Genomic DNA, 136,759 nt, shown 5'->3' with positions numbered 1-136,759 from the left:
CAGCTGGAACCTCTACTGCAGTATCCAGAGGATCCCCCACTACCTCCACCTCCAATGATGATCTTTGCTCCTGAAGACCCACCACTGGATCCCCCACTGCAGCAGCCAGAGGATCCTCCGCCTCCTCCACCCCCAATTATGCTCTTTGATCCTGAAGACCAACCACTGGATCCTCCGCCCATGCCATAGCTGGAACCTCCACTGCAGCATCCAGAAGATCCCCCACTACCTCCACCTCCAATGATGCTCTTTGCTCCTGAAGACCCACCACTGGATCCCCCACTGCAGCAGCCAGATGAGCCTCCACCTCCTCCACCGCCTGAGCTAATAATGATCTTCTGGCCTGATCCCCCACTGCCACCGCTGTATCCTCCTCCCATGCCGTAGCCTGAGGAGCCCCCACTGCAGCATCCAGAGGATCCTCCACCTCCTCCACCTCCAATGATGCTCTTTGATCCTGAAGACCCACCACTGGATCCGCCTCCCATGCCATAGCTGGATCCTCCACTGCAGCATCCAGAAGAACCTCCACTACCTCCACCTCCAATGATGATCTTGCCTCCTGAAGACCCACCACTGGATCCCCCACTGCAGCAGCCAGATGATCCTCCACCTCCTCCACCCCCAATTATGCTCTTTGATCCTGAAGACCAACCACTGGATCCTCCGCCCATGCCATAGCTGGAACCTCCACTGCAGCATCCAGAGGATCCCCCACTACCTCCACCTCCAACAATGATCTTTGCTCCTGAAGACCCACCACTGGATCCCCCACTGCAGCAGCCAGATGAGCCTCCACCTCCTCCACCGCCTGAGCTAATAATGATCTTCTGGCCTGATCCCCCACTGCCACCGCTGTATCCTCCTCCCATGCCGTAGCCTGAGGAGCCCCCGCTGCAGCAGGATCCACCTCCTCCACCGCCAGAGCTGACAATGATCTTGCCAGAGCCCCCGCTGCCCCCACCGTAGCTGCCTGAGCCTGAGCCCCCACAGCACGAGGAGCCCTGCGACTGGTAGCTGGAGGAGCTGCCCCCATGGCAGCAGGAACCCCCGCTGTGGCATCCGCCGGACTGGGAGGACGTTTCATGGCAGCCTCCGGAGGTCTGTCTGGAGCACATCTTGTAGTAGTCACCCTGCAAAAAACAGTGCTGTCAGAAAGGAGCTTCTTGGAAATGCTGCTGAACCTTCACAGCAAACAAAAAATGGAGGAAATACCCTGTCTGCCCTGTATTCTGCAGTCCTACAAGAACGGCAGCTTCATAAACTCCCTCACCCTTGTCTGACAGCAGGAAAGACCTGCAATGAAAAGTTCCCAGGGACTGGTTTGCGGATCACAACAGTCACAGAAAAACTCTGCGCGCAGGAAGGTTGCGAGTACTTCCAGAGATTTTTTACATGTGCTCTGTCACGCTCAGAGCTGGCAGTCTAAAAACTTCAGTCCCACTGTAGATTGTTCTGGATGTATATACCGCTAAAACTCACAAAAGTTGAAAACTCAGCCATATCTGTGAGCCCTGAGAATATCAGCCACAACTCCCTTCTGTAAGGAAGGCAGTCCAGTTGGCACATCAAATTGGTTTTTGGAGAACCCAGTCCAACGTTGAGTCGGCGTGGTTCCCCCGTTCAAATCATGCTCGAAGACCAATTGGTCGTCTGACCACTCTACATAGGGGTTCAAAAAGTTTCCGTATCAACGGGCTTACCTTCAGTGCAACTGGAAATGCTTGCAGGGCTCGGTGGCAGGTGAATGAGGAGCGTTGGGGTAGGTGAGCTTTTATATTGCGCTCATTGTGCTCCTAAGGGAAGTGAGACACCCTAAGGAATGCTGATAGATTTATTAATGAGCCTGGCTTTAGCTACCTCCTTCTTTGACTCACTTGCAGCAGATAGGTGATGTGAAGGAGATGTATCAATTATGTTCTATATCGCAGTTGCTAATTCTACTTAATGATTCATTTCCGGGAGCCTTGCTCTGAAATGTTGGGGGAAAATGGGCGCTGGGGGTCTATTTTGGGTGCTCCCCAGCCCATTTCTGCTCAGCTGCAGCTTCTCGGGTACTCAGCAGAGAGTGGAGACAGAACAGATGCTGCAGGATGGAGACTGGAGCTGCTTGGGGTTAGAACGTGATGGAAGGACAATGGTAAAGGGTGCGCTGGAGCAGAGTCCCAGCGGGTTTTGGGGGAAAAAGGGTTTCCTCAAGGACTGGCGAGATGGGGAGCTGGATGGGGAGCAGGAGTACATCTGACTCACTGGGAAAGGCAACCATGTGCTCAACAGACGAGAGGTACCACCAGCGCAGATTCATTTCAGAGGGCCCTGTGAGGATGGCAAGGACATGAGGGACATTTCCCCTCACGCTTTTGGGAGTCCAAGGTGGACGCTGCTGTTGATTGAGCAGACAGGTCTGTGCTCAGGTCTGGCTTCCCAGGGGTCCTGATCACCAGGCTGCAGTTGGGAAAGTCTTGAGATCTTTCTATCTGCAAAGGTGCATTTGAAGGCCATCAAGACCCTACCCATGAACTCTAGGATATTGAACATTTCCTCTGTCTTAGCAGGACCTATTTTTTGAGGGTCCTGCTTCACTGGCCAGCCCAACCATACCTTAGGCTGGGGAGGCACCTGGGTTTTTTTCCTTGCTGGAGAATGACAGTTCGTCAGCACAGTTATCGCAGTGCTGGCTGCTGTGTTTTGCAGCAGCTTCATCCTGTCACTGCGTCATGCATGCTCGGAGGCTGACAACAGCGTCCACCCTCATGGGAGATTGAGTAGAGGAAAGCATAATTGGAAGGGTTTAGCTGAGAGGATGCATGACAGCAGCAGCAGGCTGCCCAGCCCTGTCATGATGAACGTATTTTTGAGCATGCATGCAACTCCATTGGTATGGGGACACAACCATCAGCACCAGGAATGTGGGTGCAGGGGGCTTCCTTCATTTTGGTTTGGACTCCCTCCAGTGGCTTAAGCTCTACTCTCATCACGGAGGGGAAATCTAATTGTCACTGCAATTCTGGCTCGCACCCATGAAGTGTGGGCGTTGTGCTACTGAGCATCACAACACCTTGATCCATTCCATGCATTTAACCTGCAGGGACTTGCACAAAGGGGCACCTAGGATTTGCAGCTCACCAGGACCCAGGGTGTGAGGAAAAGCTGTGGAGGCTTTCAGCAGGGGTGGTGAGAGCTGCTCCTGCGAGCACTGGTGTACAGAGAGCCCAAGGCTGGACCCCACAGGGACTGGAAACACTGAACCCATAGCACATGTGCATGTGTGGTGCTTGCCCCATGTGGAGGAAGAGCGTGGCTGGAGCCACAGCTGCTGCAGGGGTTGGTGTTGCCACAGTCCCCCCAAGTTAAAGAGCAGCTTTAATACCCACGTTCGGTAAAGGCCAGGGTGGATGCAGAAAGCTTCATGGTGGTGGCTGCCACAAATCTGGGCCACATTGCCTGTTTTCTGATGCTCTGTCTGGGCTCTTTTCTGCCCTGCAGTCAGTCACCCACAGGATGGGCTGGCAGGTCATGTTGCCTTTCAGTCTCATCACCGCAAAGACCTCAATGGATGGTGCCTTGGTGTGCATTGCTATGAGAGAGAGAAAAATTGGGGCCAGATCCTACAATCCTTTTCCCCAGCAGCTTCCTTCATGCGCAGCAATGCTAACGTTGATAGCATGGGACATGAAGATACTGCTGGTGTAAGAGGAACTCTCCAATTTTTCTGCAAAAGGCAAAATCCAGACAGTCATGACCGCTCAAGCATTTGCATGGCCATTGATCCCTTTTATTCCTAATTTTGTTTCCTGGCTACCAGCTGTGTATGTGAGACGGACAAAAACCCCTTTTAGCTTAAAATTTACTGAATGCAAGACTGTAATCACACGTGTCTCGAAGAGGACTTGCTGCTGACTTCAGCACAAATTTTGCTGAATGTTGCCTACCAAAATTAATTGTTCTCTCCTGATAGAGCTAGAGAAATGGAGTACCTAAAAACCTAACTGCATTTCCAAAGGATGCTGCTGTCTGCACTGAAAATCCCTGCAGTGAAATCCAGAGCTTGTGGTCTGCTTCCTTCTCTGGGAAGTGGAAACCGAGGTGGAGTTATTCCCCAGGTTAAAGTCACAGCCTTGGTGGACATTACTTGCAAGAGGGACACAGATCTTCTACTTAAGCAAGATCTGTTGACACTCATCTGCTCCACCACTGCAAGCTGCAGATATCACAGCTGAATGTATTTGATGTATTATTCACTTTTTCAAAGTAAGCAGGGAAATGACAAAGGACAAAAGCAGCTTTGAAAAACCAGTTCTTTCTGCACACCGTAATTTTTATTTCCCTTCATTGATGGGTGGGAAGAGCCATGTGAGAGTTCAGAGCGCAGGGATACAGCATCAAGGAAAGAAAAAGGAAGAGGACATGTTGGGGATGAAACAGGCAAACTTGGGAGACAGAGGCAGGGCTGTTCTTGATGAGATCTGGAGCCGCCTGTGGCTGTTACTTCTGGTGGCTGGGGGACCAGTGGCAGGCCTGCTTGGTCTGATGGGACTCGATGTGGGGAATGACAAGAGGGCATTTCTGCTGTGTGGACTGGCAGGAGCCTCCGCTGCCCCCTCCAGAGCTGATGATGATTGTGTGGCCTGAGGAACCGCCACTGCCACCACTGGATCCTCCACTGCAGCATCCAGAGGATCCCCCACTACCTCCACCTCCAATGATGATCTTTGCTCCTGAAGACCCACCACTGGATCCCCCACTGCAGCAGCCAGAAGAACCCCCACTACCTCCACCTCCAATGATGCTCTTTGATCCTGAAGACCCACCACTGGATCCTCCGCCCATGCCATAGCTGGAACCTCCACTGCAGTATCCAGAGGATCCCCCACTACCTCCACCTCCAATGATGATCTTTGATCCTGAAGACCCACCACTGGATCCCCCACTGCAGCAGCCAGAGGATCCTCCGCCTCCTCCACCCCCAATTATGCTCTTTGATCCTGAAGACCAACCACTGGATCCTCCGCCCATGCCATAGCTGGAACCTCCACTGCAGCATCCAGAGGATCCCCCACTACCTCCACCTCCAACGATGCTCTTTGCTCCTGAAGACCCACCACTGGATCCCCCACTGCAGCAGCCAGATGAGCCTCCACCTCCTCCACCGCCTGAGCTAATAATGATCTTCTGGCCTGATCCCCCACTGCCACTGCTGTATCCTCCTCCCATGCCGTAGCCTGAGGAGCCCCCGCTGCAGCATCCAGAGGATCCTCCACTGCTTCCACCTCCACCTCCAATGATGCTCTTTGATCCTGAAGACCAACCACTGGATCCTCCTCCCATGCCATAGCTGGATCCTCCACTGCAGCATCCAGAAGAACCCCCACTACCTCCACCTCCAATGATGATCTTTGCTCCTGAAGACCCACCACTGGATCCTCCGCCCATGCCATAGCTGGAACCTCCACTGCAGCATCCAGAAGATCCCCCACTACCTCCACCTCCAACGATGCTCTTTGATCCTGAAGACCCACCACTGGATCCCCCACTGCAGCAGCCAGATGAGCCTCCACCTCCTCCACCGCCTGAGCTAATAATGATCTTCTGGCCTGATCCCCCACTGCCACCGCTGTATCCTCCTCCCATGCCGTAGCCTGAGGAGCCCCCGCTGCAGCATCCAGAGGATCCTCCGCCTCCTCCACCTCCAATGATGCTCTTTGATCCTGAAGACCCACCACTGGATCCTCCGCCCATGCCATAGCTGGAACCTCCACTGCAGCATCCAGAAGAACCTCCACTACCTCCACCTCCAATGATGCTCTTTGATCCTGAAGACCCACCACTGGATCCCCCACTGCAGCAGCCAGATGATCCTCCGCCTCCTCCACCCCCAATTATGCTCTTTGATCCTGAAGACCCACCACTGGATCCTCCGCCCATGCCATAGCTGGAACCTCCACTGCAGCACCCAGAGGATCCCCCACTACCTCCACCTCCAACGATGCTCTTTGCTCCTGAAGACCCACCACTGGATCCCCCACTGCAGCAGCCAGATGAGCCTCCACCTCCTCCACCGCCTGAGCTAATAATGATCTTCTGGCCTGATCCCCCACTGCCACCGCTGTATCCTCCTCCCATGCCGTAGCCTGAGGAGCCCCCGCTGCAGCAGGATCCACCTCCTCCACCGCCAGAGCTGACAATGATCTTGCTGGAGCCCCCGCTGCCCCCACCATAGCTGCCTGAGCCTGAGCCCCCACAGCACGAGGAGCCCTGCGACTGGTAGCTGGAGGAGCTGCCCCCATGGCAGCAGGAACCCCCGCTGTGGCATCCACCGGACTGGGAGGACGTTTCATGGCAGCCTCCGGAGGTCTGTCTGGAGCACATCTTGGAGTAGTCACCCTGCAAGACACAGCATGCTTTTTACTCAAGAGCAGCCGCTGCCATCACGGGAATTTCCCCCAGCCAGAAGGACCCCTGTACAGCCCAACGACCTTGGCAAACAGTGTCCTGAACCAGTCAACTTCCCTTCTTCTAAGCACTTTGTGCTCCATGGGTCCCAGCCACAGATAGAGCCTTTTGCTAACAGAAGATTACCAGATTGCTCAAGTTAATCAACCCGTCATTTAAAGTCTTTTATCCCATAATTGTTCCATCTCCATCTCTATACTGATGAAACACCCGACTTTCAGTAGCATGAGATGATCCTGCTTCTGCTGACATTCACAGGAGACTTAAATTCACCCAAACCACCACCCATCAGGCATACTTTACCAATGCGTTCATGTTTTACAAGCATGAAAGTAAGAGAAGAATCGGTCCCTTTGGCAGAAATGGACTTACCCTTCTTGGCTCCAACAACGCGTACAACAGAGCAGAGCTGAGCGAATGAAGCACTGTGAGATCCAGCAGCTTTTATACCATTTCTAGTTTTCCTAGGTGGGAAGTGATGCATCCAAAGGAATGGTGATAGGTTTATTGACTAAACAAACTGTCCTCCTTCAGCCCACTTGTCCTGACTCATTCAATCGGATCAATGCCTCTCTAGTGCATCACTTCCTAGGCTGCTTGCAGTTTGGCCGCAGGTACCACGCCATGAGCCCAGCTCCCGCAGTTGACTTTCAAGGTAGGATTGTGGGACTCCAGCTAGCACCCTCCACTCAAGCTGGGAGATGCTGCTGGGGTGGTGACTGGCAGCAGAAGGGGCTCTGGAGACTTGTGTTTATTGTGTGTTATGGACTATGGAGATGCCCAGGGGAAGGGACAGGGCTGCACTGGGTAGGACTGCTGTTGCTGGAGCAGCAAAGGAATCTCACATGCCTGGACTTTGCCACTACACCAGTGATGTGCTGATCGTGATTTTTGTTTGAATGCACCACTATGGACAGCACAGAGATCAGGGAGGCTTTACACTGCCTCTGGGAGGAGGGGTGATGCCTATTTCAGAAAGGAGAAAGGAGTTGAAGTGCTGTGGGTAGATGGTAACAGATCACAGAATCATCATAGAATGGTTTGGGCTGGAAGAGACCTTAAAGACAATCTAGTTTCAATCCCCCGCCATGGGCAGGGACACCCTCCACCAGCCCAGGTTGCCCAAAGCCCCATCCAACCTGGCCTTGAACACTGCCAGGGAGCCAGGGGCAGCCACAGCTTCTCTGGGCAACCTGTGCCAGGGCCTCACCACCCTTTTACTATGATAAAGAATTTCTTTTTTATATCTAATCTACATCTACTCTCTCTTAATTTAAAGCCATCCTCCCTTGTCCCGTCACTCCCTGCCCTTGTCACCAGCCCCTCTCCAGCTTTCCTGTAGCCCCTTTAGGGACTGGAAAGGGCTCTAAGGTCTCCCCGGAGCCTTCTCTTCTCCAGGCTGAACAAGCCCAACTCTCTCAGCTTGTCTCCATAGCAGAGGTGCTCCAGCCCTCGCATCATCTCTGTGGCCTCCAACAGCTCCATGTCCTTCTTGTGCTGGGGACCCCCGAGCTGGACACAGCACTGCAGGGGGGTCTCAGCAGAGCGGAGCAGAGGGGCAGAATCCCCTCCCTCGACCTGCTGGTCACGCTGCTGGACACGCAGCCCAGGACACGGTTGGCTTTCTGGGCTGCAAGTGCACATTGCTGGGTCATGTTGAGTTTCTTGTCCCCCGACACCCCCAAGTCCTTCTCCTCAGGGCTGCTCTCAATCCAGCATCCACCCTGTGTAACAGCATCTTGATAGATATTAATCAAAAAGATGAATTCATCCCAGTTTGGGAGATGGCTCTGGTGTTTCTGAAGAAGCAACAAGTTCTGAAGATGCTCTGTGCTCCTGTTGTCACCCTGAGAGCCTCTGAAACTTGGCTCCCAGCTTTCTTGGTCCTGGGCCATTTCTGGGTGCAGGGATGTTCAACAGCAACGCTCCCATCTCCATGAAGTGGGACCCCAAGCTTTCTTTTAGCACTGCGCAGGCAACAACAGTGTTCCTGCTGGAATTTTAGCACCCTATGACTTTCCATAATAAAATCCCAGGCAACTCAGCTGTTCCAGTGGCATCACTGGCTGGAGGAGCTTGTCTGGACGCGTTTTCAGAATGCTTGCCTCCCTGGGATCCCCAAGGGGGAGAGGACAGAGGGTAGAGGGACACATAACTGTGAAGCTCTTTTACCTGCTATAGATGTGGGTGACTCCTGTCTCTTTTGGGACACTTCCAGGCATCTGTCATCTGCCTCACATAGAATAGTTCAGGCAGAGAAGGTTTATTTTCCTTTCCCTGCTAATTGCCAGAATATACCACATCAAAGAAATCACTTCCCATAGGGAAACTCCCTCTGAAGAGTCATACCTGGAGCTGTGTTTTATTCCTGTGGGAATGAGGACATTCCTAGTTACTCCAGGTTCAGCATCTCAGCCCTTGGAATGAGCCTTCTTGAGTCCTGCCCTGACATTGGTTCTACTAGGGGTTCAGAGCTGAAGTAAGGGTTGGTCAGACTCCTCATTTCTCTTCCACAGCTGCTTGGTGAAGCTGTGAGCACCAAGAGCTCCTACAACATGCATGTGCAAGGACCTCAGCGTCACACCTGTAACAGTACCTTGTAATCCTTTGTACTAGAGTTTTTACATCTTTTTCTCTCCTAAACCATTTAAAACTTCCTTGAGCATTGCATGACATTTTGATGAGGTGGAGAGACTGCAACATTTAACTTTTTGTGGTACCTTATCTGATGGGCAAAAGTAAGGATCATGAGTAGCAACAGACATTAAAATATGATCTAAGAATATTTAGCGAAGCCAGCACCTCTTCTACAGATGTGTTTTCAATGCACTTGTGCTCTGCAGCTTTATTACAACAGCATTGGCTCAGAATAAAAACATAATGATGGAACTAATGCAGATGTCGTGCTATAAAGCAAAATCCAACCACTCGGACACTGAAGCTCTCTAGGACCGCAAGTTTTATTGTCTTGTGCAAGCACTAGAATGTTGAGGCAGATAACAGACATATGAAATAATCCTGGCTGGAAGTTATTGATACATAACACCAGAGGTTCTGGTCAACTGGAGAGCTGAACAGAAAAATCCCAAGGAAGAGGATAAAGGAATAATGCAAATATTCTTAAATTTAATAGAGAAAGAAATGTCAGGCATGTTTGTATCTTGGGCTTTCTTGATCTGAGAGTCCCTTCTGCAGACACTACTTGTGTTTTGTCTGCGGTGGCCAGGAGATTGGCTGGGTCTGCTGTTGAATGGACATACCTCCAGAACTGGATGAACCACCTCCACCACCACCTCCTCCAAAAGAGGATGATCCCTGGCTCTGGTGGCCTGAGCCTCCTCCCCCAATGATGCAGATGGATCCTTGACCCTGGTGGCCTGAACCACCACCACCTCCCCCTTGTCCTCCTATGCTGCCACCTCCAATACAAATGGGGCCTTGGCTCTGGTGGCCAGAACCACCTCCCCCTCCACCACCACCAATGCAGATGGGGCCTTGGCCCTGGTGGCCTGAACCGCCTCCTCCTCCTCCCATGCTGCCACCTCCAATGCAGATGGGGCCTTGACTCTGGTGGCCAGAGCCACCTCCACCACCACCACCACCACCACTTCCTCCACCAATACAGATGGGACCTTGGCCCTGGTGGCCAGAACCACCACCTCCTCCTCCTCCACCTCCACCAATACAGATGGGACCTTGGCCCTGGTGACCAGAACCACCACCCCCACCTCCTCCTCCTCCACCTCCACCAATACAGATGGGACCTTGGCCCTGGTGGCCAGAACCACCACCTCCACCTCCTCCACCAATACAGATGGGACCTTGGCTTTGGTGGCCAGAACCACCACCTCCACCTCCTCCACCAATACAGATAGGACCTTGGCCCTGGTGGCCAGAGCCGCCGCCGCCACCCCCACCTCCTCCTCCTCCACCTCCACCAATACAGATGGGACCTTGGCCCTGGTGGCCAGAACCACCACCCCCACCTCCTCCTCCTCCACCTCCACCAATACAGATGGGACCTTGGCTTTGGTGGCCAGAACCACCACCTCCACCTCCTCCAATACAGATGGGACCTTGGCCCTGGTGGCCAGAACCACCACCCCCACCTCCTCCTCCTCCACCTCCACCAATACAGATGGGACCTTGGCTTTGGTGGCCAGAACCACCACCTCCACCTCCTCCACCAATACAGATGGGACCTTGGCCCTGGTGGCCAGAGCTGCCACCGCCACCCCCACCTCCTCCTCCTCCACCTCCACCAATACAGATGGGACCTTGGCCCTGGTGGCCAGAACCACCACCCCCACCTCCTCCTCCTCCACCTCCACCAATACAGATGGGACCTTGGCTTTGGTGCCCTGAACCACCTCCACCTCCTCCTCCCATACTACCACCTCCAATGCAGATGGGGCCTTGACTTTGGTGGCCTGAACCACCACCACCTCCACCTCCACCACCACCTCCTCCTCCTCCTCCAATAATGCAGATATGTCCTTGTCCCTGGTGGCCTGACCCACCACCACCTCCTCCGCCTCCGCTGCTGCAACTGATGGAACCTTGGCTCTGGTAGCCTGAACCTCCTCCACCTCCTCCTCCAAAGGAGGAGGATGATATGTGGGTCTGGTAAATAGCACCGCCGCCACCGCTGCCTCCTCCTCCTCCGTGGCAGGATGATCCTTGCGTCTGGTATACTAGCGATCCTCCTTCACCACTACTGTGGCAGGATCCTCCTCCACCACCTCCGTGGCATGAACCTCCTCCGCCACCACTGCTGTGGCATCCACCAGACTGCTCAGAGATCCCTTGACCATCCCCCTTCTGCTGATGGGAACCCATCATCCCAGGCGTTGGGGAGTCCTCCAAGAGAGATTAAAAACAACCTTAGCAAATCCAGGGCAGGAAAGCTTGTGTTATTGTGCCCCCCATCCCCTTCCAAAGACAGGCCCATACATGAAAATGTCTTCTGCTCCCTTCCCGCCCCCCCCCCCCCCTTCACCTCTGATAGCTAATGTTAAAAGGTATTGTCAACCTCAGGAATTTATAAATTAAAATGATTACCAGGAAGGACCTGGGAAGTTTTCAGCTCATTCCATATCCCTCGATCAGTTTTTCTGTTAGGACCTCCTCTATCCATATATAACTGGTCTTTTTGTCTAGGACAGGTGCAACCGTAATCATTCCTTAATAATTCCTTCCTGCAGCAAGCTGTCAGAGTGGCATGCCACTGCAAGTGGTACACAAGGTCGTGGTACACCAGAATTACCCTTATCCAAATGTGGTTTGGGAATTTTGAAAGGGTGCTCGGTGATAAGTATCAATATTCCATGTCACACAAGAAACAAAGAACACGGCTCATCACTTACATAACAATAACGTCATTAAAAATTAGAAGAAAGAGGAACAGCCAGCGGAAAAGATATTAGCAATGCAAAAAAAAAAAAAAAAAAAAAGAAAAAGAAATAAAAAAGCAGCTGCCCAAAGCTTCAGCAGAACGCTCTAGGCCACCACTTGCAAGGGCTTGATGGGTGCCTGTAACCAAGGCTGAAACCTACAGGGATGCTGTGAAGTCTGAGCACTTCTTTGGCACTTAACCCCCATCACAGCCCACATCCTTGTCTGCTGGCAGTAGTAATTTACATTCCTCTGACGGGCAAGTGACAGCTTTACTAATGAAAAGGATCTGCAGGTCAGCGGGCTGAGGTGTCCAAACATGCCAGAGGAGAGAACGGTTCCTCCAAGAAAAAAGATGGTCAAAAGAGAACCCTTTCCAATTTAGACAAAATGAGAATAGACCCCCATTTTGTATTTCAGATCCTTTGTTTCCCACTCTTTGCTAAATAGCTGCAAAAACTCTTTTTTCCTGCCCTTTTTCTTAAGATTATATTCCAAGAGTATTTAGGAGCTGCCTGTATATAGTGGTACCACATGGTGTTTGGCCCAGAGAAATCAAAGGAGCTCCAAAGACCATGTTTTCTATGTCCCAGCTCTCCCACTTTTCTGTGTGATTAAGTAATCCCACAGACTGAATCATTAGGAAAAAAAAAAAAAAAAGACTCTAAATAAGGAGGAATATTTGGACTATGAGACCCAAAAGCCATATTTACTCCCATCTTTTCTAGTTTAGCATTCCAGGGCTAATCAGCCGAGTTTTAGTTTTCATCAGTAGCATGAAATATCTTACCGTGTCCCACGGCACGAACCAGTGGAAAGAAGTCAAATGGAGTGAGGAAACCTTGTATGTGAGAACTTTTATATAGTATCTAGTCCTCCTCTTGGAAAGAAACAATGATTGATTTATTTACTAGCCAAACCCAACCACCACTACCCACTTACTTGGCATAATCTTGGGCTTGTCACTTCTGATTGATATCTGCCTTCCACCACCTCTTTTGTTTTCAGCTATATTAAAGTCATTGGATGACTCCACCTACTACAAGTAAAGCGAAGAAATGGGGAAAAGCAGGCATGCTTTTGGATTTTCAGAAAAAAACCCAAGCGATTTACTTTCACATCTGCCCTACAAGGGCTGTCTAACATTCCAGAAAGGAAATGTGAAGTGGGAAAGAGGAACTTTTGTCTTTACAGACATCGATAATTTATCTCTCATTCTAGAAAATGTTTCTGAACACCCAGACGTGGCTCTGGCATGTCATTATGTTGTGTTGTAACTGGCAGATTGGTAGGAGTGTATTATATGTTTCTAATGACACCCACGTTATTGCCAGGGGCTGTAGGGACACACATTGGACTCTGGTCCAATGAGTTTAAGCTCCCCAAAAGACAACACATGCTTATAGAGCCAGAGGCTGAAGTGGTGCAAATCTGGGAGGCTCCAGGTGATTTACAGCCTTGGAGGATTTGACCTACAGAGAAATGGAGGAAAGAAACCCAAACAGCCAAAGCAGCAGTGAAGTGGTCTTCATGTAGACTTGCAGTGGTGTAAGAGCACCTGGGTTACGACTGTGACCTTTTTATTTTTAACCACGCTGGCCTGCAGAGACCTCAGCACTAGAGTAGAGGGGATGGTTGTCCTCCCTGACAGTTATGGCAGTAAGCTGGCGGCACTGCGAGAGCACGGCCACCACGTCCTGTCACATCATGGGAGTCATCCACAGCCGTGCAGGCACTGGAAGAGCCGTCTTTGCCCTTAGGGTGGTGAACTGTCGTAACTTCATTGGTACTTCCCAGTGTTTTTGCTTAGACTGTGCCTGACATAGCCAGGGGACATGGCCAGCTTACATAATTCTAGTTATAAAGAAAGTCCAAAAGGTTTTTCATGGTAGTTGCATACACAACAGCAGTGAGAGATTCTTGGATGCTCTGGGTATCGACTGCATTGTCATAGGCAGAGTGAACATGACAGAAAAGGAGCAGTTTTGAAAAAAAAATCAGGACAATACTGGAAGTCGTATATCTGGTGGGCAGATAAATATGCAACAAGCTCTCTTTAGACCTCTCAGGAGCATATAATAATAGGGAAAGCCCCTCTTGCTGAGAGAGTATCGTTTATTGCAGGCTACACAGAGTATTTTGCTACATTTACTCATGGGTTAAGAGATAAAAGGGGTCATCTTTGCGATTTTCCTCTTGTAGCACCTCATCCCTGTAAGGGCCACGGGGGAATTCACTCCGGATGTACAGTTGGCTCACACTTTTCATGTCTGTCTTCTACCAAACTGGAATTAAAACAAACAGCAGCAGCAAGTTCCTCCAATAAAACCCTTCAGCTCCAGGCAAGCTTTTTAGTGGCAGTGCTGGAAGGATCTTTCACTCAGATATAGCTGATTGAGGCAACTGCAGCTTGCTTTATTATTTCAGAGCCACGCTTCATGACAGAGAGCCGTAGGCTGTGCCACCTGTAGTCTCTGCTAAGTGCCTCCTTCCTTGCTTTGCCCATGTGTGTTTCCTGCCCTGGAGCACGAGATCTGCTCAGCCTTATCTCATCTTTGCACTCGTGCCTCTCAGATGATGCTCCATCAACGGTGTCCGTCGGCCTCCACGAACCTCCCCCCGCCGCATGGCCACCCTCCTGGGAGGAAGGAGGCATTGGCGTTGGTGATGGAGGACGAGGGACCCTCTTCCCAGTGCGCAGTGCTCTGTTGAAGGCGCTCATCTGAAAGGGATTTCATGGGACATCTGCAGGGTTTTGCCTCTAAGAGGTCCAAAAAGATATTTCCATTGTCTATTAGAAAAACTTTTGGAAGTTTATCAGCCAGCCTGAGCTTTCAAACAGTTGTAAAAACATACAATTTGCAAAGCCATATTCTGGGTAAAACCCAAGAACCCCTAACTATTCATATCACTTGTGTGTTTGCTCTTTCTTTTATCCCAACAAGGAGTAACTGTATGATGTGTAAAATAAGGAAATTGGACAGCAGGCTGAAACCTTGTCCAGGAACCAAGAAGAGTGACTGAGGCAAAATATACCCTTATAATTATCGATTTTTAGAAAAGCCTTGCCCAAACACAGTTCTATGCTGCTGGTCATCCCAGCAGATGCAGTACCTCGGTACCTGGTGTCCCTTGTATCGTTCCTAAGGGGTCCTGCACAAGGTACTCATAGACATACGGCTGCTTGAGAATATGTGGATGAGTATCCAACTGGATAGAGCCAAATAAAATTAAATAAAATAAAAATCACCTCCCTCTCTCATCTGTTCTTTCACTGAGTTTTGGTGTAGCATTTCCTACAACACGACTGCTATATTCACATCTAGAAACACCCAGCTGAGACCATACATGTCCTAACGTGATGGAGACACAATCACAAATAATGTCGAAGCCCCTCTGTGGTGTGCCTGGACCGGGGAGGTAAGTAGGGCAGGGAATATAGATGTCAAGGGATTCACTGTTTATCTGAAAACCAAATTAAGGGCTGTGGTTGTAGCATATACTTAGCATATCTAGAACAGCTTGTTTATCTCTGCTATTAAGATCAAGGGCAGTCAGGATGCAGTAGTAAGAGGTTTAGCATGTTCTGGCACATAAAAAGATGCGTCCTGGGATTTTAGGTGCGTGTGCTGGGGAGCGGGGCGTAACAAAGCTTGATTTGGTTGCTCTAAATGAGGCTTGTTAGCTTGGCTGGATAGGTCAGAGCAACACGGAGGTGCTGGCACATGCTGTCACTTTGTGAAAGGACTCATTGCAAGCAGAAAACCAGTACTATTTGCAAACTGTTAAAGAGACAGCAAGAAAATCAGAGTTCGACACCATATTCCTGCATTTCAACAGCAAAGTTAAATGCTCACATTAACCGAAATTAGCTTTACAGCTAGTCTCAGTTCCCGCTGAGCTAACTGAGGTCTTTCATCTGTTAATTATAAAAGTGTTTTGCTTCCAACCAACAGCTCCTTCGCACTATTGAAGGTCCCTTTACCCAGGCATATAAATGGGAGCTTCGGTACCAAAGACTGGAAATCAGAGAAAGCAGAAATATGTTCCCACTCTCTCACATGCGAGAGTGACTTGGGAAAGTCTCAAACCTGGGACTTAAACCAGAGCTTTAAAATCTCTGCCTAATGCCTCATCCCCACAAAAAGTCCTCCTTAATGAAGGAAAATCACATTGCAGAGGTAGGGTTCCACAGCATTTTGGGGGCAGAGATCTCTTTTCTTTAAATGATTTAGTGCAGAGACCCCAAAGAACGCTGTGTGCACTGAATATTTTTGTTCACTACGAAGTGCAGTTTGTAGCTACCAAAGCTGTATCAGTAGGGTGGAGTATAATTGCCACAGAGGCATACGTGTTCTCATGATGCGTTTGCTCGATACCTCATGATTATATCCTCTGCGTGGGTTATGAAAGAGGTGTGATCCTCACATCCGTCCCCATTGTAGGAGATGGCCACGCTTCTGCCGGATGATGGGTAGAAGATGGGCTGGATGACGTAGTGACCAAGGCACACTGGAGATCTACCCAGTTTCTGAAGCCCTCAGATTATTTTCTGTTTAATTCTCTATTCCAGCTGTGCTTTTTGCACATCATGGGTTGGTGGGTAAGGATGGGGAGGTAAAGGCAATGTGGCTTCTGTTTCTTGATGTAAGTCATCTCCCCCTAAGACTTCAGTTTCTCCCTTATTAGGTTAATATGGCAAAACATTTAATAAAATGGCCTAATACACAAAATACCTGTGATGTCCACCTGTGATCCCCATATGACATACACTGAGGCACTGTGGGGTTCATGGGCAACCTTGTGCCGGCGAGGTGGACTCAGCAGCACAACCTGGGCAACTCTCAGAGCTATGGGAGCATGACATCTCCCTTGTGCCCCCATCTGCTCCGAGCCTTTGGGGACTGGGCTCAGTGGTCCTTGAGAAGGGCAGTGGTTCACAAAGAACATTCAGAACAGCTTGATCTCTTCATCAGCTCACTGCCACCAAAGCAAGACCTACCCACTCTCCCCCGACAGGCAGCCTGCCCTTGCTGCCAGACGACTTGGTGATGCAAGACTTGCTGCTGGGTATGTCAGACACCCAAGACAGCAGGAGCAACGTGTGTTGTCGATGGCCGACAGTCCCCGGCGGTGGCCAGGATCGATGCCATGCTTTGTTCAGGGTGGTGGCCCTGGCTCTGGTGCAGTCAGCACCTTCGTCCTGAGGACATGGATCCACCTCTACTGAGCAGAAATCGCTTTTCTTCTTACCACAGTATCGCTTCCTTTTCATGCCTCTTGTCTCACTCCCCATCTCCTCAGACAAGGCACAGCCTGCCTCTCTACTGACTTCACCCTCGGGGTCAGATGAGTGCAGAAACTGGAAAAGAAGGATTATTTTTAATCTGGAAGTGTTTCTGCCTCTGCTCCTTGGGTTCTGCTGCTATTTTGGGGACCAAAGCTGTCAATCCTTTCCTCAGTTCCAGCTCTTCCCCCAGGTATGTCCACTGAGAAATTGCCCTTCTGCCCTTATCACAATACTTAACCATCTATGATCTTGGCTAGGGCTCTTTCTGTGAGTATTTCTCCTAATTTCAACATGTGGCGTGATTTGTATCTCTCTGCCAAGGAATGTGGACACAGTGATGGTGAGGTTTGTAACAAGAAAAACTTTCCCCAATAATTAATATATAATGGCTTTGGCAGTTGAACAGTCAGTTGTCCAGCTGTAGGTTCTTTTCCTGGTTTCACTTTTATCTGGCCCTTGCTGCTTGCCACATACATTAAAGCTGTGGGCACACCCTGTTTTCAATTTTCTTCTTTCCCCTGTCTTGGTTCCTCATTCTTCCGAAGCTCATTGGGAAATTAGCAGTGCTACAATGGGAATTTGGGAGATGTGAAATAAGATGACTTGGGCCTGCCCTACCAATAGCCCAGCACTGCAGCTTTGCGATGATATGAAGCAAAGCCCGCACTAACACAACTTTGTCGGGCTTTAAATCACAGCATATCACAGAGGCTACATCAAAGAAACGTCCTTGAGATCAAAATGTTTCCAAATTCTCTGTGTAATACCTAACAATATTTAGCGGTGGGCATGGTTGGATGCTACACTGCACCTGGAGTCTGCTGGATACCGAAAAGCCGATCACCTCAAATGGTTTTTAGCTCTCTAGATTACGTATCAAAGTGGTATACTTTGCCTCATACCTGTATCAAACTTAGATTACAGGATAAATGCTCTACCAAACAAAAGAGGGAAGATTTTTTGTCTGTTATCTCACTTATTTCGATCAATGTTTGTTGTGATAAGAAACATCAGTGTGGGGAAACAGAAATGATTAAATTTAAGTAAATGAAATGTCTAACATTTCTGAAAAAGTGGAAGAACATTTTGGAAAAAAAAATATATATGTGTGTCTTTACTGTTTTCTCTGGCATACCTTGACCTAGAGACAAGTCTTACCAAGTAAGACAGCAACAGGCAGATAAAGCAAAAAGGAGGAGAAGTCAAAATTGAGCAACAGCCCTGCTACATTAGATACGCAGATTTCTTATCACACCCACAGTCTCACCACTGAGAGGTTTTGTAATGATAGCAATGATTGGAGCATGAAGGGGAACGTGACAAAAGGCACCGCGGTGCTGCCGGCACGGTGCCCACCGACACGACGGTTGCCCTTCCCCTCCACGTCTCTGGTGCCGGCAGCCATGGGGTGAGATAGACCCAGGCACGAGCTTCACGGCAGAGAGCGATGAGGAAAGCAATGGCGCATCCTGTGCGAGAGCCTGCGTCACGGGAAGCACCCGGTTTCTGAGAGCTCGTTCTTGGTTTGCTTGCGCACGCGCAGCACCCAGAAGAGCCTGGGCATAAAGCAGCCTAAATCCCACAGAAAAAAAGCCACTACCTTCCTTCAAACGTCAATCTTTGGCCCATATTGTTTGTATAATTCCAGTTCCGGTCAAATGAGCCCATTATCTCTTGTGTTGGACTTCCCACATGCTAGATGGTAACCAGAGAGAGAGCCCCAAGACCATCACCACCCTGTTAGGTGGGAGATGACCATTTCCTTCTGTTTACAGATGGGGAATGTGATACAGAAGGGACCACCAGCCCGCACCCACCCCAGAGTCCTGCGGGGTGGCTGAACCCAGAGACATCACCTCTGGAGCCAGACTTCCTGCCTTGATAAGGGAAAACGCGGTTTGCCAGGCAATTACGAGATATTCAGGTTGGAGATGACTAATTCATTCATCTCAGGGATGTGGCTCAGACACCTGTGTTTTTGGAAATGGGACACATGACAGGACACTCATGGGAAGTATCTGGCATCTGCCCACTGTCCAACCCACTGGCATTGGGTGCAAGCAATATTTTAAAGTCCTTTGGCTTTATTGAAGCTATTCCTGGGTTGTGGCAGCGTAAGAAGAGCCAGATCTTTCATTTCTTCACAGCTTATTTACACAGCAGACTATCCTCATAGAAGGTAATTCCGCTGTCTTCCAGTGAGCCCAAGCAGGCAGATCATGCCCTCAACTCAACATTTCAAGATCTTCTGAAAGGGAACAGCACCCACTGCAAACAGGGGCAAGAAACCCACATGTGTTTTTCTTTTTTCACTATCTGCAGCGCTAAATATTGGAGTAAGTCTTTATCTCATCCTACTTTGCACCAAGCCTTTTATCTTCACGTGCAGGAGCTTTGCAGAGCCCATGCACAGCATCCCATGGGACTGGGTTACAACGGAGACTCAGGTGGTAATGAGGTGATGGCCACTGCCTTGGCACCTCATTCCCCAGCAGAAACTCTTCAGCAGTGGGCATTTTTCTCATTCTCTCCTCTCCAGCAAGGAATAGGAGCATTTCTGAGATGCCAGGAGAGCTTGCTGGAAGAACACATCATTTGTCACCTAGGCATCAAAATGTGTCATGGCCAACCTCATTTTAGTGTCCAGTATGGATCCATGGTTACAGTGGCTGTGTGCAGGACAAACTCCTTGGGAAGATGGAGCTGCTCATCACCTGGCAAGTCTAACTGCATAGCTTCCTATTTTTATGATCCACCCAGCTGTTTAGTGGGTCATCTGCCCAGTTTTTACCTATGACACTGAGGCAGCTTCCTTCCCATATTATTCAGCTGGTTTGCACCAGCCCATTAAAATTACAGTCATCAAATGGAAAGTCTTAATTGCTCCATTCATTATCATCAGTGGTCATATCCAACAGTTAATTTATTTGCCTGGGAACTCCCCACAGGCTTCACAAGAGAACTTTTAGACTAAATCAAGATTAGCTGGTCTGACAGTAAGGTGAGGATGGTTGGAGTAAGGAATGCTACCCACACAGGAGACCCCTTCCCAATGACCCCAGCTCATGGCACCATTTGGGCATTTACTGACCATGCAGCTATCCTGAATTAGGGTCCATCAGAACCAAAATCAGTTTTATGTTGACAAGTTTGGAGCAGGGAGAAGCCTCATGGCTCTGGCACATCATGATTTTTAAGGATTATGGAGAATTTCCCTTTCACCAACAGTTGGTTCTCAATTCCTTACATGGGGATGTCAGTAGAGGACAGTAAAACCATGACCTGTTTTATAGGTCAGAGTAGGACACATCAGAAACATCAGGTTCTGCATGGGGTAGGGACACCTGAAGGAGGTCTCCTTACAACTCATATTTCAGAGGGAGAGCCCTCCCCAGATTTTCCTCCTAGAATTACGCATACAGCACAGCTGTATGGCAGTTCAGGTCAGCCCTCCTCACTCTTCTCAGCCTCATCCTATCAGCACCACCCAGAGAAAGCTAAAGGGAGTTGGAGAAGGAGAAATGCAGTCTCTTCAGAAAGAGACTTGATATACACAACCAAGTGCAGCAATGAAAGAGGATTTTTCTCCTTTCAAAGCCTCCAGCTGCTGGTAACAGCCCCACAGGATATGAGCAGGGCGATGATAAGGCAGGCACATGCACAAACTGATGGTGCGGACAGCCGTGTATAAACTCCCAGAAACTCAAGTTAAATAGCATGTCTCTCAGGAGTGGAAAGGAGCTGGTACATTTGGATCAGGGATCTTGCAAAGTCTGTGACCTCCACAGCTGAGGAAGATTTAGAATGTGGCCTTTGCAGCTGAAACACTCTGCTTCTCACAGCAACCTGATATCAACATTTACCAGGTTTACAACTTCTTTCATTTTAAAGCTGGCCTATTTCTCCACCATTCCACTTAGTCATGGGCAAGCCAGTACCAGCACATAGGAGTCCTTAACATCGCATACCTGCTTTTCCACATCTGCACTGCTGGCAAGCGTTCATCACTTTATCACTGACTTTACAGCCAGAAGTGTCATCAGTGCAGCAACTTGCAATTTCAACAGTAAGGCACACCATTCCCATGCTGCTTTGCCTTCCCACGCCCACATTCATTCTTTAACTGCAGAATGACCTTATGCAACACCTCAGCTTCTCCCATCAAAGTGAAGAACAAAAGCTGGCAAAGCTACAGGTGAAACATACCCTCTTTTACTGATACAGGTCAGGAGCTGAGCCCTGCAGAGGTCCCTGGAGAACACCAGACCTTCCCCAAGTGTTGTGCAAACAGCTCATCTGCCTGTCTCACCCCTCACTGGTTTGCACCCACAGCAGTATCTGGGCTGGGGATCAGCTGAGCTCTGGTTATGCATCAGCTAATTACAAGAAGCACCTGCAGCTCTACCAGGAATGAGGGGTGGTGAGTCAGGAGGGAACACATTCCTCCAGCTCAGCACCTGCACTGCCACAGGATGGTGCTCTAGGACAATCTAGCTCATTCTTTTTGCTTTGAAGATGGCTTTATATACCACTTTTCTCAAAACCCAGGACCTTTCCAGTCCCACAGAGACAAGAAGTTCCCACACCTCCCAGAGTGATTAGGAATTTAAACAAATTACATGAGCAGATGAAGAGACTTTCTCTGAAAGCTATTCTCAGCCACCTTTTACCATTTCTCCCAAACCTAACAAAACTAATAGATGCCTTCTAAAGAATAGTAGTCCTGCTCAAAAACCCCTGCTTATTTTTAGTATATGTATCACAACAGGAATAAAGCAAACCCTGCCATTAACTCAGACAGCTTCTAGCATGCTCTAATTTTCTAAAATATTTGAGCAGAACCACCACCCTACCCCACCATATTAAAATTTGGTTTCAGATTTTCATTCAGCTTCTGAAGTAGTGGAAGCTGTAAACAGGTTTCCATATTAGAGAGAAACTAGCAACAGAACTATCCCTAACCCCAGTGCACTAAAGATTTGTCAGGGCTTATTTCTACACTACCTGATGTGCTCAACAAGCTACTAAAACTAGACCACAACACCACCAACAAAAAAACCCCTACATAAAGTATCTGTCCATGAAAAAGAAGCCCCTCAAGAAGAAAATTCAACATCAGCAAATGAAGCCACTCCCTACCTATATACTGACATACAAAAAAACCCCCCAGCTACTGGTCTACCCCATGCCCCCTTTATGTCTGCTTGGAGCCAGATTGCCCTCAGCTGCCCCATGCTTGTTAGCCAATGACCCAGGCACCCACTAAATATAAATGTTCCCCCTTGAACCTTTGCTTTTTCCTCTCTTTTTTCTGATGGAGGAGGTCTTTTGAGGGAGCTATTGGTGTAGGTGCTAGTTGCTAGTAGGGTGCTTTGTTTGAGCTGGTAGAGATGCCTGAAGTTTATGGATGTGAGAGCTTGCTTCAAATGCAGTAGAAAGCTCTTTCCTGCTCAAAAGCTGGGTGAAAAATGTGTTCAAGGTAGTTTTAACCTGTTTTATGTGCTGTTATGGAAGCCTGAGCCTGACTGATGCTATCTGTAGCTGGAGTAGTCTTGGGGCTGCTCTAGCTCTTGTTTTTTCCCTACGGGCTGTTTCTGTAGCTTCTCAAGGAAAGACTTTGCAAGTCTTGGCTTGCAACATCATGTCTGATACCTGGGCTATAGACTGCAGGGAGAAAGTCTGAGAGGCTTCTACCTGCTTTTGAACTCTTCTGTGACACCAAAGCATCTCCCTAATGTTTAAAGAACAACATCTTAACCTTTTGCTTACTCTTCCCTGTCACCAGTCCTCAGGATTTTGGGTGCTCAACAGCTGTGCACCACTGGGCAGCTGCTCAGTGCTGAAGTGTGTCCTTGGCCTGGCCCTTTTTGAGGAGGGAAGGAGCTGCTGTATGTTCTTCAGAACAAAACACAGCTTGGCCAGCTGCAAGAGAGGAGCTGGTGGCTGGCTTCGTTGCTGCTGGAGATCCTGTAAAAATCAGAATTGTGTAAGCTGGTAGTGTCCAGAGGAGGGCACAGTTCAGCTGCGTCAACCAGGTTGTGACTGCGGATGTGTTGGGATAGCTGGGATGCTCTCCGGGCTGTTGGAAATCCTGAGCCTTATTTCTAGGTCAAAATAAGATACGTGTCCACCAGGTGACAGCTGTGAGCATGTCGGGGAGGTGCTCCAGTGTAAATTACTGTCTGCAGGAAGCTGGGCTTTTAAAATAATGAACAGCCTGATAATGCACTGAAATATATGTGGCTGCTGTGCTTTGTAATGTTAGCTAACACAAAGATAGCTCTAAGTAGAATATAAAGAAGAGTTTGAACAGTAGTAATAAACTTCGAATGCCGCATGTGCAACTGTAGTAAATGAAAGGCTTTGAGCAGGTGCTGGCTGATTTTGGTTAGTTGCTGGTGATGATGAGGGCAGATGGGCTGCAGAGCTGCTGCTGGGGTCAGGGAATGCAGCTCTGGGGGACATGCGGGGAACTGCCTTCCTGTGGATGTCTCCTCTGATCCCTTCTGATGCAATGGATGGTTTTAGTCATGCACAGAAAGCTTCTTCCATCACGTGAGGGCTGGGAGAGGAGCCTGTGGGTCTGCTCTCCTATGAATTGTTGGCTGCTGTGTGCTAGAATTGGCTTTGGGTGCTTTACTGCTGACGTTGGAGGCAGGATGTTTTTTACGGTATAGGGGTAAACCCACCAGCTACTGTGCTTCTGAATTGCACCAGAAATAGGAGACTAAAGAGCAAGTCCCTAGCTGTGAAATGGTCCTGGTAGAGATGATGGCTCTGTTCATTAAATCACACTTCTGTCCTCCTCTTTGCAGCCCTTCTCTTGCTCTTCCTGCTAAGTTTTGAACTGTAGGTATGTGGTAAGCCAAAGCTGATCAGGAGAGAACAAGTTCACTCTGTGAAGTCAGCTTCAGTCTGCAAATGCTTGAGGTCCTGCTGACTCTTGTTGAGAACTTGGTGTGTCCTCTGAGAAGCCCCAGAGCTGTCAGGTGGCTCCCCCGCTCCTGTGGGACGGTGGCTGGGGACAAGTTCACTGAGTAAGACTTATATCTGGGATGGGACAAAGGTTTCTAATGTGGTCCTAAGCTCTCCCATCTGAAACAGGAGAGATCTTGCTCTTAATTACTTTCACAATATTTTTATTGGAGTTCTCATTTGAAGTATTCTTTGTGATGCTGCTGGGTTGAAACTACTGGTTATCAGCTACTGGTAAAAGCACTCTCATTTTGAAATATTTTAATTATAAAATCTTTAGTTATAGAGGACCTAATGGATCATTGTCAAGGGCAAATTTTGTGTTAGGTGACTGAGTTGCTCTTTGCTTTCAGCCTACCAAGGGCAGGACTGGGTGGCTGGTGCAGACCTGGCTGAGCTCCTTGGGGCAGGATGGCCTTGCTGCTGGACTGGTGGGCTGTGGTGCTTGCAGCGTAGCTCCGACCTAATGTTCCCTGTCTCCTTAGGCTGGGATAACTTGACTGCATGACATTTTGAATCTAACCACATTGATGCATCTGTCTGTTTCTGTAGACAGTTCTGAAAGCGTGATAGAGGTTTCTGAATGGCAGAGACACTTTAAATGCCTTCCTCGTTTCTCACTCTTTTTGTTTTTATTTAGGAATAATAAAAATGTGGCAGTTGCCACCCAGCTTGTTGAAAGAGCAGGCAGCTGTATTGCACAGATGCATTTAAATACAAATCACGCGTGTTTTCTTTGCAATACTATTGTCCAGAAGTGGTGGAGCTCAGTGGACTTGGGCAAATGGGAAGTGTTTGCAGGCAGGTGATGTAGAGAGCATGAGGAACTGAGGCAACGAGCTCTTAAACTGGGATGTTCCCCAGATGAACATGCAGTATTGAAACTTTTGACTGCCTAGGACCTCTTAAAGCCTGGGTGTAGCACAAAGGTATGGGTGCAAACCCATGAAGGCAGTTGCAGAAAGGCTCCTTTGTTCATGTTGCTGCTGTAACCTCAGTCTGCTGATGTGCCGCATTCACAGGCTGTAGTGTAGCAGCCAGGAGAGGGAATGGGAGAGCGTTCCCCTTGCTGGGTATCACCAAACAGCTTCACCCTCCTTTGAACGCGACCACATTAGAGGCATACCCTTTGGCTACTTGGTGGAGACCACAACTTTATTACTTCTCTCCTAGTAGGCAGATCTGGAGCAGGCGTAAGTCATCCTCGCCTCTGCTGACTCCAGGGAAGTTGTGCCGCTTCAGAGCTGCTGTCTCTAATTTTTTTTTTTTTTTGGCTCCAAGACAGTCTACCTGCTTTATTTTTGGCTTCAAACCTTTTGTTCTTTTAAAAGATGCTTCCCTGTTGTGCAAATCAAACTGAATTTGGAGTCCTGTAGCCTGCCTAACCTTGTCACAACTGACATATTCGGGAGTATCAATTTGAATGCACGTCATGGCTGGTAGAAAAAAAACAAAACAAAACAACTGCAAATCTAACAATTTCTGCTTTGTTCTGATACTAATGCTTTACTCTGAGTGTTTGTGGCGCGGTGGATCCTTGATAGCTTGGGAGTTTTGCTGAGTCCTCAGCCGCTGTGCTGTGAAGGAGCGTGTGTCTGCCTGAGGCTTGCCTTGCTGTGGCTCCCTCGTGCTCCCCAAATCCATTTGCCACATGAAGGAGCACAAGGGATTGCTGGGGTACAGTTTACAAATGCACAAAGAATGATCTGGGGTAAATTTAATGGGGATTTATTGGTGGATGGGGTCATAACACCTCAATTTGTGACCGGCTTAATGGTCCTACCGCATGCAGCAGTGTGGTCTAGGGGTTAGAGCGCTGCCCCGACAATTCCAGTGTTTGCTGGTAGCTTATTGATTCACTGTGTTAGTCATCTTACAGCTGCCTCAGCTTTTCTATAAGTTGTTTTGAGATCCACTGTGGGGAGCTGAGTATTTGTTACCAGCAGAGGTGGAAGCATTGCTTGTCTTTCCATGGCTACTGCACAACTAGGGATTGTCAGCTCTGAGTCAAGTGTGAATAGGGATGGAGGGGGAAAAAAAACCCAAACAACCCAAACCCAAAATAGAAAGCAGGTAGTTTGATGCAGTAGAGGTTTTATTATGTGAGATGTTGGTTATATACCACAGAGAATAAAGTAATGCAGACTACAGAACAAGTACTCTCTGGTTTCCAGCTGGTACATCAGAGGTGGAAATTTAAGTAGTAAGTGCTTCCAGAAGAATTGCTTCACACAGTAGACCCCTTGACTTGAAAGTCAAGTCCTGTTTTCCACTATTTTACATTTACTTGTCTTATTTCTGTTAGTTGCATATAGAACAAAGCACAAAATTAAAACCCAGTTTCTTTATAAAATCTTCTCTGGAACAAAGTGGAAAGCAGAAAAAAAATGTGTATTCTTAGCAAGATTAGCGTGGAAGGACCTAGTTTTCATTGGCTCTGGGCTAGCTGAGGTCACTTTGACGATACAATGTCATCCATGTGAGTGATTACGCTCATGGTAAAGCTCACATATCCTTTACACTGGCAGTCATGGAAAAACTGTCTTCATGCAGTCGAGATCTGAGCCTGCTGTAGATGATAGGAGACTGTAGGTACGAAGCTATGAGACCTCTAAATCTAATGCAGACTATAACATGGGGAGGATTAAATAGGGGCTGGTTTGTAAAGGTGTCAGGTTGTCCACAAGCCCCAGTGATTGCAGCAGAAGAGTTGTGCCTGTGAACTCAGCTATAGGTGTGCATCTTGCTCTTCATCACCTTGTTCTGTGGGCACCTCCGTGGAGCTTATTGCTGCCCGCAGTTGTAGTGGTAGCTATTGGACCACTGGTAGGAATAAGGATGAGAGCTGTGTTGGTACATGTGAGCTGGAGCGCATATCTGAGGGTATCCCGTAATGCCTGGCTGTCCACAGTGTGACACGCAGAGATGTTCCCTGCCCTGCACGTGGGGCTGAGGGAACACCATGGTGCATGGATCAGGAGACCTGGGCCTACAGGAGGAAGAGTGGCCTTCCACAATGTGTGTCTCAACACACCGTGATGAACATGGTGCGGAGCACTTGGGGCTGCTTTGCATGGTCTTCCTCACAGTGCACAGCTTGGCGCCTTTAGAAGCACATGGAGTGCATGACACGCACTTCACCGCACTGGGGTTGTGGCACTGCGTGAAGACCGGTGTGACGTGCTTCACCCCACCTGGAACGTAGCACTGCTGCTTGTATTGGTACCCATAATAAGCCATTGTTGTGGGATGGAGATGAACCTAAAAATAAAAATCAAAGTAGGGAAGAAAGATAAATGAATTCCCTGGAGGTCACTGCTTGTATCTGACAAGTTGCCTTTCTGCTGTTTGAGCTTGCTGCTCTCTCAGCCCTCCTCTCCGGAGCAGGAACTGCACAGCATTGCATTTAACTAATGACCTCTTGCATAGCTTTGGATGTCATGCGAAGCAGGTAGCTATTATCCCTGGAAGAAGGGGAGTTTCAGGCAGAGCGAAGTGACCTGCCTGCTTCAGCTGGTGAGGCAATGGCGTATCTGGGATTAGTGCTGAGGTTCTCATCTTTTTGCGGCAAGGGCTATCATTTATTAGCTTTCCAGACGCTTCAGTTGAAACTGGAATTGCTTTCTGCTGGCGCTAGGTAAAGCAAAAGAAAGTATTGCCCTTCTTCATGCTAATTTAAATTGCAGAACAGAGGATCGTTATCTTTGTAATTGGCAGGGTGATGTGGCAGAGCTCTGTTTTTAAAAGCCTAGTGTTCATTAAGGACAGAGTGACTTCTGAAAGTCTGGCTGAAGCTGACAGTGTCCCATATGAGTAGAAAAAGTCAAATGTAATTCTCTGCATCTCAGGATGCAGCTGTGCAGTTGCTGGCTACTCTGTACTATGCTGTCTCTTGCTCTTTCTCTCATGAGTTTGCTCCAGTAGAAGCTGGGCACCAAAGGGCTGCAAGAATCACAGGAGGTGCCTGCTCACATCTGTACCTCACTGCCTGAGTTGGTGGAGGTGGAGCACTGCTCCTGGCATGTAGATGGCCTGCCTTGAAGGTAGGAGGGTGCAGGGTCTGTCCCAGCTGCTGGGAAGAGGCATTCCCTAGCCGTGGGATGTCAGACCTGTCTCTGCCGTGCTTGGAAGACAGGAGGTGTCCATTCCAAAGATGTGATTGAGCACGGAGAAGTGCTGAGACCTTGGATTTCCTAATTAAAATTTAAAATGTGGCTGCAAATCAGCTTTACTCAGCATTAGCAAGTGGCACTCCGGCGTCCGCGCTTTGCAATTCGGTGGGAGTTGCTTTTGCAGATATACAGGGCTACACTAAGAACAAGCTCTCAAGGGTCAGGTCCCAGCTAATCAACATGATTTGTTTATAAAAATGCCAGCTGACAATTAACTGCAGGCACAGGAGAAATCCCAGGCAGGACTGGATCAGGGTTTTCTTGTTACGTTTTGAAAGTGGGAAGGTAATATTAGCTCTTGCAAAGAAGAATCCCCCCAAAAAGTGTATATAAAAGGGGTCTTGAATATGCAGAAGCCAAGCTTTCCTTCAGTTATTCCAGATAAAAATTAGCCTCTGTGGTATAATAGAAGCAATCTAGATCAGTCTCTGATTAGGATGGTAAAGGTCAGCTGCCAACAGAAATAGTTACTTGAACTACTAAAATAAGTGGCTTCTAATACAGGAAAAACTAGAATTCACTTTTTTCAAAGCAACTTAAAGATACAGGTACCTAAATGATCAGATCAAAGTGGAAACATCACATCCCAAATTGGGTGAGGTTCTGTAAATCTCAAGCTCAACCATAAAAGCCTGTACCTGTCTATGCCTGTAAAAAAAAAAAAAAAAAAATACCCAAGAAAGATCCTTTAAAAGAAATGATCCTCTTAATTCGCAGTGTCAGAGTATTTCTGCAGGATCTAGATTCAAGTTCAAAGTACCAACAAAAGGATATTTTGCTAGTTAGAAATAGAAATAAGCAAATAACTTACCGAGCTCGCAGCGGAGAGTAAGAACTGGATTGAAAGCTTGGAAATGCGTGTTTTTATATGGTGTTTTAGACTGCATGGAAATCCTGAGCCACTGTGTATCAAATCCTAATTAGATACAGGAGTAAATTTGTTCATATGCAACTTTTTCATTGGCTGTAATTATTTTACTCACTTGTGATTATTAGTATATCGTTATCCCCAAATACCACGAAATGCGCCTCACACCCTGCGGGTTCTTTTCATTTTAAAACTTTATGGGAGAGGTATAAAATGCCTTTCATTCCATTGAACCTCATTCCTTATGTAAAGAAATCTATCCCTCTCCTCTAAAAGCTGCTTTTAGCAGACTGACAGTCAGGAAGCAGCAAGGGGGAGTGGGCAATGATCATCCTTACCCCATTTTTCCCTTTTGTTCGCTTAAATGCAGGTAGGCAGCTGGGGGCATTGAGGAATCTGGCTTTGCGAAGGGAGGCTGGGAGAGATCAACCCAAAGCTTGGCACTCAGCTACTCATTGTATGTCAGATCTAGTGCTCTTCAAACTTAATAAGAGTCATTCCCTGATTTTATTAGGCTTTGCATTTGGTTGCTTTTTATGGCTGGAAACAAGGCCAGTGTGCAGCTGACACTGCCTTTTGGTGGGGCGTAAAACTCTCAGGGCTGCGTCCAGGACTCATCCTGTGGCAAACTGAAATCTACTTGGAAACTGGCATAGCTAACTTGCAAGGAATTGTGACTTTGCCAAGGATTTAAAAGCTGGCTGTGGGGGCAGGGCTTTATACAGGCACTCTGATTTGATTAGCAGTTGTGTTGGTGACATCTGGTTGGGTTCCTTGGGTGAGAAACAAGGAATTACCAAGCCGGGCTAGATTATGGCATGCCATCCCAGTGTTAGCAAAAGGGGGAGTACTTTTCTAATGGCGCCATTATCTTACTCCTGGACCATCCCAACAGCTGCTGGTTTGCACCTAGACCTCAGCTGTGCCTGCGCATAAGCTGCCTGTACATGGGCCTTGTGCTTGTCCATCAGAAGGTAAACTGCTCCCTACACGTGATGTAATTAGTAGCCCTTGACGTCTTGAGACGCATCCTTTAAATTGGGTATGTGCTGGTGTTCATTGTAATGAAGTCCAGCTTGAAGAGCTTTGTTCATGTAAAACATTAATGAGCATTTGTAAGGAGTTTTAAGAGGTCCTGTTATGAAGATGGCATTTAATAGCCTCTGTCAGTGCTATTCTTGTTTCATGTATGGATAAACATAGGTCTGCACAAGCACGGTATCTGGAAGGACCGCCTAAATTTATTAGTAGAGCAAAGCTGAGGTGTGGGGTAAGAATGGGTCGTGCCATGAGTCATGACTGTGGTTAAATCAGGTACAATGTTCTTGTCATTTTTGCCTTTTTCTAGCTCAGAGTATCTCTTTACAAAGAAGCCAGCTGATTTTAGTGGTTTAGCTCCCTGATTTTACATAACTACTAAATATAATACAAATTTGTATATTATAAAGAGGAATATAGTTATAACCCTGAATGCTGACTGTTGTTGCAACCCCTTTTTTGGGACAAAATAATGGTTACGGGCGCCAAGGCAAGTGCTTCATCTTGATATCACATATTGAGCAATAGCCAATGCCATAATCTTCAAGGGAAAATACTTTTCCCAGTGGGCATGCAGATAAACTTATCTAACTGGACATTGCATTAACTCAGAGGTAATGCTCAGAGGCAGGAGCCTTTATTAGCAATCCCATCTCTGCATTTACCTTGGTGTAGTACCAGAGTGTAGCAGATCATTGCTCTTCATCTTTTCATTGCATAGCTCATAAAACAGCATGGAGAGCTTCAACCGCTGGGTAATAACCCTTGGCAATGGAAAAACGGGTAGTTCTTCTCTGGTTTTCAACCTTCCTGGTGAATCTATGGCTCATGGCTTAATGCATGAACTATCACATGGGGCAATGAGAAGTATCAGGAGCAGCTGATAAGATTGAGAGGCCCTTGTAGTGGTGCTCTGTGTAGTGGAGGATCTGTCTGGGTGGGAAATTTCCCATTTGCTGGAAGCTGTTACAAAACTTCGTGACGCCAAGTGCAGCGTGTGGCTTTTTCAAAGCACGTTGTCTCTGAAGCTGTTTACATCTCTCAAATTCAAAACACCTCATGGAAGGCTAAGTTATGGGAAAGCGTGTCGTTCTCTGCAGAGTAATGTGGTGGTGCTGGGTGGTTTGAGGCTGGGCCAGTGGTAAGTGATAGGGTTTGGTTAAGTGTATAGGGCAACAGTTTTGGAGCTGTTCTGTGTAGCGGAGAGCAGGCATCAAGGCTGGTTTTGGGATTTTTGCAGCATATCTTAAAGCCCGTCCTGTTTTTTTATTAGCTGGGCATCAAGCTGCATGGCTGGTCGTTCAGTAGTAGCATAGCTCTGGAGTTTTACTCATGGGATATCTAAAGCCTTGTTCATACAAAAGCTTTTTGCCTTTGAGAGAAACAAAGCATGAAATGTAACAGTGAAATGCAGCCTTTTAATGCAAAGGAAAAGTGGAGTGCACAACTGCTGTCTGAAGTAAAGCAAATTAAGATTAAACACAATTGCAGGGTTTCAGTAGGTTTTATTTCTAAAAATTACATGCTACTTGTTCCACACTTGCGTAGTCACAAACAAGTTCAGCTCCACCTGCAACTACTGTCTCTTCACAGCCTTTATGGTATTGCTAACTTTAAGATAAAGTGGGGAAAAAACCCAGCGGCTTCTCCTGCCTGTATGCTTTGTTATGAAATTAAGTGTGCTAAGCCTCTCGAGTCTTATTTAGCTGTAGTATGGTAGTTATAATGCAGTTGAGCTGATCACACGTACCTGGTTTGAGGAGGAGAAACCAAGAAAAATGGGCAAAGCTCTGAGCCTCAAATGGCTTTTATATTTTTTCCTCGTCAGCCTGGTGGATAGGACACCTTTTTGGGTGCAGAGTCCTAATTAGCCAAAGCCAATGTGTAATTTATGTAATTATTTCTAAGGTTCCTGCCTCACCTGCTGTGGTGTGCGCACTAAACCACACATATTTTTTGAGTTTTAAACTTTATAAATCTATTTGTGGTGTTTCACTGGTCTTGAGGATGGATTTGTTTCTTGATATCTGTCCGTTTCTTTTGAACAATATGATCAAAGGGATGTCTCCAGAGCTTCCTGCTCTTGTGGTGAGCTCTAGCTTGGTCCTTTAAGGTTTTTTACATCTTTCCTGCATATCCTTACTATTAAAGAGGGGACTATTCAAGTCTTTTGAAGAATCTTAACATTTCAGTTAAATACAGAATAAATGTGTCCTTTCAGCACTTTGAGTGCTTGAAGGTGTTGATGACTTGTCTGCAGCTTGGGTGTTTTTTTCTGTCTTCTGATGGATACAAAGATGATGATTTTTGTGTTTGGTATCTCCAGTTTTTAAGGCGCTGGATTTTGATTCTTAAGCTTTTTTAAACTGATAGATTGAGCTGGACACGTGCGCTGTTTTGCTGCATTACATCCTTATGGACATGCTCTTTAGGTACTGAGTTTTGGCTATGGTTTACTGGTTGACTCATCACTTTTATTTCCTTGTCTTCTCTGGCAGTGCTTGAGCTGGCAGTTGTAATACTCTCGTTAAAAATAAATACATATGACAACATCAGTTGTGTAGAACGCTAATGAGCTTTTATGATGTGCTTTGAAAATGCTTTCAGAAAGCATTGGCATGCCAACTGTCAGTGTTATTAACCTTTATGTTCAGATAAATGGACCTTGCTGTGACACTAACCCCAAGCAGTCTGTGGCAGAGGAGGAAACAAATCCCAGCAGTGTGCATTCCTCTCACATTGGATTGAAAGTTATTAATACATTTCTAAAGTAAGACTTAACATTTAGTTTTATCTTCAGCTGGCTAACTTGAAAATAGTAATTAGGTGTTTAATTTCAGTGTTTTTGAGGAATTACTTTAGGGATAAATTGCTACCCAGTCTAAGCTGAGATAAAGAAATATGTTGCAATTCACATGGTTATCTTCAATTACGGGAAAGGCAGAGCCAGTTTTCTAAAGGAATCACAAATATCTTATGTCATACTCAAACATTATGACACTATGAAGATAAATCTCAGTATGCAATTAAAGTAATAAAGCACCCCAGTCATTTCCCATTGTTGTGGAAATCTTGATTGAGGTTTCTACTCCACAGTAGAATATAATGCAATGGGGTCTAGTCCTGCCCCTCAAAGTAATTTTGCTGCCAATCTGATGATATGCAAGATTTTTTCCCTGAGATTCCTTGGAAGGGCGGAATTTTGTTCTGCAGTGTTACCGCATCCAGCTCTAACTCCACCAAAGGGAAGTTTTTCCTTGCAAGAACATGCTGCTGCTGGGAGACAGGGAGAAGGCTTTGAGGCGAGGTTTACTATAACGGGACAGCCCAAACAAGTCCTCTCTATTACTTACAGAAGTATAAGAATAACTTTGTTTTTAAGTAAAATGAAGCGTAAATCGGAATGGACAAGTTGCTACCCCCGATGGCCCGGTGGGAGGGTCTGTATGGCTCATGCCATTGCCATCCTTGGCATCTTCTGCTGACTACTGCCGAGTGTCAGAAAGCCTCCTCATGCTGCTGTTTAACGTGGATGATAGCCCCACACTGGCAGTTGCAATTTATCAGCAATTGGGATTCCAAAAGGCATCTTCTACTCATTGTTCTATAGGTGCAACGTGTTATTATTATAATGGCTTTAGGTGCCCTTTTATTGAAGAAGCGACTCACTGGAAAAAATGCCTGACAAGGTCTTGCCTGTGCCACACCCTATTTATTGTCTTTTTGCCATTCCCCTAATTAGGTCATGATTTATCGCTTCGCAGTATGGGACATTTAATTTCATGTAAAATATGGCCATACCCTTTTTTCTTTTTTTATTGTTAAAGCTTGCATGTTTAAAGAAACGCATACTTGGTGTCTAATTGGAAGAGCTGCCCTGACTTATTTGGATATATAACTCTATAAAATTCAGGATTTGTGCAGTGTGCCAGAGCTTTGACCAGACTTTGTATTAGCCTAATTTCATTACAGAACTGTGAACCTGGCTACCCCCAGGCGAAGAACACAGGGTTATCCCTCGCTTTTGCAACTCTTCCTGGGCTGAGTCAAGACCATTTTCTTCCAAGCAAATGGCGCTTTACCACCTGCCCAGGAACAAGCCCATTCATGGAGGACATCAAGCGTGAACCTTATAAACATTTTGTCTTTCTCCCACATGCAGAGTATCCCCTCTATATAAAGTTTTGAAATAGCAGAGACTGGAAGGCAGGTAAAGTACAGGTTATGGGGTAGAAGGACAAACTAATAATTACAAAGAGTGATTTATTTAAAACAATTGACATTCATTAACAAAGTTAAGTCGTGAAAGAAATGTGTTTAGTAATTGATTAGGATGTTATGCACGTAGGTGATTCATGCTTTGGGCAGTCTAAGGGCAAGTATAAAAGTGCTCAGCATCAGATCTTGTATGACCATTTCTCTTGTCTTATTTCTCTTGTGAAGTAGGTAAGTTTCATCAGAATTCCTCTTTCTAACAAAGCCTTCGTTTGTAGTTTTAAGTCAGGGTGAATTGTGCAAATATTCTGATATCAGTCTGAAGTTTTCTTTATATAAATTAATAAATTTGTGATTTGTGACTGTTCAGCTATTGGCTTTGGCAAATGCAGATCTGGATGATGAACTCCAATTGACTTTTCATGAAAACTCATTTCCAGATGTTATGGTGTTCAATACAAGATTTACAGCTGTCTTCTAGGAACTGAGCTATGAAAATTCTGCCTTTCCCTCTAGCCTGTTGGTAGTCTTTTATTATGTTTGATTGTGAAACTTATAAAAACTTGTGCCTTATTTTTTATATTATTTCCTTGTGCTTCAGATTAACCATCCCTGAAAAATGGTGCATTCCTTAAGCCCGTGCACTGATGGCAGTGCTTCCCCGTGTGGGGTGGCCGCACCACAGCCCATTGCTGACACCGTCAACGAGCCCTGTGTTCGGCAGTGTCCTGACTCCAGGGTGGTGATCTACCCTCCGCCGGTGGTTGTGACCTTCCCTGGACCAATCCTCAGCACCTTCCCGCAGCAGAGCGTCGTGGGATCTGCAGGAGCCCCTGAAGTTGGAACTGGCTTTAGTGCTGCCCATGCTCCTGGGGGTTCACATGTTTATGGTGGTGCCAGATGGGGACGGGGATACCCGATTGGAAGCTGTAGACCATGCTAAACCTAGTGAGAGTTGCTACCGAAAGAAGATGTCCAGGAGATGACAAGCAGGATGTTGATATGTGGCTGAGCTCCAGGGCACAGCATTTAGGAAAGGTTGAGCATTTGAGGCTGCCATTAAATACATCTGCAGATGCTCAGATCTTCTGAAAAATCCATTTACATCCTTCTTAGATTACCCTTTCTGATTTTCTAATGCCTTCCTATCTTTCTAAGTGCTCTATCTATAGACTGTATCGCTAATTCCTCGGGGGCTTGTAGGTATCATTGTGGCAATGCAAAGGGATCTGGTATGGCATCTATTTTACATCCCTTTGTAGGCTCTTTCTGTGGCTTCTGATGCATAAAAAAGGGTCGTGGAGTCAACTAGCCTTGCTCTGTTTGTGCTGTTTGCGTCTTGCTATGATCAGGGTTGAGTAGCAACACAGAGCTGCAATAGCGAAGCAACATCGGTTATTACATGAATCATCTTGCATCAAACCACAGGTTGCGGGCAATTTGTAATCTGTACTATATAATCCTGCCTCTGTATGATCTGCTTCTTTCTCATTAAACGTGGCATTGCAACATGTTATTGGCCTCTACGCGTGTGTGCGTGTGTTCCCCTCTGCTCCTCCTAATTCAGGTGCTTTTGTCCTGCTGCACCAAACTGATCTTATCGGTTTGCTTCAGGACAATGATATTCTTCAGAGATTTGGCAGCGAGTTATGTGTGCACCTCCTTTCCACAGCAACCTCTGTGCTGTACCTGTCCCTTCATGAAATTGCTGCCCGTATCTTTGCTTTCGTCGTCCTTGGTCTTGCTCAGCTCTGTGGAGCTTTTTTGCTCAATTTTGGCTTTTCTGACACTTGTGTTACCTGGTGTCCTCAGGCTCAACCTCCCCATCAGTGACACAATGCATCAGGGCAGAGGTGCGTGCAGAGTCAGGATTACTAAGAAGAATCTGAAGCCAAGTGTTGCGTAAGAGCAGCTATTTATGCATGTAAAAATGAAATTTCTGGATTTACCGCTCTGGTCACTGTTTTACAACATTGTAACCTACGCATGTGAAAATGAATGGTGATGTTCACGCATGGAATGTTGAATTTCTTCAGGAATATATAGACAATAAACATTTTACAAGCTTTCCACGCTGGTGTATGTGTTTGAAATGTTATGTAGCGTATTAATGCTTTGTTACAGAAACAGTATAACTCAATATTGCAAGCTGAGGTGAGAATGCTGGATTATTTCATAGCAGTCACTCTTTGGAGAATTATTATCCTTATGTGTAAGGAAAACAAAGTTGACCAGGCATTGTAATAGCGTGTAATTGGCTGTTTGTGAGCCTTAGACGAGGTGATTAAACCAGATTCTCACCAACCACATAAATCCTTCCCTACAAAAGAGAAATCCCCCAAACCTCAAAAGCCAGATGAAGGAATCTTTATTGCTATGCTAATGGCGCATTTGAAAATGAACTGAAGTTTATTTCTGAGGCCTCTCGAGTTGCACTTTCCCTGTAATAAGTTGAGACTTGCTGTTACCACAAAACACCAAGTGTCAGTAAAATTAGGAAATTTTGCCAGTGGATTTCTACGGAACTATTTACAATACATTTTTTATTCACCTTGGTATAAAAGCAACTCATGTGAAATGCTCTGAGGCTTTCAGAGGACTAAAGATATCAAGTGTCTTACTAACGAACTACCAATGTCTTTTTAAGCTAGTAGAAGCATTTGTTAATGTCTCTTAGGTTCATTATTGCCTTATGGGATAAGAATATTCCTCTAAATATGGTGAATTTTGAAATGCTTCTTGTTTTCTTTTGTTGCTTCCAGCAAGGCCATTTTTCCCTCCTCTTAAAAGATTGTGTTCTAATATTGGACTCTAAGAAATATTTTGAAAAATGTTCTAGTCCAGTTTATGCAATAGTCAGGGGTCCAATTTCTCATCTGGGAGAAGTTTACTCTTTAAAAATGGTTCTCACTCTTGCAGTGAATCTTTGTGCTGGAGGCGTGCCCTGCAGCGTGCCTCATGTGTGGGTTCTTTACAAGGTGCATTTAAATTGGTAATTTCCCACATGCATGCAGTAAATACATCCTGCTTCAGACTGGCATTCAGAAGTTTAAATAAAATTACAGGAGTTGGTTTTCTGTTAGCTAAATTAGCCATCTGTCATCTATTATGATAATATCTCATAGGCAGGCACAAAGTTCCTCTAATCATCCAACTTTTCTTAAGCCTTAGGGCATAAAACCCTATGAAATAGGGAAAATGCACTTCACACACCACTGAACAGGTGTATGAGAAACCCAGAGCTCCCTGAGATGTTAAGATGGATCCATGGGAAATGGCCATCAGTGCTATTGACTGATGTTTGGAGGGTCAGGGAATGGTCTGGATCCCAATTCTGCAATGATCTGGAACTTCCTGAATCATCTTGATGTTCTCAAATGAATGATCCAGTCTCTGCTTGGTAACTAAAGGCTGAGAGCCCTGTGGTAGGGGGACCTGGGGTGAGAAATTGTTTTCCCTCCCTGTGTGGTGGTTGGACTCCAGTGTTTGCATAAGGCTGACCTACAGCGGGGCAGGAGATCCCAGCTGTGCCCTGGATCCCTGGAGCAGGGGGAGAGCAAGGGAGGGCAGCAGCGAGGTGCATCGGGGCACCCCCAGTCGTGCGTGCAGAGCTGGAGTTGCAACTAGAGCAGCAGCATCTTCAAAGCAAAGAGGGAAGTGAGGTGGTGCCCAGGCAGGTCCGAGGCAGTGCGATGGAGGGAGGTGACGGGTCTGGGAAGGATGGGGTTGTCCATGTTCCCCAGGCGTCGGGTGGTGATTGCATCCGCTGTCGGAAGTGATAGTGCCTCTGGTAACGAACTGAGTGGGATGTGGTGAAGGGAAGAATCATCATAAATACTGCTGCATTGGCCAATGTGAACAAGGACCTGATGTTAAGGTGGGGTAAAAGGACCCCCGGCAGGCTGAGAGTCTCACCCATATCTTTGGCTTTCCGTGTTTTATTCTGTGTCTCTTCCTGTGCATCTCTGGTAAGCCCTTCTACACTGTACGTGCAAGTGGGAAAAGCCTTGTGTGCCAGAAGGCATCCAAGGGAGATAAGCTGAATTTATTGTGGTGGGACACTCTACAATTTCTTAATGTTTTCCCTGGGGAATCCAGCCTTTTATGCTGCTGTGACAGCAGCTAGCAGAAGGATTACAAAAGATGTCTTAATAGCTTTGCCTGTTTCAAAGGGTTGTACTGATTTACTGCTGACATGCCCTGCTAGGAGGCTAGGGTGGAGGTTGCCGTCCTTACCCTCCTTCTGGGGCGTCCTGATCTGGCTTTGTCTTGCCCAAACTAGGACACAAAGAGGTGAGCTCCAAGCAATGAGGCAGCAGACTGGACCCATCTCTTGGCTGTGGTTGCTCCTTCCCAGACAAGGAAATGCATCTGTGGGGCTCATCTTCTGCTATGGTCCAGTTCAAGGTCAAATGGTTTAAGTGAAAGCAATGACATGGATGTAAAGAAATGGACTTTGGACTGGAGGAATAGCATTTACAGCTCGGGCACTATTCTGTTAACTATTGCTGGTTTTCTGCCTATGAAAGTGCTTCTCCAATCTGCTCCACAAGTTGTTTTCTTGATTCTTTCCTCCACTTTGCTGTGTCAGCTGAGGAATGCAGAAATGCCACCATAAAAAGAGAAGGGGTAGCCATGGAGGGTATCTCCTCTTGACAATCAGCCCAGACGTGCCCCCTCACAGTCACTTCCGCGGCAAGATTTTTGACTCCTGGTGATGTCTTTGATGTATAACTGGGCTTGCATGGGCTTTTATCTAGGCTATGCTTGTTAAACCACCTTGTTCCGTGCCAGATTATAATCTTTAATGTTATAAATCTAAATCAAGACTACTCAATCTCCTACGGTGACATGGTAGAGGCTGAGAGGAACTCCCTGAATAACCTGGCTGTTCAGTTTGCAAAGGAGATGATCTCTCCAGCAGATGGTCATGACTTGGTTGCCTTTGGTCTTTTCTCTTAGGTGTCATTAACCTTGAGTGTCTTTGCTATCTTTCCTTGGCAGACCATGAGGCTTCCACTCAATCTCTTGCTTTTGAAAGTTATTTTTCAAGCACAAAACCCAACTTGCTCCAGGAGAGTGTGTGTGTGTGTGTGTCTGGTAATAGAGACAGGTGATGCTCTTTCCTGGAGAAGTATTGGTGTATACCCAGGGCCACATGTTAGTTAAAATAAGGTAGAACTTAGTCTGGGAAATGAGTTGGGGCTGGAGCATTTCAGATGGACATGTGGTGATACTCTCTAACATCTGCAGTCTAGACCTCCCCCTTATTGTATGGTTGGTTAGAGTGGCAGTGCTGCTGGTCCCTTTACAGTGGTGTATGAGCACAAACAAAAGGAGAAGACTGGACATCTGATACCATTAAGCAGAGTTATTTTAATGAAAATGAGAAACAATGAGTAACAGAAGGAATAAGTCTGTAGTTTTACAAAAGGGTCTTCAGCAAGCAGAGTGTGTCCGATGCCAGATGATGCTTTCTCCTTGTGGAAATGGTGGAGTTTGACAGTCCAGACATGCTTCTTGCTTGTAGATTTGCTTGTAAGTCATGTTCACTGCCAGGTGAGGCACAGCATGGATATAGAACAGGAACTCCTCTACTAGATGTCATCTTTGGTGAAGTTTATAGCTGAGCAAAGTGGACTTGTTCATGGTGGTTGCAGAAACTCTTATTACTATGGCAATACAAAGTGGCTGTGAATTAACTTAAAAGGCACTTTACTCACACCTGAAAGTCTTGCTTTACTCCATCAACACGCTGTAAAGATGCCTCAGTACTTGCTGTAATTCAAGTTGCCCTTTAGAGTAATAGTTGAAGAAACAGGAGGTATTAGAGAGGGTTACGTATGGGGTAGTCTTACACAGCCTTGCTCCCACATGTCCCACTGAACTCAGCCAGAGGCATGGGTGCTTGGCGTTTCTCAGCATCATAACACTAGCCATGAATCCGTGTCCTTCATTTCATTTCTTGGTTGCTATTTTTGCTGCTTTGGCATGGATAGCAGTTTCAATAGCTGTATCTGTTGCCAAAACGAGAAGAGAAGGGGTAGCCATACCCAAATCCATACGAGTCCCCAAACCCATAACAGCCCCCGTAACCAATCAAGCCTCTGTTCCCATACAGGCTCCCAAAGCTTCTGTAGCCGTATGGGCTTCCATATCGGTACTGGTCTCGGAAGTAGCCATATGGGCTCCCAAATCGGTAGCCATTCAGGCCCCCAAAACCATAGAGATCTTCATAGCCAAATGGTGAATAGGACCCATCGTCACAGAAGTCCCTGTAGAAGGTCATCGTTCGTTGATGCAGGTAAACCTGAAACACACATCCAGAAGCGAGGTGAGTTTATGCACCGCTGACAGCAGGAGGAGAAGCTCAAAGCCCGGACCGAGTGGAGGAAATGCAACTCGCTCCCTCCTGCAGGTCTTTTTCATCCATCTTGTTTATTTTTCTAATTTCCTGAATCCCAAAAAACTTTTCTATTTTTTTTAAATAGCTGACTATACATAGAAAATATGTTTTTTTACTGAGAACTGAAGTTTCCCACCCTAGAAGTTAGAGAAATTTGAATAAATTAAAGAAAAATATGCCAGTTCAGGTACTGATGCTTATTCACATGAGACCAGCAGCCTATCACATGTATCCCCTTATCTCCTGTAGTGCTGCGTACCACTCAACACAGGATAAACTCAAAGAATGCAATGAAATGGAGGAATTTCATTCCAGGATGTCTACTTAAAGTAGTAAATGTTTCATAAAGTTTTTATCTAGGGATTTGAATTCCCAACATCTAATGAAAATAATCTGGAACTAGAAATTACTTACGACTTCAAAATTGCAGCACTAAACTTCAAATTTTCAGTGCTTTAAAGCCTACTATTAAATAAGCACAGGAAGAGCAAAAAAGTTTCAGTGGAAGAAATTCTTCATGTTGCAGAGAATTTTATGTTTGCGATTAGCTCCAAAGTGACAAAAAAATTGCTTACAGAATGTATGTACATATACATAGATACATGCTACGTGTCATATAAATGTACACACTAGTGCCTTTTTTATATATATATGTCCATGTCCACACACACAAATATTTATATAAACATATAAACATGCAAATATACGTATATCAGAAGGAGTAGGGTCAGTATTGACCTACCTGGTTCACCGAGGGAAGTAGCTCGAGAGAAGTGAATAAAATTTTGGCGTTGTAGGTCCATATATATACCCTCTTAAACTTTGGTGTTAGTTATACAACAAATCTTGTTGCATGCATTATTCCTTCAATTGATGTAATTGGAGTCAGTGATTTTCATATTTTCAAAGTCTGATGTTATGACACACGTGTAATACCTTCAGAATTTCTTTCATCTTAAAATAAGAAGAAATGGGCTCAGCACATTTCTAGTAAAATTGCATGGAATTCTTTGTAGTTGGATGGATAGGAATAATTTTGGGAGATGTTTAGACCATTACCGGTTGCGCAATCTGCTTGTAGGTACTCAATTCACTTGGCTTTTGCATCTGTGGTGCAACGCGTAGGGGAGAAAAGGTGTAGGCTTGTCTTTGGTGTGCCGAAGTAGGCGCTTCTATTCAGCATCATCATGACCTGTATGTACTGCCTGGTAATATTGATGGGGATCTCTTGCCAGCAGCTTTGCTTGATTTTTCTTTTCTTTTTTTTTTTTTTTTTTTGGTCTCAGGTTCTACAACAGTGATTTTTGAAGAAATTTTTCAGCCGCCCTATGAATGTTCCCAAATATTTCTTCCTATTTTAGAAGAGGTTTTCTGATAGTTTTTGATTTTCATGAAACATATAATGCATTACCTTATTAGGACTTAGAAACAAGAGACCTTGATGTGTCTTGCAAGTGATCGTATTATTAAATCTGGGGGTGTCTTTCGGTGACAAACTATTAATATTTAAATACTGCAACACTTTGCAAATTGAAAACATTAATGAGTGTTTATGAAGTGCTTTGGTATTCAAAACTCTGAGGAAGCCTCAACATCCTGCTTGCTCATTATTACCCTTATTTTATATTCAAATTAATGCCAGAAATTAGGTGAAGGTCATGCAAGGAGTTCTGCAGTGAACTCCAGCATTCCTCGTTATTGCACCACATTTGATACATGTGGTTGATTCCTTGTGAAGCAAATATTAGCATGGTTCCTTGGAAAATAGCACTTAGTACAGCTCACAAAAATCCTTATCATTTATTATTTTGCAGACCAAGTTTGTACTTGTATTCTCCACTTTGTTCTGCTGAACTCGTGGTCAAGCCCTCTAGTGAACTAAACTGCAAACAATGCCGTAGTTGTATTTCTGTTGAAAACATTCTTTCTGCTCATGCAGCAGCATGACTTTTATCCACCATGAACACTTTGGAGGAATGCAATTAAGATTTATTTGTAGTTCGTGCTGGTCCTGTTTCCTGAGCTTGCTACGTAGTTTAATATAAAATACCTAAATATATGTTTACTTTTCCTTTAAATAGGAAGTCTGTGCTATGGTGCATCAGAGTTTCTGGTGAACAACAGATATTTTCAAACATGTTGGAAGGTTTTCCTTTTTTACTGAAAATTTCTATCCCTCCAATGACTTTGGGAACTTATAAATGCTTTTATATTGTATGAAAATAAACTTAAGTTTTGACAGTGAAGACAATAAAATGGTATCAGGAATGCAGTTGGCCCAGAAAATTTTAAGATGAAAGAAACCTGTAATATATGTGACATATGGGAGGCTGGGAACACACTAATAGTCCCAAACAATGAAGAGAATTATATTAATTGAAGATATGACGTGTACAGGCAAATTTGTTTTCCAACCAATAAGGCTACAAACCTTTTGAATACACAAGGCGTCTTAGATAAGCCAGGCGGGCAAAGAAACAGTATAAAAAGGGCTCAGAGCTCTGTGCTCCTCATCAGCTCTTTTGCCTTCCTCCTCCTGGTGAACTAGGTAAGCCTCTTCTCCATTTAGCCTCTTCATAAGGATTAGAAATTTTGGTTTAATAATTTATGTTAGGATTGTGGCTTCCCTGAAATTGAAGATTTCTCTGTACCTTGTACCTGTGCTTCCTGCATTGCAGGAACCGATGGGCTCAAGTTTTAAAGCTGGGGCTGCAACTTTCCTGGTCCTCTTGGTACCTGGGGTATCTGGCTCCCTGATAAGGATTCCTGGTTATTAGGTGGTGGATTCTTGAAAAATCTTCTGTTTTATTTTAAGGGAGGTCTTCAGGTCGGTTTGGCAAGACAGCAGATGTTCTCACACGTGCTAACGCTCTGTGGTTTCTGGTGTGTGCTGTCAGCATTTCCAGATGCCAGTCCAAAATTGGTGTAAATTACTGAAGTGGGACTTGGAGCAGTGGACCCAAAAGATGAAGTGTGTTATCGTGGAAAACATCAGGCACTTTGAGCTTTCTTGAAGGATTTGGGAATGTAGAGCTCTATGAAAAGCTGATAAACCTAAAAGAAATTTAGGATTGTTAACTCCTAACAATATTCTCTGAGAAAAAATCCTGAAACAGCAGCAAGGAAGTTTTGATCTGTTACAGGTATATTCCATAGTCAGTGCTTTCACCAACTTCAGTAAGTGAGAAAATAAATAAAATGGTTTAAAAACAGTGGGTAAATGAGATAATAACAGGCTGTAATAAGGAGCTGAAGAACTTGGTCATAATTTTGCTTCTGTCCTTGGTCTCACGGGGCCAGTGAAGAAGTCTTTGGGCTCTGAGACTGTTACTAACACTGGAAGTATTTATTACTTTTGCTTTCCTCCCTCCTGCTGCGTTTCAGGTTTGCCTCCATCACAGAAAGATGACTTTCCTCCAAGGCCAGTGCGAGGATGACTGCTATTCTCCCTGCAATTACGGGAGTCTGTACAGCTACCGTGGCTACGACTGCGGGAGCCCCAGTGGCTACCGGGGCTATGGCAGCCTCTACGGCTACCGGGGCCTCTACGGCTTTGGGGACCGGTACGGCTATGGGGGTCTGTACGGTTACCGGGGCATTTATGGCTCTGGGGACTGCTACGGCTATGGGGGTCTGTATGGCGGCTATAGGGGCTTCTATGGCTCTGGGGACTGCTATGGCTACCCAGGCTTTTACTCTGGCCGCTATGGCTACCCCTTCGGTTCACGATACGGCCAGAGGTTCGGCTACGGGAGCTGCTACCCCTGCTAAACCCAGCGGGAACGTCCCTGAAATGAAGATCAACGCAGACCTGGCAAGCACGGATTGACGGCGAATCTCGGCAGCAGCGGTCCCGGATGTGCAGAGCCCTGGTGACAGCAGCCACCCTCCACGAAGTCTTTGAGCACTCTGCGCTGCTGTTGAAGTGCTTGCGATGGTTTATCGTTATTCTGCTCTGTGTCTGTTTGCTCTCTTGGCACCCAAACTCTCCTCTTGAGAGCTGAGCTTGCTTCTCCTTGATACTGCAGTTCTTCGTAAACTGACTTTTATGTTTGTAAGCGACCATGTACAAAACATAAACTGAATGAATGGTGTAGGCAGGGTGTAATGTGTCTTTGGGAATGTAGTCTTTCAGTTCTGTATGCCTTTAAGAGTATATCTGTCTTTCGCTCATATTAAAAATTGTGCTTCATGAGTACTGTATCTCTGGTTTTATTATTCACTTGCATTTCTTAAATATCTTGAAATCAATAGCATCACACAGATTGGGTGGCAAAGTTATTAACTTTGTGTACTCAGATATTTGCTTGTAGAGACTTGCCCTCCTCAAGCTGAGAAACATGGACTTTTCTAGCTATGAGAAACTTCAGCTGTATCTCAGGTTATGCATGTTTCTACAACTCCAGGCTTTCGCTCGGTATATTCCAAAAAAAGGGTTCATTTAAAATATTTCAGCGCTGCTGTTGGGCTAATGTGATGTGATTAGGACATGACCCATCACTGGCTGTGGTCTGATATTGAAGAGGTCACAGGTAACTGCAAACGTGCGGACTCATCAGATTTTTAATTTTGAAATAAGTTTGTGGTTTGTATATTATCATAGAATCATTAAACAGCTCAGGTTAGAAGGGAGCTGGCAAGATCAGGGTTCAAAGATTTGGGGTTCCCTGATGGAGAAGTGGGACGAATTTGCCCTTTGCACTGTAAATAATTTGGTAGGAGAAATGTATATCCACTGGCCAGCACCTCTGAGGCACGGCAGCAGGGCGATGTCTCTCACTTCAGGGAAGGGTACTTAGAGCCCATGTTTTGGAAGGAAGCAGAGTCACGACTGATTTTTACTGATTTTTTTTTTTTTTTTAAATTTTCTCCCACTGAATGTTATGGGCAGAGGCTGTAGAACTTCTTGGCTGTACAACCGAGAGGCTGAAGCTGCATGAGGAGGAAGATGATGGTACTTTCTCACTGCTTCCCTGGCCAGGGCCAGCTGGCAGTCAAGAGCTGCCAAAACGCCCTGGGGAGATTGAGTACTGTTTCACTTGTGGTTTTTTGTTTTCTTTTTAAGGACTATTTGCCTCTCTTTTTCTCAACTTTTCTTTGTCTTCTAGATTTTAGTGCCCGGATTTAGTGAATTATTGTAACTGCACCTGTAGAAATGGATTGTCTTCTACGCAGTGTCTGTGTGGAAGATCAAGGCAGTGGTTTTGGTTTTCAAGGCCAGCAGCGCTGTCTCCCATAACATCCTCATAGGCAAGCTTAGGAAGTGTGGGTTGGATGAGTGGCCGGTGAGGTTGGTAGAGAACTGGCGGAATGGCAGAGCCCAGAGGGTTGTGATCAGCGGTGCAGAGTCTCGTTGGAGGCCTGTAATGAGTGGTGTGCCCCAGGGATCAGTGCTGGGTCCGGTCTTGTTCAACATATTCCTCAATGACCTGGACAGGAGACAGAGCACACCCTCAGCAAGTTTGCTGATGATACCAAACTGGGAGGAGTGGCTGACACAGCAGGAGGCTGCGCTGCCATTCAGCGAGACCTGGACAGGCTGGAGAGCTGGGTGGAGAGGAACCCAATGAAATTCAACACGGGCAAGTGTAGGGTCCTGCACCCAGGGAGGAATAACCCCATGCAAGAGGTTAGGGGTTGACCTGCTGGGAAGCAGCGCTGCAGAGAAGGACTTGGGAGTCCTGGTGGACAACAAGCTCTCCATGACCAGCAGTGTGCCTGTGTGGCCAAGAAGGCCAATGGTGTCCTGGGGTGCACTGAGAAGAGCATGGCCAGCAGGTCGAGGGAGGTTCTCCTGCCCCTCTGCTCTGGCCTGGTGAGGCCACATCTGGAGTTGTGTGCCCAGTGCTGGGCTCCCCAGTTCCAGACGGACAGGGAAGTACTGGCGAGAGTCCAGCGGAGGGCTGCGAGGATGATGAGGGGATTTGAAAATCTCTCATATGAGGAAAGGCTGCGAGAGCTGGGGCTGGTTAATCTGGAGAAGAGAAGACTGAGAGGGGATCCGATCAACACTTATCAATATCTAAAGGGTGGGTGTCAAGAGGATGGGGCCAGGCTCTTCTCAGTGGTGCCCAGTGACAGGGCAAGGGGCAACGGGCACAAACTGGAACACGGGAAGTTCCATCTGAACATGAAGAAAAACTTCTTCACTTTGAGGGCGACAGAGCACTGGGACAGGCTGCCCAGAGAGGTTGTGGAGTCTCCTTCTCTGGAGAGATTCAAAACCTGGAGATATTAAAATCCTGTGCAACCTGCTTTAGCAAGGGGGTTGGACTTGATGATCTCCAGAGGTCCCTTCCAACCCCTACCAATCTGTGATCAAGACAGAAAAAGCCACCACTTCCTTCTTGACACTTTTCCCATTGCTTTTTAATATAGGTTTTTATTTTTTCTTATGTTCCACTGACTGGTAATGAAATTTGTTAAATTAGAATGTGATGAGAAATTGTGACTCTGGAACAAAAAAATTTGAATTTGGTTTCCAAAAATAGGACAATATTCTGCTCCCTTGAACATTTTTATATACTCCTTATAGAGGCCTGAGACTAATTCTTTTCCATTTAAAAACATTATTATAAAGATTATACAGCCCTATTATCATGACATACGTTAACCTTAAATCTGGTAATGGTTTCAATTAAGCAAAGGAAAGGGAGAAATTATGGCGTTTCTCAAATTTCTGAGGGGTAGAAGGGAAGAAGAGAGTTTATATACTGGGACCAGCTGCTCTGAACGTGGAGGGGCATGAAGCCAGCACTAGGGACAGAAAGTCCCTTCAGGATGCTGCCACTCTCAGTATATTCATGTAAACTAGGGACAGATGAAAGAAGACGACTGGAACTCCAGGGGTTTTTTTTATGCAGAAAAATTTTAATGCAGTAAGAAAAGGAGTTGGCACAGATACAGAAAGATTATAGTTTGGGGATACTGGAAAGAGCTACAGAAGATGAGTCATTGCACTATGCTATACAGAACATTCCTTTTTGTTGAAGCTGTGTTGTTCATCCTTGAGGTACTTGTAAATCCAGATCAAAGGAGAGACAGCCGTAATACTTCTCCATTACACCGTACTGCAGCAGCTTACTGGAAGCAGTTATTGAAAATGCAGATGACACAAAACCTAATTTTGCAGAAGTCCTTTAACACCGCTGCAGCAAATGTAAGAAGCTTCGAACGAACTGCAGCTCGTTGTTCCCGTTGCTGAAGGGGTGTATAGGGGTTTAAGTGCAGGAGAATATCGAGAGAGAGCTCATAGTTGGGAAAGATGTGAAGAAGCAGACAGAAAGAAAAACAAAAATACAGACACCAAGAAGTTTTAGAGAGTGGCCAAGCTCCCCATTCTCAGTAACTTCAGTTGCTGTCACAGGGGCTCAGCACTTCTGCAAACGTTGCTGCTGAGATTAGCCGTTCCTCTTTGCTTGCCGGGTCAGGGTTGATTCTCGTTGCAGGGATATTGCCACTGGGTTTAGCAGCAAGGGTAGCAGCACCCGTAGCTATAACTGCGGCAGCAGGGGTAGTAGTAGTATCGGGTTGTGCACCTGGACCCGTAGCTGCAGCAGTCTCCGCAGCTGTACCTGCGCCGGTAGCTGCAGAGAGTCCGGTAATGGCAGGGGTTGCAGTAGTTGTAGCTCCGGGAGCAGCAGACGGTCCTGTAGCAGGGTGAGCAGCACACGCTGTAGCACGGGTAACTGTAACAGCAAGACATCTTGGTGTGGTGGAGGGAGGCAGGCAAACCTGAAACAAAGCAATGGGTAAAGGATAGGCTCAGCTTGCAGGGAGCAGCAGCAGAGGTGGCTTAGTGGCATGAGTTGGAAAGAAATACTGAACAAATAGTCTTTGGATGTGATTTTGGCTTCCATTTTATCCAGCCCATTTCTGTGCTCCCTCCTTGTTAGATTCAACCGTGAAACACGGTTTCTATTCTTTAACTTCCCCTCTGAAAAGTGAATATAATAGCCTGTGTTTTTGGACTTTGGATATAGGAGGTTCAGCTTGCAGACATACATCCAAACGTATGCGAGCATCAAAGATCCCAGCACAGGCAGCTGGGGTCAATCCTGACAGCTAGTCTGCAGCTCAGGATATGCACGCGTAGGTGTCCCAATATCTGACCTGAATCCCACACAGCATTTTCAGAAGTTCTCAGAAGCATTCTTGCACAACACGACAAGTACGTTAAAGTCAGCCTCCTTGCCTGGGTTTAATCTCGGCACGTAAACTACTCCTTTTCCCGTGTAACGTTGGTTCGTATGCTTTGTTAGTGCCAGTTCTAGCAAGGATACTGAAAATACTCTGAAGAGCTGAGGTTTAAATCCTCTATTGCTGCAGATCACAGCTGCTTCAGTGACTTCAGAGAGACTAAAGCAATTCATACGACCTCTCCATATTCATTATTGCAACATCTTTCCATTAAAAACGCCATTTCTGCCTTGCCTAATATACAATTCTGCCCATGAACCAAAATTTCAGTGTTAAGTATCACCAAGTAAAGAAAGAAAATTTCTGTTCCATTTAAAAAACCAACAGAAGTACAGTTATTGCCTTCTCTTATGTGAAGGCAAAACTTATTACCAGGCTTCACATCTTAGCAATGACATCTGAATGTTCATTCATCAATATCCCCACTTTTTCTACTACAGATTAAAAGCATGCAGGACAAAATACTTCTACCATTGCTACGAATCAAGGAATGCTAGTAAAGAACTTATTCCCAAGTTAAAGGAGTCTCTGTGAGAATGGGATCTGAACTTACCAAGTTCACCGAGGAGAGTAAACCAAGAGGAGCGATGTGAGGAGTGTGGGGTTGTGAGCACTTTTATACGGTTTCTTAGACCTGTGGAAGTCAGTGCAATTCTCCATGTGCTTCCATTGCCTGTTAGTCACAAAATAAATTTCGGAAGTACATCACTAGTCCAATTGCTATAATTGTTTTCCTCCACATTTATGACAATTTTCAAATTCCTCTGGTAGCGCATTGTGATTACAACCTGTGAGATTCTTTCATCTTAAAACTTTCCAGGATAAACGGATTTCTCGGAATTCACCCAAAGGACAACTGGGAATGAAACTGGAGGATACACAGACCAGTTCCAGCTATGCTGGCTGCCTAGCTGGGGAGTCCATAGACTGTTTCTTTATGTTATGCCCCTACGAGGGAGTTAGATTCTGCACATTGTGGGGGTGACGTAAAATACCCGAGGAGGAAAGAGGCATTATACTATGTGCTCAAGGCTTTTACCAACCATTTAGATTCATTTCCGTCGCATTTAATGACAGGCGTTCCATTGATTCCTTTAGGTTCTTCTGCTGTCTATAATTTGGCATACGCACTATGAGAAGTTCAGGCCAAAGCACAGGATCAATTAAATGAGCATCTGAGCAATGTGCCCAAGACTTACGGTCTGTTTTTTTTTTCTTTTTCTCTCTCTTGATGAAATTATTAGAAAATCTTGCTCGAATCAATGTCTCATGATATCACACACACATATATGATATATATATATCTATGTATGAGATACATATATGCATAAATAATAATGGACAAATTTCACTGCAGGATCTGGTAGTGCAGAACTAATCTGGGTTTTCTGTTGATCTATCAAAGGGAGTGGAGAAGAGAAAAGGGGGAGAACAGTCTTTTAGGAAGTCTGTGGAAGCCAGTAGGATGGAGACCACACGCTCCTGACTGCTGGGAAGCACTTGCTGGGGAGGGAAGCTGGAAACTCTACTAGCAGCGAGTGTCCTACAAATTCCCTTGGTTTGCAATGGGCTGTAGCAGAATAAAAAGGCTGTGAGTTGCCCACTGCAGAAGGGATTTTTCTGAGCCGGGAAAGGAGAAATCACTTCTCTGATTTTTCATGGTGGTGTTATCCAGTGAGATACGGCTGTATCTCCGCCAGTTTACGCTGCGTGAGGATGACAACTGTAATGACTTAGATTTAATAACGAGAAACATTGCTTAGCCCAGGGGTTCCCTTCCCCATTCTGCTGTTTATTATACAACATCGAGGCACCTTTCAGTAACAAACCATTAATATTTAAATAATACAAACATTGCTAAAGTAAGTCTTTAATGACTGTTTTGGAAGAGCATTGATACCATAAATTGTGATGAGGCTCAGCACTTCTAGAATGTCTGTTATTATCCTCATTTAATATGCAAATGAGGAATGGCTCACTGCAGTGAAGGTCATACAAGGAGGTATTTGTTGAGGAGGAAAAAAAAAAAACCCAAAAGAAAAAGAAGGCTCTTGACTTTATGTGTTGTGCTCTGCTTCCTATGGGGAGCCACTGTTAGATGAGGTTGAAAACCAGCATCAATGAGATTTGCCGTAAAATAATATTTACAATTTTAACTTTTAAATATTCTGCTAACATCAGTGTTATAGAACTTCATTTACATTTGCTTTGGTGATATTCTGAAAGAATTTTTTTATGCTATGAGCAGATGCAATGGCAAGGTATAGGCTATGTGATTAATTTTTCCTCCTTCCTTTTTGTGTATGTATGTAATAGTTACACAAATGAATGCTGAACTTTTATAAATTTCCTGGTTTTCATTAGTGAACCAGACCGAAAGGAAATATTAAATGTATAAAATAAAAGTATTTTAGAAGAGGAGAAAATATCTACTTTCATTCAAATACAAAACTCAGTTTTACAGGCACAAGTAGGAGGCAAAGAAAAGTGGCACAAAATATTTTTCCCTCCTCTGCTACTTTAGCAGTAAGAATTTTTATTCTGCGAGGAAGAGAGCGTGCACTATGTTTTATTTTTAAATGTATATTAGCTATATATAAGTGTAGAGAACTTTTTTTTTTTCCTGTAGGAAATGCTGACATAATTCAGGTTACACACAAATTTAATTTGATAAAATATCCCAAATATATGAATTTTGATTCTCAGTAATTTCCAGTCTGAGTATCTGTCATTCTCTTGTCCATTCAGATATCTCAATTTGATAATTGAAACTGAGGATGACCCAAAAAGTTTTAAGATGAAAGAAGCCCGAAACCTTTGCATAGTCATGTGGAGATGAGAACAGGCTTATGATCCTTGACATTGAAGAAACCAATTATATTAATTGAAGTTGTGACGTGTGCAAAAAAATTTAGTTTTGCTGCTGTTTGCGCAGGTCAAAAGATCGTAATTTCTGAGTGACCAAGCAACCTGAGGCCAGGTCCCTCACCAACAGCTGAGAAGCACTGAAACAGCCATTAATTGTCCTGGAAAGTTAAACACGTGCATGAGATTTTTCAAAGTTACCTAACTGCTCAAAATTAATAGAATATTTGGATATCCCACATGTTGAAAATCAGAAATTGAGTTTGGGAAGTGTGAATTCACTGATGCCTGCACTTCTGTACAAAAGTAGTGCAGGAAAGTCCTTTAAATAGACTTCAAGATACACAGCAGTGTTCAGTCAGTAACTGGAAATGTAATTTATTAAAAAATCTTGTTAGTTATAGAAAGATGGAGTCAAATTCACTCGGGAAAATATATTAAGACATTTAGTTAAGAGCCCTGACTCACGAGAACATTACAGGTTTAAGTGTGTTAATCCCTATAAGATTTCAATTGCTTTTTTTGGTCTTCATTTGTCAAATGATTTTTCCTACATTATTCCTTCATTTGATGTATTTTTGCAGCTGTACTGTGGTAGGGTTTATATCAGATTTTCTTCAGATGTGATCCACTTTTCCCTATTTCTTCTGACAACATGCTATGACTGACAATATTTATTCAAAAAATTCTAGTAATATAATTTTTTCAAAATAATGAAGGGTATTTCATATAAGTTTAAATTATTTTTTTATTATATACAAAATTTAAAACTGAACATTTTGAACAAGTGAAAAATAGACTACTAATTGAAAGGCAAAACATTTCCAATTTCTTTGTGTTGCTCTGAAATAGGAAAGTCTATGATATACTGCATCAATTGATAACTTCTCTTAAACTTTTAAAAAAAATTTATGCATAAACCAGATCTACTTTTAAATAAAAAATGTATGCCTTCAGATCCTGAATTTGCACTTCATGACCAGTTGAGGGAAACATCGATTTACATTTTTAGACTGTTATATCGGATGAGAATATTTTCAGTAAAAGGACATTAATATAACAGTTCAGCACAGTGAACATGAGAAGCCATTGTTAGTAGGTAATTTGTCTGAAATAATTTTCCAGAAGTACCCAGAGCGTTACTGTAGATCAGAATGGTGAATTTTCAAAGCAGTATGTGATGGATGTTCTTGGCGGCTCACCCAGGGACTCATGGGCTTGTTTTCTTCTGATTTCTCTTTTGCAGCCTCCTCTGCCAACATCTTGAATAACCTGTTGAATAAGCGTCTAGGTTCTGCTTCATTTCTATGCTCCGCTTTTACGTGGATGCAAATTCACATGAACCTCACTTCTGCTGGGAATTGGTCGCACCTGGCACTTACGGGATGAGGCAAGAAACCCTACAGCTATCCCTTCCCTGATGGTCTACCCACCATGGAAATGAAGTCCATAATTCTACCTCCTACATGCAGACCTGCGTTTGCTGGAGAGCTCAAGCTCCTGCAGACTGGGAGGAGAAACATTTCCTGTTGGGAATCACTTCCAAAACTCCATCTTCTTGTGGCTCCTGGAACCGTCCCAGTAGTTTCATCCCTTTGTCATCGAGCTGACAGTCACTTTTACTTTAAGCAATTCTTATCCCTCCCTGTCACGTGCCCTCCTGTTAATTATGGGGAAGAAGAGACTACCCTTCGAAGCCTCGCCTTATCTGCAATCTGCATGCATTTCGTGTCTCAGTGCATTTTGGATCCTCAATTATAGCGTAACTTGGGCTGGAATGTAGTCAGCAAGTACTGATTTAATTTTCTTAAATCTTCACATTTCTAAGCTAGTATTTTGGAAATAAGCAGTGTTTTGGCGTGTTTAGTGCCAGAGGGGCAGAGTTAAGGCACTGCAGATGTGAGTTTTCAGGAGTGTCTTGGAGGAGACAGATGTTGAAGCGTTCAATATGTCTTCAGCCAACTCAGGCTCTACAGGATGCTTAAAATTGCAGATCTGAAAAGTTAGTGCCTCCTTTTTTTTGCCCTGTGTCAGGTAAATAATTAGTAAAGTCAAATATAAAAGAAAAAAAAAAACCCAACCCATAAAAAACAGAAAGCAGTGCTGTGATGCAAGATCTTTTAATAAGAGTAAGAAGCGCTGTAAACAGCAGTTACAGCTTGTAGTAGTACAGAACAGGAGTATCCAGAGATTCATACATTCTTTAAACAAAGAGTTACTACATTTCTCAGCAGATGCTTTTGGGACTATGGTGGTTTTTGGTGAAGAGCAGAGCCGTCAGCGCAGCATACAGCAAGACGAGGCATCTGCTCTGGTCAGCATCTCCTGTTGCAAAGCTACACATCAAAATGCACAGTATATCCACCGACAAAGGCTATGAAGGAAGAGTTGACCCTTAAAGCAGATTATTTGAAAGAGCAGCAGACATCGAAGAGAGATGCTAAGCACTCAGGACCATTCCTGACCGCAGTCGATGCCACGGGAGCTTAGCAAAGGTAAAATACATACAGGAGCTATAAATCACTATTTTGCCTTTTGTTTCCTATCTGGTCGTTATATGGCTGGATTTAGCAGGGGTAGCAGGGGTAGCAGCTCCCATAGCTGTATCTACGGATGTAGCGAGAAGAGGAGGGGTAGCAGTAGCGGGAGCTGTAGGAGGGGTAGCAGTCCCGATAACTGCTCAGACCCCCGTAGCCCCGGTAGCTGCAGGGGCTCCCGCAGTCGTAGGTCCGGTAGCTGTACACGGTCCCGTAGTTGCAGGGAGAGTAGCAGGCATCCTCACACTGGTTCTGGTAGTAGTAAGTCATCTTGGTGCGATGGAGGGAGGCAAGTCTGAAACACAGCAGGGGAGAAGAAGATAAGGTCTGCCCCAGACACCAGCAGCTTGCTGCTTCTAGAAAAGCCTGTGCAAGCATGGGAAAGAGGGAGAGGAGGGAAGGGCAAACATAGGAACCAACAGTTCAAGGCTACAACCTGGCTCCTTCTTGCCCAGCTCACTCCTTTCTGTTTTCCCCCCCTTCTTTCCTCCATAAAAATACTTTATGCTGCTTTTCTTGTTGCCATTGCTTAGTACTGGCAGTCTGGATTCAGAGAGTATTTTAGAGAGGATATTGTTAGGATTAGGTTGTCTGTATCAGTGTCTGATGTTTAAAAATCATAAGTAAACAGACACTAGTTCAGGAATGAATTCTGCCAATTTTTGCTGTCGAGACAAGACACCACAGAAGAAATCCTCCCCTTGTGCAAGTCAGCAGTGCTCTGCTGAATAGAGCAGCTTGTTTGTTTGGATCCATGTCCATGCCTTAATTGCCAGCTGAATATATACTTGCTTTTTGTTCGAAATAATTAAAAAGATGTAATGCATTGTCTGTTTCAAAATAAAGAAGCCTGAAATGCTTCAGTATATCATAAAATAAGGTAATTTCTCATACTGCATGGCTAGATGAGCCAATCTTTTAAGCTTATGTGGGCATCTCGATATCACATTTTTAACAAAAAAGGATCGTACTTGCATGGCTGTGAAATCACAGCCTTTGCTTTTAAAGTATAAATGCCATCTGTATAGCAATATAGCAAAAATGCAGCATCTACACAATAAAGACATTATAGTAAGTCTGACTTACCAAGTTCAGTGAGAATGTAAGTCCGGAGATGTGAATAGAGAGCCTTGAATTTCTGTCCCTTTTATATATTTATCTGACCAAGCCCACTGTGCTTTAAACTCATATTCATCACAAAACAAATTTACTTATGCACGTCATTCCTTCAGTTGATGTAATTGTTTTTCTTGGTTTGTGATTATTAGTCAGTTCTTGGCTTCCAAAAGCATGACATTGCATTGCAGTTTTCTTTCATGTTCAGACTTCCTGGGTCAATTATATTTGTAGAATTAGTGTGGTGAAATCTGAGTTATAACAGGAAAGGGAAGGAAGAATATTGAGAGCAGAACTGATTGACATTCACAATCCCAGTTTTGGAGGAATGGACAAATTTCAGTATATGAAGCCTGCAATGACTCTGGATTGGTTTGAGGAAGAAAGAATTTCATTCTTTTTGTGGAAATAATAATCCCTAGAAAGCATTTCTTGTTTGCTTGTTTTTATTTAAAAATTGTATTTTTAGGTCAGAATATTTGCATTATTTGTATTTATCATTTTGTTTGTATTATTTCCAGCTCAAAAGCAGAAGTACAAGAGAGGTGTTCGGATTAGAGGGTAAGTCTGGTCTGTACCTTGCTGCAATCACATATGCATGGATGTGTTAAATGTACACTGTGATCTGCCTCAGAAAAGTCATTCCGTAGAAAATCCGATTTACTTGCTTGCTATGCTCTATGAATTACTTTAACCAAACATCAACAGCCACCTCCTAAGTCTACATAGAAGGAAACTGGAGTCCTTTTTGGTGAAAGAACAGTGGAAGTAATTTTGAAAATGGTACGGAGTCGGTGACAAGACCTTATGAGAACCGTAAAGCAGGTGGCAATCAGTAATCTAAAAATCTAAAAATAATAATCTAAAAATCTAAAATCTAAAGGCTTTCAAGCAGAAATAATGATATTTGAAATTTCCAGGCTTTGCACCATATATGAAATAAACTTACAAACTCAGTCTTCTGGAAAGCCAGCCCAAGTGAGGCAAGTTTAACTGGATGCAAAAATATCTGCTTACTGATTGTTTACACGTAGATCAGATTGACTCAAGGGTTCATTACAAGGAACAAGATAAAACAAAGAGGAACATATCACTGTAATAACTGTAGTTTTCCTGAGAACTCACCCAAATGCTAAATATGGTGTAACGTGACATCTTCATGTTGTTGAGGTGTTTAAATTAATGTTGTTAATGACGGTGAATAACGCTGAGCCCTGTGAATGTGACCTGGTAAGCAGCAACATCCCGGTCTTCCCTGGTGACCTTCAGCTCAAAACACTGCTGTTTACTCGCATCTAAAGGAAGGATAATAACAGGCATGTCAGATGTTCTGGGCCTTTCTCTAAATTTTGAATATCAAAGCCTTCATTAATACTTATTAAAGATTTACATGTACAAAGAGATTTATTATTTAAATATTAATACTACGTTACTGGAAAACGCCCCAGCGTTATGTAACACAGTTTCTAAAAACGTATATCAGGTTATCCTGTTTCTACGCTTTATTAAGGTTGTAATTTATAGCTTCAGAATTGGGTCTCTGAAAATTTTTTCTCTAAAAATACATCATGTACATACCATTTTAATGCTTATAGGCCAATTTTCTAGCTGAATCAATCAGCACAGCAATATCCTACTGCGTGACGGCATCAAACCAAAGAAATGGTCTTTCCCCTTTTGCTAGTCACAGAAAATGTTGGAAGGGATTGGTACGAATGTGCTGTTTCATGTGTCATTAAAGTTATGAAATACATGAAAAGGAGAGAAGCTACCATTTCCACAGGTATTTCAGAGAAAAAATGTACAACAAAGTAGATGGACCAACACACACGGCGAGGTTGGTCTTCCAAAAATGACGTGTTTGGTAATTCGTATGTCCTTGCATACTCTGTTGACTTGTTGCTGTATGGAAGAAGTGAATTCAGCACGATGATACCAAGGTTTAATTGCCCTATATAGTTCTGAGATGAAAGAAACCTGGAGGGTGTAGCCTGCATGTCACAGTGCTGGACCAATAATCAGAAACCCTGGGGAGAACCGGTATATCAATGAGAAGGAGTCATGAGGGAAGCAGGATGTGTTTGGTAATTGGAGCTGACCCGGGGTGCAGACATGCCTTTCCCGCGCTGGGCGGGACCGGGCGCTCTATAAAAACCCGCGCTGCTGAGAATAATGCATTCGCTTCTCCTGCCTTATCCTCCTTGCAGAAGTGGGTAAGTCGGAATAGATTTAGAAAACCTAGTGAATAATGAAAAGGTGTATTTGAAACTATTTCCCCCTCTTTCCCCCTCCCTCCCAGTTACTAATCTACAAATGTAGATTAATGCATTGGGAATTAAGGTTGTGATTTGATGAGAATTATTTATATGTAATATATTCTTTTCTCCCTGGATTTCCATTAATATTTGAGTGTCTGAAACTGTATCAGTTCTGTGTGTATCCTTCTTTTCCCTTAAAGTCTTTATCTCAGTATGGCTATGAAGGATTTTCCGCTTTATTTCCTGACGGCTCCCTTTTGACACAGGCGTCGCGGTTCACAATCGCATCTCCCATCACGATCCATGGGTGCAGCCAATGGGGCTGTGCAGGAAAGCTCAGAAAGGCCGGTTGGGAGGAGGATTAGGGGGAAGACCTGACACTAAAGATCAGGATAGAACAACAGATGAGCACAGAGGGTGTTGGACAGAGTGCCTGGGTTTGCTGTCTCTCTCTCCCCTCCCTGCATACTCGCAACATTTATTTGAGATTTACTTGCTGTTGGGAGCATTGCCTTACAGCTTTTTTTTTCCCCTGCTGTGTTTCAGACTTGCCTCCCTCCATCGCACCAAGATGACTTACTACTACCAGAACCAGTGTGAGGATGCCTGCTACTCTCCCTGCAACTACGGGACTGTGTACAGCTACCGGACCTACGACTGCGGGAGCCCCTGCAGCTACCGGGGCTACGGGGGTCTGAGCAGTTATCGGGACTGCTACCCCTCCTACAGCTCCCGCTACTGCTACCCCTCCTCTTCTCGCTACATCCGTAGATACAGCTATGGGAGCTGCTACCCCTGCTACCCCTGCTAAATCCAGAAGGATTTAATAGGAATCAAGGACTGAGAATTAATTACCGAATTCATGGCTGCTGTTAGGGGGAGGGTTTGCAGAAAGTCTGAGTCCAGGACTGCGACTGAAAGCTGTAGTATTTTGGAGAGCTCAGTGTTTCTGTAACACTTCTTCAATGTTCTTCCAAAATGTTTTGTCTTCTTTTTTCCCTACCAACTTCTTAACCCTACACAGGTTTGGAGGTGTAAAGGAAGCTGGGCTTAACATGGGTTAACATGGCTAAACAACTTCTTAACTCATTGATAGCTCTTTCCCAGCTAACATTACTGTAATCTAGAGTGCACCTGTGCTAGCCTTCCTATGGATATGTTTCTGACTTAACTGCTTCTGAAGCTAAACCAAAGAAACCGTAATGATCTGATCTGGTTTGTTTCATTGGACTTAAAGCAAGTGGAAAAGTTTGAAAATGGAAACTGATAGTTAAATGCTACAGCTGTAGCAGCAAAAATGGTACCAATGAAACCGGGAGATTTTCTGCAGATATAACTTAATGTCTGTACACATTCTTTCTGCTTCTGCTTTCTGTGTTATTTTAGATTGTGATTGTGAGATTTATTCTTATTAAAAATGTTATAGCATCATTACATGTCCCTGTTTTTCTTTTTCTGACTTGGATGTACACAGATTTTTGTCTCCTACTTGATGTTTTATGGAGACATACTGCACCCTGTAGCTTTTATGAATGTCAGTTGAACCTGAGCACTCATTTTGCAAATAATAACCCAGTAGTATCTCAGAAAATGAAGTCACCCTTTCTAGAATTTCCTAGGAAGCATTTGGAAATATTCTTTTAAATTTGTCTTAACATCACAGTGCATGTGCGGACATTGAACATAACAGCATCGCATCTTAGCGATTTGTAAATGCACAGACTGCCTGCAGGCAAACCCATTTTAACTGAGGAGTAATCCAAGAATTTGGAAGAAAATCCCTCTTTCTCAAGCACTCTTGTGCTGGCAGTGTCTGGGACACTTTCAGGATTTAGAGACTTGATCTGTTACAGAGCAGAAAATTGCACACTTTTCGTTTGCATTATTAAGTGCTGCTAAGGACAAGTGTTTGCAAGTGTTACTGCAAGGCTCCATTTGAATGACAATGAAATGGCATGAAGTTCCCAGGCTGCACAACCCCACAGTTGTTATTAGGGTGAGATCCCGTGACGCAAGGCTGAAGTGACTCTATTATTCATGACTGAAGTACCTAACTGGCAGCGGTAGTAACCTCTTAATAGTACGATGCTGTAACACAGTCTACACATAAAACAGCCGGCGAAGTGCTTTGAAAGCCCTGTTAAACTCTAGAACCCTTATTGTGAATGTGATTGCTGTTCTTTGAACACACACAGAGGCACTTTGAGGGCATTCTCACAAGAGGAACACAGCTCTGTTGTGTTACAATACAAAATAAGAGTACAAAATTCATTGAAAACATTTGCAAGTAAAGCTGTGGGTTGCACTTCCAGCAACTTTTGGGATGGAGGTTTCTCTTGGCTTCAGAGGAGCTTTGTTCGTAGGAAAGTGACTTGGTCAGTCTGACAAATGTCCCCTGCAGAAGCACAGTGCAAATTGCTCTTCAACCTGTATATTGACATTACGGTCCATAAATTTATCTGGAACTGGTCATAATTTCAATTGTTCATTAGCTAAATCTATGAAATAAAATCTGGAAAGTTATGAATAAATTACTGAGTAAAAACAGGAACGTATTAAGTGTTTCAGAGTGCACAAGTAAGAGACAATGTTAGCTTAAAATAATTGGTAATATCTCGGTAGTTCTACAGACTTAGCTGCTTTAACAAGGGACCTAGTTAAAAGAAAAAGTTAGAAATTTGTGGAATGCCACACAGATATATGTTTCTTCCACTCCAGGAAATCTTAAGATAAAACTAGAAAGAAATCCAAATTTCTGGATGAGAAGGCAAAGTAACTCATTGTAGGGTCTATCACGGTTGTTTGTATAGAGCCACATTTGAATGAAACATTCGAAGGCTATAAAATCACATTCTGACTAAAGCATATATTGAAATGTCTCAACATGTACTTTTGAAATGACTGTTATTCAATAACCAAGCACCTAACAAGAGCAGTAAGCTTTTAATAGAGTAATAACACACTAAAAATATATAAAATAGTTATGAGCGTCTGAGAAGTCCTTTGAACTTCTCAGACTATCCAGCATGGAAAAATGTGAAGTTATTATCTAGTCCTGCTTGAGAAAAGGACCACAAAGTAACAAATAAATGCACTGATATTTTTTTCCATCAAAAGCCGTACCTTGCAATGTGGCTAATAGCTTGTTTGTATCTCTCGTGTGCTACAACACAAGGTTGTCTATGACAAGCTGTTGAACCTCTCACAAGCCCTGTTCACTAACCCACGTGTCATTTGATATTTAACCCTGTGGCTTGAGAGTCATTATCGAAATGTCCCTAGCCAATCTGGAAAAATCAGAAGAGCAAACTCATACGAAAGAGCTAAAAGCCAAGTTATTGATGCAATGCGGATTCTTTAATGTGGAAGGAAAATACAATGGACAGTGACAGCAGGAAACAAAACAACACAGAAACAATGAATTGGAAACACAAAAATCATAAGGTGGCAGCAAGGCACAACCCAGGGCTACAGCCCAAAGATTCCCCCTTCCTATTGCAGGGTGGGAGTCTCAGAGCTGGGCAGAGCAGGGGAGACTCGTCTGAGGACGAGTACAGCTTCGTTGTACCGCAGATAGGGGGGAGCTTTTGGAGACGGTACTGGACACCCTAAAGCCTCCAGCAGAAGATCTGCAAGGATACTCTGTGCAAATAAGCAAGGACCAGCAAGTTCAAGCAGCTGTTTCCCACAGCCTAAAGAGTGGTTGAAAGCTTTGTTCTGCTTCTGGTGCTAGAAGTCAAGAGGTGCAACCTGTGGAGAGCCGGGGCAGGTGCAGCACTGAACTCCATGGATATTTGGGGTTTAGCAGGGCCCGCAGTTGCCACTGAGGTACCTGTGGCCTCGGGCCCAGCCGCCATATCCACAACCCCCAAAGGCTCCGTAGCCCCCATAAAGCCCATAGCCTCCATAGCCCCCAAGGCCTCCATAGCCCCCAAGGCCTCCAAAACCACCACGGCCTCCATAACTGCCACCGTAGCTCCCTGCAACACTGGGCACTCCCGCCGAGCCAACAACGCTGTGCTGCGGGAAGTTGCTGAGGATGGGCCCGGGGAAGGTGATCACCGAGGCCGGGGGCTGGATCACCACCGTGGAGTCGGGGCACTGCCGCACGCAGGGCTCGTTGACGGTGTCAGCCAGAGGGGCCGGGGCGGCCACCCCACCGGAAGGGACGCACAGGCTGGAGCAGGACATCTTTCAGGCAGGCAGAGAGTCCTGGAAAATGCGCCAGGGTTTAGGCAAAGGTGCGAAGAAGGGGCTGTATGAAGGGAGGCGGGGAGAGATCCCCAAGAGGCTTCCAAGAGCTGGACTTACCCTGTTGATCAGGAGAGTCAAGCAGAGGAAGCTGGATAGAGGGCTGTGAAGCCCTCAGCTCTTTTATACATGTCCCAGGCTGCCCGAGGCATCGGCCGAGGGGGCGGTGGCGGAAACCCCGGGGAATCATCAAATCCAGCGTACAAGCTTCATGACACAGATAACGATGTGAGACAATTATATGCCTCCTCTTTGGGGACATTGTCATACAAACGTGTCCTGGAGAGTATAGGCGTGATGGAAGGGCTAGACCGTGACATGCCATTACATGAAACACAAGGTGCTGCTGATGTAGCTGACCTGGCGGTACCAATAAACGCCAATCTGTCCCTAATCCCCCCACTTTACTTACATGCCAGAGTCCTGAGCACACTGCAGAAGTGCTTTGCAATCCTACGTACAGACATCACGCCTGTCATTACATTCCTTTAACAGGCTGGTAAACCGAGGCACAGGGTTGTTGTCAAAGTCAGAAGCCATCATACGTGCTCAGGGTGGCTCCTAAGTGCCCACCATCTCCAAGTCCTTGCAAAGGGACTAGGGACATCCCTAAGCCTTGACCATACCCTTGCTGGGTATCTGGGACTTGCAGTTCCCCTTGATGAAACTGCAAAGCGCAGGCTGCCTGACATGCCCATGCCTGCAGAGAATGTGGGCACGTGCAGCCTGCCTCGCTGCAGCTGCTCAAGCTGGCAGTCCTGGCACAGCCCTTGCTGCCCAGCTGAGTAATCAAGTCCCTGCAGAGAGGGCTTAGGGAGGACCATGTTGGCTTAGGGAGGCCAACAGTACTTCACTGAGGGCGGGGGTGGCTTCATGGCACCCAGCGTGGGCTGGTGCTGGTAATCCCAGGCTGCGAGGCGTGTGCTGGCGCCAGGCATCGCCCTGCAGCCTCAGGGCAATGTTTTCTGCAAAGGCTGCTGCAGCAGGGCTGTGGCAAGGCATAAAAGCTGTGGCGGCCCGAGGCTTCCCTCACTTCACGTCCAAACCGCCTTGACTCGCCAGTCTCTGTAAGCTCCCAGCCCTGTTACTGGCACTGGCCTGCAGAGCACAGAGGCCCAGCAGGAGCCAGCCTGGATGCTGTTGGTGCTATTGAGTTGGGGATGAGAAAGGTCCCTGCCACCTGTCTGAGCAAGGGCCTTACTTCAACGCAGCATAGCCAGGACCACGAGGAAACACTGAAGACCTCCTTGGTGGTCATGGGGATGGATCTAGTGCTGGAGAACAGCAGGATGGGTGACTTTGGGCCAGGTTCAAGTGGTGGTGGGACAATGAAGGAGTGCAGGGCTGGCGTGTGACAACAAGATGGAGGGCTCATAGAGATGGCACAGGGAGGTGGTGGGGAGAAGTGTCCTGGGGCCCTCAAATGGCTTGGAGCACTGTGGAGTCCTGTCCATGCCAGCACATACACATGACCGAAGCTCTGCCTTGTCTTGCAGCTTTACCTGCTGAACCAAAGGATGTCCTGCTCCAGCCTGTGCGTCCCTTCCGGTGGGGTGGCCGCCCCGGCCCCTCTGGCTGACACCGTCAACGAGCCCTGCGTGCGGCAGTGCCCCGACTCCACGGTGGTGATCCAGCCCCCGGCCTCGGTGATCACCTTCCCCGGGCCCATCCTCAGCAACTTCCCGCAGCACAGCGTTGTTGGCTCGGCGGGAGCGCCCAGCGTTGCAGGGAGCTACGGTGGCAGTTATGGAGGCCGTGGTGGTTTTGGAGGCCTTGGGGGCTATGGAGGCCTTGGGGGCTATGGAGGCTATGGGCTTTATGGGGGCTACGGAGCCTTTGGGGGTTGTGGATATGGCGGCTGGGCCCGAGGCCACAGGTACCTCAGTGGCAGCTGTGGGCCCTGCTAAACCTCACACTGGGTCCGGTCATTGATGAAGAAGAGCTCCGGAGAATCCCCTGGCACATCCCGACACGGCCACCGAAGGAAAGACATCCCTTTGGCATTGCTGGGCTCCAGCGCTTGGCTACCTCGTGCCTGCTTGGGGCCCAGCTCTGCCTTCCTCCTGCCCCGCTTCAGCATCCCTTCAGCACTCATTGCCCCTGATGACAGAGACCCGCACTGGGTGCCTGACCCCGCGGCACGGCTGATGCTCGCTGTCGCTCTGCCCGCTGCCAGGAGACGTGGGCTGCCCCCGACCAGCACTCTGCTCTTCTCCCATCTCCCTCCTCCCCTCAAACTGCAATAAAAGCTGTGTTGCACTGCAATGTCGACCCTTGGGTTGTCTTGATTCTTCCTCCATACCCAAATACCCCGACTGGCAGGCTGGGATCCCTAGTCCATCCCAGCCAGCTCTCACACAGGACGTTGTCAGGGGCTACTGCGGGAGCTGCCTCGCTCCCTCCTGTCTGCCCTTGGCAGCACGTCCCTCCACCAGATGGTCGTCTGCGGCCACGACCGTGCTCGTCCCCTTCTACAACAGCTTCTCCCTCTTGGGCCTCCCTGTCTTCTCCCCACTTTGGGCTCCTGCACCCTGCAGCCCTAAAAGAGCTGTTGGGCCCCACACTGAGTTTCCTGCCCGCTCTGCCCATTCCCCACGGGCTGCCTACAGCCCCAGGGCTGCGGGGATTGCGATGCCAACAAAGTCACTCCAACGGCAAAGGCCCAGGTCAGAGCCTCTTGGGAGGCCATGGGTCAATAGGGGAGAGGGTGAGCAACCCCCAGCACATCCCCAGCTGCCATGCTTCCATCCCCACCACATTCCTGCACCCCTGCACCTTCTCTCGTTTTTCCTCCTGCGCTGAGGCAGAAGCCCTTCCTGGCATTCCCTCTGTCACACACCCACCGCATGGGGACACAGCTCTGCCCAGGAATGAGCCCACGGGCCAGTGCTCTCGACCAGACTTTGCCGGCCCTTTGGTGTTCTTCCTCGCACAGCAGCCCACAAAGAAGCCCACGCTGCCACACCGCCCCAGAGCACGCAGACGCAGCAGCCATGGTCACCAAAATGCCCTTCCACCACTGTGCCCTCAGCAGACATGCAGAGGACACCACGGGAGCCAGGACCTGGTGGATGGCTGAGAGTCAGTGCAGGGGGACCTGGCCAGATGCGGGGATGGGCAGAGATTGAATCATTCTGGAGGGGAAGAGAAGACCTGCAAACTTCCCTTCAGGCAATGGTAAAAACCAATCCCTTGTCTTGCCATTTGGCTGCCTGTTTTCCCACCCTCTGTGTTCACAATTGCGGATGACCCATCTTTCCTCGAGCTCCCCAGCAGTGACCAACATGCTGCCACACTGCCTTTCTGATACCTCTGGCCGGAACCGTCCCTGTCCAAGACCACCTTGCAGTGCCCAGATCACGCAGTCAGAAGATGCTTGGGGAAGGGAGGGACCTGAGGAAGGCAGGCAATCCAACCTCCTGCTCCAAGAGCGTTGTGCTTCATGTGCCTGGATGGCTACCCGTGGCCATTTCATGGCTCTGAAAGGAAACTTGGGAAGACCTGGCTGTGTCTCTGTCTCACCCCTTCCCAGTGGCCCCCACCTCGAGCTGGGCAGGGGGACATGGCCAGCGGCCCTGTCCATGCAGCACTCATCTCCCCGTGTCCCTGCACCTCCAAATGGGACTAGCAAGAAGCCAATGAAAGGGGGTAATGGCAGGCATGCTGGTTTTGCAGAGGATTTGGACGAGCTTCTGCCGGGCACCTAGGGCACTTTCACGTAACCAAAGAGGGCTTTGGGAAGGTATGGTGTTTATTGCTGACGGGAGACCAGAGGAAGCTCAGTGGGATGTGCTCTGCAAGACCCAGCTGGGACTGTCATCATCACTTGTATCCCACTGAGCAAACTGCCCAAATGCTCCAAGGGCACCACCCTGGGAGATTCAAGCAGTGCAGACCAACCCGCCCGGAGGCTTGGGGGAAGTTGGAAAGAAGAGGGAAGGATGAGGAAAAACCATGGGTCAGCATTGCGATGCAACACAGCTTTTATTGCAGTTTGAGGGGAGGAGGGAGATGGGAGAAGAGCAGAGTGCTGGTCGGGGGCAGCCCACGTCTCCTGGCAGCGGGCAGAGCGACAGCGAGCATCAGCCGTGCCGCAGGGACAGGCACCCAGTGCGGGTCTCTGTCATCAGGGGCAACGAGTGCTGAAGGGATGCTGAAGCGGGGCAGGAGGAAGGCAGAGCTGGGCCCCAAGCAGGCACGAGGTAGCCAAGCGCTGGAGCCCAGCAATGCCAAAGGGATGTCTTTCCTTCGGTGGCCGTGTCGGGATGTGCCAGGGGATTCTCCGGAGCTCTTCTTCATCAATGACCGGACCCAGTGTGAGGTTTAGCAGGGCCCACAGCTGCCACTGAGGTACCTGTGGCCTCGGGCCCAGCCGCCATATCCACAACCCCCAAAGGCTCCGTAGCCCCCATAAAGCCCATAGCCTCCATAGCCCCCAAGGCCTCCATAGCCCCCAAGGCCTCCATAGCCCCCAAAGCCTCCATAACTGCCACCGTAGCCCCCTGCAACGCTGGGCGCTCCCGCCGAGCCAACAACGCTGTGCTGCGGGAAGTTGCTGAGGATGGGCCCGGGGAAGGTGATCACCGAGGCCGGGGGCTGGATCACCACCGTGGAGTCGGGGCACTGCCGCACGCAGGGCTCGTTGACGGTGTTAGCCAGAGGGGCCGGGGCGGCCACCCCACAGGAAGGGACGCACAGGCTGGAGCAGGACATCCTTTGGTTCAGCAGGTAAAGCTGCAAGACAAGGCAGAGCTCTGGCTCAGTGCAAGGCCTGATCCCAAATCCCTCCTGCCTCTCCTTCACTTGGGACCTGTGTCCCAGGACGTGCTCTGCATCATCTCAGGCAGTCAGAGCAAAAACACGTTGCAGAGGTGAAATGCTGCTATAAACCCTTGCTCCCTCATGCTCCATGCGCCTGACTTGCCCACAGGAGTCAGGAAAACCTCCCTCTTCCAAAGCAGGTGGAAAATCCCCGAGCTCCCAAAGGACCTGAGCGCATTGGTGTCCTCAGGGCTTCGTACCAACAAGTCCAAATTTCCATCCTTTCCATAGCTCTGAAACAGCCCCATCGCATCCTACCTATGCGCTATGAAAGCGTGGTGGAGAAGACAGCAGGAGATCCCGTGAGAAAGCCACTGCTGAGGAAGGATAGAGGGACATAAGACTTGGACTTACCACGATGATCAGGAGAGTCAAGCGGAGGAAGCTGGATAGAGGGCTGTGAAGCCCTCAGCTCTTTTATACATGTCCCAGACCGCCCGGGGCATTGGCCGAGGGGGCGGTGACAAAAACCCCAGGTAATTATGAATTCAAGTGGACAAGCTTCATGACACAGATAGTGAGGCGAGACAATTATATGCCTTCTCAGTGGGGACACTGGCGTGCAAATGTGCCCTGGAGAAGAAAGAGGTGATGGGAGGGACAGACCGTGACACATCATTACATGAAAGGCATAGCACTGCTGTAGCTGAACTCGCGGCACCAATAAACCCTGATCTGTCCCTAATCCCCCCACTTTGCTTACGCAGAGGAATCTTGGGCATCTTTCACAAGATTGCTGTGCTCAACTACGCCACACTCAGCAGCAGCCAAGCCGCGCACCCAGAGCCAGCGGTGCCCAGCGTGCCTGTGCCTGTGCCTGTGCTTGTGGGGAGCGTGGCCACGTGCCGCCTGGCTGCCTTTGCAGCTTGGCCAGCCTCTCCTGGCACAGCCCTCAATGCCCACCTGAGTTATCGAGTCCCTGCAGAGAGGGCTCAGGGAGGACCGAGGTCATACACATGAGTCTGAAGGAGCTGACGGTGACTTGGTACAGTTGCTGCTCTCCTGCTCTTCCATACACATCCCCCCTCTCAGAGGTCTCCTCTGCTCTATCCCACTGTCATGTCCATCAACCTCTCTACCAGCCTCCCTGTGCATTTGGGGTTCTGCCACACAAGGCACTCATCTCCTCTACTCTTTGCATTGCTGTCAAAATGGACCTAAAAATTCAAATATCCTCCAGAGTCTTGGAGGTCAGCAATTGATAGTGATGTCTGTGAACCCCAAGACTGTGAGATACGCAGCTGTTGCTGGCATTTGGGAATCACACCGTTTGTGTGGAATTGTTTCTATTTTTACCCAACCTCCCGGTACGTCTGTTTACCAGCCCGTAACAGAGAGGTAATGACAGGTATAATGGCTGTGCCACTTCGGCAAGATTCTCAGGTCTCTTCTACAAAGGCAAAATGGGGGATTAGGGACAGATCGGGATTTATTGACCGTGAGTTCAGCTACAACAACGCATTGTCTTACATGTAATGATGTGTCACGGTCTAGCCCTTCCATCACCCCTATAATCTCCAGGACACGTTTGTATGACAATGTCCCCAAAGAGGAGGCATATAATTGCCTCGACTCACATGAAATCAGTATCATGAAGCTTGTACGCTGGATTTGATGATTCCCCGGGGTTTCCACCACCGCCCCCTCGGCCGATGCCTCGGGCAGCCTGGGACATGTATAAAAGAGCTGAGGGCTTCACAGCCCTCTATCCCGCTTCCTCTGCTTGACTCTCCTGATCAACAGGGTAAGTCCAGCTCTTGGAAGCCTCTTGGGGATCTCTCCCCGCCTCCCTTCATACAGCCCCTTCTTCGCACCTTTGCCTAATCCCTGGTGCATTTTCCAGGACTCTCTGCCTGCCTGAAAGATGTCCTGCTCCAGCCTGTGCGTCCCTTCCGGTGGGGTGGCCGCCCCGGCCCCTCTGGCTGACACCGTCAACGAGCCCTGCGTGCGGCAGTGCCCCGACTCCACGGTGGTGATCCAGCCCCCGGCCTCGGTGATCACCTTCCCCGGGCCCATCCTCAGCAACTTCCCGCAGCACAGCGTTGTTGGCTCGGCGGGAGCGCCCAGCGTTGCAGGGAGCTACGGTGGCAGTTATGGAGGCCGTGGTGGTTTTGGAGGCCTTGGGGGCTATGGAGGCCTTGGGGGCTATGGAGGCTATGGGCTTTATGGGGGCTACGGAGCCTTTGGGGGTTGTGGATATGGCGGCTGGGCCCGAGGCCACAGGTACCTCAGTGGCAGCTGTGGGCCCTGCTAAACCTCACACTGGGTCCGGTCATTGATGAAGAAGAGCTCCGGAGAATCCCCTGGCACATCCCGACACGGCCACCGAAGGAAAGACATCCCTTTGGCATTGCTGGGCTCCAGCGCTTGGCTACCTCGTGCCTGCTTGGGGCCCAGCTCTGCCTTCCTCCTGCCCCGCTTCAGCATCCCTTCAGCACTCATTGCCCCTGATGACAGAGACCCGCACTGGGTGCCTGACCCCGCGGCACGGCTGATGCTCGCTGTCGCTCTGCCCGCTGCCAGGAGACGTGGGCTGCCCCCGACCAGCACTCTGCTCTTCTCCCATCTCCCTCCTCCCCTCAAACTGCAATAAAAGCTGTGTTGCACTGCAATGTCGACCCTTGGGTTGTCTTGATTCTTCCTCCATACCCAAATACCCCGACTGGCAGGCTGGGATCCCTAGTCCATCCCAGCCAGCTCTCACACAGGATGTTGTCAGGGGCTACTGCGGGAGCTGCCTCGCTCCCTCCTGTCTGCCCTTGGCAGCACGTCCCTCCACCAGATGGTCGTCTGCGGCCACGACCGTGCTCGTCCCCTTCTACAACAGCTTCTCCCTCTTGGGCCTCCCTGTCTTCTCCCCACTTTGGGCTCCTGCACCCTGCAGCCCTAAAAGAGCTGTTGGGCCCCACACTGAGTTTCCTGCCCGCTCTGCCCATTCCCCACGGGCTGCCTACAGCCCCAGGGCTGCGGGGATTGCGATGCCAACAAAGTCACTCCAACGGCAAAGGCCCAGGTCAGAGCCTCTTGGGAGGCCATGGGTCAATAGGGGAGAGGGTGAGCAACCCCCAGCACATCCCCAGCTGCCATGCTTCCATCCCCACCACATTCCTGCACCCCTGCACCTTCTCTCGTTTTTCCTCCTGCGCTGAGGCAGAAGCCCTTCCTGGCATTCCCTCTGTCACACACCCACCGCATGGGGACACAGCTCTGCCCAGGAATGAGCCCACGGGCCAGTGCTCTCGACCAGACTTTGCCGGCCCTTTGGTGTTCTTCCTCGCACAGCAGCCCACAAAGAAGCCCACGCTGCCACACCGCCCCAGAGCACGCAGACGCAGCAGCCATGGTCACCAAAATCCCCTTCCACCACTGTGCCCTCAGCAGACATGCAGAGGACACCACGGGAGCCAGGACCTGGTGGATGGCTGAGAGTCAGTGCAGGGGGACCTGGCCAGATGCGGGGATGGGCAGAGATCGAATCATTCTGGAGGGGAAGAGAAGACCTGCAAACTTCCCTTCAGGCAATGGTAAAAACCAATCCCTTGTCTTGCCATTTGGCTGCCTGTTTTCCCACCCTCTGTGTTCACAATTGCGGATGACCCATCTTTCCTCGAGCTCCCCAGCAGTGACCAACATGCTGCCACACTGCCTTTCTGATACCTCTGGCCAGAACCGTCCCTGTCCAAGACCACCTTGCAGTGCCCAGATCACGCAGTCAGAAGATGCTTGGGGAAGGGAGGGACCTGAGGAAGGCAGGCAATCCAACCTCCTGCTCCAAGAGCGTTGTGCTTCATGTGCCTGGATGGCTACCCGTGGCCATTTCATGGCTCTGAAAGGAAACTTGGGAAGACCTGGCTGTGTCTCTGTCTCACCCCTTCCCAGTGGCCCCCACCTCGAGCTGGGCAGGGGGACATGGCCAGCGGCCCTGTCCATGCAGCACTCATCTCCCCGTGTCCCTGCACCTCCAAATGGGACTAGCAAGAAGCCAACGAAAGGGGGTAATGGCAGGCATGCTGGTTTTGCAGAGGATTTGGACGAGCTTCTGCCGGGCACCTAGGGCACTTTCACGTAACCAAAGAGGGCTTTGGGAAGGTATGGTGTTTATTGCTGACGGGAGACCAGAGGAAGCTCAGTGGGATGTGCTCTGCAAGACCCAGCTGGGACTGTCATCATCACTTGTATCCCACTGAGCAAACTGCCCAAATGCTCCAAGGGCACCACCCTGGGAGATTCAAGCAGTGCAGACCAACCCGCCCGGAGGCTTGGGGGAAGTTGGAAAGAAGAGGGAAGGATGAGGAAAAACCATGGGTCAGCATTGCGATGCAACACAGCTTTTATTGCAGTTTGAGGGGAGGAGGGAGATGGGAGAAGAGCAGAGTGCTGGTCGAGGGCAGCCCACGTCTCCTGGCAGCGGGCAGAGCGACAGCGAGCATCAGCCGTGCCGCGGGATCAGGCACCCAGTGCGGGTCTCTGTCATCAGGGGCAATGAGTGCTGAAGGGATGCTGAAGCGGGGCAGGAGGAAGGCAGAGCTGGGCCCCAAGCAGGCACGAGGTAGCCAAGCGCTGGAGCCCAGCAATGCCAAAGGGATGTCTTTCCTTCGGTGGCCGTGTCGGGATGTGCCAGGGGATTCTCCGGAGCTCTTCTTCATCAATGACCGGACCCAGTGTGAGGTTTAGCAGGGCCCACAGCTGCCACTGAGGTACCTGTGGCCTCGGGCCCAGCCGCCATATCCACAACCCCCAAAGGCTCCGTAGCCCCCATAAAGCCCATAGCCTCCATAGCCCCCAAGGCCTCCATAGCCCCCAAGGCCTCCATAGCCCCCAAAGCCTCCATAACTGCCACCGTAGCTCCCTGCAACGCTGGGCACTCCCGCCGAGCCAACAACGCTGTGCTGCGGGAAGTTGCTGAGGATGGGCCCGGGGAAGGTGATCACCGAGGCCGGGGGCTGGATCACCACCGTGGAGTCGGGGCACTGCCGCACGCAGGGCTCGTTGACGGTGTTAGCCAGAGGGGCCGGGGCGGCCACCCCACAGGAAGGGACGCACAGGCTGGAGCAGGACATCCTTTGGTTCAGCAGGTAAAGCTGCAAGACAAGGCAGAGCTCTGGCTCAGTGCAAGGCCTGATCCCAAATCCCTCCTGCCTCTCCTTCACTTGGGACCTGTGTCCCAGGACGTGCTCTGCATCATCTCAGGCAGTCAGAGCAAAAACACGTTGCAGAGGTGAAATGCTGCTATAAACCCTTGCTCCCTCATGCTCCATGCGCCTGACTTGCCCACAGGAGTCAGGAAAACCTCCCTCTTCCAAAGCAGGTGGAAAATCCCCGAGCTCCCAAAGGACCTGAGCGCATTGGTGTCCTCAGGGCTTCGTACCAACAAGTCCAAATTTCCATCCTTTCCATAGCTCTGAAACAGCCCCATCGCATCCTACCTATGCGCTATGAAAGCGTGGTGGAGAAGACAGCAGGAGATCCCGTGAGAAAGCCACTGCTGAGGAAGGATAGAGGGACATAAGACTTGGACTTACCACGATGATCAGGAGAGTCAAGCGGAGGAAGCTGGATAGAGGGCTGTGAAGCCCTCAGCTCTTTTATACATGTCCCAGACCGCCCGGGGCATTGGCCGAGGGGGCGGTGACAAAAACCCCAGGTAATTATGAATTCAAGTGGACAAGCTTCATGACACAGATAGTGAGGCGAGACAATTATATGCCTTCTCAGTGGGGACACTGGCGTGCAAATGTGCCCTGGAGAAGAAAGAGGTGATGGGAGGGACAGACCGTGACACATCATTACATGAAAGGCATAGCGCTGCTGTAGCTGAACTCGCGGCACCAATAAACCCTGATCTGTCCCTAATCCCCCCACTTTGCTTACGCAGAGGAATCTTGGGCATCTTTCACAAGATTGCTGTGCTCAACTACGCCACACTCAGCAGCAGCCAAGCCGCGCACCCAGAGCCAGCGGTGCCCAGCGTGCCTGTGCCTGTGCCTGTGCTTGTGGGGAGCGTGGCCACGTGCCGCCTGGCTGCCTTTGCAGCTTGGCCAGCCTCTCCTGGCACAGCCCTCAATGCCCACCTGAGTTATCGAGTCCCTGCAGAGAGGGCTCAGGGAGGACCGAGGTCATACACATGAGTCTGAAGGAGCTGACGGTGACTTGGTACAGTTGCTGCTCTCCTGCTCTTCCATACACATCCCCCCTCTCAGAGGTCTCCTCTGCTCTATCCCACTGTCATGTCCATCAACCTCTCTACCAGCCTCCCTGTGCATTTGGGGTTCTGCCACACAAGGCACTCATCTCCTCTACTCTTTGCATTGCTGTCAAAATGGACCTAAAAATTCAAATATCCTCCGGAGTCTTGGAGGTCAGCAATTGATAGTGATGTCTGTGAACCCCAAGACTGTGAGATACGCAGCTGTTGCTGGCATTTGGGAATCACACCGTTTGTGTGGAATTGTTTCTGTTTTTACCCAACCTCCCGGTACGTCTGTTTACCAGCCCGTAACAGAGAGGTAATGACAGGTATAATGGCTGTGCCACTTCGGCAAGATTCTCAGGTCTCTTCTACAAAGGCAAAATGGGGGATTAGGGACAGATCGGGATTTATTGACCGTGAGTTCAGCTACAACAACGCATTGTCTTACATGTAATGATGTGTCACGGTCTAGCCCTTCCATCACCCCTATAATCTCCAGGACACGTTTGTATGACAATGTCCCCAAAGAGGAGGCATATAATTGCCTCGACTCACATGAAATCAGTATCATGAAGCTTGTACGCTGGATTTGATGATTCCCCGGGGTTTCCACCACCGCCCCCTCGGCCGATGCCTCGGGCAGCCTGGGACATGTATAAAAGAGCTGAGGGCTTCACAGCCCTCTATCCCGCTTCCTCTGCTTGACTCTCCTGATCAACAGGGTAAGTCCAGCTCTTGGAAGCCTCTTGGGGATCTCTCCCCGCCTCCCTTCATACAGCCCCTTCTTCGCACCTTTGCCTAATCCCTGGTGCATTTTCCAGGACTCTCTGCCTGCCTGAAAGATGTCCTGCTCCAGCCTGTGCGTCCCTTCTGGTGGGGTGGCCGCCCCGGCCCCTCTGGCTGACACCGTCAACGAGCCCTGCGTGCGGCAGTGCCCCGACTCCACGGTGGTGATCCAGCCCCCGGCCTCGGTGATCACCTTCCCCGGGCCCATCCTCAGCAACTTCCCACAGCACAGCGTTGTTGGCTCGGCGGGAGCGCCCAGCGTTGCAGGGGGCTACGGTGGCAGTTATGGAGGCCGTGGTGGTTTTGGAGGCCTTGGGGGCTATGGAGGCCTTGGGGGCTATGGAGGCTATGGGCTTTATGGGGGCTACGGAGCCTTTGGGGGTTGTGGATATGGCGGCTGGGCCCGAGGCCACAGGTACCTCAGTGGCAGCTGTGGGCCCTGCTAAACCTCACACTGGGTCCGGTCATTGATGAAGAAGAGCTCCGGAGAATCCCCTGGCACATCCCGACACGGCCACCGAAGGAAAGACATCCCTTTGGCATTGCTGGGCTCCAGCGCTTGGCTACCTCGTGCCTGCTTGGGGCCCAGCTCTGCCTTCCTCCTGCCCCGCTTCAGCATCCCTTCAGCACTCATTGCCCCTGATGACAGAGACCCGCACTGGGTGCCTGACCCCGCGGCACGGCTGATGCTCGCTGTCGCTCTGCCCGCTGCCAGGAGACGTGGGCTGCCCCCGACCAGCACTCTGCTCTTCTCCCATCTCCCTCCTCCCCTCAAACTGCAATAAAAGCTGTGTTGCACTGCAATGTCGACCCTTGGGTTTTCTTGATTCTTCCTCCATACCCAAATACCCCGACTGGCAGGCTGGGATCCTGTGTTGCGTTTTGTGTGGCAACGTTTTGGTAGTGGGAGGGGCTACAGGGGTGGCTTCTGTGAGAAGTTGCTAGAAGCTTCCCCTGTGTCTGATAGAGCCAATGCCAGCCGGCTCCAAGATGGATCCGCCCCTGGCCAAGGCCAAGCCAATCAGCGCCTCTGTGATAACATATTTAAGAAGGAAAACAAAGGAGTTAAAGGAAACTTTTGCAACCGGAGGGAGGATTGAGAAGATGTAAGAAGCTCTGCAGACACCAAGGTCAGTGAGGAAGGAGGGGGAGGAGGCGCTCCAGACACCAGAGCAAAGATCCCCCTGCAGCCCGTGGTGTAAACCATGGTGAGGCAGGCTGTCCCCTGCAGCCCATGGAGGAAGGATGAGGGGGTGTAGAGATTCCACCTGCAGCCCGTGGAGGACCCCACGCTGGAGCAAGTGGAGGCACCTGAAGGAGGCTGTGGCCCGTGGGAAGCCCACGCTGGAGCAAGTTCCAGGCCGGACCGGTAGACCCGTGAAGAGGGGAGCCCACGCCAGGGCAGGTTTGCTGGCAGGACTTGTGACCCTGTGGGAGGGACCCCACGCTGGAGAAGTCTGCTCCTGAAGGTCTGCACCCTGTGGGAGAGACTACGCTGGAGCAGTTCGTGAAGGACTGTAGCCCATGGGAGAGACTCCATGTTGGAGCAGGGGAATGTTGAGAGGAGTCCTCCCTCTGAGGACAAAGAAGCGGCAGAGACAATGTGTGCTGAACTGACCGCAACCCCCATTCCCTGCCCCCTTGTGCTGCTGAGGGGGGAGGAGGTTGAAGCCGGGAGCGAAGTTGAGCCCGGGAAGATGGGAGGGGTGGGGGGAGGTGTTTTAAGACTTGATTGTATTTTCTCATTGCTCTACTCTGTTTTGCCTAGTAATAAATGAGATGAATCTCCTCTCTACATTCAGTCTGTTTTGCTCCTGACGGTAGTTAGCGAGTGATCTCTTCCTGTCCTTATCTCGACCCAAGCCTTTTGTTATACTTCTCCTCTCCCATCCCGCTGGGGGAGGGGTGAGTGAGCGGCCGCGGGGCACCCAGCTACCGGCTGGGCCTAAACCACGACAGATCCCTAGTCCATCCCAGCCAGCTCTCACACAGGACGTTGTCAGGGGCTACTGCGGGAGCTGCCTCGCTCCCTCCTGTCTGCCCTTGGCAGCACGTCCCTCCACCAGATGGTCGTCTGCGGCCACGACCGTGCTCGTCCCCTTCTACAACAGCTTCTCCCTCTTGGGCCTCCCTGTCTTCTCCCCACTTTGGGCTCCTGCACCCTGCAGCCCTAAAAGAGCTGTTGGGCCCCACACTGAGTTTCCTGCCCGCTCTGCCCATTCCCCACGGGCTGCCTACAGCCCCAGGGCTGCGGGGATTGCGATGCCAACAAAGTCACTCCAACGGCAAAGGCCCAGGTCAGAGCCTCTTGGGAGGCCATGGGTCAATAGGGGAGAGGGTGAGCAACCCCCAGCACATCCCCAGCTGCCATGCTTCCATCCCCACCACATTCCTGCACCCCTGCACCTTCTCTCGTTTTTCCTCCTGCGCTGAGGCAGAAGCCCTTCCTGGCATTCCCTCTGTCACACACCCACCGCATGGGGACACAGCTCTGCCCAGGAATGAGCCCACGGGCCAGTGCTCTCGACCAGACTTTGCCGGCCCTTTGGTGTTCTTCCTCGCACAGCAGCCCACAAAGAAGCCCACGCTGCCACACCGCCCCAGAGCACGCAGACGCAGCAGCCATGGTCACCAAAATGCCCTTCCACCACTGTGCCCTCAGCAGACATGCAGAGGACACCACGGGAGCCAGGACCTGGTGGATGGCTGAGAGTCAGTGCAGGGGGACCTGGCCAGATGCGGGGATGGGCAGAGATTGAATCATTCTGGAGGGGAAGAGAAGACCTGCAAACTTCCCTTCAGGCAATGGTAAAAACCAATCCCTTGTCTTGCCATTTGGCTGCCTGTTTTCCCACCCTCTGTGTTCACAATTGCGGATGACCCATCTTTCCTCGAGCTCCCCAGCAGTGACCAACATGCTGCCACACTGCCCTTCTGATACCTCTGGCCAGAACCGTCCCTGTCCAAGACCACCTTGCAGTGCCCAGATCACGCAGTCAGAAGATGCTTGGGGAAGGGAGGGACCTGAGGAAGGCAGGCAATCCAACCTCCTGCTCCAAGAGCGTTGTGCTTCATGTGCCTGGATGGCTACCCGTGGCCATTTCATGGCTCTGAAAGGAAACTTGGGAAGACCTGGCTGTGTCTCTGTCTCACCCCTTCCCAGTGGCCCCCACCTCGAGCTGGGCAGGGGGACATGGCCAGCGGCCCTGTCCATGCAGCGCTCGTCTCCCCGTGTCCCTGCACCTCCAAATGGGACTAGCAAGAAGCCAACGAAAGGGGGTAATGGCAGGCATGCTGGTTTTGCAGAGGATTTGGACGAGCTTCTGCCGGGCACCTAGGGCACTTTCACGTAACCAAAGAGGGCTTTGGGAAGGTATGGTGTTTATTGCTGACGGGAGACCAGAGGAAGCTCAGTGGGATGTGCTCTGCAAGACCCAGCTGGGACTGTCATCATCACTTGTATCCCACTGAGCAAACTGCCCAAATGCTCCAAGGGCACCACCCTGGGAGATTCAAGCAGTGCAGACCAACCCGCCCAGAGGCTTGGGGGAAGTTGGAAAGAAGAGGGAAGGATGAGGAAAAACCATGGGTCAGCATTGCGATGCAACACAGCTTTTATTGCAGTTTGAGGGGAGGAGGGAGATGGGAGAAGAGCAGAGTGCTGGTCAGGGGCAGCCCACGTCTCCTGGCAGCGGGCAGAGCGACAGCGAGCATCAGCCGTGCCGCAGGGACAGGCACCCAGTGCGGGTCTCTGTCATCAGGGGCAATGAGTGCTGAAGGGATGCTGAAGCGGGGCAGGAGGAAGGCAGAGCTGAGCCCCAAGCAGGCACGAGGTAGCCAAGCGCTGGAGCCCAGCAATGCCAAAGGGATGTCTTTCCTTCGGTGGCCGTGTCGGGATGTGCCAGGGGATTCTCCGGAGCTCTTCTTCATCAATGACCGGACCCAGTGTGAGGTTTAGCAGGGCCCACAGCTGCCACTGAGGTACCTGTGGCCTCGGGCCCAGCCGCCATATCCACAACCCCCAAAGGCTCCGTAGCCCCCATAAAGCCCATAGCCTCCATAGCCCCCAAGGCCTCCATAGCCCCCAAGGCCTCCAAAACCACCACGGCCTCCATAACTGCCACCGTAGCTCCCTGCAACGCTGGGCGCTCCCGCCGAGCCAACAACGCTGTGCTGCGGGAAGTTGCTGAGGATGGGCCCGGGGAAGGTGATCACCGAGGCCGGGGGCTGGATCACCACCGTGGAGTCGGGGCACTGCCGCACGCAGGGCTCGTTGACGGTGTCAGCCAGAGGGGCCGGGGCGGCCACCCCACCGGAAGGGACGCACAGGCTGGAGCAGGACATCTTTCAGGCAGGCAGAGAGTCCTGGAAAATGCACCAGGGATTAGGCAAAGGTGCGAAGAAGGGGCTGTATGAAGGGAGGCAGGGAGAGATCCCCAAGAGGCTTCCAAGAGCTGGACTTACCCTGTTGATCAGGAGAGTCAAGCAGAGGAAGCGGGATAGAGGGCTGTGAAGCCCTCAGCTCTTTTATACATGTCCCAGGCTGCCCGAGGCATCGGCCGAGGGGGCGGTGGTGGAAACCCCGGGGAATCATCAAATCCAGCGTACAAGCTTCATGATACTGATTTCATGTGAGTCGAGGCAATTACATGCCTCCTCTTTGGGGACATTGTCATACAAACGTGTCCTGGAGATTATAGGGGTGATGGAAGGGCTAGACCGTGACACATCATTACATGTAAGACAATGCGTTGTTGTAGCTGAACTCACGGTCAATAAATCCCGATCTGTCCCTAATCCCCCATTTTGCCTTTGTAGAAGAGACCTGAGAATCTTGCCGAAGTGGCACAGCCATTATACCTGTCATTACCTCTCTGTTACGGGCTGGTAAACAGACGTACCGGGAGGTTGGGTAAAAATAGAAACAATTCCACACAAACGGTGTGATTCCCAAATGCCAGCAACAGCTGCGTATCTCACAGTCTTGGGGTTCACAGACATCACTATCAATTGCTGACCTCCAAGACTCCGGAGGATATTTGAATTTTTAGGTCCATTTTGACAGCAATGCAAAGAGTAGAGGAGATGAGTGCCTTGTGTGGCAGAACCCCAAATGCACAGGGAGGCTGGTAGAGAGGTTGATGGACATGACAGTGGGATAGAGCAGAGGAGACCTCTGAGAGGGGGGATGTGTATGGAAGAGCAGGAGAGCAGCAACTGTACCAAGTCACCGTCAGCTCCTTCAGACTCATGTGTATGACCTCGGTCCTCCCTGAGCCCTCTCTGCAGGGACTCGATAACTCAGGTGGGCATTGAGGGCTGTGCCAGGAGAGGCTGGCCAAGCTGCAAAGGCAGCCAGGCGGCACGTGGCCACGCTCCCCACAAGCACAGGCACAGGCACAGGCACAGGCACGCTGGGCACCGCTGGCTCTGGGTGCGCGGCTTGGCTGCTGCTGAGTGTGGCGTAGTTGAGCACAGCAATCTTGTGAAAGATGCCCAAGATTCCTCTGCGTAAGCAAAGTGGGGGGATTAGGGACAGATCAGGGTTTATTGGTGCCGCGAGTTCAGCTACAGCAGTGCTATGCCTTTCATGTAATGATGTGTCACGGTCTGTCCCTCCCATCACCTCTTTCTTCTCCAGGGCACATTTGCACGCCAGTGTCCCCACTGAGAAGGCATATAATTGTCTCGCCTCACTATCTGTGTCATGAAGCTTGTCCACTTGAATTCATAATTACCTGGGGTTTTTGTCACCGCCCCCTCGGCCGATGCCCCGGGCAGCCTGGGACATGTATAAAAGAGCTGAGGGCTTCACAGCCCTCTATCCAGCTTCCTCCGCTTGACTCTCCTGATCATCGTGGTAAGTCCAAGTCTTATGTCCCTCTATCCTTCCTCAGCAGTGGCTTTCTCACGGGATCTCCTGCTGTCTTCTCCACCACGCTTTCATAGCGCATAGGTAGGATGCGATGGGGCTGTTTCAGAGCTATGGAAAGGATGGAAATTTGGACTTGTTGGTACGAAGCCCTGAGGACACCAATGCGCTCAGGTCCTTTGGGAGCTCGGGGATTTTCCACCTGCTTTGGAAGAGGGAGGTTTTCCTGACTCCTGTGGGCAAGTCAGGCGCATGGAGCATGAGGGAGCAAGGGTTTATAGCAGCATTTCACCTCTGCAACGTGTTTTTGCTCTGACTGCCTGAGATGATGCAGAGCACGTCCTGGGACACAGGTCCCAAGTGAAGGAGAGGCAGGAGGGATTTGGGATCAGGCCTTGCACTGAGCCAGAGCTCTGCCTTGTCTTGCAGCTTTACCTGCTGAACCAAAGGATGTCCTGCTCCAGCCTGTGCGTCCCTTCCTGTGGGGTGGCCGCCCCGGCCCCTCTGGCTAACACCGTCAACGAGCCCTGCGTGCGGCAGTGCCCCGACTCCACGGTGGTGATCCAGCCCCCGGCCTCGGTGATCACCTTCCCCGGGCCCATCCTCAGCAACTTCCCGCAGCACAGCGTTGTTGGCTCGGCGGGAGCGCCCAGCGTTGCAGGGGGCTACGGTGGCAGTTATGGAGGCTTTGGGGGCTATGGAGGCCTTGGGGGCTATGGAGGCCTTGGGGGCTATGGAGGCTATGGGCTTTATGGGGGCTACGGAGCCTTTGGGGGTTGTGGATATGGCGGCTGGGCCCGAGGCCACAGGTACCTCAGTGGCAGCTGTGGGCCCTGCTAAACCTCACACTGGGTCCGGTCATTGATGAAGAAGAGCTCCGGAGAATCCCCTGGCACATCCCGACACGGCCACCGAAGGAAAGACATCCCTTTGGCATTGCTGGGCTCCAGCGCTTGGCTACCTCGTGCCTGCTTGGGGCCCAGCTCTGCCTTCCTCCTGCCCCGCTTCAGCATCCCTTCAGCGCTCATTGCCCCTGATGACAGAGACCCGCACTAGGTGCCTGTCCCTGCGGCACGGCTGATGCTCGCTGTCGCTCTGCCCACTGCCAGGAGACGTGGGCTGCCCCCGACCAGCACTCTGCTCTTCTCCCATCTCCCTCCTCCCCTCAAACTGCAATAAAAGCTGTGTTGCATCGCAATGCTGACCCATGGTTTTTCCTCATCCTTCCCTCTTCTTTCCAACTTCCCCCAAGCCTCTGGGCGGGTTGGTCTGCACTGCTTGAATCTCCCAGGGTGGTGCCCTTGGAGCATTTGGGCAGTTTGCTCAGTGGGATACAAGTGATGATGACAGTCCCAGCTGGGTCTTGCAGAGCACATCCCACTGAGCTTCCTCTGGTCTCCCGTCAGCAATAAACACCATACCTTCCCAAAGCCCTCTTTGGTTACGTGAAAGTGCCCTAGGTGCCCGGCAGAAGCTCGTCCAAATCCTCTGCAAAACCAGCATGCCTGCCATTACCCCCTTTCGTTGGCTTCTTGCTAGTCCCATTTGGAGGTGCAGGGACACGGGGAGACGAGCGCTGCATGGACAGGGCCGCTGGCCATGTCCCCCTGCCCAGCTCGAGGTGGGGGCCACTGGGAAGGGGTGAGACAGAGACACAGCCAGGTCTTCCCAAGTTTCCTTTCAGAGCCATGAAATGGCCACGGGTAGCCATCCAGGCACATGAAGCACAACGCTCTTGGAGCAGGAGGTTGGATTGCCTGCCTTCCTCAGGTCCCTCCCTTCCCCAAGCATCTTCTGACTGCGTGATCTGGGCACTGCAAGGTGGTCTTGGACAGGGACGGTTCCGGCCAGAGGTATCAGAAGGGCAGTGTGGCAGCATGTTGGTCACTGCTGGGGAGCTCGAGGAAAGATGGGTCATCCGCAATTGTGAACACAGAGGGTGGGAAAACAGGCAGCCAAATGGCAAGACAAGGGATTGGTTTTTACCATTGCCTGAAGGGAAGTTTGCAGGTCTTCTCTTCCCCTCCAGAATGATTCGATCTCTGCCCATCCCCGCATCTGGCCAGGTCCCCCTGCACTGACTCTCAGCCATCCACCAGGTCCTGGCTCCCGTGGTGTCCTCTGCATGTCTGCTGAGGGCACAGTGGTGGAAGGGGATTTTGGTGACCATGGCTGCTGCGTCTGCGTGCTCTGGGGCGGTGTGGCAGCGTGGGCTTCTTTGTGGGCTGCTGTGCGAGGAAGAACACCAAAGGGCCGGCAAAGTCTGGTCGAGAGCACTGGCCCGTGGGCTCATTCCTGGGCAGAGCTGTGTCCCCATGCGGTGGGTGTGTGACAGAGGGAATGCCAGGAAGGGCTTCTGCCTCAGCGCAGGAGGAAAAACGAGAGAAGGTGCAGGGGTGCAGGAATGTGGTGGGGATGGAAGCATGGCAGCTGGGGATGTGCTGGGGGTTGCTCACCCTCTCCCCTATTGACCCATGGCCTCCCAAGAGGCTCTGACCTGGGCCTTTGCCGTTGGAGTGACTTTGTTGGCATCGCAATCCCCGCAGCCCTGGGGCTGTAGGCAGCCCGTGGGGAATGGGCAGAGCGGGCAGGAAACTCAGTGTGGGGCCCAACAGCTCTTTAAGGGCTGCAGGGTGCAGGAGCCCAAAGTGGGGAGAAGACAGGGAGGCCCAAGAGGGAGAAGCTGTTGTAGAAGGGGACGAGCACGGTCGTGGCCGCAGACGACCATCTGGTGGAGGGACGTGCTGCCAAGGGCAGACAGGAGGGAGCGAGGCAGCTCCCGCAGTAGCCCCTGACAACATCCTGTGTGAGAGCTGGCTGGGATGGACTAGGGATCCCAGCCTGCCAGTCGGGGTATTTGGGTATGGAGGAAGAATCAAGACAACCCAAGGGTCGACATTGCAGTGCAACACAGCTTTTATTGCAGTTTGAGGGGAGGAGGGAGATGGGAGAAGAGCAGAGTGCTGGTCGGGGGCAGCCCACGTCTCCTGGCAGCGGGCAGAGCGACAGCGAGCATCAGCCGTGCCGCAGGGACAGGCACCCAGTGCGGGTCTCTGTCATCAGGGGCAATGAGTGCTGAAGGGATGCTGAAGCGGGGCAGGAGGAAGGCAGAGCTGGGCCCCAAGCAGGCACGAGGTAGCCAAGCGCTGGAGCCCAGCAATGCCAAAGGGATGTCTTTCCTTCGGTGGCCGTGTCGGGATGTGCCAGGGGATTCTCCGGAGCTCTTCTTCATCAATGACCGGACCCAGTGTGAGGTTTAGCAGGGCCCACAGCTGCCACTGAGGTACCTGTGGCCTCGGGCCCAGCCGCCATATCCACAACCCCCAAAGGCTCCGTAGCCCCCATAAAGCCCATAGCCTCCATAGCCCCCAAGGCCTCCATAGCCCCCAAGGCCTCCAAAACCGCCACGGCCTCCATAACTGCCACCGTAGCTCCCTGCAACGCTGGGCGCTCCCGCCGAGCCAACAACGCTGTGCTGCGGGAAGTTGCTGAGGATGGGCCCGGGGAAGGTGATCACCGAGGCCGGGGGCTGGATCACCACCGTGGAGTCGGGGCACTGCCGCACGCAGGGCTCGTTGACGGTGTCAGCCAGAGGGGCCGGGGCGGCCACCCCACCGGAAGGGACGCACAGGCTGGAGCAGGACATCTTTCAGGCAGGCAGAGAGTCCTGGAAAATGCACCAGGGATTAGGCAAAGGTGCGAAGAAGGGGCTGTATGAAGGGAGGCGGGGAGAGATCCCCAAGAGGCTTCCAAGAGCTGGACTTACCCTGTTGATCAGGAGAGTCAAGCAGAGGAAGCGGGATAGAGGGCTGTGAAGCCCTCAGCTCTTTTATACATGTCCCAGGCTGCCCGAGGCATCGGCCGAGGGGGCGGTGGTGGAAACCCCGGGGAATCATCAAATCCAGCGTACAAGCTTCATGATACTGATTTCATGTGAGTCGAGGCAATTACATGCCTCCTCTTTGGGGACATTGTCATACAAACGTGTCCTGGAGATTATAGGGGTGATGGAAGGGCTAGACCGTGACACATCATTACATGTAAGACAATGCATTGTTGTAGCTGAACTCACGGTCAATAAATCCCGATCTGTCCCTAATCCCCCATTTTGCCTTTGTAGAAGAGACCTGAGAATCTTGCCGAAGTGGCACAGCCATTATACCTGTCATTACCTCTCTGTTACGGGCTGGTAAACAGACGTACCGGGAGGTTGGGTAAAAATAGAAACAATTCCACACAAACGGTGTGATTCCCAAATGCCAGCAACAGCTGCGTATCTCACAGTCTTGGGGTTCACAGACATCACTATCAATTGCTGACCTCCAAGACTCCGGAGGATATTTGAATTTTTAGGTCCATTTTGACAGCAATGCAAAGAGTAGAGGAGATGAGTGCCTTGTGTGGCAGAACCCCAAATGCACAGGGAGGCTGGTAGAGAGGTTGATGGACATGACAGTGGGATAGAGCAGAGGAGACCTCTGAGAGGGGGGATGTGTATGGAAGAGCAGGAGAGCAGCAACTGTACCAAGTCACCGTCAGCTCCTTCAGACTCATGTGTATGACCTCGGTCCTCCCTGAGCCCTCTCTGCAGGGACTCGATAACTCAGGTGGGCATTGAGGGCTGTGCCAGGAGAGGCTGGCCAAGCTGCAAAGGCAGCCAGGCGGCACGTGGCCACGCTCCCCACAAGCACAGGCACAGGCACAGGCACAGGCACGCTGGGCACCGCTGGCTCTGGGTGCGCGGCTTGGCTGCTGCTGAGTGTGGCGTAGTTGAGCACAGCAATCTTGTGAAAGATGCCCAAGATTCCTCTGCGTAAGCAAAGTGGGGGGATTAGGGACAGATCAGGGTTTATTGGTGCCGCGAGTTCAGCTACAGCAGCGCTATGCCTTTCATGTAATGATGTGTCACGGTCTGTCCCTCCCATCACCTCTTTCTTCTCCAGGGCACATTTGCACGCCAGTGTCCCCACTGAGAAGGCATATAATTGTCTCGCCTCACTATCTGTGTCATGAAGCTTGTCCACTTGAATTCATAATTACCTGGGGTTTTTGTCACCGCCCCCTCGGCCAATGCCCCGGGCGGTCTGGGACATGTATAAAAGAGCTGAGGGCTTCACAGCCCTCTATCCAGCTTCCTCCGCTTGACTCTCCTGATCATCGTGGTAAGTCCAAGTCTTATGTCCCTCTATCCTTCCTCAGCAGTGGCTTTCTCACGGGATCTCCTGCTGTCTTCTCCACCACGCTTTCATAGCGCATAGGTAGGATGCGATGGGGCTGTTTCAGAGCTATGGAAAGGATGGAAATTTGGACTTGTTGGTACGAAGCCCTGAGGACACCAATGCGCTCAGGTCCTTTGGGAGCTCGGGGATTTTCCACCTGCTTTGGAAGAGGGAGGTTTTCCTGACTCCTGTGGGCAAGTCAGGCGCATGGAGCATGAGGGAGCAAGGGTTTATAGCAGCATTTCACCTCTGCAACGTGTTTTTGCTCTGACTGCCTGAGATGATGCAGAGCACGTCCTGGGACACAGGTCCCAAGTGAAGGAGAGGCAGGAGGGATTTGGGATCAGGCCTTGCACTGAGCCAGAGCTCTGCCTTGTCTTGCAGCTTTACCTGCTGAACCAAAGGATGTCCTGCTCCAGCCTGTGCGTCCCTTCCTGTGGGGTGGCCGCCCCGGCCCCTCTGGCTAACACCGTCAACGAGCCCTGCGTGCGGCAGTGCCCCGACTCCACGGTGGTGATCCAGCCCCCGGCCTCGGTGATCACCTTCCCCGGGCCCATCCTCAGCAACTTCCCGCAGCACAGCGTTGTTGGCTCGGCGGGAGCGCCCAGCGTTGCAGGGGGCTACGGTGGCAGTTATGGAGGCTTTGGGGGCTATGGAGGCCTTGGGGGCTATGGAGGCCTTGGGGGCTATGGAGGCTATGGGCTTTATGGGGGCTACGGAGCCTTTGGGGGTTGTGGATATGGCGGCTGGGCCCGAGGCCACAGGTACCTCAGTGGCAGCTGTGGGCCCTGCTAAACCTCACACTGGGTCCGGTCATTGATGAAGAAGAGCTCCGGAGAATCCCCTGGCACATCCCGACACGGCCACCGAAGGAAAGACATCCCTTTGGCATTGCTGGGCTCCAGCGCTTGGCTACCTCGTGCCTGCTTGGGGCCCAGCTCTGCCTTCCTCCTGCCCCGCTTCAGCATCCCTTCAGCACTCGTTGCCCCTGATGACAGAGACCCGCACTGGGTGCCTGTCCCTGCGGCACGGCTGATGCTCGCTGTCGCTCTGCCCGCTGCCAGGAGACGTGGGCTGCCCCCGACCAGCACTCTGCTCTTCTCCCATCTCCCTCCTCCCCTCAAACTGCAATAAAAGCTGTGTTGCATCGCAATGCTGACCCATGGTTTTTCCTCATCCTTCCCTCTTCTTTCCAACTTCCCCCAAGCCTCTGGGCGGGTTGGTCTGCACTGCTTGAATCTCCCAGGGTGGTGCCCTTGGAGCATTTGGGCAGTTTGCTCAGTGGGATACAAGTGATGATGACAGTCCCAGCTGGGTCTTGCAGAGCACATCCCACTGAGCTTCCTCTGGTCTCCCGTCAGCAATAAACACCATACCTTCCCAAAGCCCTCTTTGGTTACGTGAAAGTGCCCTAGGTGCCCGGCAGAAGCTCGTCCAAATCCTCTGCAAAACCAGCATGCCTGCCATTACCCCCTTTCGTTGGCTTCTTGCTAGTCCCATTTGGAGGTGCAGGGACACGGGGAGACGAGCGCTGCATGGACAGGGCCGCTGGCCATGTCCCCCTGCCCAGCTCGAGGTGGGGGCCACTGGGAAGGGGTGAGACAGAGACACAGCCAGGTCTTCCCAAGTTTCCTTTCAGAGCCATGAAATGGCCACGGGTAGCCATCCAGGCACATGAAGCACAACGCTCTTGGAGCAGGAGGTTGGATTGCCTGCCTTCCTCAGGTCCCTCCCTTCCCCAAGCATCTTCTGACTGCGTGATCTGGGCACTGCAAGGTGGTCTTGGACAGGGACGGTTCCGGCCAGAGGTATCAGAAGGGCAGTGTGGCAGCATGTTGGTCACTGCTGGGGAGCTCGAGGAAAGATGGGTCATCCGCAATTGTGAACACAGAGGGTGGGAAAACAGGCAGCCAAATGGCAAGACAAGGGATTGGTTTTTACCATTGCCTGAAGGGAAGTTTGCAGGTCTTCTCTTCCCCTCCAGAATGATTCGATCTCTGCCCATCCCCGCATCTGGCCAGGTCCCCCTGCACTGACTCTCAGCCATCCACCAGGTCCTGGCTCCCGTGGTGTCCTCTGCATGTCTGCTGAGGGCACAGTGGTGGAAGGGGATTTTGGTGACCATGGCTGCTGCGTCTGCGTGCTCTGGGGCGGTGTGGCAGCGTGGGCTTCTTTGTGGGCTGCTGTGCGAGGAAGAACACCAAAGGGCCGGCAAAGTCTGGTCGAGAGCACTGGCCCGTGGGCTCATTCCTGGGCAGAGCTGTGTCCCCATGCGGTGGGTGTGTGACAGAGGGAATGCCAGGAAGGGCTTCTGCCTCAGCGCAGGAGGAAAAACGAGAGAAGGTGCAGGGGTGCAGGAATGTGGTGGGGATGGAAGCATGGCAGCTGGGGATGTGCTGGGGGTTGCTCACCCTCTCCCCTATTGACCCATGGCCTCCCAAGAGGCTCTGACCTGGGCCTTTGCCGTTGGAGTGACTTTGTTGGCATCGCAATCCCCGCAGCCCTGGGGCTGTAGGCAGCCCGTGGGGAATGGGCAGAGCGGGCAGGAAACTCAGTGTGGGGCCCAACAGCTCTTTAAGGGCTGCAGGGTGCAGGAGCCCAAAGTGGGGAGAAGACAGGGAGGCCCAAGAGGGAGAAGCTGTTGTAGAAGGGGACGAGCACGGTCGTGGCCGCAGACGACCATCTGGTGGAGGGACGTGCTGCCAAGGGCAGACAGGAGGGAGCGAGGCAGCTCCCGCAGTAGCCCCTGACAACATCCTGTGTGAGAGCTGGCTGGGATGGACTAGGGATCCCAGCCTGCCAGTCGGGGTATTTGGGTATGGAGGAAGAATCAAGACAACCCAAGGGTCGACATTGCAGTGCAACACAGCTTTTATTGCAGTTTGAGGGGAGGAGGGAGATGGGAGAAGAGCAGAGTGCTGGTCGGGGGCAGCCCACGTCTCCTGGCAGCGGGCAGAGCGACAGCGAGCATCAGCCGTGCCGCAGGGACAGGCACCCAGTGCGGGTCTCTGTCATCAGGGGCAATGAGTGCTGAAGGGATGCTGAAGCGGGGCAGGAGGAAGGCAGAGCTGGGCCCCAAGCAGGCACGAGGTAGCCAAGCGCTGGAGCCCAGCAATGCCAAAGGGATGTCTTTCCTTCGGTGGCCGTGTCGGGATGTGCCAGGGGATTCTCCGGAGCTCTTCTTCATCAATGACCGGACCCAGTGTGAGGTTTAGCAGGGCCCACAGCTGCCACTGAGGTACCTGTGGCCTCGGGCCCAGCCGCCATATCCACAACCCCCAAAGGCTCCGTAGCCCCCATAAAGCCCATAGCCTCCATAGCCCCCAAGGCCTCCATAGCCCCCAAGGCCTCCAAAACCGCCACGGCCTCCATAACTGCCACCGTAGCTCCCTGCAACGCTGGGCGCTCCCGCCGAGCCAACAACGCTGTGCTGCGGGAAGTTGCTGAGGATGGGCCCGGGGAAGGTGATCACCGAGGCCGGGGGCTGGATCACCACCGTGGAGTCGGGGCACTGCCGCACGCAGGGCTCGTTGACGGTGTCAGCCAGAGGGGCCGGGGCGGCCACCCCACCGGAAGGGACGCACAGGCTGGAGCAGGACATCTTTCAGGCAGGCAGAGAGTCCTGGAAAATGCGCCAGGGATTAGGCAAAGGTGCGAAGAAGGGGCTGTATGAAGGGAGGCGGGGAGAGATCCCCAAGAGGCTTCCAAGAGCTGGACTTACCCTGTTGATCAGGAGAGTCAAGCAGAGGAAGCGGGATAGAGGGCTGTGAAGCCCTCAGCTCTTTTATACATGTCCCAGGCTGCCCGAGGCATCGGCCGAGGGGGCGGTGGTGGAAACCCCGGGGAATCATCAAATCCAGCGTACAAGCTTCATGATACTGATTTCATGTGAGTCGAGGCAATTACATGCCTCCTCTTTGGGGACATTGTCATACAAACGTGTCCTGGAGATTATAGGGGTGATGGAAGGGCTAGACCGTGACACATCATTACATGTAAGACAATGCGTTGTGTTAGCTGAACTCACGGTCAATAAATCCCGATCTGTCCCTAATCCCCCATTTTGCCTTTGTAGAAGAGACCTGAGAATCTTGCCGAAGTGGCACAGCCATTATACCTGTCATTACCTCTCTGTTACGGGCTGGTAAACAGACGTACCGGGAGGTTGGGTAAAAATAGAAACAATTCCACACAAACGGTGTGATTCCCAAATGCCAGCAACAGCTGCGTATCTCACAGTCTTGGGGTTCACAGACATCACTATCAATTGCTGACCTCCAAGACTCCGGAGGATATTTGAATTTTTAGGTCCATTTTGACAGCAATGCAAAGAGTAGAGGAGATGAGTGCCTTGTGTGGCAGAACCCCAAATGCACAGGGAGGCTGGTAGAGAGGTTGATGGACATGACAGTGGGATAGAGCAGAGGAGACCTCTGAGAGGGGGGATGTGTATGGAAGAGCAGGAGAGCAGCAACTGTACCAAGTCACCGTCAGCTCCTTCAGACTCATGTGTATGACCTCGGTCCTCCCTGAGCCCTCTCTGCAGGGACTCGATAACTCAGGTGGGCATTGAGGGCTGTGCCAGGAGAGGCTGGCCAAGCTGCAAAGGCAGCCAGGCGGCACGTGGCCACGCTCCCCACAAGCACAGGCACAGGCACAGGCACAGGCACGCTGGGCACCGCTGGCTCTGGGTGCGCGGCTTGGCTGCTGCTGAGTGTGGCGTAGTTGAGCACAGCAATCTTGTGAAAGATGCCCAAGATTCCTCTGCGTAAGCAAAGTGGGGGGATTAGGGACAGATCAGGGTTTATTGGTGCCGCGAGTTCAGCTACAGCAGCGCTATGCCTTTCATGTAATGATGTGTCACGGTCTGTCCCTCCCATCACCTCTTTCTTCTCCAGGGCACATTTGCACGCCAGTGTCCCCACTGAGAAGGCATATAATTGTCTCGCCTCACTATCTGTGTCATGAAGCTTGTCCACTTGAATTCATAATTACCTGGGGTTTTTGTCACCGCCCCCTCGGCCAATGCCCCGGGCGGTCTGGGACACGTATAAAAGAGCTGAGGGCTTCACAGCCCTCTATCCAGCTTCCTCCGCTTGACTCTCCTGATCATCGTGGTAAGTCCAAGTCTTATGTCCCTCTATCCTTCCTCAGCAGTGGCTTTCTCACGGGATCTCCTGCTGTCTTCTCCACCACGCTTTCATAGCGCATAGGTAGGATGCGATGGGGCTGTTTCAGAGCTATGGAAAGGATGGAAATTTGGACTTGTTGGTACGAAGCCCTGAGGACACCAATGCGCTCAGGTCCTTTGGGAGCTCGGGGATTTTCCACCTGCTTTGGAAGAGGGAGGTTTTCCTGACTCCTGTGGGCAAGTCAGGCGCATGGAGCATGAGGGAGCAAGGGTTTATAGCAGCATTTCACCTCTGCAACGTGTTTTTGCTCTGACTGCCTGAGATGATGCAGAGCACGTCCTGGGACACAGGTCCCAAGTGAAGGAGAGGCAGGAGGGATTTGGGATCAGGCCTTGCACTGAGCCAGAGCTCTGCCTTGTCTTGCAGCTTTACCTGCTGAACCAAAGGATGTCCTGCTCCAGCCTGTGCGTCCCTTCCTGTGGGGTGGCCGCCCCGGCCCCTCTGGCTAACACCGTCAACGAGCCCTGCGTGCGGCAGTGCCCCGACTCCACGGTGGTGATCCAGCCCCCGGCCTCGGTGATCACCTTCCCCGGGCCCATCCTCAGCAACTTCCCGCAGCACAGCGTTGTTGGCTCGGCGGGAGCGCCCAGCGTTGCAGGGGGCTACGGTGGCAGTTATGGAGGCTTTGGGGGCTATGGAGGCCTTGGGGGCTATGGAGGCCTTGGGGGCTATGGAGGCTATGGGCTTTATGGGGGCTACGGAGCCTTTGGGGGTTGTGGATATGGCGGCTGGGCCCGAGGCCACAGGTACCTCAGTGGCAGCTGTGGGCCCTGCTAAACCTCACACTGGGTCCGGTCATTGATGAAGAAGAGCTCCGGAGAATCCCCTGGCACATCCCGACACGGCCACCGAAGGAAAGACATCCCTTTGGCATTGCTGGGCTCCAGCGCTTGGCTACCTCGTGCCTGCTTGGGGCCCAGCTCTGCCTTCCTCCTGCCCCGCTTCAGCATCCCTTCAGCACTCGTTGCCCCTGATGACAGAGACCCGCACTGGGTGCCTGTCCCTGCGGCACGGCTGATGCTCGCTGTCGCTCTGCCCGCTGCCAGGAGACGTGGGCTGCCCCCGACCAGCACTCTGCTCTTCTCCCATCTCCCTCCTCCCCTCAAACTGCAATAAAAGCTGTGTTGCATCGCAATGCTGACCCATGGTTTTTCCTCATCCTTCCCTCTTCTTTCCAACTTCCCCCAAGCCTCTGGGCGGGTTGGTCTGCACTGCTTGAATCTCCCAGGGTGGTGCCCTTGGAGCATTTGGGCAGTTTGCTCAGTGGGATACAAGTGATGATGACAGTCCCAGCTGGGTCTTGCAGAGCACATCCCACTGAGCTTCCTCTGGTCTCCCGTCAGCAATAAACACCATACCTTCCCAAAGCCCTCTTTGGTTACGTGAAAGTGCCCTAGGTGCCCGGCAGAAGCTCGTCCAAATCCTCTGCAAAACCAGCATGCCTGCCATTACCCCCTTTCGTTGGCTTCTTGCTAGTCCCATTTGGAGGTGCAGGGACACGGGGAGACGAGCGCTGCATGGACAGGGCCGCTGGCCATGTCCCCCTGCCCAGCTCGAGGTGGGGGCCACTGGGAAGGGGTGAGACAGAGACACAGCCAGGTCTTCCCAAGTTTCCTTTCAGAGCCATGAAATGGCCACGGGTAGCCATCCAGGCACATGAAGCACAACGCTCTTGGAGCAGGAGGTTGGATTGCCTGCCTTCCTCAGGTCCCTCCCTTCCCCAAGCATCTTCTGACTGCGTGATCTGGGCACTGCAAGGTGGTCTTGGACAGGGACGGTTCCGGCCAGAGGTATCAGAAGGGCAGTGTGGCAGCATGTTGGTCACTGCTGGGGAGCTCGAGGAAAGATGGGTCATCCGCAATTGTGAACACAGAGGGTGGGAAAACAGGCAGCCAAATGGCAAGACAAGGGATTGGTTTTTACCATTGCCTGAAGGGAAGTTTGCAGGTCTTCTCTTCCCCTCCAGAATGATTCGATCTCTGCCCATCCCCGCATCTGGCCAGGTCCCCCTGCACTGACTCTCAGCCATCCACCAGGTCCTGGCTCCCGTGGTGTCCTCTGCATGTCTGCTGAGGGCACAGTGGTGGAAGGGCATTTTGGTGACCATGGCTGCTGCGTCTGCGTGCTCTGGGGCGGTGTGGCAGCGTGGGCTTCTTTGTGGGCTGCTGTGCGAGGAAGAACACCAAAGGGCCGGCAAAGTCTGGTCGAGAGCACTGGCCCGTGGGCTCATTCCTGGGCAGAGCTGTGTCCCCATGCGGTGGGTGTGTGACAGAGGGAATGCCAGGAAGGGCTTCTGCCTCAGCGCAGGAGGAAAAACGAGAGAAGGTGCAGGGGTGCAGGAATGTGGTGGGGATGGAAGCATGGCAGCTGGGGATGTGCTGGGGGTTGCTCACCCTCTCCCCTATTGACCCATGGCCTCCCAAGAGGCTCTGACCTGGGCCTTTGCCGTTGGAGTGACTTTGTTGGCATCGCAATCCCCGCAGCCCTGGGGCTGTAGGCAGCCCGTGGGGAATGGGCAGAGCGGGCAGGAAACTCAGTGTGGGGCCCAACAGCTCTTTAAGGGCTGCAGGGTGCAGGAGCCCAAAGTGGGGAGAAGACAGGGAGGCCCAAGAGGGAGAAGCTGTTGTAGAAGGGGACGAGCACGGTCGTGGCCGCAGACGACCATCTGGTGGAGGGACGTGCTGCCAAGGGCAGACAGGAGGGAGCGAGGCAGCTCCCGCAGTAGCCCCTGACAACATCCTGTGTGAGAGCTGGCTGGGATGGACTAGGGATCCCAGCCTGCCAGTCGGGGTATTTGGGTATGGAGGAAGAATCAAGACAACCCAAGGGTCGACATTGCAGTGCAACACAGCTTTTATTGCAGTTTGAGGGGAGGAGGGAGATGGGAGAAGAGCAGAGTGCTGGTCGGGGGCAGCCCACGTCTCCTGGCAGCGGGCAGAGCGACAGCGAGCATCAGCCGTGCCGCAGGGACAGGCACCCAGTGCGGGTCTCTGTCATCAGGGGCAATGAGTGCTGAAGGGATGCTGAAGCGGGGCAGGAGGAAGGCAGAGCTGGGCCCCAAGCAGGCACGAGGTAGCCAAGCGCTGGAGCCCAGCAATGCTAAAGGGATGTCTTTCCTTCGGTGGCCATGTCGGGATGTGCCAGGGGATTCTCCGGAGCTCTTCTTCATCAATGACCGGACCCAGTGTGAGGTTTAGCAGGGCCCACAGCTGCCACTGAGGTACCTGTGGCCTCGGGCCCAGCCGCCATATCCACAACCCCCAAAGGCTCCGTAGCCCCCATAAAGCCCATAGCCTCCATAGCCCCCAAGGCCTCCATAGCCCCCAAGGCCTCCAAAACCGCCACGGCCTCCATAACTGCCACCGTAGCTCCCTGCAACGCTGGGCGCTCCCGCCGAGCCAACAACGCTGTGCTGCGGGAAGTTGCTGAGGATGGGCCCGGGGAAGGTGATCACCGAGGCCGGGGGCTGGATCACCACCGTGGAGTCGGGGCACTGCCGCACGCAGGGCTCGTTGACGGTGTCAGCCAGAGGGGCCGGGGCGGCCACCCCACCGGAAGGGACGCACAGGCTGGAGCAGGACATCTTTCAGGCAGGCAGAGAGTCCTGGAAAATGCGCCAGGGATTAGGCAAAGGTGCGAAGAAGGGGCTGTATGAAGGGAGGCGGGGAGAGATCCCCAAGAGGCTTCCAAGAGCTGGACTTACCCTGTTGATCAGGAGAGTCAAGCAGAGGAAGCGGGATAGAGGGCTGTGAAGCCCTCAGCTCTTTTATACATGTCCCAGGCTGCCCGAGGCATCGGCCGAGGGGGCGGTGGTGGAAACCCCGGGGAATCATCAAATCCAGCGTACAAGCTTCATGATACTGATTTCATGTGAGTCGAGGCAATTATATGCCTCCTCTTTGGGGACATTGTCATACAAACGTGTCCTGGAGATTATAGGGGTGATGGAAGGGCTAGACCGTGACACATCATTACATGTAAGACAATGCGTTGTGTTAGCTGAACTCACGGTCAATAAATCCCGATCTGTCCCTAATCCCCCATTTTGCCTTTGTAGAAGAGACCTGAGAATCTTGCCGAAGTGGCACAGCCATTATACCTGTCATTACCTCTCTGTTACGGGCTGGTAAACAGACGTACCGGGAGGTTGGGTAAAAATAGAAACAATTCCACACAAACGGTGTGATTCCCAAATGCCAGCAACAGCTGCGTATCTCACAGTCTTGGGGTTCACAGACATCACTATCAATTGCTGACCTCCAAGACTCCGGAGGATATTTGAATTTTTAGGTCCATTTTGACAGCAATGCAAAGAGTAGAGGAGATGAGTGCCTTGTGTGGCAGAACCCCAAATGCACAGGGAGGCTGGTAGAGAGGTTGATGGACATGACAGTGGGATAGAGCAGAGGAGACCTCTGAGAGGGGGGATGTGTATGGAAGAGCAGGAGAGCAGCAACTGTACCAAGTCACCGTCAGCTCCTTCAGACTCATGTGTATGACCTCGGTCCTCCCTGAGCCCTCTCTGCAGGGACTCGATAACTCAGGTGGGCATTGAGGGCTGTGCCAGGAGAGGCTGGCCAAGCTGCAAAGGCAGCCAGGCGGCACGTGGCCACGCTCCCCACAAGCACAGGCACAGGCACGCTGGGCACCGCTGGCTCTGGGTGCGCGGCTTGGCTGCTGCTGAGTGTGGCGTAGTTGAGCACAGCAATCTTGTGAAAGATGCCCAAGATTCCTCTGCGTAAGCAAAGTGGGGGGATTAGGGACAGATCAGGGTTTATTGGTGCCGCGAGTTCAGCTACAGCAGCGCTATGCCTTTCATGTAATGATGTGTCACGGTCTGTCCCTCCCATCACCTCTTTCTTCTCCAGGGCACATTTGCACGCCAGTGTCCCCACTGAGAAGGCATATAATTGTCTCGCCTCACTATCTGTGTCATGAAGCTTGTCCACTTGAATTCATAATTACCTGGGGTTTTTGTCACCGCCCCCTCGGCCAATGCCCCGGGCGGTCTGGGACACGTATAAAAGAGCTGAGGGCTTCACAGCCCTCTATCCAGCTTCCTCCGCTTGACTCTCCTGATCATCGTGGTAAGTCCAAGTCTTATGTCCCTCTATCCTTCCTCAGCAGTGGCTTTCTCACGGGATCTCCTGCTGTCTTCTCCACCACGCTTTCATAGCGCATAGGTAGGATGCGATGGGGCTGTTTCAGAGCTATGGAAAGGATGGAAATTTGGACTTGTTGGTACGAAGCCCTGAGGACACCAATGCGCTCAGGTCCTTTGGGAGCTCGGGGATTTTCCACCTGCTTTGGAAGAGGGAGGTTTTCCTGACTCCTGTGGGCAAGTCAGGCGCATGGAGCATGAGGGAGCAAGGGTTTATAGCAGCATTTCACCTCTGCAACGTGTTTTTGCTCTGACTGCCTGAGATGATGCAGAGCACGTCCTGGGACACAGGTCCCAAGTGAAGGAGAGGCAGGAGGGATTTGGGATCAGGCCTTGCACTGAGCCAGAGCTCTGCCTTGTCTTGCAGCTTTACCTGCTGAACCAAAGGATGTCCTGCTCCAGCCTGTGCGTCCCTTCCGGTGGGGTGGCCGCCCCGGCCCCTCTGGCTAACACCGTCAACGAGCCCTGCGTGCGGCAGTGCCCCGACTCCACGGTGGTGATCCAGCCCCCGGCCTCGGTGATCACCTTCCCCGGGCCCATCCTCAGCAACTTCCCACAGCACAGCGTTGTTGGCTCGGCGGGAGCGCCCAGCGTTGCAGGGAGCTACGGTGGCAGTTATGGAGGCCGTGGTGGTTTTGGAGGCCTTGGGGGCTATGGAGGCCTTGGGGGCTATGGAGGCTATGGGCTTTATGGGGGCTACGGAGCCTTTGGGGGTTGTGGATATGGCGGCTGGGCCCGAGGCCACAGGTACCTCAGTGGCAGCTGTGGGCCCTGCTAAACCTCACACTGGGTCCGGTCATTGATGAAGAAGAGCTCCGGAGAATCCCCTGGCACATCCCGACACGGCCACCGAAGGAAAGACATCCCTTTGGCATTGCTGGGCTCCAGCGCTTGGCTACCTCGTGCCTGCTTGGGGCCCAGCTCTGCCTTCCTCCTGCCCCGCTTCAGCATCCCTTCAGCACTCGTTGCCCCTGATGACAGAGACCCGCACTGGGTGCCTGTCCCTGCGGCACGGCTGATGCTCGCTGTCGCTCTGCCCGCTGCCAGGAGACGTGGGCTGCCCCCGACCAGCACTCTGCTCTTCTCCCATCTCCCTCCTCCCCTCAAACTGCAATAAAAGCTGTGTTGCATCGCAATGCTGACCCATGGTTTTTCCTCATCCTTCCCTCTTCTTTCCAACTTCCCCCAAGCCTCCGGGCGGGTTGGTCTGCACTGCTTGAATCTCCCAGGGTGGTGCCCTTGGAGCATTTGGGCAGTTTGCTCAGTGGGATACAAGTGATGATGACAGTCCCAGCTGGGTCTTGCAGAGCACATCCCACTGAGCTTCCTCTGGTCTCCCGTCAGCAATAAACACCATACCTTCCCAAAGCCCTCTTTGGTTACGTGAAAGTGCCCTAGGTGCCCGGCAGAAGCTCGTCCAAATCCTCTGCAAAACCAGCATGCCTGCCATTACCCCCTTTCGTTGGCTTCTTGCTAGTCCCATTTGGAGGTGCAGGGACACGGGGAGACGAGCGCTGCATGGACAGGGCCGCTGGCCATGTCCCCCTGCCCAGCTCGAGGTGGGGGCCACTGGGAAGGGGTGAGACAGAGACACAGCCAGGTCTTCCCAAGTTTCCTTTCAGAGCCATGAAATGGCCACGGGTAGCCATCCAGGCACATGAAGCACAACGCTCTTGGAGCAGGAGGTTGGATTGCCTGCCTTCCTCAGGTCCCTCCCTTCCCCAAGCATCTTCTGACTGCGTGATCTGGGCACTGCAAGGTGGTCTTGGACAGGGACGGTTCCGGCCAGAGGTATCAGAAGGGCAGTGTGGCAGCATGTTGGTCACTGCTGGGGAGCTCGAGGAAAGATGGGTCATCCGCAATTGTGAACACAGAGGGTGGGAAAACAGGCAGCCAAATGGCAAGACAAGGGATTGGTTTTTACCATTGCCTGAAGGGAAGTTTGCAGGTCTTCTCTTCCCCTCCAGAATGATTCGATCTCTGCCCATCCCCGCATCTGGCCAGGTCCCCCTGCACTGACTCTCAGCCATCCACCAGGTCCTGGCTCCCGTGGTGTCCTCTGCATGTCTGCTGAGGGCACAGTGGTGGAAGGGGATTTTGGTGACCATGGCTGCTGCGTCTGCGTGCTCTGGGGCGGTGTGGCAGCGTGGGCTTCTTTGTGGGCTGCTGTGCGAGGAAGAACACCAAAGGGCCGGCAAAGTCTGGTCGAGAGCACTGGCCCGTGGGCTCATTCCTGGGCAGAGCTGTGTCCCCATGCGGTGGGTGTGTGACAGAGGGAATGCCAGGAAGGGCTTCTGCCTCAGCGCAGGAGGAAAAACGAGAGAAGGTGCAGGGGTGCAGGAATGTGGTGGGGATGGAAGCATGGCAGCTGGGGATGTGCTGGGGGTTGCTCACCCTCTCCCCTATTGACCCATGGCCTCCCAAGAGGCTCTGACCTGGGCCTTTGCCGTTGGAGTGACTTTGTTGGCATCGCAATCCCCGCAGCCCTGGGGCTGTAGGCAGCCCGTGGGGAATGGGCAGAGCGGGCAGGAAACTCAGTGTGGGGCCCAACAGCTCTTTAAGGGCTGCAGGGTGCAGGAGCCCAAAGTGGGGAGAAGACAGGGAGGCCCAAGAGGGAGAAGCTGTTGTAGAAGGGGACGAGCACGGTCGTGGCCGCAGACGACCATCTGGTGGGGGGACGTGCTGCCAAGGGCAGACAGGAGGGAGCGAGGCAGCTCCCGCAGTAGCCCCTGACAACGTCCTGTGTGAGAGCTGGCTGGGATGGACTAGGGATCCCAGCCTGCCAGTCGGGGTATTTGGGTATGGAGGAAGAATCAAGAAAACCCAAGGGTCAACATTGCAGTGCAACACAGCTTTTATTGCAGTTTGAGGGGAGGAGGGAGATGGGAGAAGAGCAGAGTGCTGGTCGGGGGCAGCCCACGTCTCCTGGCAGCGGGCAGAGCGACAGCGAGCATCAGCCGTGCCGCGGGATCAGGCACCCAGTGCGGGTCTCTGTCATCAGGGGCAATGAGTGCTGAAGGGATGCTGAAGCGGGGCAGGAGGAAGGCAGAGCTGGGCCCCAAGCAGGCACGAGGTAGCCAAGCGCTGGAGCCCAGCAATGCCAAAGGGATGTCTTTCCTTCGGTGGCCGTGTCGGGATGTGCCAGGGGATTCTCCGGAGCTCTTCTTCATCAATGACCGGACCCAGTGTGAGGTTTAGCAGGGCCCACAGCTGCCACTGAGGTACCTGTGGCCTCGGGCCCAGCCGCCATATCCACAACCCCCAAAGGCTCCGTAGCCCCCATAAAGCCCATAGCCTCCATAGCCCCCAAGGCCTCCATAGCCCCCAAGGCCTCCAAAACCACCACGGCCTCCATAACTGCCACCGTAGCTCCCTGCAACGCTGGGCGCTCCCGCTGAGCCAACAACGCTGTGCTGCGGGAAGTTGCTGAGGATGGGCCCGGGGAAGGTGATCACCGAGGCCGGGGGCTGGATCACCACCGTGGAGTCGGGGCACTGCCGCACGCAGGGCTCGTTGACGGTGTCAGCCAGAGGGGCCGGGGCGGCCACCCCACCGGAAGGGACGCACAGGCTGGAGCAGGACATCTTTCAGGCAGGCAGAGAGTCCTGGAAAATGCACCAGGGATTAGGCAAAGGTGCGAAGAAGGGGCTGTATGAAGGGAGGCGGGGAGAGATCCCCAAGAGGCTTCCAAGAGCTGGACTTACCCTGTTGATCAGGAGAGTCAAGCAGAGGAAGCGGGATAGAGGGCTGTGAAGCCCTCAGCTCTTTTATACATGTCCCAGGCTGCCCGAGGCATTGGCCGAGGGGGCGGTGGTGGAAACCCCGGGGAATCATCAAATCCAGCGTACAAGCTTCATGATACTGATTTCATGTGAGTCGAGGTAATTATATGCCTCCTCTTTGGGGACATTGTCATACAAACGTGTCCTGGAGATTATAGGGGTGATGGAAGGGCTAGACCGTGACACATCATTACATGTAAGACAATGCATTGTTGTAGCTGAACTCACGGTCAATAAATCCCGATCTGTCCCTAATCCCCCATTTTGCCTTTGTAGAAGAGACCTGAGAATCTTGCCGAAGTGGCACAGCCATTATACCTGTCATTACCTCTCTGTTACGGGCTGGTAAACAGACGTACCGGGAGGTTGGGTAAAAATAGAAACAATTCCACACAAACGGTGTGATTCCCAAATGCCAGCAACAGCTGCGTATCTCACAGTCTTGGGGTTCACAGACATCACTATCAATTGCTGACCTCCAAGACTCTGGAGGATATTTGAATTTTTAGGTCCATTTTGACAGCAATGCAAAGAGTAGAGGAGATGAGTGCCTTGTGTGGCAGAACCCCAAATGCACAGGGAGGCTGGTAGAGAGGTTGATGGACATGACAGTGGGATAGAGCAGAGGAGACCTCTGAGAGGGGGGATGTGTATGGAAGAGCAGGAGAGCAGCAACTGTACCAAGTCACCGTCAGCTCCTTCAGACTCATGTGTATGACCTCGGTCCTCCCTGAGCCCTCTCTGCAGGGACTCGATAACTCAGGTGGGCATTGAGGGCTGTGCCAGGAGAGGCTGGCCAAGCTGCAAAGGCAGCCAGGCGGCACGTGGCCACGCTCCCCACAAGCACAGGCACAGGCACGCTGGGCACCGCTGGCTCTGGGTGCGCGGCTTGGCTGCTGCTGAGTGTGGCGTAGTTGAGCACAGCAATCTTGTGAAAGATGCCCAAGATTCCTCTGCGTAAGCAAAGTGGGGGGATTAGGGACAGATCAGGGTTTATTGGTGCCGCGAGTTCAGCTACAGCAGCGCTATGCCTTTCATGTAATGATGTGTCACGGTCTGTCCCTCCCATCACCTCTTTCTTCTCCAGGGCACATTTGCACGCCAGTGTCCCCACTGAGAAGGCATATAATTGTCTCGCCTCACTATCTGTGTCATGAAGCTTGTCCACTTGAATTCATAATTACCTGGGGTTTTTGTCACCGCCCCCTCGGCCAATGCCCCGGGCGGTCTGGGACACGTATAAAAGAGCTGAGGGCTTCACAGCCCTCTATCCAGCTTCCTCCGCTTGACTCTCCTGATCATCGTGGTAAGTCCAAGTCTTATGTCCCTCTATCCTTCCTCAGCAGTGGCTTTCTCACGGGATCTCCTGCTGTCTTCTCCACCACGCTTTCATAGCGCATAGGTAGGATGCGATGGGGCTGTTTCAGAGCTATGGAAAGGATGGAAATTTGGACTTGTTGGTACGAAGCCCTGAGGACACCAATGCGCTCAGGTCCTTTGGGAGCTCGGGGATTTTCCACCTGCTTTGGAAGAGGGAGGTTTTCCTGACTCCTGTGGGCAAGTCAGGCGCATGGAGCATGAGGGAGCAAGGGTTTATAGCAGCATTTCACCTCTGCAACGTGTTTTTGCTCTGACTGCCTGAGATGATGCAGAGCACGTCCTGGGACACAGGTCCCAAGTGAAGGAGAGGCAGGAGGGATTTGGGATCAGGCCTTGCACTGAGCCAGAGCTCTGCCTTGTCTTGCAGCTTTACCTGCTGAACCAAAGGATGTCCTGCTCCAGCCTGTGCGTCCCTTCCGGTGGGGTGGCCGCCCCGGCCCCTCTGGCTAACACCGTCAACGAGCCCTGCGTGCGGCAGTGCCCCGACTCCACGGTGGTGATCCAGCCCCCGGCCTCGGTGATCACCTTCCCCGGGCCCATCCTCAGCAACTTCCCACAGCACAGCGTTGTTGGCTCGGCGGGAGCGCCCAGCGTTGCAGGGAGCTACGGTGGCAGTTATGGAGGCCGTGGTGGTTTTGGAGGCCTTGGGGGCTATGGAGGCCTTGGGGGCTATGGAGGCTATGGGCTTTATGGGGGCTACGGAGCCTTTGGGGGTTGTGGATATGGCGGCTGGGCCCGAGGCCACAGGTACCTCAGTGGCAGCTGTGGGCCCTGCTAAACCTCACACTGGGTCCGGTCATTGATGAAGAAGAGCTCCGGAGAATCCCCTGGCACATCCCGACACGGCCACCGAAGGAAAGACATCCCTTTGGCATTGCTGGGCTCCAGCGCTTGGCTACCTCGTGCCTGCTTGGGGCCCAGCTCTGCCTTCCTCCTGCCCCGCTTCAGCATCCCTTCAGCACTCGTTGCCCCTGATGACAGAGACCCGCACTGGGTGCCTGATCCCGCGGCACGGCTGATGCTCGCTGTCGCTCTGCCCGCTGCCAGGAGACGTGGGCTGCCCCCGACCAGCACTCTGCTCTTCTCCCATCTCCCTCCTCCCCTCAAACTGCAATAAAAGCTGTGTTGCACTGCAATGTTGACCCTTGGGTTTTCTTGATTCTTCCTCCATACCCAAATACCCCGACTGGCAGGCTGGGATCCCTAGTCCATCCCAGCCAGCTCTCACACAGGACGTTGTCAGGGGCTACTGCGGGAGCTGCCTCGCTCCCTCCTGTCTGCCCTTGGCAGCACGTCCCTCCACCAGATGGTCGTCTGCGGCCACGACCGTGCTCGTCCCCTTCTACAACAGCTTCTCCCTCTTGGGCCTCCCTGTCTTCTCCCCACTTTGGGCTCCTGCACCCTGCAGCCCTTAAAGAGCTGTTGGGCCCCACACTGAGTTTCCTGCCCGCTCTGCCCATTCCCCACGGGCTGCCTACAGCCCCAGGGCTGCGGGGATTGCGATGCCAACAAAGTCACTCCAACGGCAAAGGCCCAGGTCAGAGCCTCTTGGGAGGCCATGGGTCAATAGGGGAGAGGGTGAGCAACCCCCAGCACATCCCCAGCTGCCATGCTTCCATCCCCACCACATTCCTGCACCCCTGCACCTTCTCTCGTTTTTCCTCCTGCGCTGAGGCAGAAGCCCTTCCTGGCATTCCCTCTGTCACACACCCACCGCATGGGGACACAGCTCTGCCCAGGAATGAGCCCACGGGCCAGTGCTCTCGACCAGACTTTGCCGGCCCTTTGGTGTTCTTCCTCGCACAGCAGCCCACAAAGAAGCCCACGCTGCCACACCACCCCAGAGCACGCAGACGCAGCAGCCATGGTCACCAAAATCCCCTTCCACCACTGTGCCCTCAGCAGACATGCAGAGGACACCACGGGAGCCAGGACCTGGTGGATGGCTGAGAGTCAGTGCAGGGGGACCTGGCCAGATGCGGGGATGGGCAGAGATCGAATCATTCTGGAGGGGAAGAGAAGACCTGCAAACTTCCCTTCAGGCAATGGTAAAAACCAATCCCTTGTCTTGCCATTTGGCTGCCTGTTTTCCCACCCTCTGTGTTCACAATTGCGGATGACCCATCTTTCCTCGAGCTCCCCAGCAGTGACCAACATGCTGCCACACTGCCCTTCTGATACCTCTGGCCGGAACCGTCCCTGTCCAAGACCACCTTGCAGTGCCCAGATCACGCAGTCAGAAGATGCTTGGGGAAGGGAGGGACCTGAGGAAGGCAGGCAATCCAACCTCCTGCTCCAAGAGCGTTGTGCTTCATGTGCCTGGATGGCTACCCGTGGCCATTTCATGGCTCTGAAAGGAAACTTGGGAAGACCTGGCTGTGTCTCTGTCTCACCCCTTCCCAGTGGCCCCCACCTCGAGCTGGGCAGGGGGACATGGCCAGCGGCCCTGTCCATGCAGCGCTCGTCTCCCCGTGTCCCTGCACCTCCAAATGGGACTAGCAAGAAGCCAACGAAAGGGGGTAATGGCAGGCATGCTGGTTTTGCAGAGGATTTGGACGAGCTTCTGCCGAGCACCTAGGGCACTTTCACGTAACCAAAGAGGGCTTTGGGAAGGTATGGTGTTTATTGCTGACGGGAGACCAGAGGAAGCTCAGTGGGATGTGCTCTGCAAGACCCAGCTGGGACTGTCATCATCACTTGTATCCCACTGAGCAAACTGCCCAAATGCTCCAAGGGCACCACCCTGGGAGATTCAAGCAGTGCAGACCAACCCGCCCGGAGGCTTGGGGGAAGTTGGAAAGAAGAGGGAAGGATGAGGAAAAACCATGGGTCAGCATTGCAGTGCAACACAGCTTTTATTGCAGTTTGAGGGGAGGAGGGAGATGGGAGAAGAGCAGAGTGCTGGTCGGGGGCAGCCCACGTCTCCTGGCAGCGGGCAAAGCGACAGCGAGCATCAGCCGTGCCGCGGGATCAGGCACCCAGTGCGGGTCTCTGTCATCAGGGGCAACGAGTGCTGAAGGGATGCTGAAGCGGGGCAGGAGGAAGGCAGAGCTGGGCCCCAAGCAGGCACGAGGTAGCCAAGCGCTGGAGCCCAGCAATGCCAAAGGGATGTCTTTCCTTCGGTGGCCGTGTCGGGATGTGCCAGGGGATTCTCCGGAGCTCTTCTTCATCAATGACCGGACCCAGTGTGAGGTTTAGCAGGGCCCACAGCTGCCACTGAGGTACCTGTGGCCTCGGGCCCAGCCGCCATACCCACAACCCCCAAAGGCTCCGTAGCCCCCATAAAGCCCATAGCCTCCATAGCCCCCAAGGCCTCCATAGCCCCCAAGGCCTCCAAAACCACCATGGCCTCCATAACTGCCACCGTAGCTCCCTGCAACGCTGGGCGCTCCCGCCGAGCCAACAACGCTGTGCTGCGGGAAGTTGCTGAGGATGGGCCCGGGGAAGGTGATCACCGAGGCCGGGGGCTGGATCACCACCGTGGAGTCGGGGCACTGCCGCACGCAGGGCTCGTTGACGGTGTTAGCCAGAGGGGCCGGGGCGGCCACCCCACCGGAAGGGACACACAGGCTGGAGCAGGACATCTTTCAGGCAGGCAGAGAGTCCTGGAAAATGCACCAGGGATTAGGCAAAGGTGCGAAGAAGGGGCTGTATGAAGGGAGGCAGGGAGAGATCCCCAAGAGGCTTCCAAGAGCTGGACTTACCCTGTTGATCAGGAGAGTCAAGCAGAGGAAGCTGGATAGAGGGCTGTGAAGCCCTCAGCTCTTTTATACATGTCCCAGGCTGCCCGAGGCATCGGCCGAGGGGGTGGTGGTGGAAACCCCGGGGAATCATCAAATCCAGCGTACAAGCTTCTTGACACTATCTTCATGTGAGCTGAGACAATTAAACTCCTCTTCATTGGTCACTTTGACATGCAAATGTGCCATGGTGAAGAAAGACGTGATGGGAGGATCAGATCAGAATAGAGTATTACATGAAACGCAAGGTGCTGCTGATGTAGCTGACCTGGCGTCAGCAATAAACCCCACTCTATCCCTAATCCCCCCACTTTACTTACATGCCAGAGTCCTGTGCATCTGGCAGAAGTGCTTTACAATCCTGAGTACAGACATCACGCCTGTCATTACATCCCTTTTACAAGCTGGTAAACAGAAGCACCAGGAGGTTGGGCAAAGGGAGAAGCTGTTCCACACACTCAGAATGACTCCTATGTGCCCAGTATCTCCCAGTGCCCATGAGGACTGGGGACATTTTGGGGCAAAAGTTCAGGAGCATACCTCAGCCTGGCCCTCTCCATGCCCATGTGTGACAGGGTGCATTTGGGGAGCTCTGATTAACAGCCATGCAAAGAGTAGAGGCACTCTTTGCTGTGTGGGGTGAAGACCCCCATGTGCATGCGCTGATCACAGATGTGGGTGGGCAGCAGAGAGATCAGGTGGCAGGGTCATATGTGAGGTGGGACGTGTACAGAGGAGATGGAGGGCAGGAAAGGTACCAGGACACTCTCGGCTTCCTTGGCCATGTATCTGCAAGCATGGTCCTCCCCAAGCCCTATTGAGGGCTGTGCCAGGAGAGGCTGGCCAAGCTGCAAAGGGAGCCAGGTGGCACGTGGCCACGCTCCCCACAGGCACAGGCACAAGCACAGGCACAAGCACAGGCACAGGCACAGGCACACAGGCACAGGCACGCTGGGCACCGCTGGCTCTGCGCGCGTGGCTGGGCTGCCGCCACTGAGTGTGGTGTGGTTGGGCATGGCAATTTTCTGCAAGATACCCATGACTCTTCCACGTAAGCAAGTAGGGGATTAGGGAAACATTTATGTTTATTGGTGCTACAGTAGCACCTTGTCCTTCATGTAATAGTCCATCATGATCTGACCCTCCCATCACCTCCTTCTTTTCCAGAACACATGTTCTCGCTGAAAGACCTAATGAGGAGGTGTTTAATTGCTTCGAGTCACATGAAATCAGTATCATGAAGCTTGTACGCTGGATTTGATGATTCCCCGGGGTTTCCACCACCGCCCCCTCGGCCGATGCCTCGGGCAGCCTGGGACATGTATAAAAGAGCTGAGGGCTTCACAGCCCTCTATCCCGCTTCCTCTGCTTGACTCTCCTGATCAACAGGGTAAGTCCAGCTCTTGGAAGCCTCTTGGGGATCTCTCCCTGCCTCCCTTCATACAGCCCCTTCTTCGCACCTTTGCCTAATCCCTGGTGCATTTTCCAGGACTCTCTGCCTGCCTGAAAGATGTCCTGCTCCAGCCTGTGCGTCCCTTCTGGTGGGGTGGCCGCCCCGGCCCCTCTGGCTAACACCGTCAACGAGCCCTGCGTGCGGCAGTGCCCCGACTCCACGGTGGTGATCCAGCCCCCGGCCTCGGTGATCACCTTCCCCGGGCCCATCCTCAGCAACTTCCCGCAGCACAGCGTTGTTGGCTCGGCGGGAGCGCCCAGCGTTGCAGGGAGCTACGGTGGCAGTTATGGAGGCCGTGGTGGTTTTGGAGGCCTTGGGGGCTATGGAGGCCTTGGGGGCTATGGAGGCTATGGGCTTTATGGGGGCTACGGAGCCTTTGGGGGTTGTGGATATGGCGGCTGGGCCCGAGGCCACAGGTACCTCAGTGGCAGCTGTGGGCCCTGCTAAACCTCACACTGGGTCCGGTCATTGATGAAGAAGAGCTCCGGAGAATCCCCTGGCACATCCCGACACGGCCACCGAAGGAAAGACATCCCTTTGGCATTGCTGGGCTCCAGCGCTTGGCTACCTCGTGCCTGCTTGGGGCCCAGCTCTGCCTTCCTCCTGCCCCGCTTCAGCATCCCTTCAGCACTCATTGCCCCTGATGACAGAGACCCGCACTGGGTGCCTGTCCCTGCGGCACGGCTGATGCTCGCTGTCGCTCTGCCCGCTGCCAGGAGACGTGGGCTGCCCCCGACCAGCACTCTGCTCTTCTCCCATCTCCCTCCTCCCCTCAAACTGCAATAAAAGCTGTGTTGCATCGCAATGCTGACCCATGGTTTTTCCTCATCCTTCCCTCTTCTTTCCAACTTCCCCCAAGCCTCCGGGCGGGTTGGTCTGCACTGCTTGAATCTCCCAGGGTGGTGCCCTTGGAGCATTTGGGCAGTTTGCTCAGTGGGATACAAGTGATGATGACAGTCCCAGCTGGGTCTTGCAGAGCACATCCCACTGAGCTTCCTCTGGTCTCCCGTCAGCAATAAACACCATACCTTCCCAAAGCCCTCTTTGGTTACGTGAAAGTGCCCTAGGTGCCCGGCAGAAGCTCGTCCAAATCCTCTGCAAAACCAGCATGCCTGCCATTACCCCCTTTCGTTGGCTTCTTGCTAGTCCCATTTGGAGGTGCAGGGACACGGGGAGACGAGCGCTGCATGGACAGGGCCGCTGGCCATGTCCCCCTGCCCAGCTCGAGGTGGGGGCCACTGGGAAGGGGTGAGACAGAGACACAGCCAGGTCTTCCCAAGTTTCCTTTCAGAGCCATGAAATGGCCACGGGTAGCCATCCAGGCACATGAAGCACAACGCTCTTGGAGCAGGAGGTTGGATTGCCTGCCTTCCTCAGGTCCCTCCCTTCCCCAAGCATCTTCTGACTGCGTGATCTGGGCACTGCAAGGTGGTCTTGGACAGGGACGGTTCCGGCCAGAGGTATCAGAAGGGCAGTGTGGCAGCATGTTGGTCACTGCTGGGGAGCTCGAGGAAAGATGGGTCATCCGCAATTGTGAACACAGAGGGTGGGAAAACAGGCAGCCAAATGGCAAGACAAGGGATTGGTTTTTACCATTGCCTGAAGGGAAGTTTGCAGGTCTTCTCTTCCCCTCCAGAATGATTCGATCTCTGCCCATCCCCGCATCTGGCCAGGTCCCCCTGCACTGACTCTCAGCCATCCACCAGGTCCTGGCTCCCGTGGTGTCCTCTGCATGTCTGCTGAGGGCACAGTGGTGGAAGGGGATTTTGGTGACCATGGCTGCTGCGTCTGCGTGCTCTGGGGCGGTGTGGCAGCGTGGGCTTCTTTGTGGGCTGCTGTGCGAGGAAGAACACCAAAGGGCCGGCAAAGTCTGGTCGAGAGCACTGGCCCGTGGGCTCATTCCTGGGCAGAGCTGTGTCCCCATGCGGTGGGTGTGTGACAGAGGGAATGCCAGGAAGGGCTTCTGCCTCAGCGCAGGAGGAAAAACGAGAGAAGGTGCAGGGGTGCAGGAATGTGGTGGGGATGGAAGCATGGCAGCTGGGGATGTGCTGGGGGTTGCTCACCCTCTCCCCTATTGACCCATGGCCTCCCAAGAGGCTCTGACCTGGGCCTTTGCCGTTGGAGTGACTTTGTTGGCATCGCAATCCCCGCAGCCCTGGGGCTGTAGGCAGCCCGTGGGGAATGGGCAGAGCGGGCAGGAAACTCAGTGTGGGGCCCAACAGCTCTTTAAGGGCTGCAGGGTGCAGGAGCCCAAAGTGGGGAGAAGACAGGGAGGCCCAAGAGGGAGAAGCTGTTGTAGAAGGGGACGAGCACGGTCGTGGCCGCAGACGACCATCTGGTGGAGGGACGTGCTGCCAAGGGCAGACAGGAGGGAGCGAGGCAGCTCCCGCAGTAGCCCCTGACAACGTCCTGTGTGAGAGCTGGCTGGGATGGACTAGGGATCCCAGCCTGCCAGTCGGGGTATTTGGGTATGGAGGAAGAATCAAGAAAACCCAAGGGTCAACATTGCAGTGCAACACAGCTTTTATTGCAGTTTGAGGGGAGGAGGGAGATGGGAGAAGAGCAGAGTGCTGGTCGGGGGCAGCCCACGTCTCCTGGCAGCGGGCAGAGCGACAGCGAGCATCAGCCGTGCCGCAGGGACAGGCACCCAGTGCGGGTCTCTGTCATCAGGGGCAATGAGTGCTGAAGGGATGCTGAAGCGGGGCAGGAGGAAGGCAGAGCTGGGCCCCAAGCAGGCACGAGGTAGCCAAGCGCTGGAGCCCAGCAATGCCAAAGGGATGTCTTTCCTTCGGTGGCCGTGTCGGGATGTGCCAGGGGATTCTCCGGAGCTCTTCTTCATCAATGACCGGACCCAGTGTGAGGTTTAGCAGGGCCCACAGCTGCCACTGAGGTACCTGTGGCCTCGGGCCCAGCCGCCATATCCACAACCCCCAAAGGCTCCGTAGCCCCCATAAAGCCCATAGCCTCCATAGCCCCCAAGGCCTCCATAGCCCCCAAGGCCTCCATAGCCCCCAAAGCCTCCATAACTGCCACCGTAGCTCCCTGCAACGCTGGGCACTCCCGCCGAGCCAACAACGCTGTGCTGCGGGAAGTTGCTGAGGATGGGCCCGGGGAAGGTGATCACCGAGGCCGGGGGCTGGATCACCACCGTGGAGTCGGGGCACTGCCGCACGCAGGGCTCGTTGACGGTGTTAGCCAGAGGGGCCGGGGCGGCCACCCCACAGGAAGGGACGCACAGGCTGGAGCAGGACATCCTTTGGTTCAGCAGGTAAAGCTGCAAGACAAGGCAGAGCTCTGGCTCAGTGCAAGGCCTGATCCCAAATCCCTCCTGCCTCTCCTTCACTTGGGACCTGTGTCCCAGGACGTGCTCTGCATCATCTCAGGCAGTCAGAGCAAAAACACGTTGCAGAGGTGAAATGCTGCTATAAACCCTTGCTCCCTCATGCTCCATGCACCTGACTTGCCCACAGGAGTCAGGAAAACCTCCCTCTTCCAAAGCAGGTGGAAAATCCCCGAGCTCCCAAAGGACCTGAGCGCACTGGTGTCCTCAGGGCTTCGTACCAACAAGTCCAAATTTCCATCCTTTCCATAGCTCTGAAACAGCCCCATCGCATCCTACCTATGCGCTATGAAAGCGTGGTGGAGAAGACAGCAGGAGATCCCGTGAGAAAGCCACTGCTGAGGAAGGATAGAGGGACATAAGACTTGGACTTACCACGATGATCAGGAGAGTCAAGCGGAGGAAGCTGGATAGAGGGCTGTGAAGCCCTCAGCTCTTTTATACGTGTCCCAGACCGCCCGGGGCATTGGCCGAGGGGGCGGTGACAAAAACCCCAGGTAATTATGAATTCAAGTGGACAAGCTTCATGACAACAGATAGTGAGGCGAGACAATTATATGCCTTCTCAGTGGGGACACTGGCGTGCAAATGTGCCCTGGAGAAGAAAGAGGTGATGGGAGGGACAGACCGTGACACATCATTACATGAAAGGCATAGCGCTGCTGTAGCTGAACTCGCGGCACCAATAAACCCTGATCTGTCCCTAATCCCCCCACTTTGCTTACGCAGAGGAATCTTGGGCATCTTTCACAAGATTGCTGTGCTCAACTACGCCACACTCAGCAGCAGCCAAGCCGCGCACCCAGAGCCAGCGGTGCCCAGCGTGCCTGTGCCTGTGCCTGTGCTTGTGGGGAGCGTGGCCACGTGCCGCCTGGCTGCCTTTGCAGCTTGGCCAGCCTCTCCTGGCACAGCCCTCAATGCCCACCTGAGTTATCGAGTCCCTGCAGAGAGGGCTCAGGGAGGACCGAGGTCATACACATGAGTCTGAAGGAGCTGACAGTGACTTGGTATAGTTGCTGTCCTTCTGCTCCTCCATTCATGTCTCCCCTCACACAGGTCCCCGTTTCCTGATCTGACTGCTGTCCCACCCACAGCTCTGCCAGTGCTGTTCATAAATGGAATTTCATCCCACACAGGACCCATCTCCTCTACTCTTTGCATGATCGTCAGGTGAACTGGGGAGGTAAAAATCAAGTTATGCAGTGGCATGATGACTTAGGGATTCCTCTGGCACCCTGTACTGTGATCACCCCATGCCCTGCTAGCATGGGGCCATGGTTGGCATTTGGGAGCTGCCCTGAGTGAGTGGGATAGCTTCTTCCTTTGCCCACCCTCCCAGCACTTCTGTTTACCAGCCCGTAAAAGAGAGGTAATGACAGGTGTGAAGGCTCTGTGCAGGATTGCAACGCACGTCTGCAAGATGCCCCAGACTCTTGAACATAAGCAAAGTGGGAGGATTAGGGATGGATTGGGGTTTATTGGTGCCGCGAGTTCAGCTACAGCAGCGCTATGCCTTTCATGTAATGGCACGCCATGGTCTGTCCCTCCCATTACCTGTTGCTATCCAAGGCACGTGTGCTCGATAGTATGCCCAATTAGCATGGATAGAATTGCCCCACATCACAATTTGTTTCATGATGCTTGTCCGCTTGATTTCATGATTTGCTGGGGCTTTGGGGCTTCAGCCACCGCCCCCTTGGCCAATGCCCCGGGCGGTCTGGGACACGTATAAAAGAGCTGAGGGCTTCACAGCCCTCTATCCAGCTTCCTCCGCTTGACTCTCCTGATCATCGTGGTAAGTCCAAGTCTTATGTCCCTCTATCCTTCCTCAGCAGTGGCTTTCTCACGGGATCTCCTGCTGTCTTCTCCACCACGCTTTCATAGCGCATAGGTAGGATGCGATGGGGCTGTTTCAGAGCTATGGAAAGGATGGAAATTTGGACTTGTTGGTACGAAGCCCTGAGGACACCAATGCGCTCAGGTCCTTTGGGAGCTCGGGGATTTTCCACCTGCTTTGGAAGAGGGAGGTTTTCCTGACTCCTGTGGGCAAGTCAGGCGCATGGAGCATGAGGGAGCAAGGGTTTATAGCAGCATTTCACCTCTGCAACGTGTTTTTGCTCTGACTGCCTGAGATGATGCAGAGCACGTCCTGGGACACAGGTCCCAAGTGAAGGAGAGGCAGGAGGGATTTGGGATCAGGCCTTGCACTGAGCCAGAGCTCTGCCTTGTCTTGCAGCTTTACCTGCTGAACCAAAGGATGTCCTGCTCCAGCCTGTGCGTCCCTTCCTGTGGGGTGGCCGCCCCGGCCCCTCTGGCTAACACCGTCAACGAGCCCTGCGTGCGGCAGTGCCCCGACTCCACGGTGGTGATCCAGCCCCCGGCCTCGGTGATCACCTTCCCCGGGCCCATCCTCAGCAACTTCCCGCAGCACAGCGTTGTTGGCTCGGCGGGAGTGCCCAGTGTTGCAGGGAGCTACGGTGGCAGTTATGGAGGCTTTGGGGGCTATGGAGGCCTTGGGGGCTATGGAGGCCTTGGGGGCTATGGAGGCTATGGGCTTTATGGGGGCTACGGAGCCTTTGGGGGTTGTGGATATGGCGGCTGGGCCCGAGGCCACAGGTACCTCAGTGGCAACTGCGGGCCCTGCTAAACCCCAAATATCCATGGAGTTCAGTGCTGCACCTGCCCCGGCTCTCCACAGGTTGCACCTCTTGTCTTCTAGCACCAGAAGCAGAACAAAGCTTTCAACCACTCTTTAGGCTGTGGGAAACAGCTGCTTGAACTTGCTGGTCCTTGCTTATTTGCACAGAGTATCCTTGCAGATCTTCTGCTGGAGGCTTTAGGGTGTCCAGTACCGTCTCCAAAAGCTCCCCCCTATCTGCGGTACAACGAAGCTGTACTCGTCCTCGGACGAGTCTCCCCTGCTCTGCCCAGCTCTGAGACTCCCACCCTGCAATAGGAAGGGGGAATCTTTGGGTTGTAGCCCTGGGTTGTGCCTTGCTGCCGCCTTATGATTTTTGTGTTTCCAATTCATTGTTTCTGTGTTGTTTTGTTTCCTGCTGTCACTGTCCATTGCATTTTCCTTCCACATTAAAGAATCTGTATTGCATGAAGAATTTTTTTGGTCTGAATTTGTTCATCATTGTGGCTAGAATTATGTCTATAACTGATCAATGAGGTGAAATGTTAGATGGCAATTCAATCGCTAAAAGCATTTGTGGAGGCTCTGAATTTCTCTCAGAAAAGACTTTTGAACTGCACGGTAGGGAAGTTACTACAAAATGATTCACTCCATTACAAAAGACAGATTTCAAAGGTGAATTATCACTTTCTGTTTCATGAGGCCTATAGAGGAATGAAAACTAAACTAGTGGCTCATTTCTTTCCCATTCATACTCTGCACCCTCTTCCCACCAGTCAGTCATGATGCTCGGTGTGATGCACTGAGCATGCACCCTGCAGTGCGGCTGGTGCTTTCAGGAGTGCCATCATCTGTGGGCAGCCCGAGGGCATCCTTCCCCCTGTGTCCTCGGGGAAGCTCTGCACAGCGTGTCAGAGGGCCATGCGTGGGCCGCACATTTCTCCTCCCTGTCAGCTGCACCCAGATATTTAGATATTGCTTTGGGCTTGGGCCAAGGTTCTGGAAAGTTGCTCTGTCCTGAGATGGACATGGCAAATTTGGAAGTGAGCATTACCCGAGCACTTGCAGGGATTGCTGTTACAAGCGACAACTGCCAGGGACTCAGGTGGGTCCTGGGGAGTGTCAAATGTTCAGGACATGTTTAATGACATTGTGTAGAAAAGTATTCCTGGGATTTTGTGATATTTGCACTCAAAGAAGAAATATGGAATACTTATGACCAAGGATAAATAGACTATAATTCCAATTGATAAGAAGAAGGAAATGATTATATGGTAATGAAAACCAGAAGACAGACTTTGGTACAGAAAATTTATTTGAAAAAACACAGCTTTTCTACAGTTCTGGAACAAAATTGTGCAGAATATAAAGACTATCTTTCCAGGGGTTCAGTTAGGCTCTGGCTAATCACCAGGGTAAAAGTGATGCAGTCTATAAAAAATGTTTTTTCTCCTTTGGAGCCATTGCTGTGTGCAGTTTCTAGCATCCTAAAGTCACCTCTCTAAGTTCAGTGTCAATAATATAACTGAAACAAGACAAAGCACAATGTAAGCAGATGACTAAACTGGAAAGCCAGAGGATAACAGCTCTAAACTAAAGGCAAAATGAGAAAATGCACACATGAGCCTGCCTTTCACAGGTGCTGAGCATTTGCAGCTCTCATTGTTTTCAGCGGGAGCGAGACATCACCCAGCACTCGGGCTGGTGCCTCTCAGTGCCACCCCCTATTTGCATCTCGAGTTTCCTTTGCTACTTCTTTAAATTGCTCTGTGCACACCATGGCTGAGCTTAGTATGTCCACCGTTTCCCAGAGCGATATGAATTGCATGGATGTGTCCATTGGGAAGAATAGGTGTAGGAATATTTTGGGGCACACTGTGGCTCAGGTCGGGCAATGACCTGGGGTGCAAGTTTGTCAACTGCTGCCTCCAGCCTCCCTGTCACCTCTGCTGGCAGAGGTGCTGAGGCAGGGGGCTCTGCCAGGGCCACCTCGGAGGGCTCTGAAGCTCCCACGACGGTTTGCTGCGGGTAGGTGGTGAGGATGGGCCCTGGGAAGGTGACGACGACGGGTGGCGGGTATATAATCACCCGGGAGTCCCCGCAGGCCACGACGCAGGGCTCGTTGCTGCTGGTGGCCAGGGGCTGGGGACACTTTGCCTCGCAGGGGTTGGTGCATGCCAGCTGGTTGGAAGCCATTGCCTGGCTGTGGTAGGGGAGTGCCTGCAATTTATTTGCAGAATTAGAAAAAAAACCCCAAAAACCCAACCCACAATGAAACAACCTGTGAGCTTGGTTATTGACGCTTCTAAGCTTGGCTCTGAGAGATCTGTAGACGGAGATAATTTGGATAAAGACAGCAGCTGAGCTCCTTTCTTTGTACCTGCCATTTTTACTTAGCCTGTATCTATCTGTCCTTTCTAATTTGCTGCTTTAAGCTTGCTCTCTTTACTTCTCCTCCTCTGGGAGCAAAACTCCTCCCTTTTCTTTGTGTGCCACCTCCAAAACAGACATCTACTCTAAAACCTCCCAGTCCTTTGTAATATTTCCTGGAAACAAGTCTGAGATTGTTCCCACAGCATCTCTTTTCTTCCCACGCGCAGCTCCTCAGGGCAGCGCCTACAATCTGTGTTTTACAGATGGGACGCAAAGGAGCGAGGGGAAAAAAAATCTGGGTTCTCAATAGATTTGAGTGTTGAGTAATCTGTTCATCAGCCTGCTTAATTTCTGTATTATTTTCCATGCAAATTCCTGTTGTTTCAAAAATGAAAGGCTAAGAATAAATGGGGGGTTAAAAATAGTGGTTTAATAAGTAAGATGCATAGCTTAAAATACTTATATCATGGTGATATTGTCAACCCAAATAAGAAAATTGCAGCTTCAGCTAGGGTACACACATTTAATAGTATTTATTTCTTTCTTCAGATGAAGTCTTCACATAAAAGCTAGTTCTCCGTGGTAGCGCATTGCACAATTTTTTTTTTAAACTTGTAAATCAAAGATACCTTACAGGGATGAATAAAACAAAAGTATTATTTTCTTCTCAGTTAAGTCCTGTGTGCTGCAGTATGCTAGAAATGCTGTTCTCGAGAACATTTGGAAGATGAGGACTAGGGGACATGGCAGCTTTGCAGTATTCCTTACAATAAGTAAATAGCACATGCAGAAGGTTTCTAAGACAGATGATGGGTAGTTCGAAGCTAATCTCTGAAATCAGCAAGTCTTATCCTAAGTATACACGATCCTAAAATATGTAGCCAGCAACACTTTCTAAAAAAATGAGCTATTATATTGCCAAGCATAAAGTAAAAATATCCCGAAAGCTACTTTCCTTCACTTCAGAAGCTCAGTGCTATTTTGCACCAGGTGAATGCACAGGGGAACGGGCAGGGCAATGAGCTCCTTAATCTATTTACTTGTCTCAACTATATTCAGGGGAAAGTGAAAGTATCCTCAAATGTATCACTCTGGGGAGAAAAAAAAGGCAAAAAACATGCATAGCATTTTCCCCTCAAATACCCTTAGGTTAGAACATAGCTTTGACCTAAAACAATGCTGAATTTAATCTCTGTAAAAACACATTAAAATATTAGCAAAGTTTTAATAGTCAGAAATGAAAGCTTATTTCCACTGTTACATCAAGTAGTAGTATCTAATAATCGTTTGGTGTAGCTGCTTGTGACTCCCGATTAAATTAGCTAACGATGGACAGATTACGAACAACAGCAATGCTACATGTCTATAGCTACACAGAACTACAAACAAAGATTTTACTTCAATAGTTACCTATGAAACCTCCCAACCTAATAACTGCTGAATCCCGTAATCATGCTGTATCTGCAAAACCAATGCTAAAATCTATTTTCAGAGCTCTTCTGAAAAATGTTCAGAACTAAGAGATTGAAATTTCTAATTCTCCCATAAAATTAGCAGCCCAGAGCAATCTTGAAATCCCTTGCTTTTATTTTTCCATCCTTTATCCAGCATAGAAAACATTTGTAGAAAGATGCTTACTAATATCTCAGAGTCAGAATATTTATGCAGGATTTAATCCCGATTTTAACGAAAATTCATGCTAAAGCAAAATTAAACTCAAGATTTTCATATAGTTGTCAAATCAGACTTACTCAGCGTACCGGAGAGCACAAGTCAAGAGAAGTAGTTAGAAAAGCCTTGCACGGTGAGAGTATTTATACCCTTTCTCAGATTGCCTGGAGGAGCTGAGACACCCTTTGTGTAAAGGGCCTTAATTACTTATGAAGCAAACTTTGTTGCATGTATTACTCCTGCAGTTGCAGTAATTGTTTTGCTCACTGTTTATGATTATCTAAAGCTGAGTTAGGTAATAATACAAAATGCAGATGGTAACTTGCAAGTTCTTTTCATCTTGAAATTTCCTGGTTTTACTCTAGTGACTTCATTAAGAATTAAAAAAAACACTAAGAATTAATAGATTTCTGGTGACTTATCTTTGCTAAAAACACAACTGCATGGGGAGTTTCGGATGTCAGTGGCACAGTGTGTCAGCACACGCAGGATTTATTTTCCTTATTCAAAATACAAGCTAACATCTAGTATTTGTCTCCATGCCTAGATAAATCTCTAGAAACACAGGGTTTGTTTTCCATCTGATATAATGTTAATGAGGTCTAGAGATGTGTTCTTACCTAAGCCAGAGGAAGTATCTGGTGCAAAAACTTTAAAGAGCAATACTATCACAGAGTTATCTTTTAAATAAAAATGAAGCCATCTCAAATTATGAAGCTTAAAATGAGGAGTTGATTAAATAAGTGTTTTACATATTTCATGCTGCATCAGGTCAGAGCAGTCTAAATCTACTAAGATATTATTACTATTAACGTAAAATAATTTCCGTGTATGACATACTAACAGATGCTAGTGAACTTCTTTGAAATCTCATTTCATGATGTCTCCAGAATATTCCTGATAAGCTCCACAGCCCAGGGAATCTTTACAGGTGTCTCATAAAATAAGAAAATTAATGTCATAAAGGCACCATGTCATAAACACCATGATGGTGGTGATGGTTTTAATTCATTTAAATGTGCTTGGCATTTTTGTGCATGAAGCATCGTCCTTCCAGAGGGAAGAGTGAGTGGAGCGAACTGATTTCTGGGAAAATGGGTGTACTGCGTGTGCACTTTGACGAGATCGTCTCAGTGGCCTCTGCCACCGGAGGGAGCCTCTGTGAGCATGGGAGCCTCCCGTCACGCACAGGGATAGAGTTAAGTCAATCAGTACTGGTTGGGGTAGTGTTGGTATGTGCCATGGCAGAGATAGCCTCAGGTTTTCATGATTTGGTCCTAACAAGGTATGATAAATGTCATGTATGTCACAGGAGCTCACAATTCAGCTGAAAACATAGTCCAGATATTTTTTCTTCTCCTCCCTAAGTTTTCAATGTCTCTTGGTTCTCTCTCTTCAGTAATTTCTAGCTGGAAGACCTCTCCCCTCCAAGGACGCGCCCCAAAATTGCTATTTCAAAACATGAGTATTAAAGCACATATAGCAAGTATGAAATTCACCCCTACAAAATGATTCTAGCTGGATTCTCTGGATTCTCCTCTCAGTTGATCTTTGTGGTATTTGGGAGATGCCTGACAGAACTAGGAACTGAATCCTGGCTGTCATATATGCAGTCCCTTAACTACAAGATAATTAACTCTTTTCAAAAATCTCCCGTAATGTAGCAACACTATGCAGAATTTTCTTTTTCCCCTCAGTTTTTCTGTTGTACTCTAGAGTGACTAACAAAGGTAATAACGGCAATAGAGGGCAAAGAGTAATGCAGACTGCGTACGCCACAATATAGAATGTTAATACTGTCAGCACCTATTAATTTTAAATTGTTTTAGAAAATTATATCCTTGTGTAAGGCAGGGACAGCAGTAATAATGGCTCTTGCGTAGCTAAGATATAGTTTATGTGGTCAAACCAGATCTGTTCAGAGCGCAGAAGTTTTGTTTGTAAAGCTGAGTCAGGAGCACTTGGTAATGAAGAAATAATCAAAGGAAAATGCTTCGGGATGGATGCTCTGCTGATGTAGGTCTGCAACATTCATTCTCCTCGCTTCAAAGAGTCTCTACTTGCTTACATCATCTGAATGCATATCAGCAAGAATTCTGCCCATTAGGCAAGTGTGAACTGAAATACAGGTCCAGATGGGTAGCAAGACTTAATTATGTATTATTGTATAGATCCACTGTTTTTTACACTACCAGAAGCTCTGGCTTTCTGATTTTATACAAACTACAAGTGAAAGTTGAATAATCCAAGATTTGAGGCAGTGAATCACAGTCTAATTAGGACAATGCCAGAAATGACCTTGATATATCTTCTTTAAGGTGATACTATTGCCCAACACTAGGCGTCACCTACAGCTATTATCATAATACAACTATTTGCATAAGCAACTTATTAATGAGTGTTTGTGAAACATTTTCAGTCCTCAGAACATTCCCATGGCGTTTAATTATGCAGGGTGTTTCCAGAAACACCTCATAAATCCTAATTTATGGCAGAAGGAGCATAATTTAACAGAATTCTACAGCTACTCAAAAATATACATAGAATCATAGAATCATAGAATGGTTTGGGTTGGAAGGGACCTTAAAGATCATCTAATTTCAACCCCCCTGCTGTGGGCAGGGACACCCTCCACTAGACCACGTTGCCCAAAGCCTCATCCAACCTGGCCTTGAACACTTCCAGGGATGGGGCATCCAGAACCAATCTGGGCAACCTTTTCCAGTACCTCACTACTCTAACAGTAAAAAATTTCTTTCTAACATCTAATCTAAATCAACCCTCCTTCAGCTTAAACCCATTACCCCTTGTCCTGTCACTACACTCTCTGATAAACAGTCCCTCCCCAGTTTTCCTGTAGCCCCTTCAGGGACTGGAAGGCCGCAATTAGATCTCCCCAGAGCCTTCTCTTCTCCAGGCTGAACAATCCCAACTCTCTCAGCCTGTCTCCATAGCAGAGGTGCTCCAGCCCTCTGATCAGCTTCATGGCCCTCCTCTGGACTCTCTCCAGCAGCTCCATGTCTCTCCTGTACTGGGGCCCCCAGAGCTGGACGCAGCACTCCAGGTGGGGTCTCACCAGAGCGGAGTAGAGGGGCAGGATCACCTCCCTCGACCTGCTGGTCACACTTCTTTTGATGCAGCCCAGGACATGGTTGGCTTTCTGGGCTGCAAGCGTACACTGCCGGCTCATGTTGAGCTTAAATAATCTGTGGATTGAGTATATGACAGGGTGAAGGATGGTCTGCTCCAAGTGTATTTGCCAGCTCAAGAGAATAGACCCTTTTCTGAAGGTCTTTTGAATAACATTTGGTGGGTAAAACTGGGAAATTTTCTTGCTTAATGTCTCATGATGTGTGCAATTGCCTGCTTCTTGCTTTCCAGCCTTGTCAGGACCCCCACAGGCATAGGGGGCTGGGGTTCATTGGCTTTTCTTTGTCTTTATCAACACATTTCCAGGGCTTAGCAGACCAGCAACACCTCCCCCCCCCCCAAAATGCAGTAGGAAAACCCAGGACTTGTACTTTTTGTTCGCTTCTAGCTGGGATTAAACTAGAATTTGAATACTAAAAAGTGACAAAGGACTGTCAACAAATTATCAGTTGGCATGATAAACATAGAAGAAATAAATGTTGAAGGAGCACAGAAGGAAAGGGAGTGAAGGGAACAGGGCAGAAGAAAATCTCCCTCACCACATACCGACCAGAACCGTACTGGAGTGTAGTGTAACACAAGAAAACAGAAATGCTGGCTTGTTCAGGGCAGGAAAGCAAATTAAATTATTTAAATGCTGTAAAATCTGTTTGGAGTATACCTACGTTGCATGCTCTTCCTGATACCAGCGTGTATTTTCTTCATTAATCCTGTTTCCTGGTGTATAGGTGGAAACCAGAGGCATGCAGCTCGGTTTACAAGATGCTGAGTTAACCCTGTAATATTTGGTCTCCACAGCTCCCTCTGGTTGCCCCATATGGCATTACACAACCTGCCTCACTTCCTCTTTAAGTCTTGAGTTTTTACTTTTCTCACCCACTTCCCAAGCATCCACCCCAACTCTTCACTGTACACATTAGGCAGCAGCACATAGGTAACAAACTGTTTTCCTTCTGTCCTGTGTAAGGTGGCCTTAAGTGAATTATTATCTTTCTTCAAGGTGCATACAAACATGGATGCTGAAGATGCTGGTTGGTTTCCTAGAGTTAGATAAGGAGTAGACCAGACTGGGTTGTAACTTGTACATCAGCTTTACATTACCTATAATGTCACAATCGAAATGAAGGCTACATTGTGTTAGCTATGAAATATCAACCTAAGGGACGATCCCTGAATGGGATCATATCTAGAATCATCGGTCTGACCTGTCGAAGGGTGGAGAAGGAGCTGTGGTTACCACTTATAGATCAGGAACGGATATACAAAAGTAAAAGGCTGAACTGTCATTCCAGGTGAGCACAAGTTAAGGAGAAGATGGAGCTGGGACATTTGTGGAGATGTATAGCAGGGGAATGAAAGGTGATGGGTATAAACAGAAAGGAGAGAGGTTCAGATTGACATAAGGAGGAGGAAAAAAAAAAATTGCCCATAAAGGGGATCCCCAGCATCATGGTCTGAATTCAGAGTTCATCCAGCTTTGAACAAGAGGTTGGATGAGAAACCTAAGAAAATGTTAGAAATACAGAATTAGACTCTCAGCTGGTGTAGGTTTGTTTTATCAAGCTTTAGCATCTCTCTATCACTTTCAGCCATGTTATCTAAAATGTATTGTGCAGATCTGAAACATTGTTTTAAAGCACAGTTGTTTCTTAATGAGTAGAGAACATACAGAATCACTCTTGGCGTATGAAAAGAGAGGGTAGTTTTCAGTTGTGTGGCATCAGAGCTTGCTGAAACACCGATGATTTGTAATACTGTAGTGTGGTGCCTGAAGAAGATGTCGTACAGCCTTCATGAGGTTCTTTGAAAGTATTTACACTCAGCCTTCAACAGGATATATTAACAAGTGAATTTTTCCCCTCAGGGGAGTCCCACACATTCATCTCAAACTTTAAGGACAATTTATGGCATGGAAACCTGGAGTTATTTAATCAGGAACAAACCACAGGAATGTAAACAAATTATGCAGGAGAATGAATAAAATATTTTTAGCAATCTGTGGGTGTAGCAGTTAAATCTGATGTGAGTCATCCTATGTCCTCTCTGGCAGACCTCAGACTTGGGATGGTTACAGGGTGAGAAATGCTGTCCCAGCGCAGAGACCTCTGCTCCCACATACCTGCCCTGGAGGGGCTGACTTTTAATGGAAATTGAAGTACTCAAAGCTCAAGGGTTAGAACTAACGATGACTATATTAACAAAGTATTGTAAATGAAGCTTTTATGCATAAAGTGATATTATTACTTGATATTTGAACATAAGGAGTCTGATAAAATATGGTTTGATCGATCCCATTAGTTTATTCCAATGTTTTGTGCAGGAAAGGCAAAAACATGTTTGAGATGAGGATTTTGAACTTGTTTCTTCCAAATAATTGTAGGTAGGTGTAATTGCTTGAAAGTTCCTTGAGAGGGCAGACCAAAAACTTGGTATGAACAATACAAAAGAAGTTGCAAATTTATGAAATGAGCAAAGAACAGGAATATAAATAGTAAGAGCGGTCTATCCTGGTCCTGCACGTAGGAGAAGCTCTCTGAAACTGGAGAGGGAAAGAGAAGGATATTAGAGACAATCAGGAATGGAGAGTCTGCTGTATGGGAAAGTGATGAACAATCTCTTTGCACATTCAAGGCTTATTATCAGATGTACCTGATCTAGGTGAATAGCTACTTGATAGTAAAGATCTGATTCCAGGAGATCTAAATTGAGTTACATGATATTAACTTTATAATAGGCACTTTGCCTATGCAAATTGATACAGAGCACTTAGGAAGTATTTCAAAACTCTTTCCTTGAGGACACTTGGAGACTTCCCAGTGAATGGTTTGCCCAGGCTGTCCGTCAGAGAGGTATTTTCCATGCTAGAAGTACTCAGGAGTATAAATACGATTAAATCAAAACCCAGGCTGTAGGGAAACTGTGCAAGGGAATAAACCCCAGACTTTTAGTACACAATCAGGGCCCAAGTGATCCTTCCCCCTCCTGCAGACAGCAGCCACGTGGAGCTTCCCAGCACCGACACCAGTGCTGCACGCTCCTGCCTTCCTTTATAGCATGGCTATTGCCCAAAGGTCTGGGCCACGTAGCAGCTGACTGTAGTCACAGCAAAATTACACGTGGCACACATACGCCAGGTCATTTATGGTTATGTTGACCAACATGGATTTTGCACAGACCCTTGGGGAAGGAAAAAGAAAGGACAGACACAATGCCCTCCTTGCAGGCTTTTCCCTCGTTATAGGCTTTGGTCCAAATGAGCAAGGATTCTTCATCCTTGACGCTAGGTCAAGCATCGCGGCTAAATCTGTAGGACAGCTGTGCTGGTGGTAAACAGCGGTATCACTTTAGTGGTGGATGGTAGCTACTAACAACTGACTTGTGGATCTGTTATTAAACAGACCACTACTGGAGACACGTTCACGGGGCTAGACTATGACAAGGTACCGATATTCAAAATACATGAATATTATGTATTCATGCACAATGCAAACTGAGCATAATGCATACCGGATTGCTGAAGGGAAGAGGGATGTCTGGCTTGGGATTTGTCCCATGCACTTTAAAAAGCACGTGGAGCCATTTATTTAAAGTTTAAAAAACCTTTTTATGAAAAAATGCAAAATAATGATCTCACTTGAAAAATGATGCTTGCAATCCTCATGCACGTATTTCTGAAGTGTAGGCGTTGCTCAACATCTGGGTGTCTAAATCCGAAGGCAGAAGCTTAGTTTTGCAACACTGTGCATGTGTACAAATATAATTAATGTTTACGAAACATTCTGAAAACTTCAGAGATATTTGTTGTTACTGAAAGGAGTCATACGAAGTTAGGTTTGAGTTATGGAAAACGAAGTTGCAATTTAATTTGCAGGCTCCAAGAGCTTGAGTAGATTAGTATGGAGAAACTGTCCTGGGGAAAGGAGAAGGCTGTTGGAAACACAGTTCCCTGGAAATTACAATGGGGAAAAGGTCTCCGTTTTAAAATCTTGTAAAGTAGCAGCTTTTGTCTCTGACTTAAGGGTGTCAACTTTGATGTAATGTTTCATGGATTTACTGCTACAGGCCCAGCCCAAACTTACCCACTTACATCTGTCTTTTTTTTTCTTTTAATATTCTGAAGACATAGAATATGTGGGGGTGGGGAAAGATTGACCCTTCTGAGTCACAGAATATAGATAATTAAAAGCAGAATGCTTCTCTGCTGTGCCTCATGGGGGGAACGTGAGCACTTTAACGCTCAGCTTAATAACTCATTAGTCCTAGCTATTACCATGGGTTGGCCAATATATATATTTATTTGCTTTGCACTATTGAGTTGCACATATCCAGATTGCAGACTCTTCTTGCACAAGTTGTCCCGATGAAGTGACCCTGAGAGAGGGTTTTAGTGCCCTGCTGCTACCTGTACATGCTTGGTGAAAGAGTTTTGTCCTGTTTTTGGGGAATAGCCTCGTGAGTAGGCTGGGAAATTCGGTCTAGCACTTCAATTAATCAAAAAATCCACATCTGTTGTGCAGGCAACTGCGCTTCTGACAGCCTGGGAAGGAGTGTAGAGGAGGTTTCATGGTTTCTGGCAACAGCCAGACAGCTTTCCGTGAACTGCTTTAGAGGTGGACTGGCACTGCACTGTGCAGGGTACAGTGGCGTCTTTCTTCCAGGCAGAAGTGCAGTTTGGGTGAATTCTGGAAAAATGCAAAAGTTATACATATTGGGTGGTGGTTTAGTTAATGTTGGCATGGGTGTTGAGCCTCAGGAAGGTGATGGCGTTGCTTATGGTGGGACTCACAAGGGTTCAAAAATAAAGTGCAGAGAAAAAAGGAAAACCAAAAAGTGCATGCTGCATGACAATATTTAATGGGAATGAGAAGCTGAATATACATGTGCAAAATTAGATGGATAGGATATAATCAGAAGAGTTCCAGGACTTCATGAGGGTCTACAATGTATCTCCAGGTCCATGATTTTGCATAGATTGTTCTTTTATCCAGAAGTGTTTTACAAAGAAATCTACTATTACAATTGCTTGAATTTATTTTTTTTTGCCCTGGCTTGCATCAGATGAGATATAGGCAGAAAAATAAGCTGGGAAACCACTACACCATGGGTCTAAGCAGAAATAAAGCACAAGAAAGACTTACTAATGCCTAATTTTAAGAAATGCCAAGTAGAGCTGATTTTTTTTTTTTTTTAAAATGGTAAATGCTGGTTCAGCCGAATGTACAAGTGAATATGAATTTTGATAAAATTTCATTTTGGAACCCAAGATTTTCAGTCATATAATTTTGAAATATTTTATGCTCTTTATTTTGAGAGAAATTGATAATAAAAAGTCAATGTTGGCATAAAAACTTGAATTTATTGAGAGATACATTTTTATCAAACCAAAAAAAATTTTTGAAAATCTTGTTTCTTGGAAAAATTCTATTTTTTTTTATTTCATCCTAATTTTTGAATAAGATCAATAATGGATTTTCAATTTCTTGTAGTTAGGAAATTCTAGTCCTCATGCAGGTCTAGTGTCAGGAAGCCATGCTTTTATTGACTCCACTGGGAACTGCGGAAGCTCAGCACTTCTATAATCCGTTATCCATAAACTTAGTCGTGATCTGTCTTACTGTTCAGTTCTGCATTTCACTTAATCCACAGATATCCATGCCGGATTTAGGTTGGCCTGCAAGTTCTATAACAAAATGGTTTGGACAAGTGAGTAGAAAAAGGATTAAAGTTTCCTGTATCATAAAATGATAATCCTGAGTTACATACTGTCCCAGAACCACACATACCCCTAAACCCATGAGATCCCCTGGAACCGAGTAAGTTTCTGATATCGAACAACGCAGTAGATCCCACTATGGTTTGCTGAGGGAAAGTGGTGAGAGTTGGGCCGGGATATATCACAGAATATGGTGGCAAGTCAGGGTCCACTATGTCCACTACGGTATCGGGGTATTTTATGACACAGGTCTCATTGGAGGTGAGGGCAAACGGCTCGGGGCATATCACCCCCGGCGGCAGGCAGCACTCGTGGTAGGGAGACATGTGGCAGATCCAGACCTGAAACACGGAGGAGGGGAGAAAAAGGCAGTCGTTAGTCCAGCAAGAAGCTTTCGTATTAGGTACCAAGATTTTGGGAAGATAGGGTTGAGTGCTGTGTATCACGATTGCTGGCAAAAGGGAGAATTATAAGGTGCAAATAGTTCAGGTGATAGTTAAATATTTGTCCAGTGTCCTTTTTCCATCCAGTGACTCTTCTCCTTTCTAAGTCATTATTTTGTTTCAATATCTGATAATATTTTCTAGATCACCACTATTTTCATCCTAAAACGCGCTTGTCCTATTACTTCTCTTTTCTTCTTCCCAGGATTTCCAATGCGTTGCACTGCTCTGTCTCACTCCTCTTGCCAATTCAAACTCTGCCGAAAGCCATAACTCCAACTCAACTCCATGTTTTCAACTTCAATTTTAATCCTCACTGCATTGGCAAAACCAAAACATGGGGGTGAAGCTAGTTACCTCATCTCACCTGGTTAGAAGTGGAACAATATGATCTGGGATGGAGATCCACCCATCTTTTATTAGTCTCATTATATATCATCTGGATTACAGTATCTATATTTGAAATCACACAGCTCTTTAAAACTGTACCTGATATCAAGGCCAGATTTTCCTGGGCATTTTATAATTATAGATCAAGAGGCTGTCCTTGCCCTGAATTGTGCCCACACTAATTAGGCAAGGCAAACAGAGTGAGGGAGAAGTGATAATTTTCTTCACTTGATCAGAGTGAAACTGATGTGGAAGAGATTAAGGGCTGGCATAGAGGATGGGCCTGAGCTCATTTCCCAAATGAGTCCCCACATTTACCCCAGGAGTCTGTGGGAGAGACAAAATTCAGGGGAGATTTCTTGTGCCTCCCTCTGAACATCTCCTTTTAGCCGTGCACCATCATTGCCTTCTCCAGTCCTCAGGGCTGCATCTTCAGCTTTTTCCAATTGACCCTATACATTTAACTCGAAGGCAACAACAGAATATTTTACCAGGGAAAGAGCTGGATCTGAAAAGGCTAGTTTTGCCTTTGGGAAAAGGATTGCTAACACAGATCAGTCTTAAGGGTAGGGATTCTTGAGCGGTCCGATGTAGACAAGCGATCTGTCAGAGCTTATCCTAGTACTCACAAAAAGAGGCGAAGAAGGAGCACTTGTACATTCCTTCTAGACTTGGAATTCAGGACTATAAATATTTTAAATGCAGCCAGCGGTAAAGTGGACTTTTAGTAAGAAAAATACAAGCTCTAGTCTCTGCGGGATTTTGAAAATATTTAGGACAAGTTTTCCAACTTTTAAAAGACAACGTAGCTTCCTTGAAGACAGCCGAGGGTGAGAACATCATAAAAATTATTTTTTTAATGATAATTTGTTTAATGAAACCTAGTCTTTATAATATGAAAGAATGCTTGCCAGTATGAAATTATTGAGACTCTTTAGAGTTCCGAGGGAATTTTATATGCCATCCATGGTTTAAATGAGCTGCTGTCCTGAACACTAACGTAGTTTGCAAATGCTAGCTTTCACCTCTGAAGTGTAAAACTTAAATTGACTTAAAACTAAAGGACAATAGAAAGTATATTTCTGGAAGAATACCCCCTTGCCATTTCCTAAGTTTAACCTATCATTTGATAATATTTAGATAGCAATAAGTAATTGATTCAAAATTGACTTACCTGGATCACCAAGGAGAAGAGTTTAGGAAAAGTGATTAGAAGAGTTCTACGTAGCAAATGCTTTTATACACTTAGTCAAATTGCCTGGAGGATGTGACACCCTTTTTGCATGAAGTCTTAATTAGTTGCAAAACAAACTTTGCTGCATGCATAACTTCTGCAAGTAATGAAACTGTTTTGCTCGCTGCTTGTGTTTGTTAGCTATTGGATCTTCACATAGCGTGCTAAATACATACTACACCCTGCAGGCAGGATTCACTTTAGCATTTTGTGGGTCAAAAAGGACTTGATATACTTCATTAACCACATTTCAGTTATATCGTGAGTTGATTAAGCATTCTTTTATTTGCTGTCCCCCCTTTTCCCTCCCAGTTCAGTCTGTGAAAGGGATTCAAGGGAGCACCAGTAGCACTATTTGCTGTCAGGGAACAGGATTTTATTTTCATTTCCTAAATTTGACATGTTGTTCAGTGTGGAGGAGAAGATAATTTTCCTCTGAGATGCTTTACAAGACATTTATCTTAACAGTATACAGCTGTTATCCCTCTCAGTGAATATTCATGGATAAGGGGAACATCTCAATGTAATTCGTAGCCATTTTTTCAATGCGACTGATCATCTCTGAATAGAATTGATTCCTAGGGAGACAGCTCTATGTTGTCCAACGTACATTTTAGTCTTTAAAAATAGCACTTGCATAGGATTTAAGTGGAGCGTGTAGACTTATTTCAGGTCTCTTTGCAGGATTTGACCATGTTGCAATTAAAGGCAGGTAAATGCCACCCACATTTTTTTTTTTTTTTTTTGCCACTGACTCAAAGTGAAGTCACGGGGCATCACAGAGCTGGGTTGTTGTTTGTTGTGTTTTTTTTCTTTTTTTCTTCCCCCCCACCTCCCCCAGCTTTTTGACTGGGTTGAAAAGGACAATATTATAGGAAAGAGAAGATTGCAATAGACTGTACTCTGAAAGTGGTGTTTCCATCCAGGCTGTGTTTCCCTGTGACGGTACTAAGGTGAAGACTGGAGGCAAAAAAAAAAGTACACAAGAAATAGCTCTGTCCTGATGAGAACTTAATTTAACACAAATGAGAGACGTAAGTTTAATATAAGACTACCAAAGATTTGGAGAAAATGTCAGTTTGTCAAGATTTTTATGAATGAGCCAGACACGTGGATTTAAAAATGTTTTTATAAACACTTTAAAGAGGAAATCAATATGTCAGAAATATCATGTTAAAGGAGGAGGGGGAAATCAGGATTCACATGGAAACATATTTCTAAAAAAGCCACCAGTTAGTGCTGCTAGGAGTTTTTTGACTGGCTGTCACGTGACATGGCAGCTCATAAATCAGAAACAGGTTTTTTTTTAATACATAAAAGGTATTCTTAATTAAAACCATATTGTGATACCGGGGGTAGGGATCACTTATGTATTTTGGGACACACTTAAAAAGTACAATACAACATCAGGTATGCTAATGCTTTATCTGCATAAATGACTGGGAATCAGTGTGAAACCTTTTGTTCTGTCCACAAGTTCCCATAAATGCTTTTGCCTTAGGACCCCTGCTAACATCCTCCCAAGCTAGAGATAATTTATGATATGAAGGAAAATTTTAAGTAAATAACAATTATGAACAAAGGAATCCTTCCTCCCAGTTTGCAAGGCAAGGAAGGGAGGCATGTCATCCTCCTAGCACCACGCAACGGTTGCCCTTCACTTTGAATATAAATCTTGTGAAAGAGAAATAATAGTTTTGATAGTCTTTGCCATGAGGTTCCAGGGCCTGATGGTTGCTTTAAGATGGTGAAGTTTATCACAGAATCATAAAATGGTTTGGGTTGGAAGGGACTTTAAAGATCATCTTGTTCCACATCCCCGCCATGGGCAGGGACACCCTCCACTTGCCCAGGTTGCCCAAAGCCCCATCCAACCTGGCCTTGAACACTGCCAGGGAGCCAGGGGCAGCCACAGTTTCTCTGGGCAACCTGTGCCAGGGCCTCAGCACCCTCACAGGGAAGAATTTATCCCAAATATCTGATCTAAATCTCCCCTCCTGCAGCTTCAGGCCATTCCCCCTTGTCCTGTCACTCCCTGCCCTTGTCACCAGCCCCTCTCCAGCTTTCCTGGAGCCCCTTCAGGGACTGGAAGGGGCTCTAAGGTCTCCCCACAGCCTTCTCTTCTCCAGGCTGAACAAGCCCAACTCTCTCAGCCTATCTTCATAACAAAGGTTCTCCAACCCTCTGATCATCAAAGCTTAGTGTGGGACTAAAAAGCTTTCTGAGACTGGAGTAACCGAGAACAGTAACCCAGCTGAGAGGACTCCAGTGAGAACTTACCTGGTCAGAGAGGCACCAGCTGCTTTGGAGAAAGTAAAGATCTAAGGCTGAAATACATTATTTCATTAACACTTCACAGCCCTGCCAAATGACTGGAGTCAAGGCTGGTGCAAGTTTGCATAATGCAGTATATTCATCTGTAGCTCATTTTTCCCATGTTTTGGTCCCTTTTCACCTCTCTTTGCTCCATCTCGGTTAGGAAACTCTGTGCTCAGACTGACTCCATGCTAGGTGTGTTCTGATTGTGCTTGTGCATTGGCATGCCTTCAGCCCTTGTGGGGATTACTAGAGCATTTACATTAATTTGTCTAAAATATTTCAAAATAAAATCTGGCTCCTTGGAGCTATGGGGAAAAAAAACAAACCTATTTCTTCTTCATAACATATATAAGATAAAGCCTTTCCTATTTGCTGAAGGCAGCTGTTCTTCAGGGGTGCAGAGGAATATTTTTTGGTATAGATTAAAAGCTCTGTCTCCTGTTTCTCATATTCATTTTGAGCGTGTGAATCTATTGGGGAACACCAATGAGTGAAGCAGGTGCTTATCTTTTTGCCAGAAGCTGGAAAAAAAGCGTCTGGAGTAAAAAGGTGGATTTGTGTTTCACCCTTAACACTGTTTGGACTTTCTCTTTTGAGTAAAAGGTTACTACATCCTAGCTATGTTGTTTTTTAGGGCCTTAATAAGAAATGGGAAAAATGAGTACAGTTTTCTGGTTAAAGCAGGCTTTTTGAGAGCTCCAGGCAAGATGGGAATAAAGGCAGGTGGGAATGTCCTAAGATTTACCTCTAATTAATCTGCCTAAGCACTCCGCTGCCTCTGAAGAGCCATGTAATATTAAAGCTGTGCAGCAGGATTCATTTGACTGAAAAATCATATCTACTTATATAGGGAGATTAATAAATATTTATTTATATATGTTTATTTTCATTCAGAATTCATTTACTAAAATTTGGTTCTTGCAATTTAACCATGGATAAAGAAAATGATTGGTTGTATCAAGATAAAAGTCACATAACATGCTGCTTGTAAGCCAAGCGAAGATAAACCTTGAAAACTTGTAGGTAAAAAAAATAATCTAGTTTTTAACTGACTGGAAACCACTACAGGCACTGTTCTTATGGAGGAAAGCTATTGCATGCAGTAGATCCCTTAATTACTTGAATTTCCCCAATAACTCAGTTTTATAGACAAAGCAGCAAGAGACCCCGTGATGGTCCAGGCATGGAGCTCTGCAGCAGGAGGACCTTGAGAGCGGTGGTGGCTTTGGGGTGGCAGCTCCTTCCCTGCGTCCAGGTGAACTGAGTGGTCCTGGACGTTGCCTGAACTGGGGCAGTGCCCCATGGAGACTTTTCCATGAGTGCTTGGGACAAAATCAGATATGATCTTTAATAAACGTTACAGGGAGGTAGCTGGAAATGTCTGGCAAGAAAAACCTCAGCTGCCAACTATGCTCATCTTCTGTAGTTGAAGAATTTTGTGCCATTAATTCATGCTTAGCGTAACCTGTGCTCCTCTTACGGGTCTTCTCTTTTCTAAATACTGTCCCAGAGACCGCTCAGTGCTTTGTGTTCATTGCTTCCTCTTTTTACAGCCCCTTGTGCCATAGTATGTTGTGGGACTCCTTGAGACTTTTACCCTCTTTGCAGTTTTGGGCACTATATAAAATGCTACCTTGCACTTCCCTTGCAGCTTAATTTTTCATTGCCTTTGGCAAATTTTAATTCTAGTTATTATCTAGATTTAATAGTGAAGCACAGAGGCTAAATGAATTGTCAGAGGTCACTTGGTGAGCAAATGGAACAGCCTGGAGTAAAACAGGCTTTCCTCATTGGCATTTATCATATTATTTATAATTTGAATTCCAGCAACTCTTTGAAGTCTTAACTGAGATTGCATTGCATCAGGCAAACAAAGGGCAAGTCCCCACACCAAACAACAAGCATTCAAACTGATTAGACCTGAGAAACAAAAGAGCAGGGATTACTATCTCTCTTACAAATGCAACATTAATGCACAGGGATTAAGGGAGGGGCTGTCAGTACAGAAAAATACACTGAGTGCTTTTTGATATGTCCTGAAATGACTTTTCCAGTTTTACGTAGGAAATCTATGGCATTGAGGAAGTAAACACAGACTTGAATGTTAATACATAATCTTATGAGTATTCATTATATTCACATTCTCCCGGTGCTGTTTCCACAATAAACTGAGGATTTGGTGTAACAGCTCAGTCTATAGGTTGACTGAAATATGTACAATCACAGCTAGGTCGGTGGTTTGGACACCAGAACATCCTTCTCTCTGGGATAGCCATGTTTACAGAACAGATAAGAGACCCGAAATCAAATCTGAAGAGGTAAGTGTCCAAAGGGATTAGGAATCCTAGTGTAATGGAGATGCACTTGATCTGAAAAAAACTTAGCTGGAAATTCTTATACTGTGCTTTTTTTATTCTCCCCCCCTCCCCAGAATGAGTACTGAACATTGATTTTTTTTATTTTTCTTCGGTAATTTTATTTTTTCCCACACAAAACAGAAAAAAGGGCCAATTACTTTAAAGCTGCTCAAAATATTTTAAGACACCATCCCTAGTTAAAATCCTTGGCTTCATTTATGTATTTTGAAACCTAAGCTGTCACTTAAGAAATCTGCAATTACCAATGCCTGTAAATTACTAACTATGGAGTAAAGGTCTTTGTTAAAAAAGTAATACCCTTTAAATGAAAATCCTGTATTAAAAATAATCCCTAAGGTAATTGTTGGTTACCAAGGAACAATTGTCTCAAAGTGGATTTATCTGCTTTTCTGAAGAGAACAGTTAAAGAGGAGAAAAATAAAGAAAACAAATAAAGGAAAGAATAAAAAGATAAATAGGAGGCTTATGTTGTGGGAGCTTTCTTAAATTGATTGAAAGCTTGAAGAAGCCTTTTGTGCCTGAGGTCGTAATTACATACCCAGATTTTTTTTTTCCCAAGACGAAGTTCTGCGTACTGTCTGCATGTGTCAGACTAGCCTGATTTGCACATTTTCTGACCTTCACATTCCTGCTTGCATTCTTTCATTAGAGATGTACAAGAGCCTAATCCTTTACTCAAATAATTCTCTTGACTACTCTGAAAAGGCCTCCAAGTCTTTATTAAAGGTCTTAATAAAGGGTCTTTATTTTGTTATTCCTTTATCAATGAGTAATTCAGCTCTTTCTGAGACCCCTCCCCTAAACGCAAACAAAATTAAACAAGATGCAGACGTCATGCATGTTTTTACAATTATTCTCTGTTTTCACATACATAGCAAGCGAGCAAGTGCCTGCAACAAGTTTCATCAGTTGCTTATTCTGAGAAATCTGGCAGCAGTGCAAAGCTACTTTTCAAATGAAAATCAAACAAAAATGTAGTATGACGCAAGCACCTTAATACGTAACTAGAGAATGTACATTAATAACCTTGACACATATTTCAGGGTGACTTTGTAACTCTGTTTTAAAACATTGCAATCATGCTGGATACTTAAAATATGATAATAAGTGTTTTGCATTTATAAATCATTAATGAGAGTTTGCAAAGTGCTTTGAAATCCTTTAATCTGAAACTTCCACAGGCTGTTCCCAATGACTGGCATTGCTTTGGGATCTTTACAAAGACATCTACTTTACAGGAATAATTTAGAAGATGAGGACCACAGATTGAATGAATTATTAAAAAAAAAAAAGGAAAATACTAGCAACTAAGAAAATGAAATGGTTTTCAGAGAAAGGCGGTGGAACATGAATACTGTTTAAACTGAAATCTCCCAATCTTCCACAAGATAAGGTGGTAAACCAGCAGTGGCAGCATCTTGCCCAAAGAGATTTACTTGCATAGTTACTACATACTGTACATGAAACCTGTGAAGAGAGGGTTTTTTACACCCAACTACAAATGTAATCCCAGCATTAGGGGAGAGACAGAGTCCTCTTTGGGGCTCATCAGCCTTGTCCAAACAGCTGACTGCTAAGACTGCTGCAAAATTATACCGCCTGTCTGAGGGTAGGATCCAGCTTCTTTGGAGTATAGGAGTACTAAAATTAAGGAGCAAAGAAAACCAGATTCCTTCACCCTATATATCAGGTAAAGTGAACTCACTCTCTCTAAGCGTGCAAGTTCCTTGGGTATGGCCAATGATGGAGGTCACTAAAGTAATAGCCATGATCTTTGGTATTGCTTTATGCTGAACTTAGTCATTCCCTGTAATCCCTCTTCTGAGATCTACATGAGTATGTCTTTGGAGTTGAGCGAGCTGTGAGAGACATCCAGGGGGACAGAATTAAAAAAAGTCACCCAAACCACTCCTGCTTTACAGCGAAAGCTAAGGTTTGCTCCCACTGAAAAACGATGAGATTTTGGTTGCCGAAGCCACGATGCCTCAAAGGATGTAGATTTTTAGAAATCATTTGCCTTGAAAATGAGGCATCTCAAAGCTGTTCCAAATATGAAACCAGAAGTAACTAGTAGGTTTGAAAGTCTGTTTATGCTTTCCAGGCAGTGCAATCCAGCTCCCAGCCCATCTGTCTTCTGTCCTTACAAGTACCACAGCTCAACATGATTTGAGGGGAAGGATGACTGGCGAACAAGAGCATCAGCCTGGTGACAGGCAGCCTACTGAAACCATTAACACCTGTGGCATTGAAGAGGGGCTGGCTCTTGAAATACACTCACAGAAAGGAAAAATAATCTGTCACTGAGATGGCTTGTATCCTGAGAAAAAAATTGATTAAAATTATAAAGGCTTTACCCTTCATGGTTGAAATCGTTGCAACGACATACAAACCCATGGAATGGAGTTAATTTGCATGTGCTGGAGTCCAGGGTCACACGAGACTGTAAGGGGTAAGTGGGATCTAATATGAATGCAGTGTAGAAAAAAACCCAAAACCCAGCATTATGAGGCAAGGAATCATGACCTGATTAGAAGCTGACTAGTGGAATGACATACGTGACACTGATCTGTTTATCTTACAGGGGTATTATTGCTCAATTCATGGGTGTCTGAAGCCAATACCACACTTTAATAACACAGCACTCTGCATGTATAAATCATTAATGAATACTTGTGATATGACATTTGATTTAAGGAGGACGCGGAGCTTCCTGATAAGAGTTATTGCCCTAGGGATGCCTCCAACGCACCTCATAATTTAGAAGGGATTTACAGAGAAAAAAATTTACCACTCTATTAGAGAAGCAAACAAGTAGCAGGTAAACAACTCCAGACAGGAAATCTGTCTGTAGGGAAGGGCAGATCTCAGGGTATGTGAGACACTTTCCCTGACTAGCTTGTCCTGTGGGCTGACAGCTACAGCTTTTGACATGACAGCCCAAAGACGAGCTACATGGGGACAAAAAAAGTCTTTGTCATCCTTGGTGGCTGCAGCTTTTCACCCTGATTCCGACTAGCAGACCCTTTAATCAGAGCTGATGCCCAAATAAGCATCCCAGGGACCAACTTTGTGTGGACTGACACTTTATCTATCAGAAAGGGTTAGGATGACCAGAAATGTCCTTTCCTAAGAATAAGAAACACAAGACTGATATCTGTCTAGACAACACATTGAAATAGAAGTGGTTACACTATACCCAGCTTTTTAGTGCAACAAAGTGTCATGGCAAGTCTCAGACCCTTCCTGGTTTAACCTGAAGGATCCTGCTTACAGTGGGGTCACTGGATGTGAATTTTTTCTGTGAATCTGGAGCAGATGTGTGGCTCTAGCTTTGTAGGGAGGTAACTTAATCTTCTCCTAGCAGAGCTGAGGGAATTATTTTTCACTGAGAAGGACATGCTGTGAAAGACAAAGGGAGAGAAGCAATGACATAGGATTTGTATAAAACATTTTTGCAGTAACAATAGGGACAGGCCCTGAGATTATGGCAGTAGGCTAATGCTTGAGAAAGGAGATGGTTTGTGTTGGTGATTTCTAAAAAAAACCATTTTTCAACCTTGATTTGTTACCCAGTGCTGCTGCTTTATATAGTCATAAGAATTTAGAGTAGCTATGGATGTGCTCCAGAAGTTTTCTAAAAGGTTATTATTATGACACACACAAACCTACTTTTTAATGAAAAAAATAACAACCCTGGTTTCTGAAGCTATTAAATATTGCCTGCTTAGAGAGTAACTGTGACTCTCAAATTATCCAAGTGACATAACTATTTAAATTTTGTCATATACTTGCAATATTTACATAGTATATACACTTTGTGTGTCTCAACCATTAATGAATATTTGGTGCTAACTTTGAAGTCCTTTCCTTTAAAGAAGCCAAAAGAGAAGCTTCAATATTGTTATACGGCCCCAGGGATCTGCAGACAGACGCACCTCAGTGGCTTCTAAATATGTAATGGAGGCAAATGAAAGATTAAGATTCTGATATTGCTAGGTAGAAAACTTTAAGTGAAATATACTTGAATGAATGAAAGACTATCTTATAAAACCACTTCCCTTAATCCAGGAATTGATCATTTATTACACCTCAGTGATTACTACAGGATGCATTCCCAATGAATTTGGTTTTTCTCTGTAATGTGTTCTTAAAATGATAAAAATAAAATCACAAATCTGGGTGTGATGTTTTGTAGGAACTCAGCTGGGTGGATAATTTTATCCCTTCACAGTTTAATTCTTGTTTCGCTATAGTCATGATCTATTAAGTTCTGTTTTAATGAATGAAATTAAACATTTCTCTCCTCAGAAATGTTTCATGCAATGGTGTAAAAATTTAAGCTTCAGTCTTTCTTAATTTTTCTTCATTTGGTTAGCCAAAATTACCAACTCAAATTATTTGAATGTAGTGTAAATGATTGCTACACCACCTGAACGAAGCATTTGGTTTTCTGTGTTTGGGTATGGCAATAAATCAGCTGAAAGAATGTGTCAAAGCAATTGCAGGGATGCCATCTTCTCATGTGTTCTCAATTGCTTTAATTTCTTTCCTACAGGAGAGTTGTCTGAATACTGTAAGTGGACATTCTGGATACCAATTTATGCCAGTGCATAACACTTTAGCATATTACACCCCTAATTAGACTAGGGAAACAACTTGTCCAATAGCCCATGTCCAACACCAGATGCTGAACATTATGTTTCCACTGAGAAATGCTTTGTAGAACAATTCTGATTTGCTTTGAAAAAAACACCGATTTGCTGTGATAAATTCCTAAGTCAGCATCTGTCAACAACTGCAGCACTTTTTCTATTGAGTTTCATCTCAAACATTTAATGGGATTTTTTTTATCTTTTACTATCACAGTCTTCACTGTTGTCAGCACATGGATGATTCAAAGTCCTGTTGTGAGAAGAGTTTTTTTTCTGTACTTCGTAGGTGTCAGGACTGTCCAATGTTGCACAATGGATTTTAATTGATATTTTGAATGTGCAATTCAGTATCTGGCCAGGTAGAAACTGCTGACCTGTCTAACTCCTTGTCCTTGCACAGTTTGAACACAAGTCCATAAAGTCTGAAAGTTTTCAGTCTCAGCTTGGTGAGATAATTCTCAGCCTGACTGACTGTCAAGAAAGGATTCTCCTTACAAGTAGTTGCTCCTTTTTCTTACTCCATGTAAAAACAAGATATCTTCCAAAGAGACCTCAAATGCTATTGGAAGAAGGGAGGGAAAAAACCACTCTTTTTGTCTTTGCAGAAATGGCTCTGCGGGTCAAGGGACAATTATTTCTACAAAAGATTTGAACTGTTAAGTTGACTTGGAAGAACACACGTTTTTAAACATTCTGATGGTATTGCATTGTGTGTTGTAAATTAAAAGTAGTTGGAGATTCTACAAAATTAGAAGGTAGCGACACAATACACTATAAACCGTGATGTGGTTTCTGAAATAAAACAATTAATGTTGACTGGCAAAC

At 49.1% G+C, this 136,759-nt stretch overlaps 26 protein-coding genes across 26 annotated transcripts in view; 12 read left to right on the top strand and 14 right to left on the bottom strand.

Annotated features, from left to right (window-relative positions):
* Positions 1–6,369, bottom strand: part of LOC129197672 (loricrin-like) — a 7,024-nt gene extending 655 nt beyond the window's left edge. Inside the window, exons 1-4 of the mRNA XM_054806323.1 lie at positions 5,211–6,369; positions 4,727–5,117; positions 404–774; positions 79–307 (exon numbers count right to left, since the gene is read on the bottom strand). Coding sequence (XP_054662298.1) covers positions 79–307; positions 404–774; positions 4,727–5,117; positions 5,211–6,369 — 2,150 coding nt within the window. The remainder of the gene's footprint in view (positions 1–78; positions 308–403; positions 775–4,726; positions 5,118–5,210) is intronic.
* Positions 6,370–26,896: 20,527 nt separating this feature from the next.
* LOC129197499 (cornifin alpha-like) lies at positions 26,897–27,352 on the bottom strand. The gene has a single exon (XM_054805987.1). The coding sequence runs from the start codon at positions 27,350–27,352 to the stop codon at positions 26,897–26,899; it is 456 nt and encodes a 151-aa protein (XP_054661962.1).
* A 7,672-nt stretch (positions 27,353–35,024) lies between these two features.
* LOC129197751 (claw keratin-like) lies at positions 35,025–35,348 on the top strand. Its single transcript, XM_054806454.1, has one exon. It carries the CDS (start codon positions 35,025–35,027, stop codon positions 35,346–35,348), a length of 324 nt encoding a protein of 107 aa, XP_054662429.1.
* Positions 35,349–40,409: 5,061 nt separating this feature from the next.
* LOC129197759 (scale keratin-like) lies at positions 40,410–40,694 on the bottom strand. Its single transcript, XM_054806467.1, has one exon. It carries the CDS (start codon positions 40,692–40,694, stop codon positions 40,410–40,412), a length of 285 nt encoding a protein of 94 aa, XP_054662442.1.
* Positions 40,695–44,199: 3,505 nt separating this feature from the next.
* LOC129197747 (scale keratin-like) lies at positions 44,200–44,628 on the top strand. Its single transcript, XM_054806448.1, has one exon. The coding sequence runs from the start codon at positions 44,217–44,219 to the stop codon at positions 44,580–44,582; it is 366 nt and encodes a 121-aa protein (XP_054662423.1). The 5' UTR covers positions 44,200–44,216; the 3' UTR covers positions 44,583–44,628.
* A 16,959-nt stretch (positions 44,629–61,587) lies between these two features.
* Positions 61,588–61,977, bottom strand: LOC129197732 (claw keratin-like). The gene has a single exon (XM_054806432.1). The coding sequence runs from the start codon at positions 61,975–61,977 to the stop codon at positions 61,588–61,590; it is 390 nt and encodes a 129-aa protein (XP_054662407.1).
* Positions 61,978–63,554: 1,577 nt separating this feature from the next.
* Positions 63,555–63,944, top strand: LOC129197739 (claw keratin-like). The gene has a single exon (XM_054806438.1). The coding sequence runs from the start codon at positions 63,555–63,557 to the stop codon at positions 63,942–63,944; it is 390 nt and encodes a 129-aa protein (XP_054662413.1).
* A 2,416-nt stretch (positions 63,945–66,360) lies between these two features.
* LOC129197729 (claw keratin-like) lies at positions 66,361–66,750 on the bottom strand. The gene has a single exon (XM_054806428.1). It carries the CDS (start codon positions 66,748–66,750, stop codon positions 66,361–66,363), a length of 390 nt encoding a protein of 129 aa, XP_054662403.1.
* Positions 66,751–68,722: 1,972 nt separating this feature from the next.
* On the top strand, positions 68,723–69,112 carry LOC129197737 (claw keratin-like). Its single transcript, XM_054806437.1, has one exon. It carries the CDS (start codon positions 68,723–68,725, stop codon positions 69,110–69,112), a length of 390 nt encoding a protein of 129 aa, XP_054662412.1.
* A 2,416-nt stretch (positions 69,113–71,528) lies between these two features.
* On the bottom strand, positions 71,529–71,918 carry LOC129197730 (claw keratin-like). Its single transcript, XM_054806429.1, has one exon. The coding sequence runs from the start codon at positions 71,916–71,918 to the stop codon at positions 71,529–71,531; it is 390 nt and encodes a 129-aa protein (XP_054662404.1).
* A 1,972-nt stretch (positions 71,919–73,890) lies between these two features.
* Positions 73,891–74,280, top strand: LOC129197735 (claw keratin-like). The gene has a single exon (XM_054806435.1). The coding sequence runs from the start codon at positions 73,891–73,893 to the stop codon at positions 74,278–74,280; it is 390 nt and encodes a 129-aa protein (XP_054662410.1).
* Positions 74,281–77,788: 3,508 nt separating this feature from the next.
* Positions 77,789–78,178, bottom strand: LOC129197736 (claw keratin-like). Its single transcript, XM_054806436.1, has one exon. The coding sequence runs from the start codon at positions 78,176–78,178 to the stop codon at positions 77,789–77,791; it is 390 nt and encodes a 129-aa protein (XP_054662411.1).
* A 1,978-nt stretch (positions 78,179–80,156) lies between these two features.
* Positions 80,157–80,546, top strand: LOC129197728 (claw keratin-like). Its single transcript, XM_054806427.1, has one exon. The coding sequence runs from the start codon at positions 80,157–80,159 to the stop codon at positions 80,544–80,546; it is 390 nt and encodes a 129-aa protein (XP_054662402.1).
* A 2,416-nt stretch (positions 80,547–82,962) lies between these two features.
* Positions 82,963–83,352, bottom strand: LOC129197731 (claw keratin-like). The gene has a single exon (XM_054806431.1). It carries the CDS (start codon positions 83,350–83,352, stop codon positions 82,963–82,965), a length of 390 nt encoding a protein of 129 aa, XP_054662406.1.
* A 1,978-nt stretch (positions 83,353–85,330) lies between these two features.
* Positions 85,331–85,720, top strand: LOC129197727 (claw keratin-like). The gene has a single exon (XM_054806426.1). It carries the CDS (start codon positions 85,331–85,333, stop codon positions 85,718–85,720), a length of 390 nt encoding a protein of 129 aa, XP_054662401.1.
* Positions 85,721–88,136: 2,416 nt separating this feature from the next.
* On the bottom strand, positions 88,137–88,526 carry LOC129197734 (claw keratin-like). The gene has a single exon (XM_054806434.1). The coding sequence runs from the start codon at positions 88,524–88,526 to the stop codon at positions 88,137–88,139; it is 390 nt and encodes a 129-aa protein (XP_054662409.1).
* A 1,978-nt stretch (positions 88,527–90,504) lies between these two features.
* Positions 90,505–90,894, top strand: LOC129197725 (claw keratin-like). Its single transcript, XM_054806424.1, has one exon. The coding sequence runs from the start codon at positions 90,505–90,507 to the stop codon at positions 90,892–90,894; it is 390 nt and encodes a 129-aa protein (XP_054662399.1).
* A 2,416-nt stretch (positions 90,895–93,310) lies between these two features.
* LOC129197733 (claw keratin-like) lies at positions 93,311–93,700 on the bottom strand. Its single transcript, XM_054806433.1, has one exon. The coding sequence runs from the start codon at positions 93,698–93,700 to the stop codon at positions 93,311–93,313; it is 390 nt and encodes a 129-aa protein (XP_054662408.1).
* Positions 93,701–95,666: 1,966 nt separating this feature from the next.
* On the top strand, positions 95,667–96,056 carry LOC129197726 (claw keratin-like). The gene has a single exon (XM_054806425.1). The coding sequence runs from the start codon at positions 95,667–95,669 to the stop codon at positions 96,054–96,056; it is 390 nt and encodes a 129-aa protein (XP_054662400.1).
* A 2,416-nt stretch (positions 96,057–98,472) lies between these two features.
* Positions 98,473–98,862, bottom strand: LOC129197742 (claw keratin-like). The gene has a single exon (XM_054806442.1). The coding sequence runs from the start codon at positions 98,860–98,862 to the stop codon at positions 98,473–98,475; it is 390 nt and encodes a 129-aa protein (XP_054662417.1).
* Positions 98,863–100,828: 1,966 nt separating this feature from the next.
* LOC129197741 (claw keratin-like) lies at positions 100,829–101,218 on the top strand. The gene has a single exon (XM_054806440.1). It carries the CDS (start codon positions 100,829–100,831, stop codon positions 101,216–101,218), a length of 390 nt encoding a protein of 129 aa, XP_054662415.1.
* A 2,416-nt stretch (positions 101,219–103,634) lies between these two features.
* LOC129197743 (claw keratin-like) lies at positions 103,635–104,024 on the bottom strand. Its single transcript, XM_054806443.1, has one exon. The coding sequence runs from the start codon at positions 104,022–104,024 to the stop codon at positions 103,635–103,637; it is 390 nt and encodes a 129-aa protein (XP_054662418.1).
* Positions 104,025–105,690: 1,666 nt separating this feature from the next.
* On the top strand, positions 105,691–106,080 carry LOC129197740 (claw keratin-like). Its single transcript, XM_054806439.1, has one exon. The coding sequence runs from the start codon at positions 105,691–105,693 to the stop codon at positions 106,078–106,080; it is 390 nt and encodes a 129-aa protein (XP_054662414.1).
* Positions 106,081–108,496: 2,416 nt separating this feature from the next.
* Positions 108,497–108,886, bottom strand: LOC129197638 (claw keratin-like). Its single transcript, XM_054806271.1, has one exon. The coding sequence runs from the start codon at positions 108,884–108,886 to the stop codon at positions 108,497–108,499; it is 390 nt and encodes a 129-aa protein (XP_054662246.1).
* Positions 108,887–111,230: 2,344 nt separating this feature from the next.
* Positions 111,231–111,620, top strand: LOC129197640 (claw keratin-like). Its single transcript, XM_054806273.1, has one exon. It carries the CDS (start codon positions 111,231–111,233, stop codon positions 111,618–111,620), a length of 390 nt encoding a protein of 129 aa, XP_054662248.1.
* A 1,779-nt stretch (positions 111,621–113,399) lies between these two features.
* Positions 113,400–113,807, bottom strand: LOC129197486 (beta-keratin-related protein-like). Its single transcript, XM_054805976.1, has one exon. It carries the CDS (start codon positions 113,805–113,807, stop codon positions 113,400–113,402), a length of 408 nt encoding a protein of 135 aa, XP_054661951.1.
* Positions 113,808–136,759: the final 22,952 nt, after the last annotated feature.

This window comes from Grus americana, chromosome 29, assembly GCF_028858705.1.
Source record: "Grus americana isolate bGruAme1 chromosome 29, bGruAme1.mat, whole genome shotgun sequence".
NCBI classification, from domain to species: domain Eukaryota; kingdom Metazoa; phylum Chordata; class Aves; order Gruiformes; family Gruidae; genus Grus; species Grus americana.
The sequence above is the reverse complement of the archived record's forward strand: the minus strand, read 5'-3'. Positions and strand labels throughout refer to the sequence as shown.

What these genes read in the sequence shown, in the direction of transcription:
- LOC129197499 (XM_054805987.1), bottom strand. Translation starts at nt 27,352, where the DNA reads ATGGCTTATTATGGGTACCAATACAAGCAGCAGTGCTACGTTCCAGGT.
- LOC129197735 (XM_054806435.1), top strand. Translation starts at nt 73,891, where the DNA reads ATGTCCTGCTCCAGCCTGTGCGTCCCTTCTGGTGGGGTGGCCGCCCCG.
- LOC129197727 (XM_054806426.1), top strand. Translation starts at nt 85,331, where the DNA reads ATGTCCTGCTCCAGCCTGTGCGTCCCTTCCTGTGGGGTGGCCGCCCCG.
- LOC129197751 (XM_054806454.1), top strand. Translation starts at nt 35,025, where the DNA reads ATGGTGCATTCCTTAAGCCCGTGCACTGATGGCAGTGCTTCCCCGTGT.
- LOC129197736 (XM_054806436.1), bottom strand. Translation starts at nt 78,178, where the DNA reads ATGTCCTGCTCCAGCCTGTGCGTCCCTTCCGGTGGGGTGGCCGCCCCG.
- LOC129197733 (XM_054806433.1), bottom strand. Translation starts at nt 93,700, where the DNA reads ATGTCCTGCTCCAGCCTGTGCGTCCCTTCCGGTGGGGTGGCCGCCCCG.
- LOC129197740 (XM_054806439.1), top strand. Translation starts at nt 105,691, where the DNA reads ATGTCCTGCTCCAGCCTGTGCGTCCCTTCTGGTGGGGTGGCCGCCCCG.
- LOC129197728 (XM_054806427.1), top strand. Translation starts at nt 80,157, where the DNA reads ATGTCCTGCTCCAGCCTGTGCGTCCCTTCCTGTGGGGTGGCCGCCCCG.
- LOC129197739 (XM_054806438.1), top strand. Translation starts at nt 63,555, where the DNA reads ATGTCCTGCTCCAGCCTGTGCGTCCCTTCCGGTGGGGTGGCCGCCCCG.
- LOC129197732 (XM_054806432.1), bottom strand. Translation starts at nt 61,977, where the DNA reads ATGTCCTGCTCCAGCCTGTGCGTCCCTTCCGGTGGGGTGGCCGCCCCG.
- LOC129197737 (XM_054806437.1), top strand. Translation starts at nt 68,723, where the DNA reads ATGTCCTGCTCCAGCCTGTGCGTCCCTTCCGGTGGGGTGGCCGCCCCG.
- LOC129197747 (XM_054806448.1), top strand. Translation starts at nt 44,217, where the DNA reads ATGACTTTCCTCCAAGGCCAGTGCGAGGATGACTGCTATTCTCCCTGC.
- LOC129197725 (XM_054806424.1), top strand. Translation starts at nt 90,505, where the DNA reads ATGTCCTGCTCCAGCCTGTGCGTCCCTTCCTGTGGGGTGGCCGCCCCG.
- LOC129197640 (XM_054806273.1), top strand. Translation starts at nt 111,231, where the DNA reads ATGTCCTGCTCCAGCCTGTGCGTCCCTTCCTGTGGGGTGGCCGCCCCG.
- LOC129197741 (XM_054806440.1), top strand. Translation starts at nt 100,829, where the DNA reads ATGTCCTGCTCCAGCCTGTGCGTCCCTTCCGGTGGGGTGGCCGCCCCG.
- LOC129197486 (XM_054805976.1), bottom strand. Translation starts at nt 113,807, where the DNA reads ATGGCTTCCAACCAGCTGGCATGCACCAACCCCTGCGAGGCAAAGTGT.
- LOC129197759 (XM_054806467.1), bottom strand. Translation starts at nt 40,694, where the DNA reads ATGACCTTCTACAGGGACTTCTGTGACGATGGGTCCTATTCACCATTT.
- LOC129197743 (XM_054806443.1), bottom strand. Translation starts at nt 104,024, where the DNA reads ATGTCCTGCTCCAGCCTGTGTGTCCCTTCCGGTGGGGTGGCCGCCCCG.
- LOC129197638 (XM_054806271.1), bottom strand. Translation starts at nt 108,886, where the DNA reads ATGTCCTGCTCCAGCCTGTGCGTCCCTTCCTGTGGGGTGGCCGCCCCG.
- LOC129197734 (XM_054806434.1), bottom strand. Translation starts at nt 88,526, where the DNA reads ATGTCCTGCTCCAGCCTGTGCGTCCCTTCCGGTGGGGTGGCCGCCCCG.
- LOC129197731 (XM_054806431.1), bottom strand. Translation starts at nt 83,352, where the DNA reads ATGTCCTGCTCCAGCCTGTGCGTCCCTTCCGGTGGGGTGGCCGCCCCG.
- LOC129197730 (XM_054806429.1), bottom strand. Translation starts at nt 71,918, where the DNA reads ATGTCCTGCTCCAGCCTGTGCGTCCCTTCCTGTGGGGTGGCCGCCCCG.
- LOC129197729 (XM_054806428.1), bottom strand. Translation starts at nt 66,750, where the DNA reads ATGTCCTGCTCCAGCCTGTGCGTCCCTTCCTGTGGGGTGGCCGCCCCG.
- LOC129197742 (XM_054806442.1), bottom strand. Translation starts at nt 98,862, where the DNA reads ATGTCCTGCTCCAGCCTGTGCGTCCCTTCCGGTGGGGTGGCCGCCCCG.
- LOC129197726 (XM_054806425.1), top strand. Translation starts at nt 95,667, where the DNA reads ATGTCCTGCTCCAGCCTGTGCGTCCCTTCCGGTGGGGTGGCCGCCCCG.